The sequence below is a fragment of the Apostichopus japonicus genome, chromosome 13 (genome assembly GCF_037975245.1).
Source record: "Apostichopus japonicus isolate 1M-3 chromosome 13, ASM3797524v1, whole genome shotgun sequence".
NCBI lineage: Eukaryota > Metazoa > Echinodermata > Holothuroidea > Aspidochirotida > Stichopodidae > Apostichopus > Apostichopus japonicus.
In genome coordinates this window covers 13,618,443-13,743,698 of record NC_092573.1, presented here as the reverse complement: position 1 = coordinate 13,743,698, position 125,256 = coordinate 13,618,443, and the positions used below count along the sequence as shown (strand labels likewise).

The window sequence follows — 125,256 nt, the reverse complement described above, 5'->3', positions numbered from 1 at the left end:
TCCTTCCTCCATTTCTACCTGCCAGTAACCACTGGCCAGATCCAATGTGGAAAACCACCTCGAACCTGCCAGTGTATCCAGAGAGTCATCAATACGGGGTAGGGGATAACAATCCTTCGTAGTGACGGCGTTCAGCTTCCGGTAATCTACGCAGAATCTAGTAGAGCCATCTTTCTTCTTAACCAATACCACTGGAGAGGACCAAGAACTAGATGAAGGCTCAATAATGTCTTCACGTAACATCCTGTTAATTTCCTTTTGCGCTTCTGCTTTCTGATGAATTGGGAGTCTTCTAGCTGCCTGTCGAATAGGTTTTGCGTTGCCAATGTCTATTCGGTGCTTCGCCAAGTTGGTTCGTCCCAGGTCCTCAGGAGACTTCGCGAACACATCAGCAAACTCAGCCAGCATCTCCGTTACGCGCTCCCGTTGAGCCGTGTCCAGGTTGCAGCAGCTTCTTTCGGCTAGATCCCGCACGTGTTCCGCCAGCTCCATTCGTCTTGTTGCTCCGGACGACCGCCTTGAACCCGAGGATTCCGATATAGATCGGCATCCTGATATCCTATCCGTGTTATCATCAATTACATTCACAGCATGACACGAGCCAACCATCGTACCTTTGTAAATAGTGACTGGCATCGCACTGGGATTCAATAGCCGTAATGGCACGTCTTCCTCTGAAGTATCCACCACAACCCTGGCCAACATCAGTCCATGACGCTTCAGGAACCTCTCGCTGTACTCCGTCACAGCCGGTCCTCGATATCGTTCCTCTTCTGTAAGCCTCCCTGTCACCACTCGTTCGCTCTCTGGTGCCACCACTACGGTTTCCCCAAGCGCAACCCTACAACAGCCTTCCCTTGGCTTCTCCTTGTTGTCCTGTTGCCGCTCACAACCAATAGTTAGCTGACCGTTTCCAGCGTCTATGGTACAGTTGTACATCTGCAAGAACTTATATCCCAATAAGCCATCTGTGTCGATATTAGCCACCCAGATTTCGTGTTTCACTTTCACACCACTGATTTCTAGTTGAAAATCGCCTCTGCCGTGAAAAACAAGGGGTCTGCCATCCGCTACGTTCATCTCAAGAGAAGCGTCTGTTAAAGCTGGTCTTCCTTGTTCTGGTAGCATCATGTAGACTTCAGGACTTATCAAAGTGATATTAGCTCCAGTGTCTACAAGGAAATTCACTTGGACACCTTCAAGCCTTCCCGTCACATAGAGTCCGTTCTGCCCTACCGACAATGCTCTACTTTTCAACGTTATCTTTGTGGGCGTGTCATTGCTGCTAGCCAGTCTCTGCCCTTCGAGGCTGGCTACTGCTCGTTTCCCTGTCGTTTGTACTCTCTTGGGAAAGTCTGTCCCTTCTTGCGCTCTGGACAGTCTCGACTAAAATGACCTGTCTCACCGCATTCCCAGCACTTCCCGTCGTTCATCTTCCTTCTGTATCCACCTGGCCCATTCAGTCTACTTGTTTGCAATTGTGACAACTGTTGAGTCAAAGTCTGGAAACCCTTCTCCAGTGCAGTCATGAGCGTTTTCGCAAGTTCATCACCCACTTCCGGTTTCATCTTCGGCTCGACTTTTTCACCAACAGTACGTACCGCTAGTTTTCGGGACGAAGATTTCTTTGACTCAGCTAGGCCAAAAGCTTCAAGCTCTACTGCTATAGTCACGGCGTCTTCTAAGCATCTTGGGCGTGCTTGGTATACTTTCCATTTGATGTCACTGTCTCCAAGAGCGTCTATAAAGAAATCTTTAGCCAGCGTCTCCTTCATCTCTAATGAGGCATCAGGATAGGCACGGCTAAGCAACCGTTTGATGTCGTGTGCTAGTTCAGGCAGGGTCTCTGTCGGGTTCCTGGATCTGTTTCGTAGTATTGCCTTGAAAACTTCTGTTTGATTCCTTTTTCCAAATCGCTGCTCCAAGGCATCAACCAGTAAATGAAACCTCCGTCTCCTAACTGGTTCCATATCAGCCAGAACTGCTTGCGCCGGACCACGTAGACTTGCAGCAAGCTGCAGGGATCTACAGCGTTCGTCCCATCCGTTGAGTTCAGCTATCAGCTCGAACTGTACCAAATAATCCTTCCATGGTGTTGAGCCGTCAAAGGTAGGAGGTGGGGCCCTGTGAGTGTTACCTATCGGCATCTGCGGCAATCTTCTGTCAGCACCTGCAAAAAGTAAATTGTTCTTACCTAAGTTAGTTTCACCACCGTCGCCGTACACGTGGGGTTCTCTCCCGTCGAAGTGTCTCTCATCGGCCGGTCGCATGTCGCCGAGGAATGGGTTTCCACTGTTCAACGCTGGTGGGCCACTGTTTGGCGCATCTTTCCTCTTCGAGTCTCTCCGTTCTCTCTGACCTCGTGAGTTGACGTCAGCGCTAAATCCTTGGTGTTGCTCGACACTACTTGCCACCGGAATCCAGGTTCTTCCTCCTCGAAAGGGTTCCCTTTCTGGCCCACCTTCACCCTTGCTAGTCCGACCGCCATCCTCCGTGTAGCCGTCCGGTCCGATAGGGCACCGTCCTGCAGTTTCTCTGTCTCGACACCACTGTGCTGGCCACGATAACATCCCCTCCTCTGACCATCCTGACAGACTCTAATCTGGTTGCTCTTCTCCCCGTAAAGCCCAGGCCATCCTGTCACTACTTAGGCTGTCGTCAAAGGGATTAACCCCAGGCATCTTGGACTGGTTTGTCGCCGCCCAGTTCACCAACAGTCAGCACGTGATACAAATCCCATCGCTGCCACCAATGTAACGTCACTTCCCTGTCTGGTGGGGCAGTCTTTAATTATGGGGTTGGCGGAAGAGAGTCTCGACAAAAAGATGACAATGAAGAGGATGATAAAGTGCCCGTGGCACAGTGGCACCGTTTATTCAAACCTCCGACTTACACTTAGGTTCATTAAATATCCTTACATTACGCATAACGTAAAGGTTAACGCAATTCCTAAACGCGGCGTCTAAACGCAGCGTAGAACACGGCACTAAACGCAACGCCCAACGCAGCGTCCAACGCGGCGCCACACGCAGCGTATAACGCAACGTACAACGCGGCGTCCAACGCAGCGCGGAACGCAACGTAAAACGCGGCGCCCAACGCAACGTCCAACGCAACGTCCAACGCGGCGCCACACGCAGCGTATAACGCAACGTATAACACGGCGATAAACGGAACGCCAAACGCAGGCTCTAAATATGTAAACAGATTCAAAGCTATAGGGTTAACTAAACGGTGTCTGCAATACCGTTAACAGATACAAATATACTAAGAACCAATCGATTGACTAAATGGCAGTAACGTATATGGCAAATATCTGACCTAGGCTATTCACTTATGTTCCTACTTACGGACTAACTGAAAATATACAATCACGGCAGAATACTGATCTCTACTAAAGTACACACATTGTCACGTAGTTCAGAGCGCTACTGAATAACGTAAAATGATAACAATCGGTTAATAACGTTACTCCTAAATAATTGGGCGTAATATCCCTCAGTGCACTAGTGCAGTTTGCTAACAATTTATACAACTCACAAATGTATCCAATAATATTCTGAGCGCTTACAATATCTAAGAACAGTTATACACGGTGCCGTGGTATTAGAAACCTACCAACTTGGATAATAGTAAATGATATGACGTACCGTACGTAGATGTCTTGCGAGATTTTGGCAAAGAGTCCCTCGCTGCACGTACCAACAGCTCCTTTTATACTAGCCTGAACAATGGCTTAAGTTTACGCGCGTGAGAAAGTTACTACTTCAAAGAGCACCGCCTTAGTGTTGCAGTCACCAGACTTCCGGAGACCGAGAGGCCAGGTGCACGATTACTTACGTCATAGTAAACAACTTAACGGGGATTTCCCGGCATAGAATCATAACATTACGTAAACAGTCTATACAGCTTAAAGAATAGCCCTCAAAGCTTAAGTACTATGCAAGTTCGGTTACAGTATTAAGAGGTTCTGAGAGGTAAGGGAGAACTTTCCTGACAATGTCAATGACAATAACAATGTCAAACTTGAAAGTTATCGAAACCAGCAGCTTTGTTTGGCTTCAGACAATTCAAAGCAACTTTGACGTCTTCTTCTTCATCAGTTGAAGAGATGAACATAATGTCTAAATTGGTCTTGTTTAGGTACTGATTGCCATTAGTCCAGCGAAGGGCAAATATTTACAAAATAGTTGTTAAAAGCATTGGCGATTGTATTAATGATCAGTAGTATCACCATTGTCATACTTAATAGAGGATAAATAGAATTATTCTTATTAGTGATCAAAAAACATTTTTTATAACGGACCACGTTTTTACGAGTATAGTTTTTACAGGTATTAACCTTTTCAGAAAAGTATAATGGCTCTTAGCGATACGAAGAACGTTTTTTAACTTATATTCCGCGATATTTACTTAATTGCATTGTATTTTTCTCGGGAAGTTTTTCTCAATGACCTTCTATATAACTTATGTTGACTTTTTATTGATTGCAGTATTCCATTAGTAATCCCAGAATGCTTCCTTTTAAGTAACAAAGTAAGTGAGAGGAAAATACTGCAGGTATAAATGCGATTAAATTGATGAGAGAAATGGGTGTATAGGTGTGATTTGCATCATCTTCAGAACAAATCAAGTTCCAGTCATGGTTAAAAATAATCTTTACAAAATGTTCAATGTTACGTTTGGAGTAACTTTGAGCATAGTAACCATCCTTGTTTAAAGAGTACCAATTACTCCTACGATTGTTTTACTTCAAGAATTGTTTTGAATAATGGACGGTTAGTTTCCACTTTCGACGTCTTCATGTAAAATAGAAAGGTCAGACCGCCCTAACATTGTCAAGATGTTTACATAAAAACAATCCAACCCCACCATTTTTTTTCTGTTAGAACTGTCATTAGTCGGTTAGAGTGTAACCATCCATTTGAATCAGAGAGTTGAGCTGATTACCAAACCAGGTTTTCCCTAAATCCAAAACAGAGAAGTTAGTATTTAGAAGTGAGAGATATTCAACTATCTCATAATATATTTTGTAGAGTCTTCGACTGTTTATGTGTAAGATTGAAAATGAATCATTTGGGAGATTGTTAAACGTATCGATGCCATTGTAATTATAAGTGATTGCACTTGTCATTCCGGGATATACGTAGATACTGTAAGAGTATTAGCATGCGTAAGTTTATTTGCGTGAACATTACATAACTCACACGTCCACGGATATGGTAACACTCATTAATTCCCATTAGCATTTTGACAATCCAAAAATAAGCATCACCAAATATTTAGAATAAGTCAATGCCATAATGTCATTTCGAGATATTTTTGTGGCTAACTTAACATTCAATGGTTTCCGTTATATTCAACTTTCTTCTTTTATTTATCCTGTAATGGCTGAAAGAATGATTTAGACATAACAGCTGGTGCCGATCCCCTGATGCGCTATATTCTTCCACTCTCCCCATGTGGTTATGTTTTGCAGGCACAGCCGGAAAATAGAATGTGGTTCTTTAATATTTGGTTCATCTGGTTCAGCTATACAGTTCATCGCCACTGCATATATAATTCGACACTGCAGGTTTAGCGTCGCACCACAATTAGTTGTTCCGTTGATTTACACACTAAACTTGTCACTTTCAAGACCTGTCAAAGCATAGATTGAAGTTTTCAACTTGTATATCCTACCCACCACATGATAGCTAAGATCTTGGCCTATCGTCGCATTTGCAAATTTTTATATCATGACAGTTTACATTTTGAGCTAGAAGAGGAGCAAGTTTAGCATACTGCACCTCAATCCTTCTAATCTGCTCTCTCGCTCGGAGTAATATCAACATTTAACCAAATATTTTCTAAAATGGTTTATATCACCTCCAATCCTCCCTATTTTCACCTTTAGACCGCGGACTGACTGTAGGTACCCAGGTTCGCGAATGCTAACCAATTTTCGCGAAATATGATGAAATTCAGATAAAGTATTTTCTTCTGATACATGAAATTGTCTAGTAGTTTTCATATATGGTCTCTTACTTGGCTGACTCTCACCCCCCCCCCCCTCCCCCAAATATTTTCGGAACCAATAATTTTATCTAAAAATGAAAAGAAAAAGGGGCTTACGGAGGTATATATGCAGTTCTGTTTGGTTTGGGTTGGATGCTTGGGGTGGGTTGTATCTAGCACTGCTGGTCAAAATGACAGAATGGTTACCCAGATTTACGCAACTGCATATCACCGCGGTTCAGATTCATCACAACACAAAAAGCGTAGGTTGATTTCCAGTGTAATAGAGCATCACGGTTCGATCACAACCAAGTAGTTTGGTTCTGATATGCACCGTAATGAAAACTTTGTGAATTGACTTAACCCATAGCCAATCACCCGGGTTGAATACACATAGTTTCTACAAATAGAATCCCCTATCTCAGTTTCATGAGCAGCTTATAGTTTGCTATTCCTGTATTCTCGAATTTTGAAGAAAAACATGCTTTTGTCAGATAATTTTTGTTATGTTTTTATTCTTCTCCTCAGTTTTCTTTGTGGTTGTTGGTTTACTGATATTTGTTTTGTGGTATTAACGATATGTATATGTATTATCAATTCTCATTCTGGATGAAACAGCGATGGCCGGGTGGTTCTTGTGGCACGCCTGACGAGAGGGCTGACAGAGGGGTGTAGCTAGATACAATCCCGCGGTCAATTAGGAGGACCAGTGAATGATGATGAGGGGGGGGGGGGTCTGGAAAGTATATGAGATAAAGAACAAAGGTTTAAAGTGTATTCGAATTTTAATAACATACAAACACACGACGTGTGTTTTGAACAAATAGAACTTTTACTGAATGAGATCTTGAACAACATTCTATAGTGCAATTGATGCAACTCTGTATCAGCATCTTCTGTATTCATATAGTTACATGGGAAGATGTTCCCTCTCTGTGTTAATAAATACATACGCTTACTATAATAATACATAGCTTAAAGGCGAAAGCCGGTTATTCCTTAGGGTTCGGGATGGCGGAGTTAAGGTAGTTAATGTCTGCAGGGCCTCTCAATCGCGAGAAGATTTACTTAGAGTCAATTGGTTAGGAAGCTGTAGCATTTTCATGTAGGCTATGTTTTCTGTTGTCTCTCAACCCCTAGTATACCTACAGCCTCGTTTGCATACAGTAGCCTAACAAGATTGTATACGATATGTTCACATTCCATCCGCTACAGTGCTTGCAGTACCAGCTGCCTAAATCCGGCGGGAAAAATACCTACTGTATCGTATTTTTTTTTATTACATGTTCACAGTTATTAAACTGCCATAACCAAAGATTTACAATCAACATAAGCTTCTTGCACGCAAACCGTTTGTTGTCGAACCTTGATATTTTGACAACACTTACTGCCTTATTCATTAAGTACATCTCAGTGTAGTAGGTATAACTCTGATGTTTACTTTAGCTTCATTAACATTTACTTCTTTGAAAAGATCGGCACAGCCATCTGGCATCAATCTGAGATATTATGACTAATGTCAATATCTAGACTATATACTATAGGTTTCTCTGAACAAAACTAGAAACGCACGGTACTTGTTCTCGCACAAACAACGTTAGCAACGTTAATAGGCCTATACACAATAAACAGTTTTCTTGTTCATGTAATTATCGAAACGAATGAGAGGAGTCGGACCCATCTTCTTATGCATGTGGCAATGGCGTTACCAGCCGAGGGGATCCCGCCCGGTCATTTGTCTTTCCTCCCCAAGCCAGTTTCCACGCCCTCCCCCCCCCCACCCCCAAATGAAAAAAAAAATATTGCACGAAATTTAAATGCATTACAAGGCTCTGTTTTAACCTCCATGGCTAAACCAATTTTCAGTTGACGTTAATCCGTAATTGACGGGAATTCTCAAATTAATACCAGCCAATTGCGTCACAAGTTAAATATTATGTTATTGTTTTGCTTTCTGTCATCACTACGAGGCCCTCACCCCCACCTCCTTTAGTCACAAGTCGAAATCACATCGTTGTATTTTCAGTTGGACTATCCTTTCAACAATTTAGCAGATGGAACTCATGAATAAACTGGTAAAGTGGTAGTAAACTGGTAAAGAAACATTTATAACAGTACCGTTACCATGGTTACAAGTGTTTTTGGGAATGGGGCATATTGTAAAATTACCTAAAAGGTCCGAACTGGGCTAGCCCCCACTCGAATTCTTGGCCACCCATACCCAAAAAGGTTACGCCACTAGCCCGTGGCTCATGTAATTCAACCATTCATGAATCTGATTCAACGTATACAGTTTTTATCAAGGCTGGGCGATTATGAAGGTACTTTTTTTAAATGATTTTTTATTATTAACAATTATTTTAAGAGGGATATAACTCGTTTAGCCGGAGCTAATCTTCCTTCCACGAGGCCCTCAAATAATACAAAAATATCTTACAAAAACGTCAAATACATAAAATGACAAACTTTATGAAATACTTGCAAGTTTAATATATACTAATAAATATTGTAGACTGAAATTCAACTGAATTCTAGATGTATAAGAACGTTCGAAATCCTAACAGAGTGATCCAATATAAAACCATAAAATATACAATGTACATGAACAATAAATGGTGTGAGACTTTCAAATGACATAAAGCGTAAAAAGTAAATAAAAAATGTCATACTTTTAAATAAAACTTTATATACTTGTCTTTTGAAACTTCTTAAGTTTGCATTTTGGCTTCATTTGGTAGTGCATGCATCCCATTGTTTCTCTGCAATGTAGGAACATTTTTTCCATGTGGAATTCAGTTTTTCCACCATTCAGAAACAGCCCGACTACTATAGTTGACCGCAATCCATGGTTATTATATTTCACGTGTATAATCAAACATTTCTTTCAAATAAGGGTGGGGCAAGTCCGCGTGAAGGGATTTACACACTATAACAAGTCTTTTCATATTAATTAATACGTTGACTGAAAGTATGCCATCTAAGAAGTCGAACAAAGAGGTGACTTGACCTTTCGTCAAAACTACATCACTTAGAACTACTCTGGCGACACATTATTTGGAGCTTTTCGATTCGGCCAAGGTTTTCCCGATTGCTTGAATCCCATGTAAGATTACGGTAATTGCATGAATGGCATAATGTAGCCGTCATATAGTATAATTCGCAAGTATGTCAATATATCTTTCAATCCTTCTTAACAGTGCTATTCTATTAATACTTATTGTGTTACAATCAAAATCAATTTGGACGTTCCCAGGCAGGTTGGCATAAATACTGATACCTATAGAAGCTTTGCTGACGTATAGTATTGCCTATAGCAGCTCCTTCCTTATCGTCACAGTTAGATTGCTATACGATCTAGTGTAGTTTGCCTTTGTTTGGAACATATTAACATGCTTCTAGTTTTCTCAGTGTTAATGACCATTTTGTTTTCTTGACACCAATTGTTTATATGTCTGGTACCTTCATTTAAATTTAATAGCAAGCCTATATCAAAGGACTCTTAACACTAATATGAAATGTTGTATCGTCTGCATACATAATTGCAGAACAGTGTTGAAGACATAAATCAAGATCAGTAATATAAAGTAGAAATAAGTGTGACCCAAGAATTAAACCTTGTGGTACACCCCTTTTAACACACACGGGGGCTTCATTTTGCCTCCTTTCAAAAATACACTCTGTGTTCTGTTATACAGATATTTCTGTAACTATTTAATTGATGTATCAGATCATTGGTAGATTTTCAGTTTGCCCCCAATATAGATACCATGTATGATACACCAGGTCGAACGCTTTTCTTAGGTCTAGCATGATAGAGCCTACTAAATTTCCATCATCAATATTTTTCATCCAAACGTCTGTTAAATTAATCAAGACTGTCTCACATGAGTGTTTCGCTCTAAAACCCTAATTGTATCGCTCTTAGTAAGCCAAATTTATCAACATATTCATATTGCTTTTGGTGAACATGTTTCTCCAAGGTTTTTGACACTACCGGAAGTACTGCAACCTGTCGGTAATTAGACTTAATTGGTGTAATATATATAGGGTGCAACAGTTAACTCATTGGAGCCAGTAACTTTTAGTATAAGTGTCTAAGTTATTAAGATACTTAAGGACAAACTCACTCGTTATTTCTTGTATATCACTGCTAGTGCCTGTTTATATAGGTATAGTTTAGTGGATGCCGATTGATTTAATAATTCTAGTCTTCTATATTTACGTTTTTCTTATGTCTTCAGCTATGCATACATATTTATACTTGCTACAGAGGTGAAAAATAAATTAGAGGCATCAACAATTTCCTTTCGTCGGTTATACTTTTTCCATAAGTTAATTACAAGAACTGTAGTTACGCTTAAGTTTGGACAATTTAGCGATGATTGAGAGGTTTTTTTTTATACGATTTGCCACAGCTCTTTGTATTTCCATAGTTTTTGGCAATAGCACTTTTAAATTAATCCTTTTTATTGTTGACGGATGTTTGTTTGGGTTCTCCAGGGACGATATAGCACGGTTCATTAGATTTCGTAGTGTCCCTTATTTTCATTGCAGAATTTATTTCTTCGTTTATCCCAGCAGGTTGATACGTTCTTGTAACCCTTTGATTTTCTGTGGGGTGTCAGTGTTCACGATACCAATCAACGAATTTTCCACGTTTGAAGTGCATTTCAGATATTATATCATGGCAGGAATATGTTTCTGCCCTATCACTTTTATCAACGACAGTGCAACATCATTCAGCTAGAGCATTCGTATTAGACAGTCTACAACATGTCAAAGTTAACTTTTAGATATTTTTTGGGGGAGGGGGGGTGGGGTTGTAGGGATGGATGATGTGGACTTGGCAACGGTGTGTATTACCCCCCCCCCCCCCCTATTCATTTTTTAAAAGTCCACTGTCATTTTCCTGCGTTGAGAATGGTTATCTTTCAACAGGATTCGGTCGGGACGAGAAACATCTTATATTTGTTTTATTTTGGCTTTAGATATTATTGTTACTAGGTCTGTGGCTTAATTGAAGGTTATCAGGGGCGCGTCCTCGTGTAGAATTGCCGGCGTTTGATGTCTCCTCCCCTACGCTATTTGATGGTTCACGGCCATGATCATCCCAGTTACAAAACACTCGCCGTAGTTGCCGTTGGAACTCATTATACAGCCCTGTATAAATGAACGGATTTAGGACGGCGTTGAGAACCACTAGTAACGACAACCACGCGTATAGTGTCCCGTCAAAATCGAGCTCTTCGATGCATAAATTGTGACGTAGATAAACCACCTCGGTTGGCGTCCAACATATCACAAACAGTACAAATATGGCAATGAAAGTTCTGACGGTACTTCGCTTAGCTTTCGAGAAGATATCGTCACGACTTTTCTGGCGCGATTTGATTGACCTTTGGCGATGATTCGACCGATTCTTCGATTCATTGTCGTTTGACATAGATCGCGTCCCAGTCAGAGTAAAGACTGACTTTTTCTCGTTCGCATTCGAGTTGACCTCGTAACAGGCTGCAGTATCAGATTTTTTTCGTCCATTCTTCACTAGATTGATATTTTTACTTGTTCTTTTAATGATTAATTTTAGTTTAATGACGATTTGAGAGTACGCAAACGACATAATTAACAACGCTATAATATACTCTCCGATAAATGAGTAAACAGTTAGAAAAGTTTGCAGCGTCGATGGCCTACCTTCATTACAACTATACGACGGGAGGCAACTACCGTTATTGCTATCGTGTGTATACATCGGCGGCCAGTAAGATTGGAAAGCAAAGCCAATGATCCAAGGTAAAATCATCGAGAGCAATATCTTCTTTTTGTTTAACTTTGTTCGATGATAAATAGGGTACACCACTGCCAAGTAACGCTCTATAGAGAGTAACACTAAATTGTACGTCGAGCACATATACATAGACCAAAGTAAATATTCGGACACCCAAAATTTGCATAAGATCCTCACCGCGATGGTGTTCTCTTTAAAGACATCGTCGTCGATTTTGATTGATCTCAACAGAAGTAATCCAAACAAGCACGATCCATCGATGATCGACTGGTGAAGAATATACAAATTTCGCCATTTTCGTCTCAATTTCCGCGACGATTTAGCGAAAAAGACGATTAGGACGATACCGTTGCTTAATATACCGGTGGCGATGACGATAATCGTGACAATCTCTAACCACAGCCATTCGTTGTCGGTTTCCGCCATTATCGGTGACAATCTATGAGGAATCGCGTGAAGAAAGACGGTGTCAATTTGCTCTGCCTGCGATAGTCCGGTTTACGGTATGATATATGCCTCCTGCCTCCTGGGTGCCTCCTGATATATGCCTCCTGGTTGAGTGACGGAAAGTATACAGAGTATGCCGCAAACAAGTGTATATGGCGTATAAACACGAATCCTAATCAAATATATGTATTCATTATTGCAACTCTTCATATATAAATATTTATCTATATGCAAACCTCATTATGAGATTATCAGCAAAGAAGCCTGCATAACGACGGTATGTCGGTCGAAATTGATGCTTCATGATACGGTAGCCAATGCTAGAGGAGAAAAATCCATCTTCCTCTCCGAAAAGAAAATCATTGATTGTATTTTAAAAAATGTACAAAAATCGGCGAATAGCTTGACGAAACAACTTTCCCCCGATATTTTTTATAATCTAACAGCGATCCGATATATAGATATATATGTAAAAAAAATCCTTTGGCCCGTTGCTTTGTAGTAAGTGATTAATCAAACAAGTTCCCAAATCGAAGAACGAATAAAGAAATCCTCGTGATAATCAACTTGATGACTTGAAGGATATACAGAACCGATTGAAAAGTAATTATTTTGTTCCCGTCCACAAAGAATAAATACTGAAACACTTTAGAACTTATACTGCAAGGCACAAAGTATATATATTGTTCCAACGGCCAACGTCATGTTAGGGATTTGAATCAGGTCGTAAATTCTACAGGATTATTGTTTTTAACTCACTTGATCACGAATTTCATTCAATCAAACCCTTCCAAACGAGATGTCGACATTTATACCTCACTGTCACGGTTTGAGGTCTCCTTTTATAATGGGAACAGAAATTAGTCGAACTGCGTCAAATTTTTCGAGTATTTGTATAATATTCGTCTTGCGCAGTAGTGACATCCTTATCGCAGTTCTTATGATGTAGTGATCAAACAATGGAATACTTATTAAGTACCTCCGCTTAGTATTCGGACACGTACTTGGAAATAAACCATTTAACTATATATATATGTATATGTCAACTATTATATGAAATAATTGCGAAGCATATGGCGCAAAGTTATCCTTTGACAGAGTATACCGGTAATCCCGAAATTACCTGTGCATGTATCGTGTGCTGGAGAAATCTATTAGAAAACGAACAACCGGGATGCATGCTGTAGTAACTTCCTCCTTAACATAACTGGTATACTTGCAGATTGCTTGCAATGGCCGGTGCTTTCAATTTATAAGTTTAAATGTATAGAAAATTTATAGCTGATCTATGACAACGGTTACTCAAGGGCGGCGGAAGAACTTTTAATCTGGGTGGGGGGGGGGGGCACCGACATCAAAGGGCACTTTTCAGAAATTCGATTGAACTGATGCAGCCTTATATTTAGTAACCTTTATAAGGGGAAACGGCCCTTCCCGAGTGTTCATTCTGGTTCCCTGGCCTCTTGCTAACTTGAGACACCTCAATTTTTATGTAGAAAAAGGGCACATATTTAACCTGAGGAAAAGTGGGGGGGGGGGGCACGTGCCCCCTGTGCCCCCCGGTTCCGCCGCCCTTGCGGTTACTAATAGTAATACCATCATGTGTTAAAGAGCCAAACATATGAAATTGACAACATTATTATTGTGAAGAATTTTCGAAATGAGGGAGTGGAATTTAGTCTTCTGAGAGTCGTGAGGGCATGGGGAAGAGGATCTGTGTGGGGCCTTTCTGACAGCGTTTAAATATAGCCTATATCATTGTTTTTTTTTTTGGGGGGGGGTCTAAACCGGTCGTACAATGCATCCGACTGAACGCGGCCGACTCGATCGTCCTGACCTGGTTTCCGACGGTCGTCCAAGCCCATGGTCTACAACTCACATTTGTACTCCCCTGAACGAATGATGAGACTGAGTACAATATTGTTCTCTGATAAACGACCCACAGGTGTTCTTTAAGGTCACAGGTGAATTTACTATGCAGTGATTGGTTGCATTTGTTAAACGATTGGACAATTTTAGTCGTGAACCACAGAACACAGTTGACTATACCACTCGGGAAAATGTTACATATTAAGTTGGGCACTATAACATGACATGTTCAATGAGAGCACGAAAAACTTACATATATCAATTAAATTTGACTTTGTCGATTCCGTCCAATCAAATCGTTAGAAAACAACATGTGACACTGGTCGTCCCAATAAGAGCACGAGAAACGGACATTTGTCAATTTAATTCGACATAATGTCGATTTCAGGACTTATGGCACACAATATTCGCACCATAGCTGCAAAACTTTTGACCAGTCGTAGTATAACACCGCATAACACCCGACATTCCACGATTTTCCACATAACAACAGACTAGGTTAGTCGCGGGATCATCTTCTTGGTCGGGCCGTGTGGGCCGATATAAGATAATTTAAAAGGATGGGTTCAAGTTTGCTATGTACTTAGTGGCACCTTAAAATGTGCTCCTAAATTTTCAAAGAATGGGGGAAAATGCCGAAAAGCGTGCAACATGCATTTTAATTTGTTTGAATGATTTGCTATTTATAAAGTTCTTTTCAACCAACATTCAGTGCATTTTGTTCACATCAGAAATTTCCATTATATTGTTATATATATAATTTGATGCACTCAACAGATGTGGTGCTCTCAGCACAATTAATTTTTATTAGAAAAGTTCAACTTGTATACTATATATGATGATAAATTATTTGACTAAACACGGATCGTGTTTGTTATTATCTGCAGGTATATATATAAAAACATACTGTCCGTATATACGTGTATGCACGATCATAAACATTCGCTTTATTTTTCATTCAAATGAATTCATATAGGTCAGATTAAAATTAATGATTAAACATCTATAGATTAAGGAAGATGATATTTAAACGTACATATACATGTAAATTGTAAACGATATCAGGGTAGTTATTATTGCAAGTACTACATGATCATGACATCATGATCTAAATTTAGAACTGGCTGTGCAAGCAGCTTTTGTGTACCGTATACGGACAAAGCTTTCAAGCAATTCGACCAAAAGTATATCGATTTTTGCTTAACATATATTGCGATAATTTATCGCCATAAAAAATAAGACAGCCTATACAATTCATTTACAGAAAATTAAGTAATAAAGTACGGTTAACTTAAATATAATTATTCCATAAATTTGATTTCTTAAATTTTCCACCCCCCCCCCCAGATACGATAGCGTTAATGCATAATGTACACAAATAGAAACGATCAATAATATTTACAAGTTTCTACTGTATCCTCGGCATTTTGGAATCAAAACCACTCTCAAGGCTGTTTTAGGATTAATTGATGAAGAATCGGATAATAGGGGATCAGTCGGATATTAGGAGACTTGGTTCAAGAAACAATGACACACGAAAATGCAATTTTACAATTAGCAGTATTGCCGATTCTATAGAAGATCCGTGTTCAAAAATCTATAGACCACTGAGGTGGTCCAAGTCAGAGTTAAGACCGCCGCGAATCCGAGAAAGGGGCGCAACCACCGTATTTTAGGGCTGAAAAATGTTATGTTGCAATGTGGCAGTGGTTCAATCTTCAAGAAATGTTAATACAATTGGAGGCTATATTTTTATATAAATGTTGGTTGAATTAGATGCAAAAATGATACAAACACGTTATATATTTTAAGACAATGTTGATGAACTTTCAACTGTTCATGTTATGCTGTACATGTTACGTATTTATGTACTGTGCACTGACATTTCTTTTGGTATGTTCTCTCTGTCTGTGAGGGGGGGGGTGGGGGTGGGGTGTCTGATTCCATATTTCAGTTAATTGGAAAGACAGACTTGGTACGGCGCACTGAGGAAAGGTTAACTGATAGGTGTACCAAAAAAACACGCATTGAGGCTTCTGTGTACCCCTCTCGGTAAGTAATGATACGTATGTAAGAGAGATCCAATTGCATCACTGTATGGGAGTTGTATTTAAATTGCTAAATCTGTCCTAAACGAACACTTTTAGTTGATTTTGGTGATGATGAGCTTCAATTACCGCCGGAATTTTGGTATACATATATATATAGGGCTTGCGTCCTGCTTGGATGAATGCGCTATATAGGCATAGGCCTACTTATCCAAGTTCAAGGACATCCGGCCAGCGGCAGATATTTAACTACCGCACGGTTTGAGTAGCAGGTCAAAGTTTCCTATCAAATGAAAAAGGAATTCATTGAAACTACTGGGGAAAATCTGATATATGTTTGCGAAAATTGCGATTTATGTATTTAACAGTTAAAAGGAGCCATGATCGAGTGAAGGGGCACAAACCGTTAAGGATGGGCACAATTAGTGATCTTTCACACATTATAGTGGGATGGGGGAAGGATCGAGGGACACTGTCTGTACGAGGTGATGGGGGAGGGGGCGGCACTGCCGCGGGCGGATTCCCAGGCATAGCTACATGGGCATGTCTTGCACTCACTCTACATCATTATACTAGGTCATCTCATCAGTACATTCCCCTCTATTGTTTATGCGTTGGGACAGGGGAAAGGCTGAGACCTGGATTTCATGCGGGGATCTACATGATCATTTAGCCCCGTTCCAAAAAGAAGCCATTATCATTTATTTTAGCATGATGTGGAAATACTGTGGTAGTTCGATACATCGGCCGAACTCCCTCGTTTCTGGTCACTCTGTTATGTTGCTGCAAGTCGATTGATATACGCCTCATTGAAGGTAGCAGCCACTAAGAGCAGACACTAACAGCAGCCACTAAGAAAAAAAGGACAGTAAGACATGACACACAGTACTACAACTGCGGTCGTGTGTGTTTGTTATAACCAGTGTTACCAGCGACAGTTGACGAAAAAACGCTAGATTGGCGAAAATAAAACCCCAAACGCGCTGTATATACTTAATGTGCAATGATCAGAAAAATGATTTTTTTTCAAAATCGATTAACTTTAGTTATGGAGCCTACTAGGATGTCCGGTTAGCACCATATTAAAGTAGTCAGGTTCATCTTTCACGTGGTATACCTCTACTATCGGTAACAAAAATGATTTCTTGACCAAAAGTGGCCTTAAAGTTTTAACCCCGATCCGGACATCTCTAAACGCGGATACGTTATGTGTAATGATCAGATAAATTTATGATTTTTATTTTTTTTTCAAAATCGATTAACTTTAGTTATGGAGCCTACTGGCATGTCCGGTTAGCACCACATTAAAGTAGAAAGGTTCCTCTTTCACGTGGTATACCTCTACTATCGGTAACAAAAATGATTTCTTGACCAAAAGTGGCCTTGAAGTTTTAACCCCGATACGGACATCTCTAAACGCGCTGTATATCTAAGGTGTAATGATCCAAAAAATGATTTTTTTCTTTCTTCAAAATCCATTAACTTTAGTTATGGAGCCTACTAGGATGTCCGGTTAGCACCACATTGAAGTAGACAGGTTCATCTTTCACGTGATATACCTCTACTATCGGTAACAAAAATGATTTCTTGACCAAAAATGGCCTTAAAGTTTTAACCCCGATACGGACATCTCTAAACGCGCTGTATATACGTAATGTGTAATGATCAGAAAAATTTATGATTTTTATTTTTTTCAAAATCGATTTACTTTAGTTATGGAGCCTACTAGGATGTCCGGTTAGCACCACATTGAAGTAGACAGGTTCATCTTTCACGTGATATACCTCTACTATCGGTAACAAAAATGATTTCTTGACCAAAAATGGCCTTAAAGTTTTAACCCCGATCCGGACATCTCTAAACGCGCTGTATATACGTAATGTGTAATGATCAGAAAAATGGTTAATTTTTAATTTTTTCAAAATCGATTAACTTTAGTTATGGTGCCTACTAGGATGTCCGGTTAGCACCACATTAAAGTAGAAAGGTTCCTCTTTCACGTGGTATACCTCTACTATCGGTAACAAAAATGATTTCTTGACCAAAAGTGGCCTTGAAGTTTTAACCCCGATACGGACCCTTCTCTAAACGCGCTGTATATACGTTATGTGTAATGATAAGAAAAATGGTTAATTTTTATTTTTTCAAAATCGATTAACTTTAGTTATGGAGCCTACTAGGATGTCCGGTTAGCACCACATTGAAGTAGACAGGTTCATCTTTCACGTGGTATACCTCTACTATCGGTAACAAAAATGATTTCTTGACCAAAAATGGCCTTAAAGTTTTAACCCCGATACAGACCCCTAACAAAACTGATTTCTTGATTAGATTTAATTATGATTCAATTTTGTCCTTCTTGTCGGAACAAACTGAATATTTGTGCTCCATAGCTACTGTTTGTATCAAATCTACTTCTGTGTTCCACCTGTACCGAAATATCAGACTATATAGACAAAATATGTAATCAAATAAAATTGATAACTTTTCGTCGTACTGTATTTTCTTTCAAAAGAAGTTAGTCATTTACCTTTTTGAGGCATGACAAGAAAATCTTCACATCGTACCATAAGACCACATATAACCAACATGAAGTCTGTGTGGAATACATTGTACATTTAACACACGATCGGATACTTTTGTTAACTAGTACGAATCATCCTGCAGTATGATCTTGAGGTTCTAAAGAATGACTGACGATATTAATCTCTCTTCTCATTACCTCTTTGTAAAAGTATAATTTGTAATATTATCACAACAATAAAACGTCTTATAAGTTAAACAGACTCTCTATGAGACATGACAAACCCTATATTCACACTTAGTTACATCCAGTAGCATATCAAATACAAGCACTGGCGGATCCAGGGCCTCTGTTTGGGAGGGGCCAAAGTGGCATTAGAGTGATATGGGGGAGGGGTCTAAGGGGATGGGGTGCCCCCCTCCCCTTTGGAAAATTTTCTATTGCTGAATGCCCTCAGATGCAATTTGGTGCGACAAAAGTGTACAATGGTGATGTTAATTTACTTCTAAAAAAAATGTTTCCCAGGTGTAATTTTCTAAAATATTTATAAAACAAAGTTGGGATCATCTTTCTCAAGAAATTTTATTTCTCATAGGTTATAAATTTCTTACAACCAGCCTGTAACTGCAAAATGGTGTTAAACTGTAAATCCTCATGCTCATACATATACATAGCTCCCAACTCTTGAGAAGGCAAATGCTGGTCCATGCCACGAATCGCCGTCCTGGGGGAGGGGTATAAGGGGAGGGGGTATCCCCCTCCCCTATTGAATTTTTTTGGAATCCTGGTGATGCCTACATGTAAAATGGTGGCACTTAGAAAGGCTTTTGTCACCCAAAATTTTCTGAGAAATATGCATTTTTTTTGTGTAACATCAATAAATTGAATAGTAGGTGATAATTCATTCTTTCCCGTGGCATGAAAATGTTCGCTGCTCGCCCCAATTCAAAGGTTCAAATGATGCTGTAAAGGAGGTTTTATACTCTATTATGCTAAATGCTAAAGAAATGATGGTTGCTAAGTCAAAATTCGATGCAAATTTTTTTATGTATACTTGACAATTACAATGCGGTTTTTTCGGACGCTTGTGCGGGTCAGCGGGTTTGGGTGTTAGACTGCGGGTCTAATTCCCGCGAATCGCGGGTCAGTTGGGAGCTCTGCATTTAATTTTAAACCAGAAAACAAAAAGGTTTAGACTAGTCTACCACTGCTATTCCTCTCGATTTTTTAAATTTCCAATCATACGATTTAGCGGATGTTCGGAAACACTTTTTTGCTCACCTTTGGGGGGGGGGCATGGCCCCCCTTGGCCCCCCCCCTTGGATCCGCCAGTGAATACAAGAACAAATGTATGATCTGAATCTATTTTACTCTCCAGTACTTATGAAAGAATTGGAGACTGTTTTATTACCGTCATCTGCTTTTTGGTCTGGGTTACTTCTCGGTGACTTGAACCGACATATTAATTATATTAATATAGATGTAGATATAAATAGTATTACCAGAAACGTTCGTAAAGTTTCGGTACCACGAACAATTGGTCATGCTGAATCGAGAATGAAAGTTCTTAAATCTAATCAGCTGAGTGATCGCAACATGAAAAGAATTGATGAATTACTTTCTGTTTATTACCAAGACTTGATTGGAATACAGAGACGATACAGTGATCAGATGATCAGTTCATACAAAACTAAGTGAAAACATAACACAAAGACAGTCGAAGAGTACGGAGAGCCAAACGTTCCATAAATGTCGAAAAAGAAAGTGGAGTGTCCAAGTTAATATATATGTCCAATTCGATATCAACATGTTACAATTCCATATGAACATATCGAGACAAAATACCAATATGTCATTACGTCTATCAACATGTCAAATTCAACATATATATACGTTATGTGTAATGATCCAAAAAATGATTAATTCCTGTGTGGGCAATTGGGCCTTTGAGGTTGCTGCATGGGCCCCGTTACAGTTAAAAATGAAGTCGTTGGTATTTTTAGATACCGCAATGTCCAATAGGACCAACACCTCTAAAAGAATTATCCTGATTTTTTTAACATAATCAAATCATGTGTGGGCCATGGGCACTTGAGGTTGTCTGGGCCATGGTAGAGGATAAATTTGGCTGTTGCCTGGGGCCCGGTACAGATAAAAGTCGCAGATGGTACTTTTTGGTTTCTCCAATGTATAAAGGGTCCAATGCAACTATAGAATAATCCTTGTGTCTTTGCACATGATCAAATCACGCGTGGGCCATGGGCCCTTGAGGTTGTCTGGGCCATGGTAGAGGATAAATTTGCAGTAAATCGACCTGTGACGTCATTATGATGGCTCGCATCTTGCAGTGATGTGAGCCTAGTTATTGCATTGCACTGCACTTGGCCCGCGTTTACTTTCAACCCAGTCTGCATCGATTCGATACTCAACTGGACCGGGAACCCAGAAGATTTGAAAAGAGACAGAGGGTTTAATGGGCAGCTTATGTCCGTTTATGACCAGGATTCAAGGTTATGTGTTGCTGCCGTGCCACACAATGTGCGTGTATGTAGTCTAAATGTGCCTTCAATTAAAATAGGGGGCTCAAATGTTGATTTAATCATGTGAAAGACGCAAGGCAAAAGCGCTGGATAAAACTCAAAGTAAGATACTTTTAGAACCATAGCAATGACAGTAATTGTACCTTGTGACGGGCCCTGCAGAAAGGCCCATCAAAATGGTATTAATCATGCGAAAAGAGACAAGGATAATTCATTTTGCGGTACACCAGTTAAACATTGGGGTGTCCTAAAATACTAATTACAGCAACTTTATGATGTACATGGGCCCATGCAGGCAGCAACCAAAAAAGGCCTGTGGCCCACATATGATTCATTTATGTGAAATGAGAGCAGGGTGATTCTTAAAGTGGCATTGGACCCTTTGGAAATTGGGGTATCCAAAAATACTAATAACAACAACTTTATGATGTACCAGGACCCATACAGCAGCCAGAAAGGGCCCGTGGCCCACACATGATTTAATCATGTGAAAAGAGAGCAGTATGATTTCTTTTTATTGGCGCTGGACCATAAGGTTGTCGGGTATTAAAAAAAGAAAAACCTATGACTACAAATTTATCCTCTACCATGGCCTCAAGGGCCCATGGCCCACACGTGATTTATTTATGTTAACAAAAAGCAGGATAATTCGTTTAGAGGTGTTGGCCCTATTGGACATTGCGGTATCCAAAACTACCAACGACTTCATATTTTAACTGTAACGGGACCCATGCAGCAACCTCAAAGGCCCAATTGCCCACACAGGAATTAATCATTTTTTGGATCATTACACATAACGTATATACAGCGCGTTCAGAGATGTCCGTATCAGGGTTAAAACTTTAAGGCCACTTTTGGTCAAGAAATCATTTTGTTACCGATAGTAGAGGTATACCACGTGAAAGAGGAACCTTTCTACTTTAATGTGGTCCTATTCGGACATGCCAGTAGGCTCCATAACTAAAGTTAATCGATTTTGAAGAAAAAAAAATTAACCATTTTTCTGATCATTACACACTACGTATATACAGCGCGTTTAGAGATGTCCGTATCGGGGTTAAAACTTTAAGGGAATTTTTGGTCATGAAATCATTTTTGTTACCGATAGTAGAGGTACATCACGTGAAAGATGAACCTTTCTACATTAATGTGGTCCTATTCGGACATCCTAGTAGGCTCCATAACTAAAGTTAATCGATTTTGAAAAAATAAAAATGAACCATTTTTCTTATCATTACATATTACGTATATACAGCGCGTTTAGAGATGTCCGTATCGGGGTTAAAATTTTAAGGCCATTTTTGGTCAAGAAATCATTTTTGTTACCGATAGTAGAGGTATATCACGTGAAAGATGAACCTGTCTACTTTAATGTGGTGCTAACCGGACATGCCAGTAGGCTCCATAACTAAAGTTAATCGATTTTGAAAAAAAAAAAAAAATTAACCATTTTTCTGATCATTACACACTACGTATATACAGCGCGTTTAGAGATGTCCGTATCGGGGTTAAAACTTTAAGGGAATTTTTGGTCAAGAAATCATTTTTGTTACCGATAGTAGAGATATCTCACGTGAAAGATGAACCTGTCTACTTTAATGTGATGCTAACCGGACATGCCAGTAGGCTCCATAACTAAAGTTAATCGATTTTGAAAAAATAAAAATTAACCATTTTTCTGATCATTACACACTACGTATATACAGCGCGTTTAGAGATGTCCGTATCGGGGTTAAAACTTTAAGGCCATTTTTGGTCAAGAAATCATTTTTGTTACCGATAGTAGAGATATCTCACGTGAAAGATGAACCTGTCTACTTTAATGTGGTGCTAACCGGACATGCCAGTAGGCTCCATAACTAAAGTTAATCGATTTTGAAAAAATAAAAATTAACCATTTTTCTGATCATTACACACTACGTATATACAGCGCGTTTAGAGATGTCCGTATCAGGGTTAAAACTTTAAGGCCACTTTTGGTCAAGAAATCATTTTTGTTACCGATAGTAGAGGTACATCACGTGAAAGATGAACCTTTCTACATTAATGTGGTCCTATTCGGACATCCTAGTAGGCTCCATAACTAAAGTTAATCGATTTTGAAAAAATAAAAATTAACCATTTTTCTTATCATTACACATTACGTATATACAGCGCGTTTAGAGATGTCCGTATCGGGGTTAAAACTTTAAGGCCATTTTTGGTCAAGAAATCATTTTTGTTACCGATAGTAGAGGAACACCACGTGAAAGATGAACCTGTCTACTTTAATGTGGTGCTAACCGGACATGCCAGTAGGCTCCATAACTAAAGTTAATCGATTTTGGAAAAAAATAAAAATTAACCATTTTTCTGATCATTACACATTACGTATATACAGCGCGTTTAGAGATGTCCGTATCGGGGTTAAAACTTTAAGGCCATTTTTGGTCAAGAAATCATTTTTGTTACCGATAGTAGAGGTATACCACGTGAAAGATGAACCTGTCTACTTTAATGTGGTGCTAACCGGACATGCCAGTAGGCTCCATAACTAAAGTTAATCGATTTTGAAAAAAATAAAAATTAACCATTTTTCTTATCATTACACATTACGTATATACAGCGCGTTTAGAGATGTCCGTATCGGGGTTAAAACTTTAAGGGAATTTTTGGTCAAGAAATCATTTTTGTTACCGATAGTAGAGGTATACCACGTGAAAGATGAACCTTTCTACTTTAATGTGGTCCTATTCGGACATCCTAGTAGGCTCCATAACTAAAGTTAATCGATTTTGGAGAAGAAAAAAATATATCAATATTTTAAAACGTTTAGGCCACTTTTGGTCAAAAAAATCGGCTTTGTTACCGATAGTAGGTATTACACGTGAAAGAAGAAATTGTTTTCTTTGATTTGATGCTAACCGGACCTCCTAACTAGGTCGATAACTCAAATTAACCGATTTTGAAATAATAATACGTTTGGATCATAACACATTACCGCGCGTTTCGAGCTAATTTTCCCATTTGCATCCCACTCCTGTTAGGATCGAACGGTTTGTAGCCATCGAATTTCAATAAATCAAAGTGTTACTGGCTGTTTTTTCATACCACTTGTAAGAGGAATAACTTAACATCGTCATTGTACCCCTCTTGACTGTTGCATATTCTCATAAATTAATTGTTTAGACATTTGAAAAAAAAGAAGAAAAAAATGGTATAAAAATTGCCGCCATTTACGCCTTTCTCCACAAGATTTGGTAGGATCACAAGTTTCAGTTCAATATGGATGCAGATTTCGTCCACCATTAAATTCCAAAATTATATTACATGAAAGAGCAACAACTCATCTCTCATATGGTGCAATTATTGGCATTTTACAGTATTCATAGCGTTAATTATTATCGCTTTAAAACAGGTACGAAAAAGTAGCAGTCTTGTTATTGTCCGCTAATTTAGGCTGCCCTTAGTGGCTGCTGGGGATCCACTTTCCCGCCACAGCGTACCCAGCGCTCGTCACAGTGTACAAACATCAGTGGCCAACGGCGTGTAACGTTGATGTATACACTATTGGCTGCTGTTAGTGGCTGCTCTTAGTGGCTGCTACGTTCAAACAGGTTTGATATACGTAGTCCGGGCGTAATGACAGGTAAAACTATTTCTAATTATTTTTAATTATTTATCGAACATTTTAAGTGTTTCACTTTGAGTGTTAAATCAGTAGTTTCTATCCCAACTGATTTCTTCGAAACTATTTTTTTTTTATATCTGTCTGAAGGCTAGCCTTTCTTTCCCAGGCTAGAAAGTGCACTCGACACATGACTTGTTGTGCCTAATGTTATGCTTCAGCACAAATATGATACGGTAGGCTGGATGCTATGCGTTTGTTTCATATTACTTAATTAGCAGTGTACTGTTACCCGTGTAGGGAGATGTTAACAATGTAAACAACTCGGTTACGGCACATTAGTGATATAAATTTCACGAAGATAAGCATGTTCAAGCAATTACCCCTACTCAATGCCACACCGGAATGTTGGTATGTTGGGCCTAAAATCAATGTATTTATTTCAGATTGTTTGTTTTTGTCCTGTTCGTAACTTAGGCTAGGCCTAGTACTGGCCGGTTCCAGTGCCATTCCGCCATAGGTACATACCACCATACTATTCCGCCATAGGTTTCGATCCTTTCCGCCATGGCGTAATGTACTAATGGCGGAATGACACGACCCCCGTACTGGCCTACGTATAAAACTAGTATTCCTATTGTTAGGCTGAAGCTTCACTTAAGACTTAAGCCTAACGTAAGGCCTATTAAAGTTGTACCAAGCATAACTTCAGCCTAGGCTAAGTAAGTATAACAGTAGTAAGTTCTTTGAGTGTGAGTTAAGCTCACAGGCATTCCCAATGTATGCCATCGAGTATTTAATACTATTTGTATGTAAAAGAAAAGGCAAAGAGATCTCAGGGCAACCACACACTGTAATACATAATCTGCAAGTTAGGTACGTGCAGTACCATTTTTACAAAGGGTTAAAGACGGCCACGTCTGCTTTGCTAATCGACCAGAGTGACTGAAGATAGTCTGAGATCAGTACAAAACCATTTTCAAAGCATGTGTCATAAACTTTGAAAAATTCATTTGTCACCATTCATTTGTCATTTGTGTAATTGCTCGTGCATCCCATCTTGGGTGTGATCCTATAATATCTTCCAAAGTGGGTATGAAAAAGAGAATAATTTAAAGGCCGTGGCTATTCTTAAAACCAGGAATAACAACTATTTATAAACTATTCTTACGACATCGGCAAATTTCCGGTTACGCATGCGCAGTAAATTAAATAAAGCAGCTGCGCATGCGTAACCGGAAATTATTGTTTCTCCTGGTCGTTAAAATAGCCACGTTAAAGCAACTGCGCATGCGTAGCCAGAACATTACTCCTGGTCGTAAAAATAGCCACGTTGTAATTTAAACATGGTTTTGTATGCTCCTATGACATGTGGAATCAAGATACATTTTAATTGCACATGGCATATATATTTGATATAAAAAAGTTAATAAAACGTATATCATCGACAACTAGCGTTGTGCGTAGCGTTGGCAGGATCCTGGTAGACAAGTGAATCCCGTATCCCGATCCCGTTATTGACTAGTACTGATCACAAAGCAATGTGTAAATACTACCGGTAGTGGGAAAACAACCGGTTATTACATTAGTTTCGGTATCATTCCCGAGAATCTCGGACATAATAAAATATCCATGTGTTACTATTTGAAATAAAGAAAACAAAACACATTTAGTTCTGGTTTCTGTGTTCTTAGTTTGAATAATATCTGATCAATTTACGTACTGGCCTAGAACTTTATATTAACGAATCAACTTCTCATGTATTAATTTGGACCTAGGCTACACCTAAAATCTAACGTTACTTGGGCTAAGCATGTTGCGGGACCTCAAAGTTATTCTGAAATTTTCGTTATTTATTCTTCCTTCAAACGATGATTGTGAAAGTTCCCATGTACAAAATCTAATACCCTTATGTATTTCACCTCATTTTGGTATAATAATTATAACAATTTAATAAATTTTGAGCCAAAACCGCAGGGAGTATATCCAGTTTAAATCCATCTTCGCCCGGGACTGTATATTATTATAGCCTAGGGTATGGTACTGGTACACACAGTGCAGTACGGTACTTGAGATTTGATGCTGTAATGGAATGAATTCGTTTATAAATGCAGGGGGTTCCACGATGTAATAACAGTTATCTTTGGCTACTTTTTTAATTTTTAAGAACTTTTGTACGAAAGATGGATATTGTACGTATTGAAAGTATATTTTGTGGAGAAAATTACAGCCGATTAACGATATAAATAAATCTGCACTATTCTCATGTATATATGTAGTTTATAATCCCGTATTAATACATAGCCCCTATGTTACATTCTTCTTGTCTGAAGTTCCAAACACGTGGTGACTTGTTGATAGTTGAAAACTTTTCATTGTGAACTTTGGAACTTGAAGGGTTGCCCTATTCCTATATCATGGAATAGTGGGGAACCCCCAATTTCTGTTTGTGTATGGATTACAGGTTTTATCCATGTGTGAACGTTTTAAATCTAATATCGTACGTCGAGTATGAATGAAGGATGGTGTGGGTTGCTTCTTTTGAAGGTTTGTGCTTTTCTTTTTGAAGTGTATGTTAAAAACAAAGGCCCTGATATAGCGTGTTATTTGGATGTTTTTTTTTTTATAATTGTACGGGTACTGTAAGAGTATGTACATGACCTAGGTTATGCATATTGAATGTATGACATTGATAGTCTCGTAACTAAGTGCTTTGAACCGTAGATGAAAGTTGAGGAAAATCGCGGTTGTACAGTAGTTACGATACCGGGGTTCATGTTGCAACACTACCGGTTGTGTGAAATTTGCACTACCGCACAATGCCAGGAAATCTCTTGGAAACTGGATACAATATACAGTCTACAGGCAGTATATTTCATAGCTGGCAAAAATGCTGCTCAAAACAAAAAGAAATACATTTTTCCATTTCAATAGTCAGTTTCCTGTTCACATTGTAAGAACATAGTTCTCTTTCTATACTGTTGGTAAGTACTGTATCCAATATTTTGACGGAAGTACTGTAAACTTGTGAACTGTTTTACTGCCCTTGTTAAGTATTGCACTGCTTTTCCTAGTAGTGGCAGTTGCCCTTAATTCTGTAAAAAGTAGTTTCAGTTTCCTTGTTAAATAGTGAACTGTTGACAAGTTTGTCATTTTTCCAGCGGTCAAAGATCTTGTTTACACATTGCTTCTGAGAGCATTTTGGTCAAGTGGTTAAGGCAGTGGACTTGTGATCTAAGGATTGCAGGTTGAAGTCCTGGCCAGCGTTGTGTCCTTGAGCAAGGCACTTTGTCTCTGTTGCCTCTCTTCACCCTGGTGTATAAATGGGGACTAGCGAGGTAACTGGTAAATGTAGTTGTGTGCGCCGGTTTGTGGCTGCACCCTATTGGAAGTCCCCCGGGGGACACGTGGTTGTGGTGCACTGTGGTGCCCCAGGAGAGATTGATTGCATTGTGCACATGTACCATATGACCAGGGGTTAAGTTGTAAAGTCGTATGAGGAGGACTTAACCTCATACAAGACTGTAGACCTTCAACTTATTTTATTGCAACCCTCCTAAATGTCTCCTATTTTTGAGTTCTTGTCCAAGGCAAAATGAATCTATAGGAGTGTCTGTGATGCATTGGCTTGTAAACATGTTAACTCACCAATTGTTCAGTGCATGAACTTCAAACGTAGTATGTTGATTCCTCTTAGTAAGTTCTTGACTGCTATGATTCTTGAGCAAGTTCATAGGTCATTTGGTGTCACCAGTACTAACAAAAATTATGAAAGCTCTGTAGAGTAACCAAACTTAGTGAAAATCTATAGCATCGGTTATAAATGGCATAGAGTAGTCAGTTGGTAGGTGCCCTTAATGAGTACTACTACACTTTGATCTGCTTTGATAGAGTTCAAAGTTCATTTGATGTCAACAGGAGAAAAAAAATATCTGAAAACCTTGTAAATAAGCCAAGTCCTATAAATAATTGTAACTTTGTTAAATCTCATTTTTAGCTCATACCAGCATGCTGGTGTGAGCTATTGTTACAGTGCGGCGTCTATCACTCTATCATTCTATCACTCTATCACTCTATCACTCTATCACTCTATCACTCTATCACTCTATCACTCTATCACTCTATCCGTCAACAATTGGTAAAACCGCTCCCACTCGCACAGTGTTTGATGGAATTTCATGAAACTTGGACACAAGGACCATTGGGTATAGGGCCATCAGAGATGGTCCAAAATTTTGGGTCAAAGGTCATCTGTGGGCCGTAATGGGCCATTTTGTGGAAATACGCAAAATGCTTCTTCTCCTACAGATTCCATGGTACAATGTTGAGGGTTTGTCACGATAGTACTATGGTAGTTTTACCTTCAGGGTGTTCATGAATTTGAGATCAAAGATCAACTAGGGGTCTTTTGTGGCCCGGGCCGCGGCCTTATATTTTCAAATTGCTCCTGTTCGTACAGTGTATGGCCAATTATAATGAAACTTGGTCACAATGTTCCTCGGGATGAGAGTTACGAGGGGTGTTCGGAAAATTGAGGTCAAAGGTCATTTAGGGGGTCATCGGGGGTCATTCTTTGTAATATTTTCAAATATCTCTATCTCCTCAAGATTTTGATGGATCATATTCAAAGTTGAACTGATGATTGTTGGATTGTGTATGAATAAGGTGATGCCTAAAAATTTTTGGTCAAAAGTTAATTAATTACAATTAATCCCCATTGTTTAAAAAAATCTGAGCCTTCACTTTTTGCCAAAGCTCCTTTAATTTGTCTCCCAGTGTCTGCAGTGTTTGTTTACATTTGTGGTTAAGCTCTGCAGAGGCTGTTAGTGGAATTAAAGCAGGACTGGGAGTTTTTATTAAGTGTTGAACTGTAAGCATGAGAGCCCTATAGCCAATCAGCACTTGCCGATTCTTAGAAGTCTTTGAGCCTGAGGTATGTAGGCAGCTTGTGAAGTTATGACTTGTAGGGAGTGCTTGTTATGTCTGCTAAGGTAGAGGGGAGAAAGTTTAATAGGGTAGGTCAGTGGTATTGTTTGAGAGAGTGGGTAAAATAGGATTTAAAGGAGAAAATAGGAATTATAGCCAGTGGTGTGGCCTAGATTCTGCTAACGGAGGGGGGGGGGGTATCCCTCACGGGCCCAAAATTGGTTTTGTGGGCCCTACATTTTTCAGCTTGAAAAGGTATGAGCTTCTGCACCATTGGTGCTCTAGTTGGTGTCTTAATCTCATATTTGGTGTCTAAATGAGATTCCCTGAGTGAACACAGTTTCAAGAAGTTGAGGAATATTGACGATGTAACAGAATGATTGGTCAAAACAAAGAAAAGACCACCAGAAGACTACCATCCTGTCAGCAGAAGCGAAAGAACTTCACATTTGATTAGAATGATAATTTCTGGACTTACTGTACTTGGCCTTGTGAACTTTGGGTTAGGAATGCAGCAAGTCATGAGTACTGACAACACTTGAAAGTGACATATATACACTTGAACATCATCTTTACCTTATACTGTATGATCAGGACGGAGGTTTCTCATTTGACTTTCCTTTCCTTTCCACTCTCACTCCCAATCCCCTCCCCTTCCAACCTTCCCTCCTCTCCTCCCCTCCCCTCCCCTCCTCTGTGTCCCCTCTCCCCTCCTTCCAAACAGCATAGAAAAATGTTTGATATATTCACAAACTATTGAAGCAACGTATGTCCTGTGGTTGCTAAATTTCATTGTGGAAATTTGTTAGAACAATATTTTGTTGACGATTGATAACTTTAGGCAGGAGAGATTTATAATGTGGTATTATCAAACCTACAGTAAAATGTGTATTTTCATACAGTCTTGTATCCTTAGAGGAAAATATAGAAATTTCATTTGTGTTTCTTGGTTTTCTTTTGCAGATACAATGACCTGATGTAAGCATTAGACAGAGACAGTAACCATTTCAGGAATGTTGAAAGGGTATAAAAGTAACAGACAGCAACATAGCAACCATGAATAGACAGTGAGTACAATGTTATAATACTCAAAAATCACTTGTTCTAGCTGTACCCAGTTGTGTACGTGCATGAAACATTCAAATCATTATGAGCATATATTGTACTCAAATCAATTATTCTTGATGTACCTTCTGTATTTACCATACCTGCCTTACATATGAAACCTTTTGGTGGTAATTTGTACCAGTGCTGTACTCCTATCAGTTGTTCTAGCTGTACCCAGTATTTCCCCTTCCTTAAATATTTGAAATGTTGTGACAGTAGCCAGTAGGTAGAACCAGTGTTTGTACTCAACTGTCACCTGTAGTAGTACCATTGCTGTACTCAAATCAGTTGTTCTACGGTAGCTTTTACAGGTCTACTGTACCTGAATTAAACGCTGAAACATTGTGACTGTTGGTAGTATCAATAATGTTGTACTCAAATGACTTAAGCCGTACCTAGTACTCTACCTGCCTTAAAGTTTGAAACATTATGAATAAGTAGTGCCAACATTGTACTCACAACACTCTATCTAGCTGTACCCAGTTGTGTGCCTGCCCTTAAACATTGAAATATTTCTTTTACCGTTCATTTTGCCCATTTTTGCATAGCATTTTGCTATGCAATGCAGTACAGGATTAGATTATTCACTGCACAGTGTGTTCGTTTGCATCCCTTTTAAGCTTGCCATTTGGTATTGTGAACATTATTGTGTGTTTTTTCTGATTTAATGCTCCTTCTACTACACATATAAACATATCTTAGTTTATGAAATGAACAGTACATGTGTCTGTGTGATATATACTTAACTTATCATCTGATCTGCTCTCTCACATTAATCATCATTCACGGAAGGTATAGGAAATCAAAGTGGGACGCACCAAGGACTTATGGCTTTCAACCAATGACCCAGGCCCCCCTGTTAGGGATGGGACCTATCACCCCTCCTGGCCCTCCAGTGGTACCGTCAGTCAGTAGTCTGGAGGCTGCCGCGGCTGCTGCTGCTAAGATCAATGCAGTTCTAGCTGCTAAAGGCAAATTACAAATGAATAAATCAAAGGTATATCTTACTGTTCCTTGCTAAGATCAATGCAGTTCTAGCTGCTAAAGGGAAAATGAATAAATCAAAGGTATGTGTTACTGTTCCTTTCAAGTTGTGCAGTAAACTACAAAGTGTCAGTTAATGTTTCAGTCGTATTTGTTGGGGGCTAGTAAACATTCTACATGCTTCAACGTACAGTAGTACTAATTAGTTCAAAACTTTGAACATGCTCTTGACATAGCACTAATTAGTATTCAAAACAGTGTACTTGTAAAACATTGTACATGCTCTCGACATAGTACTAATTAGTATTCAAACATTCTACATGCTTTGTAGGTAGTACTAATAAGTATTCAAACATTGAACATGCTCTCTACGTAGTACTAAGTAGTATTATAACCTTTGTACATACTCTTGATGTAGTACTAATTAGCATTTAAAACTTTGTACACGCTCTTGACCTTTTACTAATTAGTATTCAAAACTTTGTACATGTTCTTGATGTAGTACTAATTAGGCTTAGCATTCATAACTTTGTACATGCTCTCGACATAGTACTAATTAGTATTCAAAACATTGTACTTGCAAAACATTGTACATGCTCTCGACGTAAGACGTGGGATAAGGTGTCTTTCTAAACCACTATATAAGAACGGTATGAATAATTGACTTTTTCAGCTCCTGTTTGTAATATTACTTTTTGTTTATTCCTTGGTTATGACACATAACAGTAATAATTTATACTGGGTGACATGCGATGACTGCTTACTGATTTGTATGTGTTTGTAGTACCACTCGTCTAAGTATAATTTACGTTACATAGAGAACCAGAAATAGCAGCTTAAAAAAGAAAAATGGATGTCATGGATATCATGTAAGGTAGTTAATTAATTACCCTCGATTATGATTAGAGATAAAGAGAAGTCTTCCCTTCGAGTTGTTATGTCTGAATAATCCAGTTGTGAACATTCAGGTTGTACCTGGATGTGTTTTACATGATCACAATTCATAACCAAATGTTACCCCCCAAAAGTGTATTTGACCAGTTGAGGAAAGAGACAAACAGTAAAGTACGAAAGTAAAGAAAAAATTGAAACTAATGGGGAGCAAAAATTGATAATGATGATGACACAATTTACATATGCCCTGGTATTGACTGAACACTTGATCATTCCCAGTCGTCTGTATTGATACTTGGCTACGGCTCATCTGGCACACATGTACTGTAACAAAAGCCAACAGTGATTTCAGCCAGATGATATTTATCTATATCACAGCATTATTTGCTATTCAAAATTCTATTCAATTCCTTTTGTTCCCTCCCCACCCCCTCCTATCTAAAGTAAATGGTATTTACATTCAACAAATGAAATCGTCAAACCTGCATTTACAGTAGTGGTTGTTAATGGTTTGTATTATTTTGTCACCTGCGTACAGTACATGTATAGTAGATTGTTGGATATATACTTTAAATCCAAGGCTATAGACTTAATTTATCATGCAGCAGTACAGTATGAAATCTTCAAGCACGTCCCATTCTGTAGCGTTTAATACGGTATGGATGCCTCACCACAGAAATAGAAGACACTCCGTCAAGAATTTCTTCTATCGTCCACAGGATAACGACAAGTCTAGATCGAGCCAGAACGAGTTAGTGGTGGCTGAGATAGAAATCAACGACGTACCTGTCTACTGCCGTAACATGCTCACCAAAAGAACTATGCAAGATACGGTGAGTGCTGGTAATTTACGGATACAAAATATCGGACATGTCCCAGTGTTGTATTTCCATGAGGGAGAGAGAGAGTGCACTCTCTTGCTTAGTTTTGTTTCACTATTAAAAAGATAACGAGAAAAAAAAAACCCAATAAGTCAAAAATATTTTCCTCTCAAACATGTCCATTTGGGCTGTATATGTGCACGATCAAATTGAAAATTTTAGATCCCAATTTTTGTCATCGCCTAAACGGTCGTTTCTCAAAATATTAAGTTACCAGGACAGCTTAGATGGGGATCAGTGGGAACCATCCTATGAGAAGGACTCGTTGGATCTGTAGTTCTAACACTTTCTGTTGTTTCGGACACCCCACGTGACTCTGAAAGCTGCTTTCGATGGTGCACCAGTTTTATTTAGTCTTTGGAGTCGACTGCCACTCAAACACGACCTCCACATAGGCGGTGTGAGAATATTACAATAACGGTATGACTGTCCGAAGATACGGGTAGATACCGATTCATGGAAACTACTTAACATGCAAACACTACAAACAATTTTTGCAAAACTATTACCCTACACAAAGTTGTTGCTTAAGCTTCAAATTTTATCAGACTTCTATGGTTAATAGAGAGCAAAAGTGGTAAATTGTTGGAAGAATTCGATTTTGCCAATATGAAACTTTGAACCACTTCCTGGAGTAATTTGCAGGTTTAGCCTGTCTAAACTTAGTTACATTCAATCATTTCGTCTGTCCTCGGGTTACCCCTTTGTTGCTTACATCATATTCACATTGCTCAGTTACAACATCTTTTATCTCTCAGATAAGTCGTGAAACGGGGGCAGCTGTATCAACTAGAGGGCGCTACATGTCAGAAGAGGACAAACTGTCTAACACTTCAGGGTAGGTTATGAATAATTTATCAATTAATTAATCAGTCAGTCAGTCAATCTATCTAAATACAAGAATTATCACTAACTGAAAAGGATTTCCTGCAAATTGTAGTGGATTGCTCTTCAAAATGGCTGAAAACTTTCTGCATTGTTAGGCGTAAACCACATCCTCATATTGTTTTGTATCAAGAAGCTGCCAATTTTGTGATATATTGTATATGCATCTAGCGACCAGAGAATGAATAAAGTCATCAGGGCACTTTTGCTGAAATGTCTTTGTTTTTGGTTACTTGCCATAGGCAGGTAAGTAACCTATGCAGTCAAATTGGCTTGTGTGTGTGTGTGTATGTATGGGTGTATGTGACGCCCCAGCTTATAAACACGATATCTCAAGATGTGTAACCTCTGCAGTTCATGTGGCTCACCCATAGTTAGTACAAGAACCTTTTAAGATTCATAAACACAAACCTTGTAAACACGATATCTGACGAAAGGTTGCATTGCATTGCTCATATTTGGCATGTCTCTTTCTTATAGTGAGTACAAGAACCCTATTATTTTGGGTGGATGTCAAAGGTCATTTGGGGTCAGCAAATGTCCAAATGTCCAAATATCAAATGGATCTAATCAGGTTAACTATTACAAATGCATATTCAGCTCTGTGTTGTTAGAGTGAACACGCAAAATAAATTACCAACAACAAGCAATGTCCCCCTGTCTTTCTTTCATCATTGTGGTATCATGTCACACGATTCCCAGTCATCAAACCATGTAAGCACTGACTCTGTTAAGATTTATACTGCTCTCCACCAGCAGTATTAACTTCAGCCAGGGTTATTAGCTTCCTAATTGCTCTTGTGCTGCATATGTTAATGTATTTAAAGGGCAAGAAACTGCTGGGAGGGGTTTCCCCTCAAGTTTCTTCATTATGCATTAGTCATTTATCCACAGAGGAAATGAATATTTCTACAAAATGGTTACACTTTGATGAAATTTTAAATCCAGTGAACATTGACAGCTAAGAAACATTTGAAACTAATCAGATTTCAAGGATAAATCAGGAGAAGATTATAAAAGCATATAAGTAAAAGTTTTGGAGAACATTTTCCCAGATAACAATCACAAACCCCCTTTACTATGATCTAACTTCCTTGAGTAACAGAGGGTTTAGTCCGTCAAGATAGGTCACTTTCAATCAACCATATCTCGAGTTAGGGACAAAATATTGAGATTGGGACTTCAGCTAGCAGTGTGGAATATTCTTTTGTCTTCACCATAAATGTTTGCATTGTTTGTTACCAGAATATCCCTTTAAGTTAAGGGATAAAGATCAATTTGCCCTCAAGAGCCTCACGTAATATGATTTTTCATCAGTAGAAAGGAGTAGTAAAATGGTTTGGTCTATTTTTTTCCGAAGACAAAACTCATCACTCAGGGTTTGCTACAGTAGCACAGTTTATTCTTATAGCAGTTTGTGATGCTCAGATCTCATGGGGTATTTTAAATTGTACTGTGCTGTTTCATCCAGTTTCCAACATTGTTTAAACAGTTGGGTTTTTGTTCCACCTGCTGTTGACAATGGTACATTGTTAACGTATCACAATCAGTTTTTTTTGCTTAATCATGCATAATTTGTGATTGCATAATCAAAACTATGAGTCATTGCTTAGTACTCATTCCATCGGCCGTCATGGTTTAGTGACTATTAGATAAACTGCCGAAAAAAACTCAAAACCTTTTGAATGAAAGGTGTCTTTGTTGCTGAACAAGAACCAAATTCCCACAATACGAAAAGTATGAAGACCTAAAATTGAGATTAAAACGCCAAAATTTTCCTCTGGGCTATCCTTTTTAGGTCGTGATAAGTCTGTTTAAATTGTTCTGTTTTTGCAAGATTCAGTGTAATGAGAATGTCCAACATTTCATATAAAGTCAGAACTTGAAGTTGTCTCTGCATGCATGCATGCATGCCACATTTCACTTAACTACAAAAGGGTTAAAAAATGGTTTGAGATGCTCCAATGCACCACTGTGCCAAGTGTGACTGCCAAATATAATTTTTTAAGTCTTATAAGGTTCCCCCCTTCTGCCAAGATGCAGATGTTACCATAATTGGTTAAACTCTGTCGGCTTACAGTGTGGCCATAGTTATGACTGTCATGCCATTTCATTTCAGGGTTGGGTACATTTCTAATTTTTTGCAATTATCCTTTGCAAGTTGCTTTCATGATGCCACAAGTCAGTGATAGGTTAAGTCTGTTACAGTAATCAACCATCCATGCCATGGTTAATGGTTTCTTGCTTGACATTAACAGTCAAGCAAGAAAATCAATGTCACTTTATCATTTCATATGTATCAAAATGGTGCAATGTAAGTTTGATGTCATGTAGAACCAACCTTGACACACCTCCAAGGTTTGTGCACCATGAGAAAGAGATCAAAATTTGAACAATAGCAGTGGTTAGCTTGATTTATAGATTGCTGTAAACAATAGCAGTGGTTGTGTTAATTATAACTCTAAACAATGGCAGTGGTTGGGTTGATTTAGAGATTACTGTACTCCCTGTCCAATTCAACAGTCATACCCTTCAAGGTTGAATCGAGTAATAGAATGATATTAGGGGTGTAGTCTGACTGTGTATAGGTGAGTTAAGAACCACAATGCAGAAATGAACTGCATTATGGGTAAGTGGAAAGTGGTGGAATGTATAACAATTTTCTTAGTACAGCATTTGTGTTTGGGGCCTACAGTATGCTGGAAGCATCAGGAACCTATGTAATCAAGTTGGTGCGTTGTGTTTGTGCCTACTTGTTTAACATATAGACTGAGGACTTGCAAAAGGATTTGCAAGTCCTCAGATGTAAATTGAAAAAAGCATCACATTGTCCTCACAAGAATTCTATTGTTACGGTGGAATGTTAAGGTTAGGCACATATATTTGAACAGTTGTAAAGAAACAATGGGGTCCTCAGTCTGCATGTAAAACACACTTGTGTGTGTCTATGTATGTGGCTCCTAAGCTCGTAAAACACAAAACCTCAGGAACCGTTTGTTGGTTTCAGTTGATACTACTTGGTACAATGATAACCCCCATAAATGGTCGCTATTGATTCTACGTACATACATACTAATGGGTATCAATAGAAAAATAAAATGTTCATGTTAATGATTATAACATAACAAACTATGAATGCTAGTTAAGGGTTTCATTATATTTGATCATTCACAGCATATATGCTACTGTATGCATCTGAAAAATGTACCAGAGAGTTTTATTATATCTTTTGTTTTACTCAACTACATAAGTTTTGCAACTAATGAGTAGAATTACTTCCACTCTAGAACGTGTTTGATGACATTAATCAACGACTTTTTTATCAAGCCATTTTAATGTTATGTTTCGTCTGCAGCGACAGGTCGTTATATTTATTCGTGCAAGCTCTCACCAAAGACAAAGTAGATCGTAAGTTGATGACTTTCACCTATTCTGTTCCTTCTCCTGTCCATAAACCAGTCGGTTTATATTTTATTCAAATAAAAAGAAACGTTTGTTTTTCAAGTGGCTCACTCACGAAGCTACACCAATTTATTAAAATTTATTACGTTCAGAATCAGAACAGTGGATGTCTTTTCTTTGCTAGTTGGGTGCAGTTAGTCGTTAATCAGGCTTTGGAGTTGATGGTAATAGCTCTGAAGATATAAAACCAAACGATAAATAGCTGAAATATGATAGAGAACTATGTGATGAACGACTCCCTCAAACAGTAAAGATAAAACTTTGCTCCGCTTTAATAGTCCAGTCTGAGGGCTGTCGTGTTGTTAATCTCCAAGGTCATAGTGCCATTAGTATCTGAACACTTTGACTTTCTCTGTGTTTTTCTTGTCATATTTTCAAGGTAGAATGTTAACAGTGTTGACACCAATTTCAACCAATATGCCATCCTTCGGCCATGTTAAGAAATCCTCAAATTTTTTAGCTCCAGCATTTCATGAACCCTGTTTTCATGACAGAAAGTGGACATTGTAATATGTAAGGAATTTGTTGAAAACTTGAGGCACAAATGCCTAGGTGATGTCATATTTATACTTGATCAAGCCTTCAAACTTGAATGCAAAGAAAAAATTAAAACCTGTGATATCTATCAAATGGACTAAGAGTTTCCTTAACAGCTCTATCTCTTACACATAAACCAATAATGATGGTCCTTATATTTGAGAACAGATGCATCTGCTGTTAAGGTGTTATGTTATTATTAGACCTTATTTGTAACACACTATCTCTTACACATAAATCGATAATGATAGTAGGGTTTACATCACCTTATATTTGAGAACAGATGCATCTGCTGTTAAGGTGTTAGTATTAGACCTTATATGTAACACACCATCTCTTACGCATAAACTGATAACGATGGTTGGGTTTACATCAATACGCATAAACCAATAACGACGGTTGGGTTTACACATTTGAGAACAGATGCATCTGCTGTTAAGGTGTTAGTATTAGATCTTATATGTAACACACTATCTCTTACGCATAAACTGATAATGATGGTTGGGTTTACATCTCCTTATGTTTGAGAAGAGATGCATCTGCTGTTAAGGTGTTATTATTAGACCTTATATTTAACACACTTTTTAAAGGCTTGAAACATTACAGTAGTTCTGATTATGAATGCAACAATTTAAACAAACTGTTTGTTCTCAGTTGTATTTTGCATGGCAAAATATCCACTTTGTACTTTGGGCAAAGGCAACCAGCTGTATCCCAAATTACACTATAATTTTTACTTTCGCAGTGCGTGCTAATAACCATTCTATCAGCACCAAGAAAAAAAAAAAGCCTCAATAGAGTTGACATTTATCTTGTTCAGTTCGTTTTTGTTTCTAATTTTTTTTTTTAAGGTTGATTTCTCTTTACCCTGCAAATCATTTACCGCTATACTCATAGCCCGCACCTGCTCTCCTACATTATATTAGAATATTTAATATATGAAAATGAACAACCGAAAAAAAAGAACAAAATGGTTTGATTGAAACAGATGGTGACAGATATGTCAATAAAAGTCTGGTCATTCATTATAAGTGACATGTTGAATTGCATGTGCTATGTGTTGTAAGTTAGGGTTAATTTTTTTTACTCTTTTTTTTTTTTTTCATTTTTACCTCTGTTTGCTCTAAAAGTACCAGCGGTATTGAAAATCGTGTTGTTCGCATGAAAGATTTTTTATAAATTCATTTGGCTATTTATTAAAGATCTGTGTTGACTGATGAGCTGCCTTTTTAATGTCATCATCAGTCATTCTCTGTTTTCTTGGGTGATTATTTTTTTTTCTTCTTTTAACCTCAGTTTCTCTTATTTATTTCATGTTTTTGTAGTTTGATAATTTTCTGCTTTTATCCTTTTTTTTGTATATTATATATTGTCTCGTGTTTTAGCATTGATTTTTTTTTCTGTATAAAAATGCATTTGTAAATTGTTTTTCTGTCGCCTAATTTTTTTTAATTTTTTTTAGATTGACTTTCTCTATTTTTCCCGTTTTCTCCAGTGGCTGTCAACAGAATTATAGATATCATTAGAAATGTCTCTCACGGTGCTGCCCCCACCCCTAAGGTATCGTACAAGAACCTCAGCGACAATTCTGCAACAAGTAATACAAAGCCACTTCTGGGAGCTGCCCCTGGTCTCCCTGCAGTTGGGGTAAGTGAACATTACCAGAGGTGGAAGAGAATCAACATTGTTTCTGTTTTTAGTTTGCAGGAAGACTCGAATCAACTGTTTGTCAGTTACTTAAACATAGATGAGACTTATTTGCATAGAAATATCCAGTGTATCTGAAGGGTGTCTGGGGAGTGGGAGGGGGGTGGGGCTGGAGGTTGGTGAAGCAATGAAGAATAAGGTGACAGAGGGACTTAAAGCCCTGTCGTGATACGAAAGAAGTACTTTTATATTGAGGGTAAAGCAATACTGCTGGTTTTCGGTCGGGTATTTAATTTGATCGTTTAAAGGTAGAAGGAGTTGTCGATAGGGCAAGATTTATGTAGATGAAGGTTTGAGTAATATTACCACAAGTAACTGTTACTCTCATTATAGATCTCACAGCAGGCGGTTTGATATATCTATATATATATATATATTGCTCCATCTTTGCCCGCCAGTATGGGTCATATTCTGCCCCACCACAATCCCTTTCAAACAGAGTTTTCTGGGTAAGACCAGTTAAGCATTGTCCAGTACAGGACAGTAGCTCATATATATGCAATGCTATATGTGGTGTGATGCTATGTGCTAAATGGTATATTCTTCTTGTTAGTAAGAGGGAGTGGTGGGGGGGTTAGGAATTGGGAGGGGGGTAGGAGATGGGGTAGGAGGATAAGCCTGGACAAGAACAAAATGAATTGATTTGTTTACATTCCCTAAAAGATACTATCTTTATACATTTCTCATCATGGCAATCATTTTCTCAAGAAAACAATAAGAAAAAAAAATGTAAAGAAGATAATTACTTTGTGTAGACCAACCCAGTTTTGTCTCTTTTTCAAGTTAAATTTTCTAATTCAATTAGTATGCTTCTATGTGTAATGTTTAGATGATTAATGACAATCCTTGCGTGTCATTCTATTTGCAGAACGTTTTCCAGGAAAAGGTTTTTGTTGGTCTGGAGCATGTACATCCAACTTTTAATGTAAAGGACAAAATTCAAGGTCCTGGGGTAAGTATTGTTAAATGGAGGTAATTCATTTGTAAGGGAAAATGTTTTATGCATTTTAGAGGGTGGGGCATGAGGGAGGGGGGGGGAGGAGTGGAAGGGTCTTGGGATCATTTGAAATGTTATTTTTTTCTTACCTTTAATTAAGCATCTATATACTTTGATTTTGGTGGGTCCCCCCTCCCCCCATATTTAGGGGTCAGCTATAGATAATAAAGTGTTTGAACATTGGAATATTCTATTGTGATATATGTCCTCTGTCTGTTTTCTCTTTGTAGGGATCCTTTCTGAGCCATATAAGAGTAGAAACAGGGGCATCTGTTTACCTCCGAGGTAAAGGTTCAGGTCTGATGGAGAGAGCATCTGGGCGCGAATCGTTTGAGAACTTATATATCTTCCTAACTCACCAAAAACAGGAAAATCTGCAAGCAGCAAAGAAGCTCTGTGAAAATCTGGTTCAGACTGTGAGTATTTTGTTTTTTCTTCTTCTTTTTTTGTTGTGGTTGTTTTGTTTGTGTTTTTGCATCCCATGATAACAATACATCTTCGATCACTTAAGTAATTAAGAAAGTAAAATGTGTAAAAGTAAGCTGGCCTGACGTTTCGATCCTAGTAGGATCTTCTTCAAAGGCTGAATGACAAGTAACAGTAACAGAAGGGACAAAAACACGCACAGAATACAGACAGGTTAATGAGCATGGTGAACATAAAGAGATAGATGTAAGGGGGTTAGTAGACAAGGGATGGAGAGAAGAAAGAAAGAAACCAACAGGGAGAAGATAGGAGGTAGGAGATAAACAGTAGAGGGACAAAGAGAGGATTATGGGAAGGGGCAACCTAACCCCTTCCCTTAGAAGAAGATCCTGCTAGGATCGAAATATCAGGCCAACTTACTTTTACAGTTCTTCTTTTTTTTTATGTTATTTGTTTGTGTTTTTGCATCCCATGGCAACAATACATCTTCGATGACTAAGTAGTTAAGAAAGTGGCAGAAGGAAGTGACGCAGGACAGACGGCAAATTTTGTAAAACAGAAATACAAGTTTGATAATTAATAATCTTGCTTTGATTGTTTTTATGTTTTCAACAGATACAAGCAGAATACAGCAAGTACCAGGCACAGCTGATGGCCGGACCCCCAGCCCAAGTAGCAGTTAGTAGCGTTGGACCGCCACAAGGTATCCACAAGAATCCCATTTACCCCTCCCTTTTCCATTACAAAGTCCTGTACTAGTAAAGTCATGCAGTCTGTGGACTCATGTGTGCTAGAGGATTAAAAGCATGGGTTAGTCATGTCATGAATGCAAGAATGGGTCAGATGATGTAGTAACTATATGTACCCGGTGAAGATACAACCCCCAAAAAAAATGTGGCTCGGGTAAATAAACTATTCTCTGTTTCTAAGTGTTATTTTTGAGTGGGTAATTTTTTTTTTTTTGATGGGAGGAAAAGAAAATGGCTTTGCTTAAGATTGCTTTGTCATTGATACAAACTCCCTAGATTAAAACAAACTCTTTTGAACAAGCTCCTGGCTGCAAGCACCACCATGGAGTCTACTTTGAGGGTTATATTTACATTTGAATGAATATTCATTGCATTGGTCCAATCCTCACTTTAGTATCACAGTTAGGCTTAGCTGTAGAAGGAAGTATCTGATAGGAAAGTGTATTTCCATGGACAGAAGAACACACTTCCTACGAATATGTTCCTTCACAAACAAGTACATTTCTTATATTGGGAGGGTGTGGATAATTGGCTGTAATCATATCGTATCACTGAATTGAAGGAAGAGCCAGTTTTCGCTGCAATTTGTCTAGTGTTAATAGTTCAGTACTCTGAGTTGGTTTTAAAATGTGAAAGTTTTCCTTAATGTTTTGTGGCGGGAAGTTTGTTATATTTGGGAAAGAACAGAGTGAGCGATATATATATTTATAAAAACCAAAAACACGGATGAGCTGAAACATGTGTGGTGGTATTGTAATAAATGTACAAGTCATCAATCCAAAGGATAAGTAATGTATGCAATTATGAAGACATATTTTGCTGATATATCCTAGTTGTGTAGTTTTGTGAATAATACAAATCTGGTTTTGTGGGTAATTCAACCTAAGCAGCAGCTAGGTATAATAAAAAATTTTTGCTTTTCACCGGCTAAAATCCCTTGACTGACCGTTCGCCCCGACCGATGACGGGGGGTTCAAGTCTTTTCCCCACCGCTTCCAAAATAGTCGATTATAGGGGTAAAAAAATGTATACAGAGTTGATTATCTGAAATGTCTAGCTGATGTTTTTAACAGGACAGATATGTGATGAAAGGATTTGGATTGGAGCAAGTTTCTAAAGTTTATCACACATTTTAAGCTATATTTTGAGTGGGGTTGTAATTGTGTAACATTCCTGACCAGGCCCTGGTAATAGTTACATATCATTAGATGTCCCTGAATCAGACAAAGATATCTCTTTACTTGTAACCATTTTGGCTGGTCATAAATAGCTAGTAATTAGCCAGTTTATGAATTACACAAATAACATGTTCCAAATATGAAATAATGTAGTTTATTTTGCCATTGGGTAAACCAAGTGGCCTAGCTAGACTTGTTTGTGTTTAGATAGAGAAAGGGGGAATGCATCTCTATGGGCCACGCAGGAGACTATTTTCTAAAAAAAAAAAAAAAACCTTGTCACTTTTTGGGGGTCACATACCCTACCCCCACTCTACTGGGGTTTCCCCTAATTTTATTTTCCTAGTGTAATTTTCTGTGCAGTTTGAACATATTATCTTCCAAGTACTAAATCTTTGTTGTAACGTTGGATTATTTTATCCAAAGATTGTGGTAACGTCAAAGGCAAAATGCAGCTTTACCTGTAGGGAAGAATCGTAAGAGCTCTTGAAGACTAGAGTCAAATCTAATTCTACGAACATTCTTCATTCTCTGCCTGCAGCTTCATTTGAAGTCAAAATGTGTTAGCGCCATCTCCTTTTTACTCTTTCTTTTCTCAATGCACGAGCTGATAATTGTCTTAGTTTCATAACACTATTTTTTCTCTTTGGATATCATTCACGTGTGTCGCTGCTTCTTTCAGCTTTACCAACTTCCTTATACAATGTTCCCCCCTCGATGGGGGTCAGGTCAATGTTCCCCCCTGCCTCTCAAGCCGCAGTGGTCACTGTAGCCGCACAGACTACCCCTCTGGTTTCGACAGGAGTACCCTCCGGTCATCCTGGTAAGATATTGATATGTGATCTGTTTGTGACGTCATATACAATAGAAAACTGTTATTAAAAGTTCTGACCAAGTGATCTCCCGTAATTCTGCCCCCGGGCTACTGTAGTTACAAATGTACGTTGCTGTTGCTAATATGGATATCAGTTGCTGAATGACGTTTTAAGATGTAGGGAATATTGTCAGGTCTTTTAAAATGTACAAAAGCATAAATTGCAGTCTGTTTGGAGAATATTGGTCTGATTCAGTCATATGATAGGTGAGCATATGTGATTATAGCCATTAGGCTTCTGGCAACAAATCTGCTGAAACACATCACATCACACAGTTTAACAGGCTCTTTGTTTCTTCATGAAAATTGATAATGTATATCATTGTTGTTGTAGTATTTACCATTTGAAGCGGTTAGTCCCACATGCATATCTATGTGTCTGTGTTGCATGGAGTCATGATTTCTTCTCTTGTTGTTTCTAGCATCCAGCCAAGCGGGCCAGCCTGTATCACTTCATCACATATCCCATTCCCCCGCCAACAGCGGTGTTGTAGTGTCCGTTAATAACGCTGTCGCTTACCCTCACCTTCAGAGGTTTCAGGTTCCTGCCCAACAGCCCACTCTGCTGACATCACCCGTTCCAGTCGGTGTAAGTTGGCAACAGTACTTTTCCTTGGAATTTTTACTGAATTTTATTAACCAGTTATGTAGTGTCATAAGGTCTGGCATATACCACAAAATGTGAGTACAAACAATATTTCGTTGGGGTGTTGCTTCACGAGATTTGCTGTTCCAAGCACCTGTTTGCATTTTGGTGACCTGTCAATTTTTTACCAAACCTACTTAGTGAAACTCGCAAGTTGATTTGAAATTGATTGCAAATGATCAATTTTGATTCCCCAAATATATTATTTCATTTGAGAGGAAAACTTTTGTAGCTCGGGCACATTTCATGTCATTAATAGTCACAATGTGAAAATCGAATCAGAGAAATTTTGAAGAATAAAATGAAACTGCATGCTTTTTAATTTCATATAAAACTTGACTAAGCCACTGCCCTTGAATTGTATTGAAAGGAATGTTGTTTCAAAATGATATCGCCATATTTTAATACCAAAACCAACCAACATCTATCTGATGTATTAAGTCATAATATGCAATCTTTGACACAACCTTCCCCACTTTTGTTCAACACAGTCATTGTAAGTTTGGTATGTCATTGACTATGTGTTATATATATATATTACTATACAGCAGTTAATCTTGTGTTTCCTCCATTTTTAGCTTCCTGGTGGAGTTCCACAGAGATTAGCCCTACTCATACAACCATCTGGAGGGCTCCAGCAGTCCCATCTGCCCTCTGGGATGGTAGTCACACCCAGACTATCAGCAGTCGTCCATCAACCGGGTGTCATCCCTCAGGGTATACCCATCGGGGTCCGTTCACCATTAACTCTGTTACAGCAAAGGCCTTCACTTGTGACTGAAGGAATGCCACCCCGTCTACCACCGGGCGTCATCGCCGCCCAGAATCCCGGCCAGGAGATCCGATTGGCAACGCACCTTCAGGCGCAAGGATTCCCACAACATTCGGCCACAGGACCGCCGCAGGAGAATGTAGTCTTACAGGCAGGGCAAATCCCAGGCATGCATCTCCAGCCTCCTCCCACACTGGTGGAGCAGGTGGGACAGCAGCAGCTGCCCGTAGTATCGTCCAGTCAACAGCCACCGCAGATGCTCCACGGTCCCCCGCTGCAGCAGGCGGATACAGGCTTGGAAAACCCACACGTTCAACAGGAGATGCAACCAGGACAGTCTCTACCAGAAACGATGCATCCTCCTCAGATGGCAACCTCAGTCCAGCAGCAGATTCATCAGCACATGCAGATGCATGCTCCTGTGCAACAAGAGGCTCCCGGTGGTCAGCAGGTGGTTCATCAGCAGTCAGTCCCGCAGCAAATCACAGTGCAGCATTCGGCAGCTCAGGTGTCTAGTCCACAGCACATCATCCTGCAGCAGACACCCGGCCTCCAATCGATACAGCAGTCGATAGCTCAGAGCATCCAGCAGCCTCTAGAAATTCAGCATCATCAAATTGTCCAAGGACTGCCCCCTCCCCTCTTCCAAAATCCTCCTGTCCAACTACCCCCTCACTCTCAACCACCTCCTCACTCCCAGCCACCTCCTCACTCCCAGCCATCACAGCATCAAGAGGTTACACTGAGAGTACCGTACGGTCAAGGGGAGCAGTCAATCTTGGGTGAACCTCCCCCTCAACACGTTCCTCATTCAGTCGCCATATCGTTGCCACAGCAGCTGCCTCAGGTGACCACAGAGCCATCTGCAGCTGAGGTCAGCGTGTCAATTCCTGCCAAGGGCATGGAACCCACAATTATGTCCATGGCAGATGTGCAGCACATGCAAGAACAACAACATCAACAACAGCAACAACAACAGGTGACATCACAGGTAAAGTTGTACCATAGCTTGCTGATCCTAGTTCAGTGAATTTCCACCTATTTTTTCTTTCCAACCTAAGCAGGACAGTAAAAACAGCATTTAAATGATGCAAGTTTTCAGTGCTTGACCAAAGATACAAAGTATTTTTCAGGATAAGAATGTACAGTGATTAATTAAAAAATTCCGATAGCTAAGCAGAATTGCTACAAATTTTCTGCATCGTTAGGTGAAAAACACATTCTAGCATTTTGTATGGCAGAGACGCAAATTTTTTAATATGTTGTGATATTTTGTAAATGCATCTGGCAACAATCAGAATGAATGATGTCATCAGGGCACTTTGGCTGAAAATGTCTTTGTTGTTCTTTATGTAATATTTCAATCATTTATTTCCAGAGGAAAAGAATATATTTCCAGAAAAAGATACATTTTGATAACATTTTAAATACAGAGAATATTTACTGCTAAGCAAACGTTCCAAGGTGTAATTAGGTTATAAGAATATAAATCCACAAACAGATTTTAATAGCCTATCTAAAGCTTTTGAAGAGCTCTTGCCCAGATGACATCACACACTCTCTTCTGTGATCCAACTTCCCGGAGAAGGTGAAGGTTTAGCCAGTCAAAAATGGTTTCATTCAAACCCATATCTCTAGTTAGGGACAGGATTTTTTTTCCTTTTCAACCAGAAGTATGGAATATTTTTCTCTTCAATGTAACTTTTACATTGTTTGTCTCTCGAATATCCCTTTAAAGGCACCATACTACCTTTTCGCATCCCAAATGTTACCTTTCACAAGTGGAACATTCCAACCCGGCCCAGTCACTTCTGTGACATTAACTACGGACTATATATATATATATTTTTTTCATTTGTTATTTTTTTACATTTTTTTTTTATATTTTTATATTTTTAATTATTTAAGTTTAATTTATAATTTTATTTATTCCAGTATAAATATAAATTTATAAATAGGATAAGAAGTACATAAAGGAAACATATAATTATAGTGATTAGTTAGAGGTCAAATTTGCAAATATTAAAGTACACTAAAGATATCAATATTGGACTAGCCCAAGAAAACACTGATTATTATGTTAAAAAAGCTTTATTGGTTTTAGAAAATAGGGTCAAAGTGGGATTTATGTGGTCAATCAACTCATCACTTTTAAGATGTAACAAAGTGATGATGTTCTTTACAGTTTGTCGTCTTGGTCACAATTCTTCATGCAAATTGTAAACAGACATATCATTCCTCGATCCACTGCAGGAGTTGTTTGCATTCGGTTGCGAACTTCTGGTTACTTTGTCAAACACAACTAGTATTACGAGCAGTTAATTGGTCAATAAAATATTACTACTAAAATAATTGATAGTTTCATGCTATTTTAAGTATCTCATTTTCCAGATACTTTTTCCACATTAAAAAAAAAAGTTTTTAAAATGCAAATCTGAAATTTCAAATAATTTTCCTTGATTTCTTTGGTTATTTTTGAAGTGAACCTTGACTTGTCAATTTAATTCAATTAACTGTATTGTTATGGGTTTTAAGTAACAGAAGTGTACAATCAAAGGTCAATGGATAAAAGCTGCTTTCTGTGCCATCACTGTAACTTTCACACTCAACTTGTCATGATCTTACGGTTATAATCTGGATGTATTAAGGGAACAACGGGGGTTGAGATTGCATGAAGCTGTTTGATTTTCGTGCCGAGGCTCCTCCTCCATCTTGGGTAACTTTTCTTTAAAAATACTTTTCTTTGAAATATTACCCTCACTGTGAATAACCATTGATGTCTTTGCCAGGCTCATATTCTTCAAGGAACAGTGCCTCAATCCCTTGCTGGCACGTCCTTGGCTTACACACAGTGCGATCCTATATCTACACATCACGGCTTGACTCCAGTGTCCAGTGGATTACTTCCACTACCGACGTCGGTTGTCCAGTATCAAGTGGCGCCATCTGGCGTAGCTCCTACGACGTTAGTGGTAGCCACCCAAGAGCCCACCCTGAGGATGGAGCAACATTTCAACAATGGCAAAGATAGAGATCCTCGACCAGGTAACGTCACAGTTAAAAGACAAAAGTGGTGATCCAGCAACTGATTGTTTACCTAACAAACAGTTTGTGCAGTTGCCATGTTGTTGTTTAAATGCGTCATAGTTTAAGTAGGATGTTCGTTTATCAGTCTGTTCTTTTCATTCGTTCTTTGGTTTGTTTGATCGTCTGCATGCTTGTGTTTGTTTCTTTATAAAAAAAGAGAAACAAGTGTAACAAGTCCTGTTGCATTATTGAACATTTCATTTCAGTCTGAAAATGAATCATCATCTAAATAATATTAAAGAAACTTGGAGGCAGATCATGAATTGGGTCAAGGGTTAGGAATGGATATAGATTTCCTTATCTGGTCGCATTTTAGCCACGGAATTGCTTTTGTAAGACTTAACGTGTAGTGTCAATCTTAACTTGCTTTGTTAAATCTAATGATGTTCAGTGCATACTGTTGTGCTAGGTATTAGAGTCTTAATGTCATTGCCATGAAAGGAGGGTTAGCTTTATCCAGCTCATGATCAAATTCAATGTGATCAGTGTGTGATGTAATCAGTAGCTGCTCTCTGCGGACAAAAGACCCCTGTTGTTCCTAATAGACCTTGCATTCCTGTAGCATCGTCATGTTACAATGTTTCTTTTGCTTTGCTACTGTTTGGTTCACTTTATGAGCTCTTTAGATTTTTTGTCAATATTTTCTTTAAAGACTAGCTGCTGGTTTCCCCTTTGAAATGCAAAAAAAGGGAGATTGAAAAATATATCATATTTAAAATACTAAAGTAATTAATGCAAAAGCCCCTTTTTTTTATTGTATGTCTGAAAAAAAGGGGGTGAGTCAATAGCAAATTGGTGATGCACTGGAACATTTAAAGATATCCCAGCATTTCAGAACAAGGAATGTTTGATTTGTAGTGTTTCTCTTGCTAATGAGGGTAAAAGTAAACTAAATAACTGCTTCAATTTTGCTAGCCTCTCACTTACGCACAGACAGCGATAGCAGATTCGGAAGAAGAAGAAGATTTAGGGAAGAGTTTGAACTGGATGATAAACCATTGAAAAGCTTGAGGACATCAGAGTTTGAGGTAAATCACTCTTTGAAATTCTTTTGGGTGTTTGAGAAAGGGATGGTGGGTTTGGGGGATATGACGGATGATGGAATGGAGGATATTAAGTAGAACAGATATGATTGAGGGGGGTGGGGGGCGAGGGGAATTACAAGAATGGTGGTGTAGGGGGTTTGGGGTATATGACAGGGATCATGGAATGGAGGATATTTAGTATAACAGATATGATTGTGGGGGGGGGGGAGGGGATTACAAGATTGGTGGTGTAGGGGGTTTGGGGTATATGACAGGGATCATGGAATGGAGGATATTTAGTGTAACAAATATGATTGTGGGGGGAGGGGGATTACAAGAATGATGGTATGGGTGGGGGTGTAGGACTGGATGTGTGTAAGCATGAATGAAGATGGTTGGAAGAGGAGGCGGGAGGGGGGTTGTATCCTGAGAATAGAATGTAGTAACTATTATGGTGTCTCTAAGTTACTTGAAGGTCAACCAACTTTTGTGAAATCTCAAGTTTTGCAAAGCATGCAAGAAGGTACAAACTAAATGTGATGTGGGCAACATGTTAAGAATGCTTCATGAAACTAAATCTTACGTGGTTTGGTGAAAACGCAAGGGAAAATATATAACTATATTAATAAGATGGGTAACAACTGCAGACTCTGTGTGCAACCATTCAAAATCATCCTCTGTGTTGAAAGTAAAATTTGTTTTGTGATGCCTGAAAATATCACCTGTTTCGGCTCCAGACTCTAAACCAATCCCATCTGTTCAAAAATATCTTTTTAGAAGAAGCAAATAAAAAATTGACAATTTGGTGACATTTCCGGTTTGTATTTGGCTTTTCTTGCAGAGAAGTTTGCCGTTCAGTGCAAGATACAAAGAATTAAGAGCAGAGGGAAGCAGGGAGCTAGGCATGAGAGGGGGAGACATATTTGGAAGGAGGAGACGATTCCAGGAAGCAGGCGATGCCAGGACAGACTACGAATTTCCAAGGGACAGGGATTTGAGAGTAACCCGATTTTCTGACTCGACCGACAGACGGTATGGATCTTGTTACAATCAACTCTCCAACATTACATCTTCCAACTTGTACTAAGATTTTCAGCAATTTATTTGGTGAAGGATATAGGAGGTACACGAGGTACCTTCAAATATAAATCTGGTGCTTAGGTATACCAAAAATCACACCAGAAACAAAAACCAAAAATTTGGCATAAATTTTGCAGAAACTTGAAATTTCACTATGTTAGTAGGACGGTCAATTTTTATGTCACTAAATTTGAACCGCCAGATGGTTATTATCTTACTAGTCCAATAATTTAGAGAAAACCTTACTTTGCAAACTTTTTGTAGCAGATTTTACTTCACTCCTCTCTTACCTGGCTTCATACCTCATCCACACTCTAATCTACCTTAGTCCACCCAAATTGGAAACATTTTAGCACTGTTCCCCTCCTCATCCTCATTTTTACTAAGTTTGTGGTGAGATGTTTCTATTGGACGATGCTGATGGATACCTTTTATTACCTTCCTTAGATTGATGCCCCCACCGCCTCCTTCCAGAATAACGGCCACTGCCAAACCTATCCTCTCATCGCAGAAAATGCAACAGCAAGGTCAGTTTAGACTCTTTATTCCTCATCCCACAAAACTTGTCTGACATTTTTATTTTTATTCTGACAAATATATATGCACTCAATGATCTTGTTATGCTTCCGGATTTTTCAAGCATTCATATTTATCTCTATGATATCGCTAATTTCAAAGGCATGTGATCTATACACTCTGAATTGCTATGGTAACTGCCTCGTGAGTACTCATCTGTTTGCTCCTGGCAGAGAAGTTGTCGGATATTTTGTGACACTAACGGGGGCGCTCTTGTTTCTTGAAACCTTTCTCGCTGCTGACATCACAACGTCATAAACCCTTTTTTTTTACTTTTATCATCCATTTCCACCTGTACCCCTCTCTCTGCGCCATCATCTCTCAAAGTTCCTTCTACTTTATATTTGTCGGTCGCTGCCTCACTCACCTTCACAACTAACTTTCAATCGATTTCAGAAGCCAGCCCTCAAGGCGGTACGTTGATGAAACCAACAGCAACTGTGGACACTTTTTTACTTCATGCATAAAAAGTGCTTCAGTTGTCTTGTTGTTGTTACTTTTCCACTTTCAGAAGAATGCATGTTTGTTTCACCTTTTTAAAAATATATTACGGACATTTCTGGTCTGATGAGACACGGTTACTGAATATGGAAATTACTTTCACCATATTTTGTCCTGCCTTCCTTTTCTCATTTCTTTTGTGTCTTTAATATATATAACAAAAAACAGTTAGATTTGCATATTCATTTTTGCTATGCATATGCATATATGTGATGTGGTATGGCGTATGCGACTTAAGGTTGTCATGCCATGTTGTGTAGTATTAGAAAGCAAGTGTCATTCTATTGCATACAGGTTGGACATATTTCTGGCTTCCAACCTTTTTGTCAACAATGACTTTCTAAAATTCCGACTCACCATTTTCTAACTGTTATATCTGCTTGATGTTTACAGCAAGACTGCCTTTAATGCAGTACTGAACATGAACAGTTTTCAGCTGTGTTAGAAAACAACAAAATTCATTATAAATTTTTAACATTTGTTTAAGCCGTTTTTTCTAACATGCACCAAAAAAAAATAATTCCCAGCTGCCACCTACATTCCTTCCCACCCTCTTTCCATTTCCCTTATCTCTTAATGTTTTCTTTGGGTTCTGTCTTTCTTCTTTTTTGTCCAAGGTTTTTATTTTTTTGAGAATGTTTTATTCTTATTCCATTTGGTGATGTTTTTCGTCCATTGTTTCACTCCTAGACTTGAATCAATTTCAACGTCAGTCCACCCTACTAAGAAGAACAATTCAAATCTGTGAACCTTCCTTTATCCTCCCTAAAATTGGCATGACTTTTGATTGCTCTTGCTAAATATCATATATACATATAACCCCAGCCATGTTTCCAAGCACTAACAAACAACTCATCTCGACTTGGTGGCAGTCGTAATTGGTGTGTTACCTGTTGCGTTATTGGAGTCAGATTCTGTAATCTGCAAGCAGCAGGTTAAAGTATTAAAAACAGTTGAAAGGAGAGCGACAGCATCAAAAGACCGGAGGCAACATCAAGAGAAACGGTCCGGTCCATTGATCTGTTTGTTGGATATTATACAAGAATTTGTTCTAAATGTGCTGTAAACCGAAGCCAAATGCTACATAGTTGGTTCACACATGGTTTCAGTCAGACTTTTGATAAATGGTTATATTTATGATTTTTTTTACCAAGTGCTTTGGTTTTTGTATTCTCGCAGGTACTGTTTGACATTTTTATTATGTTGTTTAAATGGTCAGTTCTAAAATTGGAAAAAAGATCTAAAACTCAAAACAGTACAAAAAAACAATTAATGAGTGTGTGCTTGAATGTTTGTTCAAAGTTTGAAACAATTAATGGAGATGTTTTTGCTACATTAATTAATGTTTTGCTGAATTAATGAGGCTGTCAAACCTGTCAAGGTTTTAAGCAATATAGATGGTGAATGTGTCCTATTCAACATGTAAAATATACTGTACAATTTGTTCTTATAAGCTTCTACGCAAGTGTAAGAATGAGTAGCAAAAGTAGCAAAAAATTGCAAAAATAGCAAAGCAAAAAACAAAAAAAATTAAGATAAACATCTACCATTTCCATTTCAAAGAATTTTAAATTGAATACATTTACATACAAAGTATGAAACTATAAGATTTTTCCCTTAATTCAGACAGTTTACCGATTTTTTAGTTGGTTACACGATTTTATGTCATTGCCGAGTGACTCCCAGAAGCAGCATTTGGTTTTATCAGACTCTTTGGAGTGGTGGAATCTTTGGGGAGTGAGTGAGGACAGATTACAGGCCTAAAAAATTCTCCAATTCTAATCATGATGACAAGGCACTACAAATTGTTAACTAGAGAGAGGTATCGTCTTGCAAGGTCTGGATATGAGTACGAAATAAATTTTGCACCGTTTATACTAAAATCATGTGACTTGATGAAACTGAAGTATAAATTTACATTCTCCAGCCGTGACGACCATGTCTCTCTGATTGCAATTTTTATGAATATATTCGAAACAAATTTCAGCTTACACTATTTCCCTGTTGACAAATATTTGCACAAAATTTTGGAAGATTTTTATTGATATGTAACTGTGTTTGAGATGACACTTAAAATGTTCTCTATCATGTTTTTATAGCATGGCTTCATATCCACAGAAAAGTGCAAATTATAATAACTGTACACATTATAAAAGGTGACTTATACTCTTGTGATTTCCGTTTTTTTTCCTCTCTTTCTCTAAATACTTTTATCAGTTCAGTCATATATAAGATGTGTGTAGATAAAGTTTAATGATGTAATGATGCTCCCTCTTAAAACATCTCTCTCTCAACAGGCTATATGTCGTCATGAGTAATTACATTAATACTTCTCCCTTGGCAGGTTCAGCTGTTGTCCTCACATTGGTTAATATCAGTTTCATTATTTGAATGTGTTTTTTTCTTTGTGTGGGGATAGCTGATCTTAGCTGGTAATGATCCCAGTGAAGGGTTATACACTGTGAGTGGTCATTAATCCAACACCTCCGTTTTTCTCTTCTCTTTTCTCTCTACATGTGCTGATTGTGTACCCTTGGCCGATGTTCTGCTTCACCATTCCCAACATACTCTCTCCGGTTTGGGTGCTTTACGCATTAAAAAAAAAAAAAAAAAAAAAATATCGTACCATTTTTTAAATTTTTTATTTATCCACGTTTTGATTTCCACCATTTTAAAATTTTTTTCCTTCTTTTTCTGTAATTTTCGCTAATGGTACTATTTTCTCTCCCCTGAATATATATATACATTTTTTTTTTCTCTTGCGTATTCTCTGAACCAAATTTGATTTGCAAACATTAGGATTTAGACACCCTGGTCAAGTCTTAGGGGACGGCTCTTCTTCAAGCAGCTTGGTGTCATATGAAAACGATTCAGACTCTGACTCTGATGAACCGGGGGCTGTTGGCTTCGGACTGAGGTCTTCTCAAAAACGTTTTGATATGTCAAGGGGCATTTCCCAAAGCCCGCCAATGGCTAGAGGCTTTGAACAACAGAGTTCAGAGAGGAGATACGGCCAGCCTGTGTCGTCCAGTCGATTTAGTCCACCTTCCAGTCCATTACTCCATGAAATGTCCAGACATTTTCTGGAACAGAGAAGGTCAGGTAGTAGAGGCATTCGATCTGTGATTCCGGGTAGGCTGGGCCATCAAGAGACTGCTCCGCCAGGCGCGCAGGCGTTGGCAGGGCAGCCATTTTGGATGGCAAGACATTGACAATGCCCTCTAAGAATACATTTCAGAAACATTTAATTAAACTTTTCCTAGGTGGTATTTTTAATTTCTTGATCTGTGGATACCAATCTCTGTGGTTTACTTTTATTCAGTGCCAGGCAGCTTATAAATAGCAAGTGTTAAATTTTGAGATGAACCATGCAAACGGTGTGTATAGTAGGCCCAAAAAAAAAAGAACAAAAAAATCTGAGGGTGCTTGCTGTGTGTCTTCCTCTCAAGTAATTCCCTGGATAAACAGAAGAGTCAATTTTCTGTTGACTGGTTTGTGGTGGTGTAAATCTGGTATAGCTTTGTGAACCGAATGGAGGGAATGTTTAGGAGAGATATTATTAACCAATAGACTTCAGTGTTGTATAGTAGGGAAGATGAAACTTAAATAGTGTAACAAGAAAGTTAGGAGGATAGGGAACGGTTGTATATACTCGAGGAATTGAGAACAGTAGCATGCACTTAAGTTATAAGAAGAAGGTACAAGTCCTCTTCTCCTAGACTCTGCAATTTGGACATTTTTTATCATTCTCGTAGCCGTTAATCGTAGGCAAGATTTCCATATAGGGTATCTGAATCTTAAAAGTTTTGTAGTTTTAAATTGTCTTGCCTTTGAAGTTCTTTCAAGTTTCAATGTTACCTGTCTAACTAGTGGAAGTGAATTGCTATTTTTGTCCCTCTTCCTCTAAATCTTGATGTAGTGTGTTGCAACCTGGGCTCTCACATGTATGCATTTCATCTGGAATCCAAAGCAGTTTCTAAGAACTTGAAATTTGAAACTCCTGTGGAGAAACTCTAACATAGTCTGGAGCTATTTCAAGCCGCCAAATTTTGTAACCCCTATAACCCCTGTAACCCCTATAACCCCTATAACCCCTATAACCCCTTTAACCATCTTAATCATTGTTCCAAAAATATCTTGTTTTTTTATGGTTTGAAGCATTAAATTATAATCTCCCCATTCAATTTTCCAAGCTGGTAGTAAAATCTTGTAAAGTAATAAACAACCATGTGAAGTCCAGACTTTATTGACACTGTCTAGCTCCAGACTGATCCAGAGTTTAGCTTTTCCTGACGCTGCTTAACAATTTTCTGATCTCTTTGGATGGGTGGAGTACTAACAGTTCAGTACGGTAATTGCTAATATTGTCTTCTTTTTCATTGTGTTGTAAAAGTATGATAATTATTAATTGATATTTTATAATTAACTATTTGCTTTTTGTCCCCCTTTCTGTTTGCTACTGTGTATTTGGCATATTAACAAATTTGAAAAACGTATGAAGTACTTTCGCACTTTTTTGTTTTCCTTTCGTGGAAATCCGAGAAAGTTTTTTCAGATGTGGCATAATTTAGTGTCAACATCATTTTTGCATAGCGCTTTTGAAGGCTCTATGAAAATACCATGTAATACTGTGTAACAAAAACTGCTAAACATCTCTGTACATCTTGGTACACTTGCATAGCAATTTGACCATTGTGCATAGCATTTGCGATGCGATACCGGATTAATCATTCACTGAAATGGATTGTTTCTTTGGACGAGGAGGAGCTAACTTGTGCACTTCGTCATTTAAGTATCAAAGAGAGACATATTTGTAATGACTACTCTCTAGCAAAGGGGAAGTGTTAATAGTTTAGTGTGTTTACATTGTCAATGCCATGTCAGGAAAATTGTGTGTTTCCAAGAAATTATCTAAATTATTGAAAACATCTGCAGTTTGTCTGAGCAAAAGAACACAGTTGCCTTGAAAAAAAATGTACCATACTTTAATAGCAGATGCATCTAACCTGGCCTTGCATTTAATATGAACTGAGGTTGAAGTTATCACATTCACCAAGTAATGAGGAGGCAATTCTGTAACTAATTCCAAGCTGTTTGGAAATTTGGACAAGCTGTAGCTACTCTATAGAATTCCTACCAGAGTTTAGAGACAGCATCTGCAGTGTCTGGTGAGGAGCAAAATAGATGTTGTCCTAAGAGAAAGTTCCTACTTGGAGAGAGAAAAGGGGAAGGCAAAGGGAAGGGGAAGGCAAACAAGATCATATATAAAGACAGAAGGACAAAACAAAAAGTAAGCAGCTTTCCTCTGGGTGTCTGGATGTTATGAAAATTAGTAACAAAACATCAGATTATGATTTCAATACAAACAAGGTGGAAGAAGAAATTACTGATTTATGTTTTTTGTTTTTTTTTCCTAGCAGGATCTTCTTCAGAAAATAACTGTAGTAAAAACAAACTTAGAACACATGAAGAGGTTAGGTTCACCCTAACCGTGCATTTCACAAATGTTTTTTCTTAACTATTAAAACACAAAACAACATCAGTCTAACTCTAAATAGCAGCACATTTCATCATTGGTGTGTATCTAAAAATGTACAACCCTCAGGGGTAGTCTCAAGCCTCTAAAAATCAAAATTGTGGTAATTATTTTATTAGTAGAGTTTTCCAGTTCTGAAAAGGTTGGTAGTAATACACAGTTTTAAGAGTTAATCATTCTGATTTACCTTTTTCTGTCAAGAGGATTACATAGTTTAAAAATGATTGATTTCTGTAATTGATATCTGATTATGTACAAGGTATTTCTTGCAGGTATTCAAGCTATGGCCATAATGCCATATTTTAGTTCTGTGATATATTTCTGAGGAAGTGGACCTACCTATTATTGCAATAAGTAGCAAGTAGCGAGATGGAAACGCTTCGAAATGAGAGACGTTATGAACGATCATTGTATCAGTTATCGTTTTTTTTTTTTTTGGGTTAATTTTTCTTTCACCAAAATTCTGACATTGTTTTAAGTGTTGAATAAACCTTTGGTATAATAAGGCATTTCTTATGATGCATTCTCAATACTTTGTTTAAACCTTTGAATGTCACAGAGTGTCTTTGCCTTTTCAAATCACTCTGTGGATTCCTATTGTGTAATTATTAACATAACTGCAAATGTCTTTGTGAATACTTTTTAAGCAAAAAAAGAAGTAAAATCGGACCGTGAAGCTTTAACTGATTGTGGAAACCAGTTAGCGTTTGCATCATTACGTTTTTGTACCGCTGTCCGATTCCTATATGCCTGCGACCATGTCACCATAGCTTTTTCTTTCCCCCGGTTTATTCTTGTCTGTTATATTTATTTGTATTTTGACAGGACTTTCAACTGTTGTATTTTTCATTAAATGTTACTGTTGCACTGATTGTGGGTTTTAAAGGCAAACATTGTAACTCTGAAAGAAAAACAATCCTTTACTATAAAAATAATCTTCTTGGTACTCCTCTTTGAAATTGTTTTTCATTTATCTCTTCGTATTTTCATCCTTTTTTTTTTTTTTAAACATATTTGAATTCCGTGTGCACTCATCAATCTACATGCGGCATTGCTGTAATGTAAAATTCCATATTTTAATTCTCGATCTTCCCATAGAGTTTTTGCCACATTCCTTCAGATGCTTATGAAGCCAGCCATCAGCTTTTGTTTACTGTAAAAATATAAATAAAAAGTGTATAATTTTTTTTTTTGGGGGGGGGGGGAAGGTGGGGGTTCTTAAGGAAAGAATTATACGGCATAGAAGTCTGTGGGGAAAATCTGTTGGAACAAAACATAAGGATTGAAGCAAAAACTTATTCACTTTGAGAGACCAGAAGATAAGACACCAGAAGAGAAGGACACCAATCTGATAAATAACAGACTATAATTTCTTAGTTTTAGCAATTGGGCAAGTTTCTCTGACAAAAGAAAAAAGGCAGAAGGGAAATGGAAGGAGGAACAACTGAATGGAGAAAAGGTGGGATGGGTGAGGGGGGGGGGGAGTGTTATGTGAGAAGGAGAAGGTAAATAGGGCAAAGGGATAACACTCATGTCCAATAATCAAACTACTGTTAGAATGCGTACACAGACATTTACTGATACGTAAAAAACTATTGAAGGAACACACTATATTTTAACTGGAAGGATGGAAGTGTTTGCTATTCTCAAAAAGACAGAAGTGGAACTGTTTCGAATCTTGGTCCTCTATTTCGGTGAATATTTTATTTCGAAACGTCCGTTATTCATGAAGTAGATGTGTGTGAGTATTTTATGATTCTTCTGTATGGCATCATAGGAAGGCTGTAGTTAGAAATGAGTTTCTTGTTTTTTTGTCCTGCTCCTTTTGACTATTGGAAAGGGTAGAGCTGAATTATTCATAATTTTCTGCGTAAGTACTTTTTGGCTAAAGAGATACCATTGTTAAGGGTTGGAAACCTTTAAAAATAAATTATTAGGACCATTGGTGAAATTCTCATTCTATTTGTTGGAGTTACAGGTCTTTGTTCCTCTCGCTGCCATGATGAGATTTAAAAGGGGGGTAATTTGACCCACCTTTCCCCCCTCCTATCCTCTTCATGTTCTCTAACCAGTAGGTCAGACATATTCCTTGGAGATCACCGGAGGACAACGTCACTTTACAGCAGATTTGGCAAGTGCGATTCTGGACACTACAAAGGTTCTTCTAGTGGGGAGTGGTCAACCCAACTGGTAACTTCTTTTCTGATTCCTTGCAGGAAGACATGTATGGAGAATACATCTGATCAGCTCAACCAAATGGGAGAATTCTAATATGCAGATATGAATTTAATATACTTTTCATACTTGTCGTTCACCCTTCGAAGTGATAATACTTTCGTGATCGATATCGAGATCAGTATCAATTGAAACTAAACAAATTAACATTTACGTATGTCCAACTTTTTTAAATATGTTAAAAAGAAAAACACTTGCGTAGATACACACACACACACATATATTAATAACTATTATAATTTTAACAGCATCAATGTATGAATAAATACATATAGGTTATAGTGTACAGAGATGACATTCCCAGAGTATTAAATATGTTAACATTTAATCCAGCCAGAAACAAGTTTTGAATTCTAATCTCTGAATCAGATTTGGATCTTAAAGGCAGTTTCCAATTTGAACTTTAGACAGTGCCATATAGTCAGTCTAGCGTAGACATATTGAAGTGTATGCAAAATGTTGACACCTTCACCATCGTATATTTGGAGGGGGGGGAGGAGCTGGGTGGGGGAGGAGCTTGGTGGGGGGGAGGAGCTGGGTGGGGGGAGGGTTGCATTACTGGCACAATTATTGGTGATCACCTGTTGCATCTCTGCAATGTAACATTTTGCAAATTATTTAGTCCAATATTTTGTTGAAAATGCCATAAATTGATGAAATTAATTAATTTATTAAATTGATTTCATCAATTAACAACCAAAATGCTCACCCCCCCCCCAGCTCCTTTCCTCAAAAGAAATTATAACAAAATCTCCTTCAGGATTGTTACTAACTTTATGATCATGGAACAAAACCACCAGTCATATGCTTTGAAACGTTGAATTGTTCAAATTTAGTCAGTTCTTTTCCAATTTATATAATTTAGGTCATGAAGTTTTTGCAGAACAAATAATTCATCAATGTGCTGCAGAATGAGACATACTCACTTGCCAAATTCATGGTACTGGTGAAAAAATTCACTTTTAAAAAGTAGATTTCAATCCTTTGATGACACTTCAATATCCCTATGTTTGGGAAATGTTCAAAATAACATTCTTTTCATATCACACTTCATAATTTCTATGCTAAATTCAAAAAGCAGTAAATAAACAAATCATATTAATAGTACTTGAAAAGCTAACCAACCAAAGATATTACAACATTCAAAGTCCTTTTTAGTGAAGTCATAACTAGTTACCTTTTTGACAAGATTTCGTCCTGTACACAATTTCTTGTAGGTCGTGCTTACAACAGCATTTGCACATGTTCACACAGATTTAAATACAATCCCATACCAGAGAATGTATACATTAAGGTCCTTGTGATATCCCCCCCCCCCCCCCCCCGCATGAATAGTTTTATTACTTAGCAAATTCTAGATGGTCACTGCTTTAGGTTTGTCAGGTGATTGAGCACATGACAAAACAAGAACTAGAATACTGTGCTGTTTTCAGTGTAGAATGGCACATGCAACCGATTTTGCTGGTAGGTTTAATCAAGTCTTCTATTTTGCCGTAAAGAAAAGTTGTCAATTTCAAGCGTCACAAGTTAAATTCAATCAATCAGTCATATCCATTCATCACGACACAGAAAAAAAAAACAAACTTACCTACTGTACCAGTGAGGACATAAGTTTTGACAGGAAAATATGAATAATTGTAAAGATTCACATAGAATCATGTTAACATGTGCAAAAGTTACACAGTGGTCAACTATGGCTGTGATGTTTTACATAGAGACATGTCCTGTGATGCAAGAACTGTCAGCTAGTTGTATGTTGTTGCTCAGATAGAGTTACAGGGAGTATGTTTGTCACCCGTTGTTTTCTTACATAAATGGTTCCCTTTTTCTCTCACCCCTTATATGCAGACTGGCTGCTAAATGGACCTTTCCAGCTGACCACACCAAGGTTTTCTTTTGTTCATAGCAGCAAGTAGCCGTACTTGTAAGAGACCACCATGCTTGGGAGCTGCAGGACAGAGATAGGGAAGCTTGGTGGATTCAAACAAAGCTTATGTATGACATGGTGAGTAAAAAGACTCATTTTGAGTTTTGAAATGTGAGCGTAGACGATTGAAGGAGACCATAATCCAGTTACTATCGTAGTTCCCTAAATGGAGAAACTAAATTTACAGATGGTGAACAATATTCCCTACCCCCCACAATTCCCTTTCCCCTGCACCTACGCTAAAGCAATGTAAGATATTAAACCTTAATTCAAGAAATATCAAGGAAGATAGAAATGCTTGCTTTTTCCAGTTTTGTGTGGTATGAGGCTCGAAGGTTATTTTGAGTTTTGAAGATGCGAGCATAGATGATTGAATGAGACAAATCCAGTTACTATCGTAGTTCCCTAAGTGGAGATGCTAAATGTACAGATGGTGAACAATATTCCTCCCCCCACAACCACCCTCACTGCACCTTCACTAAAACAATTTAAAATGTTAAACCTTAACTCAATAAATATCAAGGAAGAGAGCAATGCTTGCTTTTTCCAGTTTTGTGCGATATGGCTCCACCACAAAGTGAAATCTATTAGATTATTTCTGCCTCGACTTGCTAAAAGGAAAACATTGCTGTCACTCAAGTTAAGTCAGTAAATAGTTTTTCCTTAAGTATTACGTTATAACAGGAACAAAAATGTGGCTTATTTCCCCTCTTTTTACCCTCTTACCTAAATTTGGTATATACAAACAATTCAAAACAAACAGGATGTGCACCAATTCTTTTTCTTATTGGAAGACTTTATGACATTTGACAAATATGATGTGGATCTCTGAGGAATGAGGAGGAAATGGTGTAGAATTTACAGTTGTGTGTATCAAAGAGGAAAATTCCCCAAAGTACTGCTATTTAATTTGCAACACAATGGGTTCCAGATGTTCATAGTTGTGCATGCATTTATGGCATTTGACTTTTCTGTGATTTACACATCTCATTTGAGGGCAGTGTTGATAGTTGTCCCTGTAAGTTACGGTAAATAAAGTAATACAAAACCAGGAGAACGATCCAAATTTGGAGAATCTTGCAAAAAGTATTTATACACAACAATAATATCATCAAACGTTAACATCTTCTGTATTTCAATCAATGACATGCGTTTAACAATGTTTTTTGGGGTTGGGGCTCTATGCTTTCAGCGCAAAGGTTCTCAGACCCGAGTCAAACTACCCCTTTGCCTACCTGTCAGAATACCACATTTTGTCAAATGTTCCAAACATGATTAAAATATACCACTTGCTATTGTTATTGGTTAAACTTGTTTATCTTCCTAGAATTATGTTAGTAATGGTACTATTGGGATCACAACATTGTGGCAAATTTTATGCAAGAGACAGCCATGTTACCTTTATTTAACATACCTTTACCCTTATCAAAAGAGGATATAAATATAGTTTGTGGCTGGTGTTTCATATTGTGTGATAGGAGAGGTTTAATATGATGTCATGATGATATTGAGTTGCTATTAGCCATTGAATGGTAATTCCTGTAGGTTTTTGTCAATATTCAAACTGTTTAACACTGCATTCTCTTCCTTTGCCCTAGAATGACTTTTGTCTTAGAGGGCGCTATGGTGTACCAATGCTGAAAGAATGGCACTGCTTGGAAAGTATTAGAAGAAGCCAATAGATCCATCTGTGTTCTTGTGGAATCGTTTAAGTGAGAATGTTGTTAGGGTGAATGTGTACTGTCATACAGAGAGTGGAAGCATTCAGCTGCCATTGGCATGTTGTTACCAGGTACATGCAGAAGCATGCCCTCCTCAAGACTGTTGTGATCAAGGTACTGTTGTCACAAGAGTGTTTTGTCATCAAGATGCTATTCGCATCTGGATGTTGTCATCGTGGTGCAGTTCTCTTTGGGGTGATGTCATCAATCTATGCTTTTCTCATCTGGATGTTGTAATCGTGGTGCAGTTCTCTTTGAGGTGATGTCATCACGGTGCTATTCTCATGGAGGTGATGTCACCAGGGTGGAAGCTGTCCTCATGAGAGAGGTTGTCTTCATGGTGGGAGGGTACTGTTGTCCTCTCATGCTTAACGAGGTCTCTCACAAATAAGTCTCTTTGTGTCTTTTTGTCTTCTGAATGGTTAGTGAACAATCTTGTTGATTGTTGATGAATCACCTTGGTGCTGACACCACTATGTATGTCAACATATTACAACAGTTAGTATACATCACACCATAATGGTTCCATTAGATTGCTAATACCTGCAGAGGATTAATCTATTTGGTGTTGGTTATGACTTATAGTCCTACCATGATATTTTGTGCAATGATATAGAGTGTATCACATGTAGATCTTATATGTATGTTAAGTTTTGGCAACCAAGCAATATGTGCAATGTAATCTATAGGTATTGTAGTTGTGTGTATGGTGTGTGTATCATTCTGGGAAGTACTATCATGTAGAGAATGTTATTGAATTATTTTTTTTATTTTATGTAGTACTTCATGAATTATATTTATTACATATATCTATATTTCCTATTTGGATCATAAGTTTATATTTTCAGTAAGGGAGATGTGCAGTTTCTTTTTTATGCTGAAAAGTATTTATATATTGGAAAGTATATGAAGGATTTGATCAATATTAGTCAGTTTGAGGGTAGATAGTATACATATGGGATAGATAGTATGTATATGGGATAGATAGTATATATATGGGATGGATAGTACATATGCGCTAGATAGTATATATATGGGATATATAATACATATGGGATATATAGTATACATATGGGATATATAGCACACATATGGGATAGATAGTATACATATGGGATAAATATAATACATATATGGGATAGATAGTATACATATGGGATAGATAGCATACATCATGATAGATGGTTTATGTCAAGGAAGTAAGTTTGTTTAAACAGTTACACATTGACATCAACTGAAAATAACAAGATATTGAGATGGGGTTTTCAGTTAGCAGTGTGGTATATTTCTCTCTTCAATACAAGTTTCACATTGTTTGTCACCAGAAAAGCCTTTTCAAATCCAAGAACTTGAATAAAACAGGTAGTGAAGCATGCAATGAACCTGTAGCTTTCAAAATGAATATTTTTGTTTAATATTACTTTTGTCTTTCAAATACAAGACTTGCCTAGATGTATAGCATTGGTATGTACATTAGTTTGTTCCAGTACAGTAGTGATTCTGTGACACCTGACAGTGCAAATGTAGTTAATTTACTTTGGCGAAAAAGATATGAAATGTAATATTGGTGATCATCTTCTATTTGGTTTACAGACCTGAATTTTTACATATTTGGAATTTCTAAGTTCATTGAAATTTTCCCTAAATTTGGCTAGTGTGACAAAAATTGGAAAAGTGCAAACTTGCTTGTCACTTTTAGAGTACATTGTTCCTGGAGATAGCTTATAATTGTCTGGGAATAGTCATTGAGAAATTAAGCACCCTCAGAAAATATAAACATACTAACAATTAGAGGCAAAACAGATAACCTTTAAATACAGCACTTGATCGAAGCTTGTAGTATTTGTTCATACTTGGTCTATAGTAAAATTATTGTGCACATGTAACTACACCATTACAGTGCTATGAAGAATTTGAGAAAACTTACGTAACACAGATAACGAATTGTTAAAACCGAAGTGGAGAGGGATTTAAAAGCCACAAATAATTATTCATATTCCATTAATTCTGACAGTATTATATCTTATATTTTACCATGAAATGTAAAGCAATCAACTATCAAAATTTTCCAAATGTCTTTATTCAACACCAATCAGCTTTATAAGTGTCACTGATTTAGGGAGCCGATGCATGTGGTGTTCTCAAGCCATCTGCAGAGTGACTTGTCTTGTTTGTTGGATGCCTCTCAGATTTGGAAGATGAGGAATTCTAAAATGATAAGAAGAAAAAGAATGAATAAGCTATGAATCGTTGGGTGTAATGGATATACAGTCTGCAATATATATTCTTAAGAGGTCATGAATATTCAGATTTCTAATGTCGTTTGTCACCTCTCTGGTGCTTAAAACTTGGTGCAATGTTTGTTAAACTATGTCATCTGAAATAAATTCTGTTGCGTCACCAAAAGAAGGTGTACCAATATTTCACCTGTTACTAATCTTTCCTGTTGAGTGAAGTATTTCAATCTCTCATATGAAATCCATGTAGTTACAGTATTTTGCTGTGCAATCATGTAGCAAGACTTTAAGAGAAGCATTGAGACTTACTGCTAAACCAGTAGGAAGGCCTATGACTACCTTGCTTGGAAAAATAAAGTCGCAATTTAAGGGCGTTAACATTAACAATTTCGAGGAAGCAATAAACCTTGCGCAAGATCGTGTAACATGGCGGAGGTTAATCACTGAGCATGTCGGATAGACGAGACTCAACTTACTACTACTACTAATCAGTGCTATGAAATACAAACTTTCTGATAATTTCTTTTTCACAAGCTGTGATTTTTTAAAATTTATCTTTTTCATACCCCTGCACTGCTTGATTGGCGATCAGTGGAAAGATTAGCAGCTATCCTACTCCTGTGCATAGACTTCTGTAATGCATATGGACTATTCCCCATTACTGCCTTATGACTGCCAGTCTTCTTGCTAGTGGAGGCTATCGGGGGTAGAAAGGATGGCTTTGGTTTCTGTACTGATGTTCTCATAGAAACGTTCTGGGTGGGTCTACCCCTGCCCATGCTTGTAGTCTGTACTTTTGTTCTACTTTGAGATCTTGGAGCCTTTTTTGCTTTTTCCTTTTCTTCAATTCGCTTCAGTTCTGCCTTCAGCTTTCTGTTAAGATCTGATGCTTCTTTGAGTAATATCTTGGTGTCATCCTCAGAAAGGTCTGTTTGAGCCAACTGTTCACATAAATCAAAAGTTCTTTCCATATTGAATCAATAATCACTTTCCAACTTTTTGCAAGGCATTCATCCATGTGAGAACTTGGTGCTTTTACTTTGAGAGTCATGCAACTTGGCTAGGTACCCCAGCAATTGCCAACTATGCCGAGGCCCTAGGCCTCATGTGAAGTTGACAAATGCTGTGTAGGCCAGTCACTGCAATAGTATCAACTGGGGCTGGTTCCTATGATGAAGGAATGTGACAATTTTTTGAAGCTCGGTTACCACGGGTCATTCTACTCTAAATACAACACTATTGGTTTCCGAAAGGCAAACCAAAAGTTATGAAAGCGAAGTTATTGGCCGTATCTTTCTCAATCCGTCTTTGAAATCACCAACCGTTTGGACACGGACCACTATAGCGCAACTAGTAGTAGTAATGTTAGACCTAATAACAATATGATCGTTAGTCTAGTATAGGCACATTACCCAACGCATGAATAAGGTGGGCTCAAACTGCTTGGGAGGATGTCCGTAAGCTGGAGTCCGTTTGGAAATATGAAATTGTTAAACTCTCTTCAAAGTTTCACGAAGGAGCATGTTTTCAATTAAATTCGTTTCACTGGAAAATTGGGTCAGAAAATACCGAACACGGAAACCAACATATTCTGGCGTCCGTGTTTACGGGTAGTTACCAGTAAAGTATCTAAGGAACGCCAAAAAGTGATATTATTTTTCATACTCAGTTATTTACTATGCACTTATGTTCTTTACATATAATTCAATACGAGGATGGTAAATTAGCGATAGGAGGACATTCAGACGTCCGTATACCTCGCGAGACAAATATTTGATATTTGATTAGAATTAAGGCAGAGCTTTCAATAATTGTCAATATTTAGTTCTAAAACAGAATGAAATTCGATGCTTCGAAGGTTGCCTATGGCCGCTTGTCTCGTTATATTTCTATTCTCTGTGATTGCTGACAATGCCACTTATCAGGGATGTTAAGTATCAGACCTATTAAGACCTAAGTATTGCCCACACACAAAGTAAAGCAAGTTTTCTTATCTCTCTCGTATCCAAGACGATCCTCCTCTATATGCTACATCTAGCACCTCATGTAGTAATAGGAAGAATGCAAAGTTTTACAGAATTTGACAGGCTTATCCCAGACCCACTTACGCTCTCAACCTCATTAGCAAGCAAAATGATGATGAGAACCTCACTGAGCCTAAGTGTTCCCCATAATAACCCTGCATATGATGATAATAGAAGAAACACGGGATGTATACAATTTTCCCGATTCGATGATTTTTGGAGAATTGGGCGTGTAATTGCTTTGGCTTTGGTATTCCTACACATGTTTTCACATACACGTTCTGTGGCGTACACGTACTTCTTTCATTTGATTGCACCCGGGTTTACTGATCGAAGTCCGAAGAGCACCATGGGTCTTACTCAAAGTACCTTACCGACGTGGGAATTGTAAAGCTGGTCAAGCTAATTGTAAGTCATATTGCAAATAATTCATTGTATTTTTTTTGAAAGCCTTAACTGCCACAATTTATTTATTTAGACTTAAATTAGTCGTAAGTTAAAATTGGACAGAAATATTAGTCCCAGTTTATGTCGCGGAACTAGGCTTCTCATGAATTACTATGCTGACAATAGCGTAATATATCTTAGTGAAACATTGACCCAACTGCATGTAACTTAGGCCTAACCCGGACAATTATTATTACTTGGTGAAATCCAATATAACTATAATTGCTATGATTTGTGATTTGTTTACCTTGTATATTATTGCATCAATTTTCTTTCATTAATTTATCGTGGTTATCAGCCAATATTGCTTAGTATTAAGTACATGGTTAGGCCCCTAGGTCTACTGAAGTTTTAAATTTGCATCTGAACCTTTTTCATATAGCATGAGGTTTTCTTCCATCTTCCATTACTTTATTTCTAGTCAGCTTCTACCAGGGTTTCATTGCAATGTACCAGTTAAGTCTATAGGGCTATAATAGGGGAATAGGGTGACATCCAGAGTCAGATTGTGATAATAAATAAAACATAGGAACAGTTTTTGGTTAAAGTGTCAGAGCTAATTACATTACAACTGATTACACAAATTTCATTCTTTTTCTATGTATGTAACAACACATGCCTTAACAATAACATAGGCTTTTTAAGAGTAATTGTCACTCTAAGTCTAACACCACAGTAGCTCTGCAGAGCATAATGGCAAAAGCATTTAGCACAATCATGTCCCTCCAAAACTTTTTTTTCCACTTTCCCTACACAGTTGAAAACATGATAAGTAATAAATTTAAATTTTGAAGGGAGATAGGAACACTGGGAGTGCTTGACACTGCCCTAAAACCATAAGACTCTCTGTAAACTTTGGTGTGTTGGCAGGTCCGTCTAACACATAAGGTCGTTGAATGTCATTCATAACAATACAACTGCTACTGTAGCCAACCTACTTTTCTGCATTCTTTTATCTTTCCCAAGGTTTGGGCCATGTTTTGTTGTGTGACTTTGAACCAGGAAATTCTTTACATGTAGAATTTTGAAAGGAGATTCCAAAAAATGGCAAGGAATTATTGCGAACGAAGTTTAGCGTCTCTGTATCCTAGGGTTTGTTTGTTAGTGAACAGAAACATCCAAAGGAATGGGCAACGATATCATTATTCTACTGAGAAACCGTCAAGGAAGACAAAAACAGTAGAGAAAGGAAAGATGCAGCAGCATAAAGGGAGCAGATGGAATCCTCTCGACATCCAAATGTTGTCATCTAATTTGCATAATCAAATATTTAAAGGAGGGAAAGTGGCTGCAGGTAGCGAAGACCTTGAGAGAAGAATAGAAAAAAGCAAAAAGCATCTCGAGAGACATAATCTCAGAGGGAAAAAAGTGAAAGCCATTCCCGATGTCGACTTGAAAATGCCAAGGCTGTTTGGCAAAAATATTGATGACCATTTTCAAGTTCTGGCCAGAGCTCAGAGTGAAGACCACAGGGTACTGGCAAAACATCTAGCTGATAATAGCCTTCCACCTGTACCAAAGCAGTGGTCATACAGTAAAGGCTGGACAGCCTACTATTCAGATGGTTCAATGAGAGCTGTACAATTCCCTCCGGATCAGGCACTGGTGTTTGACATTGAATGCTGTGTGAAAGAAGGAAATTACCCAACCTTAGCTGTTGCTGCCTCACCTACAACCTGGTAATGTTAAGTAATTCTGGGGTTCCATATATCCATGAGTAATTCTGGGCTTCCATATATCTAATGCAAGTCAATTTTGTGGAAGATCTATTCGTCCAAATTATAATTGCAGAGTGTTGAATGCAGAGTGTTGAATCAAGGAAAATTGTCTGACTTCGAAGAAAATATTGATAACAAAATTTATCCCTGGAAATAGGGTACCACTGGACCAATGATTTCAATTCTTGGTACTGTACAGATTTAATTGTGAATTTCTGAATTCTACCATGTTACATAAATCTGGTGTATATGTAGTTTGTTTTTAATTCTCTCCTGGAAGCTAAAGAAATGATGGCATGTGTGTGTGTATTTATATTTGTGTGCACACACTGGATTAATATCATAGTTGGTATCTGGATTCAGCTTAATGAGTACTAGATCCCTACTGCTTTTGCATAGAGGTCAACGGTAACCAGAGGTTTGAAGTCTAGAATCACTTTAATGTGATAACTTCCTTAGCATAGCTTTGGTGAACTTAACTTAGTATATCCGTCCACCTGGCCAAGTGAAAGAAACTTACTGTTTAAAAGGTCAAAGGTCATGTGAGGGAAATACAAGGCAAAGTCTTAAAGGGTTTTAAACACAATAAACACAAAAAAAAAACGAAACCAAAGAAAAGCTTGAATGAAATCTATATTTGGTGTGTTAATCCACTTTAATACTTAAGTTACAAGAACCCTATTGATTGTTGTAAAAACTGGAGTTCATTTGTGGTCATCAGAGGTAATTTGTTAAACAGTGTAAACATGGTATGGCCATGAGTAAAGCTTGCTTAAACTTCATAATACTTATAATGAAATAATGTGGATCCACTTTAGTAAGTACAAGTACAGTATTGATTGTTGTAGAGGTTGAAGGTCACCAGGCATCATAGGTCATCAGAGGTCAAACTATGAAAATCTTATAAACAGTGCAAGGACAACTTCGGTAATTGCCAAGACTTGCAATGTTATCTGCAGTGTTGCAATAAATGTTTGTAACTGGACAAAAAAGATCATGATTTAATGTTTCTTGCTTGTTCTTAGATTTAGTGTCTCATTTTCACTAGAAAGTGGACAAAATTCTCCAGATGCACAAGATGTACATGCATTCTTTCACTTTTATCTTCATTTGAAAGACAGATGTGTGTTTTTGCATTTCCAGAGTCATGATGACATTACTTGATCACTGGAATTTTAATTTTTTATGGCTCTTCTTTCTAAAACTAAAAATTATGCCAACTTTATGTCTTTAACTTCACTTTTTTCCCTTTGTCAAAATATTTGTTTCCCCTTTTCTTTAATTTACATTACATTATATGCAGGTACTCGTGGTGCAGTGATAGACTTATAGAGGGCAGGCTAGCTGTAACGCAGAGAATTCATTTAAATGATCTGATACCGTTGGAATCACCATTTTCCAAGAAACCAAGAAAGAAAGATCTTCTCCCAAGACTGGTTGTGGGTCATAGCGTCAGCTTTGATCGTAGCTTTGTCAAAGAGCAGTATTATATCCAGGTAAATCAACTCAATATATTTATTTAGTTATTTATTTAGTTATTTCCCAACTTTATTTTGAGAGGGTAATTTGGTTAGCTGAAGATAATGTTCCCTGCTGCCGTCTTTAATATAATTGTCATAAAAAAAACAAAGGTGTAAAATGCAAAAATAATTGTTAATGTAAGAACTATCGTGTAACAGGATCGTAAAAATTCAAACTAAACGTAAATGAATCAAATGTAAACAAATAAAAAGAGCCGATGGTAATACTTGGCACGTAAGCATGAAGCCAGTGAAATGAATACAAAATAATTTAATAGATAAGTAACGGTATTAACAGCAAAAAATTAGCACATTAAAGCATAATTGTGGACATTACATGAGGGGGTAAACATTTCATTCATATAATTGGGTGCTTATCTGTTAAGATTTATATACCATAACTAATCATTTATAGTTTAAATGTAAGTCAAAAGATTGCCAACCAAGAACCTTAAAAAGGTCACATGATCTTTTTTGGAGCGTAATTATCCTATTAATATTTCTCAACAGATGTCAAAGTCTGAAAACTTTTTAAACATGATAACTCCAAAATTAAAGCTAAATTTAATCTGTGAATTCTCCAATGCTATGTTTTTCTTTTGGTAACCATAGTTTGGTAAAATTCAGTTCAGTTTAGTTTTGTGAAGAGGCTCTATAGGTCTTCAATGACACATACAGTACAGTCATCAAGAAATGAAATATGATTCAAAGAGTTGATAGCCATGCTTTAAACACTCAAGCAGGCCCTTTATCAGTTTTAACCTTTCTGAGCTTCAAGAGGTCAACAGGTTATCTTAAATGGTGGAAAATGAAAAAGTGGCTCAAGGCATCAGCACTGTTATCTCAAATGGTCTCAACATTGGTCATTTTCTCTGTGACTTATATTAGATGACTTTGCTGTGGCATTAAGTTTTGAAATATTTCACAGGGTATAAGCAATGTCATGTAGAGCTCTCATTCATAGAAAAAGTTATTAAAGGGGTGGTTGGTGACAGAGCTGATTTGCTAACTTAAACTTGGTAAAAGAAAATGTCCTGTTATTCATACATCTAAAGTGTCTATATTCCACACTGGAAGAGTGTTCTTTCTGAATATTGAAACATTTTGGAATACAAATTCTATACTGTAAAATCCTTTCCAGTGAATTAAATGGTTGATGCCCACAATTGAGTGCTACAAATGAGAGCTGAAAATATCTGATCTTTTCTGGTTCTCACTTAATTCTTGGACAAATGTAACACACTTGCTCAACATTAGTCAGATAGTTATTCGGAATTGAGTTATTTAGTTCAATAAAAAGTGACTCAGCGCTATCACGCATAAGTTAAGTAACATCGGTTCTTACATGTAAAGTCTGTTTTGTGAAATACCAACACCACCTCCTCTTTCATTGTTTTTATTTCTTTGAAAGAGTTTGTAGTTGTATATTTGGAGGGTGTCAATACTGTAGGAGAAAAATCAAGCAGCCAGGTTTCTGTAATGCATATAAAAGTGAACTTAAAATTGTTAATAGAATGCATAACAATCTACAAAAGGGTCAAAGTTCTTTGTAAGACTTATGATATTAACATTTCATTTCATTTCATTAATTTGTTTTTTCTCAATATACGGTACATTGTATGTCATACAAACGTTTACAGATATGAAATTGAGTATAAAGAGAAAGGAAGTGATCTAAAAACCTGAAAGGCTTATCGAGTAGAGCCACTCCCTAAGGAAGGAAAATAATTAAGTTATCAGTGTTAACGATATAAACAAACTAAGATTTCTAAAAAGTATTATGGATCAATAATCACTTATGTAAACCTCGCTTAATTGACGTTTAAAGGAACGTGGTGACTGAGAATCATTTTGTATATGATCATGATGATTAAGTAGATAATTCCAGCAAGTGTTTGCCCGATAACGTATACTCTGTTTACCCAGGTTACTATGGGGAAAAAGTCTAGGTATGTGACCAGCCTGTCTTGTATTATAATCATGGATTTCCTTATTAACAGTGAATAAATTTTTACATGTGGGCGGATTATACCCATTAATAGAGCGATAAGCGAATGTAGCAAGATGAACTTTCACAAGGTCCGGTTATTTCAGTAGCTTAAGTGAGGCAAATAATTTACTAGTATGATCGTTATAGTCGGCAGAAGATATATGTCGAATAGCCCTTTTTTGAAGTACAGAAAGTTTCTTAATGTTATAAGCAGCCGTGCCAGACCAAACTGTAATGCAATAAGTAAGGTGAGGATAAATTAAAGTAAAATATAAAGAACGAAGAATATGTTTTGGTAAGTAGTGCTTCAATTTGGAAAGAATCCCAACGCCTCGAGAAATATTTGTTGATATTGTATTTATGTGATCACGCCATGTCAGACCAGAATCAATAGTTACCCCTAGAAAAGTGGTAAAACACACTTTTTTTAGACTACTTCCATGCATCTGTATGTCAGACAGAATATTCCTATTCCTACCTTCATTGAAAACAACATATTTTGTCTTACCTACATTTAAAGAAAGTTTGTTAGCTGAAAACCAAGCATGAAATTCATCAAGCACATGACAAATTCTAGCCCTCATTTCCACAGGATCCAAGCCAGAGAAAAAAATATTAGTATCATCAGCGAATGATATGATAGTACAATTATCTGACACATGACAAATATCATTTACATATACTATAAAAAGCAAGGGCCCCAATATAGATCCTTGTGGAACCCCACAAACAACATTCATGCAATCAGAATCCGTATGAAGACAATTTGTAAACATGAACATGAAGAATTGTGGTATATATGTCAGGGCACTGAATATCAATTGGTATTAAAACTAGAATCATTATATTAATCACATGGAACATTACTTAATTCGTCTCCCTGGTCTTTGGTTACTGTTTCAGAGAAGATGAAAGATGTTTGATTCTACAGTGTTTAATTTGTAACAATCAATTTTTAGGACAATATAAATACATTATAAGCATAACATTGCCATTGATTTACATGGTCTAATTAATGTAAGTTTCTTCTTAAAGGTATATAGATGAGTTAAAGAAAGGAAAAAAATGGAAAAAAAGGTTAGTTACGTAAAAAGTTTACATAAGTTCTGGCCAGACAAGCCACATATCACTCTATCATTACTATTTACAAATATTGCTGTATTATTCTGAAATACTGTCTTGTTTATTTGCCAGAGCACAAAGCTACGTTTCTTGGACACACTTAGCCTGCATATGTGTGTATCTGGTCTCACTACTTACCAAAGAACTCTGTGGAATGGAGCAGGCAATGGAATTAACGCTGCTAAGAAGAAACGTGAAAGACCTAACGGGAGGGACGAGGTAAAATTAATCTGTGCAGGCTATTTCTTTCTTGGAAGTTGATTAACCTTTATTAACTATCAGTGCCTTTGCTTTATTTTAGCTAATCTTTTAAAATATTTGTCTCTACCAGCCTCAGCCTTCAATTTATTTTTCATCTGGCTCTGTAATAAGAGCAAGTACAATGTATACCGTTGATCATGTACAGACCTGATGAGTAAGTGGATAGTAGGCTAGAGTCCTAACCTCCCATGGCTTTGTTTCAATTAGGGAGCCACGGGGCAATATAGGATAAGGAATAATAAATTCTCATTTTGGTAATTTACTTAAGAATACTGAAGACTTAAAATAGGAGGTATTATAAGATATTGGTCCCCTGGGCTGGACCTGGCTCTAAATTCCCTGATCTTACATTCATGTTGAGTGGCTCTTTATAATTTCCTCAGTGCTGTGGTATTCATTTGGCATTCCATATTAGAGATAGGTTTGTATCCCTGCTACTGTTAGGCTAAGTGCAATGTCTACAGTAGCTCAACTGAGACTATAGTTAAGATACAGTATACCCTGTGCCAGGTGTCAGTTCTCCTGGCTTGAATTAGAAGGTACAATTTCCACCGAAATAAACCAGTGTCGTGAATTGGAGGTGGTCATGATTCAAGTGAATCGATAGTTGAGCATGGAGGAAACATGTGGGTATACCTCGTAACAAGGGTCGAAAAAATGCCTGCCTTCAAACTGCTGGAATGTCAGAAGAAAATCATTAGCAAAAAACAGTGTATTAGTCAATGCAGTAAAAATGGGAGTCACATATGAGATGGTCGGAAGTGGAGTAGTATCATTGTGTTGTCATAGTGATGAAAGCCATCATCTTGATTGGTAGTTGGAACGCAAGACACTGGAGTACTGTGTTTTCTCTCTTACATTTGATCTCTCTTTCATTTGATCTCTCTTACATTTGATCTCTCTTAGATTTGATCTCTCTTACATTGATCTCTCTTTCATTTGATCTCTCTTACATTTGATCTCTCGTACATTTGATCTCTCTTACATTTGATCTCTCTTACATTGATCTCTCTTACATTTGATCTCCCTTACATTTGATCTTTTTTACATTTGATCTCTCTTACATTTGATCTCTCTTACATTGATCTCTCTTAGATTTGATCTCTCTTACATTTGATCTCTCTTACATTTGATCTCTCTTAGATTTGATCTCTCTTACATTTGATCTCACTTACATTGGATCTCTCTTACATTTGATCTATCTTACATTTGATCTCTCTTCCATTTGATCTCTCTTCCATTTGATCTCTCTTACATATGATCTCTCTTCCATTTGATCTCTCTTACATTTGATCTCTCTTTCATATGATCTCTCTTACATTTGATCTCTCTTCCATTTGATCTCTCTTCTATTTGATCTCTCTTTCATATGATCTCTCTTACATTTGATCTCTCTTTCATCCATCTTCAGACTACAACTTGGCAGAACGAGAGCAGTCCTAACAACCTGGTCGACGTCCATAAATGCCACGTTCCAGATGGTGAAGAACTGGACAAGAGTAAGAGGGACACATTTGTCACCGGGACTATGGATGACGTTCGTGATGACTTTCAGGTGGACACTGAACACGTTTTGGGTTTTGTGATGACACAGTTTCTCTGCCATTTTGTCAAACTTAAAACCACAGTGTATTTAACTAGAGTCACATTCATGAAATACTCATAAAATAATTGAAAACTTTACCAGACTGAAGCCACAGCACTTGTGTACCATGTAAACTTTAAGTTCACACACCAATTTCATTTTGATACAACTCAGAAAGTATTGAGGAAAGGATTTCAAAAGAAGTTTGGCTATTTTTAAGTAAAAATGAACGAATAATGGAAAAATGACCGGGAAAAATGATTATATCATTTTTCATTTACTATTATTATTAAAAGAGGATTATCTGTTGATTTAGTTACATGACTCTTGATCTGGTTACTACAAGTGATTAATACCTACTTCTGTATGAGAGTGATCGGGAAGAGTAGGTACATTTGAATACAGATTACATTTATTCCGAAGAGGGCTTATAAACAGACCAGAGTCTTTTGGAGCTAGGAGCTGGTATATTTGGTGAAATTAGAGGTTCAGGAATCAGTGGAAAGGTAGATCATATTCCTCAGAAGAGACTGATGAAGTTTGAAGTAGAGCCAATTTTTATCTGAAGGAGTTTGGAGGTATGCAACTGGCTTTGGGAAAGTTTGGAATTCTAATCAAATTGTTAAGGCATGGTCTTTAGAAGAATTTTTTTTCTGTTGATTGGAAGATAAGGATGATAATGCTAATTTAACAATTCCCCATTTTTTTCCTTTTCAGCAACTGATGTCATATTGTGCACAAGATGTGTCAGCAACTCATGAAGTATTTTGTGTTTTACTTGAGAAATATTTTGACAGGTTGGTTGTTTTTTAAATTCATTTGTGATAATTTAGTGGTTGGTTACTCTTTCTCCACATAAAAGTGTTAGTGTAATTAATAAAATTAACATTATTGCAAGGTGGTAGGTTTTTAACAGGAATAGAAATGTTGGCTCAAATGCTGAGTTGTTTTGGTGAGGTTTGAGACAGCAGGGCAACGCAAATGAAACTGAGTGTTCTATTGAACAAACATGAACATTGAGATTCTAACATTGAGTCATTTTCTTAGTACCTGAAAATTGGTGGAATGTGGATAGTTTACGGTCACTAACACCCAGGTCAGGAAATGCTTCACTGGTATTAAAGTGTCTTTTAATGATATACAACAAATTAAAGTTAATTTGTTGTGCCTATGAAAAATGAAATGAATAAGCTTGCAGATTATGACTCCTGTCTTGAAGATATAAGTTCAAATATCTCCTTTGGTCATTTCTGTTTCATAACCCTGTTTTTATGTTCTGCCTAGGTTTCCCCATCCAGTCACTTTTGCTGCCATGCTAGAAATGGGTCAGTGCTACCTGCCACTGAATCAAAACTGGGAAAGATACCTCCAAGACTCACAGGAAACTTACGAGAATCTTCAAGATGAGATGAAGATTCTGTTGATGCAGATAGCGAATGAGAACTGCCTCTACTTACATGATGACCTGTAAGTTTAGAAGATATGTCAATGTTGGGTGACACACACACACACAAACACACAGTTACATGGTGACCTGTTTAGAAGATATGATCACACACACTGAGTAGGAAATTGGATCCAAAGTATGAAAGAACAAAGAAATTTTTATTAGGGGGCTATGATTGGCTGATATGTTGTCATCTGACCATTCCTGACCAATCCAGTATCATTGCAAGAACAGATTATAGATGTCATTAGCATGCCTAAATTCTTTTCATCATAGTAACATTCTGAGAGGGTATAGAGAAGGTATGATGTCTTTATGCAATGTGGGCCAGTGTCATTTTCAAGAGTTTCACAAAGTATATCATACAAAGATGACCATTATTTTCAGGATACACCAGAACATTATATTAAATGTTGACACCCTCATGTTGACATCATGTAGGAGGTAATACCTACACTTTTGGACCAGTGGAAGTGGAATTTTGGGTGCATCTCAGTGTTGCCATGGTAATCAACTGCTTTGAAAGTAACAAGTTTACATTTGAAGCTGTGGTAATACCACAGTAACTTTTGTGCAGTTGTTGAGTATTGCAAATCTTGATATGTTTCTTGTGAGTTGTGATCTTTTTATTATGAATTAGATTTGCCAAAGAAATTAGTTTTTCTTTCAGGCAATTGAAGGACACACAAATTTAATCTTTTATCCAAGCTTGCTGTTTGATGTTTCCTGCTAGGTATAAAGATGACCCATGGCTCTGGGATCTGGACTGGTCAGTCGAAAAATTTAGACTCAGGAAGAAGTATTATGATACACTCAATGACTTTCCGGTGATCGAAAAAAACAAAAAGGACGTAAAGACAACGACAGAGGATGAAGAAGGAGCAGGGGAAGAAGAATTGGCAGCAGATTTGGACGAGGAGGAACTAGAAGAAGAGAGGAAATTGGAAGAGGTCAGAGCAAAACTTGAAAAGACGTTGGAATTCTTGCCCAAAGTCAACCAACATATGGCTGGTTACCCAGCGTAAGTATATTTTCATGTGGTTTGGAATTATCGTCATTTGTAAAAAAAAATCAAATTAAAAAATAAATAAAAATATTAAAAACAGGAAAAGACATGTTTGTCAGTATAATGTAATTCAGTTCTTCCAACTGGTAAATGGTTGAACTGCAAGAAATGCAATACCTGCTAAATAAGGTGTGAACTACAGCCTTGTGTTTGGCGCATGTTGTATTTATAAGCTCGGTGGGCAAAGGTAGGATTTCAGCCAGTCAAATCAACTATTGTATGTTGTGAGGAGGACGGGGTTTCGGATAAGAGGGGGGGGGGGGGGGAATGAGGTGAAAGAGGGTCAGGTCAAACCCTTTTCACAGAAACCTTTTGATTTGAGTATGATACTTAGATTCTAGAGATTTCACTTTATCAACCTCTCTTATTTATACCAGTGATATAGATCATTGCCTGAGACTCTTCTTTTGTGATGTTACAATTTGATATAGTGTGTTACTATTAAATGATATCACGAAAGAGACCAGATGGGATCAAATGACAACAGATCATTTTTTAGTCATATGCTTTTCATTACTTCTTCTCTTTACTCTCCAGATGGTACAGGGACCTCTGTCCTCGTCAGAGTCTCCCAGAGTTCAGGAACAGTCCGTCCTTAATCAGCTCGCAGACCAGAGTCACTCCCAAACTGTTGAGAATGACTTGGGAGGGTTACCCGCTTCATTTCATAGCCAAGCACGGATGGGGATTTCTTGTACCCAAAGACGGAGACTGGGAAAACAACGAACATGATAACGATACATCAAATCTTGACGATGATGAGTACAACATTGATACTCAAGGCACAGTTGAAGCGAGTAAAGACCAGAAACAGTTTCCTGTCAGGTATGTGCCATTTATTTATTTAGTTTTTGCTCAAATCGTAGTTATGGAACTCCAAATCAATCTTGAAATTATTTCTCACAAACTAGCTAAAAGTTTGATACCTCAAAAAAAAGATTGCTGATGATTTAAGTGACTTTTAGAAGGAAAAGAAGGTTTAGCCCAGAACTGATTTCAATCTCTTGCAAAGTGATCATAATCCACTGGTGTCTTCTTTATTGCTGGTTTCTTCCACTACTGAACTAATAGAGATGTCATAAAACATGTAAGAAAGCATTTCAAGGCCTGGAATTTGTCATGCACTGTTTGGAAAATGCACTGAAATGTATGTAGATTTTTTTGCAATTCATACACAGTAATTTGTGCCTGATCACCAAACTTTGACCGTTCATTTGTAATTTTTTATATGAACAGGACTGAAATGTAATTTCAGATTAATATTAATTAAGATTTTATGGGTGAAGGTCGGCCTAGGTGACATTGGAGACGATGTCAAAGATATAGATAATTATCAAGGAACCCTCACAGAGCAACCTTATTACTTTACCTTGTACTAAAAGCAAATTTGCTGATCGTAAGTTAAAAATCTGACTCTCAAGAAGGTTTCCATGATATCAATAATCATGACAAAGTAATGGAACTGAAATATTATCACTGCATGTGTGCATATGTGCATTTGTTGTTGTAAACAAATAACAGTTTAGAAACTATTGATCTACAAGCTATTAAGCTGATGCAAATCATGTTATTTTTTATGAAAATTGTATGTATTGTATGTATGTATTTTAGATCCTACTGCAAGCAGGAACTCGTGAAGAAGCCTCATTGGCTTATCAAAGCCTCAAGCTGACCGAAGTCAGTCTCTTACATTCATATTTAACGTCCATGATTATGAATTGTCAGTTGTCAACAACTCTGTAACTGGACGACATACATTAATCTGGAGTCGGGACCTTATGATTGGAAGGCACCGGCGTTAACCACTGAGCTAACACTCCACTGTTAGAAATCAACAATTAGAAATTGTTATTTTGTTATCATATTCCTTGAAATTGACATCTTGCTGAATGCAGGAGATGTCAATGAGGTGCAAGGAGGGGAATGGTTGAGGAGGGGGGGGGGGTTAGTGAAGGGCACATTGTTTAAAACTGTTTTTTTCTAAAAATCTAAAAATACATTTCATATGAGTTGAGAAACCTTTTACTTCAATGACTTCAACAATCAAATGATGATCCATGTTTGTCTGCAATGTATCATTGACTTGTCTTTTATTACAGATCTTTGCAAGCTCTCTTAGCTGCTAGAGAAAAACAACAAAGAAACAAAATGGTATGGAAAAACAAGACCTCATCTGAAACTATTTACAAAAATTATTTTACACCTTCCATAAATTCTTCATGTTGCATCGACCTAGCAGTATTACAATTAAGCTTTGATTTAATCTGGTTATTTTTTTTTCGATTTATTTTGTTTTTGTATGTGTATTGCTTGAATCATGGATGGGATGAAGATGTTGGCAGAGGCAGCTATCAAGCTGCCACACTACTAAGTGAAAAATTCCATCCCAACGGATTGCTCCTAGATAATAATGTAAAATGGTTTTAAATGCCGCACAATCTTCTGTTTATTTAAGAGGTTGTCCTTTTAGTCTGTCCTCTCGTTTTTGGTGTCACCGTGTGTTGTGGTCACCAAAACACCAAAGTTAATCGTACGATGCTGTTTGTACTCATAATCTGTGGCCTAGATGATTTGTTGTGCAAGCTGTTAGTGTATAGTTCCATGGCAACGAGCTCATATATTTCATCAACTGGTAGTGATGTAATTCATGTTATGCATAGTACGACTCTGTAAAGCTGTGATTAAATTATCACCATGGTAACAACAAGGTCTGTGTTCAAACTGTACAATTCTAGTAGGCGAGGGTTCCAAATTGAAAAGACACAACCATAATTTAACTCATATCTTGATGCTAAAAGAACCACAGCTGGGTCAATCTAGTCTTTCTATATGTGGTGGGTACTTGAAAACAACATAATTTGGCTTGATGTTAAAATGGTGTACCTTTGCAATGCTTGCTTTTAGTCAATGGCATGATAGGCTTTCTGAACACTCATGAGCACGTTCGGTTTTTTTGGTATTTCAAAATGTTCTGCAAAATTAAAGGGAGAAAAAAAGCTCTTCCTTTGTCTTTGTCACCCATTGTAATGTTTGCCAGACACCTTTCATATGAAATTACACCAAATTTGAAAAATTTGATGCCTTTACAATAGGTTTTAATGCTATTGGGATTCTAATATCTAGTGATAAAGAAAACACATATTTTACTCTTGTATATTTCTGCCACAGAACGGTTCCTGTGATACTTTTTTTTCCTTTCCAATATAGTCCTCTGAAATAAATGAAGATGATCCGGAAGTTGACGATGTTACCAAGAGCATGAAGAAGAAGAGGTCAAATGCTCGAAGCCCTCTGTATAATGGCAGAAAACCATGTATTGATGTTGAAGTTGCTGGCTGTTGGTTTTATAAGCTACCACATAAGGTATAAATCCTAGCTTGCAGTAAAGTTTCTTGAATTTTATAACTGAAATTAAATATTAGCCTATTATAGTCCACTTGCTTGCTTGTCTTATGTACCTGGTACATTGTTCCATTTGCACAGGAAGAATGTATTCAAATGGTAAATTTATCCAAAAATTACTCACTGTATGAAGATACCGATGTTAGCCTAGAATCTTGTATGCAAAACTGTAATACATCTGCTGTGAAAATGTCCAACTCTTACGATTGTTTGATATTAAGAATCAACTTTCAGACCAATAGATTTTAATGAGCTATAAAAAATATTTCTTGTATTTGAAACAGCAATTTTGTATTACTGTATGATGTTTCTTGCCTCCACCCCCATTCCTTCAAATGGATTTGTTTATTAAGGAAACCATCTCCCAATAGAGGCTTAGGTTGTCATAGTTGGATTTGTTTATTAAGGAAACCATCTCCCAATAGAGGCTTAGGTTGTCATAGTTGATTTGTTTATTAAGGAAACCATCTCCCGATAGAGGCTTAGGTTGTCATAGTTGGATTTGTTTATTAAGGAAACCATCTCCCGATAGAGGCTTAGGTTGTCATAGTTGGATTTGTTTATTAAGGAAACCATCTCCCGATAGAGGCTTAGGTTGTCATAATTGGATTTGTTTATTAAGGAAACCATCTCCCGATAGAGGCTTAGGTTGTCATAGTTGGATTTGTTTATTAAGGAAACCATCTCCCGATAGAGGCTTAGGTTGTCATAGTTGGATTTATTTATTACGGAAACCATCTCCGGATAGAGGCTTAGGTTGTCGTACCATTTTTACATCATAGTATTTTAAGGCTTTTGGAAAAATTTGCATTGTGATTACTTTCATCTTGTAATACAATTTCGTCGGAAGTTCTTCGAAAGAGGCAAAGGCAACAGTGAGCTTTCAGAAAACAAACATGAAGAAAACAGAGGAAAACCGCAGAGGTTATCTAAAGCTCATAGATGTTTTATTGATTTCTCGCAGGATGGAGGTAATGCTAACGTTGGGAATCCTCTTGCGAAAGATTTCCTGACCAAAATTGAAGACGGCACTTTGAGCTCTGAAGGAGGACTGGAGGCCGAGAAGATCCTAGAGATAAACAAAGTCATTTCATCCTGGAGGAATTCAAGCAAGAGAATACTGTAGGTCATACATCTCTGACTTTATGTAATGATAAGCTTAGAGGAATATTCCGATGATTAAAGGCATTGAAGACTCACCCCAAACCGCGTGCCGGGCTCTGAAAAAGTTAACTTTCCGTTGCTTGCAAGTGAAGTTTTCTTCTTGTCAATACAAAGTGCAGACAGTAATGAAACATGATACCTTGTTATCTTTAGCTGGACCTGAGATGTCCACGCTGTATTGTTTGTACACTGTGCTGTGGGTATTGACTGCATGGGCGGCGATCCGTACTTCCGAGTGGGGGGGATATGACCTTGTTGACTATCTAAGCGTAGCGCCACCATGAGTTGGCGCGAAGCGTACAAGAAAATTTTGGGATTTACAAACCCTCTAGATGGCCGGAAACGGCACTTGCCGAGGTTTCCAAGGGGCATATACCCAACTTTAAAATAGGGATTTCATGTCCGATATATCTCATAATCAGGATCCAAAATACTTTTTTTTAAATTTCGGGTGTTATTTTGGGAAAATTGCCCCTGTCAATCTTCTTTCAGGCGCTACGTTAGAATGTTCGAGAGCTCTTTATATTATTCGATGAAGAAAATGGCCTCATGCAGGCTATTATAGGCCTATACATAATTACACATAGTTACATTCCTAGGTACCGATTGCTAGGGCATCCAGGTGAAACGTACGTGTATTAACAGGGGCGTCGGAAGCTATTTGGGATTGGTACGGAAGATCAGAGTGTGGCCATCTACCATAATTATCGGGGGGGGGTGGGGGACGTTTGGAAGGTCAAACTACGCTACGCGCCACCATTGGTTGGCGCGTAGCGTAATGGAGAAAATTTTGAAAAAATGCCTCCCAGATTGCAGGAAATGGCACTTCCGGAGCTTTTCTTCTGTGCATTCTCCCTTGTCTGTTTTTGTACCCGATTAATCTTCTGAAACACATTTTGAAGTATGTTTTCATTTTGGTTCTTTATTTTTTGCCTTTTTTTCTTCTTAGTGCTACTTTTTTCTCCTTTTTTTTTTGCGCCGTGAATATTGGTCCGGCGAACCGCTCCGACGCCCCTAATTAAGCATTACCCTGGTGACATGAGATTCTCAGCTGTTCGAGGGTACATGTACGTGTGTAGGCCTACTATAGGGCCTATATGAATACTATGAGGGTGCATATATGTAGTATATCAATACCGTGGGCGCAATAATACATTTTGTTGTTATAGGGCCAATGAAGCCTACAGTCAACTATTCTTGCTTTATAAAGACGGTTTATTTGAAAAGATCGCACTGCGTTTATGGTATAGGCGAGAAATGAAGCTAAAAAGAGCCGTACATTCACGATGATGCATAAATGAAGGCATGAAAATATTCTTATTCCTGGCATTTGGTGGGGGGGATATGGTGTATTACATCCCCTCCACCCATTTTCATGGGGGGGATGTATCCCCCCCATCCCCCCCAGGATCGCCGCCCATGATTGACTGTAGCTGTATGTATTGACTGTACACTAGTGTCTAATTACCGACGGTAGCAAGCTATGTGTGTATTTTCTGGGATTGATGGTGGTGTCTAACACTTCTGTTACACCTCATTCGAAACTAGGTCAGATTACTGGCATTAGACGTTTCTTTTTGCGCAAGTCTTCACACCCTTTAAATTCGATTGTCGCCTAAAAGGGCTTCAAATTTTCTGTCCTGATAGTGAGTGAGTGACGTTGCCATACCAAATGAGATGAAAATGCTTAGAGGAATATTCCGATGATTTAAAGTCGACTGTTGCCTAAAAGGGATTATCTGTCCTAATAGTGAGTGAGTGACGTTGCCCTGCCAAATGAGATGAAAATGCTTAGAGGAATATTCCGATGATTTAAAGTCCACTGTCGCCTAAAAGGGATTATCTGTCCTAATAGTGAGTGAGTGACGTTGCCCTGCCAAATGAGATGAAAACTTAGAGGAATATTCCGATAACCAAAGTCGACTGTCGCATAAAAGGGGTTCAAATTTTCTGTCCTAATAGTGAGTGAGTGACGTTACCCTGCCAAATGAGATGAAAATGCTTAGAGGAATATTCCGATAACAAAGTCGACTGTCGCATAAAAGGGGTTCAAATTTTCTGTCCTAATAGTGAGTGAGTGACGTTACCCTGCCAAATGAGATGAAAATGCCTAGAGGAATATTCCGATAATCAAAGTCGACTGTCGCATAAAAGGGGTTCAAATTTTCTGTCCTAATAGTGAGTGAGTGACGTTACCCTGCCAAATGAGATGAAAATGCTTAGGGGAATATTCCGATAATCAAAGTCGACTGTCGCATAAAAGGGGTTCAAATTTTCTGTCCTAATAGTGAGTGAGTGACGTTACCCTGCCAAATGAGATGAAAATGCTTAGAGGAATATTTCGATAATCAAAGTCGACTGTCGCATAAAAGGGGTTCAAATTTTCTGTCCTAATAGTGAGTGAGTGACATTACCCTGCCAAATGAGATGAAAATGCTTAGAGGAATATTCCGATAATCAAAGTCGACTGTCGCATAAAAGGGGTTCAAATTTTCTGTCCTAATAGTGAGTGAGTGACATTACCCTGCCAAATGAGATGAAAATGCCTAGAGGAATATTCCGATAATCAAAGTCGACTGTCGCATAAAAGGGGTTCAAATTTTCTGTCCTAATAGTGAGTGAGTGACATTACCCTGCCAAATGAGATGAAAATGTTTTTCCTTTCCTTTTGTTTTATAATTTGTAGGCAAACATTGCACTTTGATGTCATCTTGAATTCAGAGTACATTGACAGTTTTGAAAGCAGATTATCAAGTTGGACCACATTTTGAAGACAAATACTATTAGAAAAGCGATGACAATTTTGTAACTCATTTGCCACGAAGACATCACATCTTTGATCTGCTGTGATGCAGAGATTAGTATGCAAAGTCAATATTGGGAGATTTATATAGGGTGATGTGCCTAAGAATGCCCTACTTTAATTCTGCAATAATGCTGCACTCTACGGGCCCCTTGAACAGAGTGGGTGAAATAACAGTTCAGTGCTGTTAACAAGATGGTAGCCTCCATGTAGAGTCTATTCCAAGGCAAATCGAGCAATATTTTTGAATTTTACAGCCTTTTTCGTGACGTTTGCCATTTAACTTCTCGGTAAGGTTTTGATTTAAAGGGACCGGAATCACATGTTACTAATATGGCAAGGAAAACAGGTAAAACTGCATCAAATAGAGAACGAAAAAGAGTGATTGAGCTTAGGTGTTAGGGTACAGTATTAACAATGTAGCTACAGTACAATGCTTAACCGTAGTAGGAGGTTTGTGATTGACACATGGGGCAATCGACAGTGGCCTTCTCTGAGATATCGTAAACAGAAGCTGAGAAGTTGACAATATATCAATTAGGCACTTTTGGTAGGTTTAACATCCCTTCCTTTTCAACTCCAGGTCCCAGATGGTGGTCCACTTCAACAAGTCTGATCTCCCACCGAAGGTCACTAGAGATCGTAGCTATGACGATGAGGGAATGTATGGTGCCATATTACCGAGGGTGATAACAGCAGGTACAGTCACCAGGAGGGCTGTGGAACCAACATGGCTTACTGCAACAAATGCTTTGGTAATACTTTGAAAATGTTCTTTCCATCGAAAGTAATATTTACTTGGAATCGTTTTGTTTTTGATGATGCAAATGACCCAAAATGTTTTTGCTGCTTGAAATAGATAATTGGCCTATTAAATATGTTTGGGCACCATCTTATGACCCAGTGACTAGTTCACACCACTAATTAATTGTAAATGGTTTACAAAATAGTAATGCAGTTGTACATATTTTGCTAGTCACATTTGCTCTGAAGTAAATTTTGCTTGATATTTATCAGTTTTATACTGCATTATAAAAATCAATGTGTATTGTTACTTTCTAGATAATGACAAATGTCTTCAAGTCAATAAAGTTCTTAATTATAGTCTAATACTGACTTTACACAATGACTTCTTGTGCAGTTCAAGGTTTATGACAATGACATTGACAACAATTTATTTCCAGCAATTTTGTGCAATACATGCATGTTTAACAAAGGATAAATAATATTTTTGATATACAATACAAACTAGAGAGACATGTAAGAAAAAAAAAGTTTCATAATAATAATTTATATACAATATTTAAGCTTATACAAATGCATGGAAAAGGAGCAAAAAGAAGCGCAATGCTTTATATGTAATGTTTAGATTCGTTATGATAGAGATATCGATGCAGCAACCTATATGCTCTTATTATTTTGCAGCCTGATCGTGTCGGCAGTGAATTAAAAGCGATGGTTCAAGCACCACCAGGGTATCACTTTGTCGGTGCCGATGTGGATTCCCAGGAGTTATGGATTGCAGCCATTCTTGGAGATTCCAATTTTGTTGGTATCCATGGTAACTAGATCCTATCCAGTTTCTTCTGTTTTTTGTTGCTGGAAATACCAGAAGTCTCAGGTGATGGCCTCTAAGACACGCTATAAATGGATCAGACAACTAGCGTGTCCGTCATTTAGAAATCTGATTGGCTGTTAATATGGACCAATCTCAACACTCATGGAAAACTACTAGAGATTTGAAAGACATTTGAAAGATATTATACACTAGTTAACATCTTTATAAAGGAGCAGTGCATAAATACTTACGCCAACTCAGCTTCTGCGGTATGCTCGGCACAGGATTATGAAGCATTCTACAGATCTTTATAAAATATTATTTTGCTACTTTGTTTTTAGATGTACTGCACTATTAGATATGACCTAAATCTGGTACCGCTTTAAATAGCAATATTATTATTTTTTCCTTGTAGGATGCACTGCACTAGGGTGGATGACTTTACAAGGAAACAAGAAGGATGCCACCGATATGCACAGCGTAACAGCAAATACTGTAGGAATCAGTAGAAACCATGCAAAGGTACCAGACACTGCTTAACTTTAGAATGATTGGTTTTTAATGTAGATGCACAAAGTCTTGAAGGGTATTCTGTTTTATCATGAATGTGTATCATGTTGGAATGGAATGTTTGTCTAGTGTAGCAGTTGCAAGTCAATCATGTCATCCCAACATCCTCTGGGGCATCGAATTACAGCAATCGAACGGGCAGACCCATTGTCATGAGATGCCGAATGGAGAGATACAGGCATTCTTTCTTGCCAAGGGCTATTCTCAATCTTGCCAATGAAATCTGTAGGAAATAGGCCAATTTTATGTGTCAGAACAAGGACGTATTAGTCTTAATTTTTCGTTTTAGGAATTGGAGTGAATTGGAATGTATTTTCACTGTATTTATGATTGTTTTATTGTCTGTTTTAATGAGAAGGAGTGAATCCCAATTCCTTTTATGGTCAATAAAGATTCTTATATCTTATATCTTACATCGGTGACTTGTAGCAAAGTCGATTCATAGACGCAACTCATATCTCAGCATAGTTGTCTGTACTCGTCATGTTGTGAATCTAGCATAGTGTAAAATTATGTACTTGTACTTAAGCATAGAGAGTTGTACTCATAGTCATACCAAGGATAATTATATTCTACTTGTACTCATGCAGTTAGAGGAGTAATCCAGAGCAATTTGGATGGAAATATGAAATATTACTGACTTATATGAAAAATGGTCACACCTTCTCCAGGAGTGGGGGTAACTTGGTCATAATAATTCTTGTACATAAATGCAACTAGTGAATTTTTATGCTAAACTTTGTAGTCCAGCCACTGTGAGTGTTGAGCCACAAATGTTGAATGGATCACTTTCAAACAGTAGCAGTAGGTATTGAAATACAAACTACACTGAAGGCAGTAGTTCCAAGTGGCTTGTAACACTTCAATGTATTTCTTGTAGATATCTCTCAAATACAGATTATACCCATACTGGCTTCCTAGAATTAGTTGAAAGTGTATTGTTTGCATCACATGTTATTTTCATAATTTCATTTTGTGGAATCTACCAACTTTCCAAGCTAGCAATTTCATCGATATTAACAATGTTTATAAGATCTAACAAGAACTAAATCAGTTTGTCATGCAAACATTTTGCAATTAGAAAAAAAATCCCCATTAAGAGTTGACTCAGGAGTGCTCCAATATTGACATTGGTTTTAATCATTCTGGCACAGGTGATAAATTATGCAAGAATTTACGGTGCTGGGAAGAAGTTTGCCAGACATCTGTTGATGCAGTTCAATGACTCTCTCTCATCCAATGAGGCTTGGGAGAAAGCTGAAGGAATATTTGCTACCACCAAAGGGGAAATCAAGTGAGTGCTAAGTAGCTTTATAATTATACGTTTCACATGGTCTCTGAATATCAAAGGGATTGGGGTTGGGTGTGGAGGAGGAGGGGGGGTAGCATGTACTAATCTAATCTGATCTCTACAAAGTTGGGCAGGATTAGATCCAATTTGCAGACCTTTTCAGACACAATTCAACTGTGATTACTTTTTTTGGGGTGGTGGGGGGGGAGTGGGGAGGAGGAGGAAAGAAATGAGGATGTGAGAGGTGATTGTAGAACATTAAATCCACAGTTTTCATCCTTTTCTTTATTTGGGAAGGGGGAAGGGTTTTAAGGAGATATGAAGGGGTTACACGTTGACAGAAGATATGGAAAGTTTTTGTTGATGTTATGTCTGTAGAAATGCAAGGAAGTGAAAATTTCACTTAAAGGCCATTTCATACAAACTTTGATGTTTGCTGTCATTATTTTTTGGTGAGGGGGGGGGGGGGGAAAGGGGGAATGGGCTTGGGATGAGAATGGGGTGATGGAGTGTGGTTGTCAGAAATTCATGGATAATTTTTTCTCTGTTGGTGGTAGGGTGGGTGGGAAGTGTAGAGAGCAACAGCCAAGTATCAACTTCCCCCTCCAACCCTAAGCTCCTTCATTTTGTTTCACATTTTGAAAATGTTGCCAGATACCATCTCTTACCGGAGGGGAGAAAACTCTGCAGCCTGCCAGAAGTACAGACCTTGCTGTCAGATAGAGAGGATGAAGAATGGGTATCTGGAGAGGAGTTGAATAAGATTTCTTCTTGGTTGAGTCAGAAACTTCAGAAGGATGATTCTCTCGATGGAGCGAACCTTCCGACTGAAGTGATGATGGCGTCTAAGGAGTAAGAACTTCCCTTCTTTCAGTTTATGTTGCAGTTTGTAGCAGCGTCGTCCGTTGATGTTGTTACCAAACAGTTCAAAGAGAAAGGTTCTTTCTGTTTAAACATATGGTTGCTGTTCTCATGTTTACCAAACCATGTGTGTAGTGGAAAGTAGAACTGTATTGAAATTAGAAAACTCTCTTTACTGTACTAAAATTAAAACAAATGCTTTAATTTTTGCTTGTATATGCATATTCAGTTTCTATTAGCTACAAAAATCCCATCACAATGTTTGCTCATTAACTTAACGAGCAGTTATATTTTTAACTATCATGATACAAGTTAAAAGGTTTAAAAGCTTTCACATGTTTGCTACTTGTAGTGCTTGTAGTGTCTGTGTGATGAAATGTTGACAGGCAAATCATATTTATGTTACTTTCTCAACAGCAATCGTTTGATGACAACAATTTCTTTTAATAAATTGTATTCTTATTCTAAGTAATACTGGGCTGGAAGTGTCTGGGTGACGAAAATATTGATGAAAATGCATCAACTTTGTTTATTACTTGCTATTATCCTATGAGACTGCCCTTAGTCCATTCATTTGTAGCTAAAATAGTTGACTCAAATGTAAAATAGCTTGTTTAAGCTGTAACTGCTTGTAGAAATATTGGGAAATAACACCCACAATGAGGATGGCCTGATGTAGAGTACAGTGAGGTGTTTTCATACACTGATTATAAAGGTGTCTTCATTCATTACAGACCCCATATTGCTCAACTAGAGAATAACAACAAAACAGAATTCCAAGGTTGATTTGGTGTCATCCCAGATTACTGCACACACATCTCATACTGTAGGATAATAGCAAGTAATAAACAAAGTTCATGCATTTTCGTCAATATTTTCGTCACCCAGACACTTCCAGCCCAGTATTACTCAGAATAAGAATACAATTTTTTTTTTTTTCAAATTAAATTAATTATTTAATAAAGCCTTATATCTGTCAGTGACAAAACAAGCAACACAGTTGATGTGTGTTCAGCTTGAATGTGTGTTGACTTTAATTGGTCTATTATTTTATTTACTGTTCCGTTGTTCCGTTGAGACTTTAAGTTGCCACTTAAAATTCATAATAATTCTCTCGCCTAGAATGTCACCAGTGATTTTTGTTTCCTTTTTACTTTTCAGCTCAAAATTCACCAATATCCTTAAGAGTCTGACAGATAAACAGGCTTGGTTTAATGGAAGGTAATGCTTAGTTTTTTTTCAATTCCTTCTTTTGTTTTGTTTATTAAAGTCTGTTATATTTTAAGGAAATGCTTAATTTCTTGTGTTGGTATTAATTTCTAAGGAAGATTTTTCTTTAATCTCGTAAAATATATCTCAATCTTTAATCTCATAAAATATATCCATCTATCAATCGCTGGATGTGGTAGTTTTCCTTTAAAGAGCAAACAATCGCATGTATAGTGTTATACTTCTAGACCGGCTTCTAAGAGGGATATGCAGCATTGAACATAATCAAATGGGATCCATTAAATATATTGTTCATGTGACTTTGTAAAATGATCAGTGCTATGTCAGTGAAAATAATACTTATTGCCCATATATACTTATTTTGTTTTGGGTTATGACCTGGATGTGAAAACTTATTCAGACAAAAAATTAAAATTGTAACATTCCACTTTGAACATACAAAATGTTTGATGGTACCCTTCCTTCCTTGTAGAATTTAAGGTGAGAATTTTGTGATTGTGAACATTTGTTATAACCCACATTAGCATACAAAGTCCTTAAAGGCATTGAAGACTCGCCCCAAACCATGTGCCGCGCTCTGAAAAAGTTAATTTTCGGTTGCTTGAAAATGATGTTTTCTTGTCACTTCAAAATGCAGACAGTAATGAAACGTGATACCTTGTTATCTTTTATCTAGACCTGAGATGTCCATCGCTGCTATGTACACTGTGTTGTGGGTATTGACCGTAGCTGCATGTATTGACTGTACATCAGCGTCTAATTACCAATGGTAGCAAACTGTGTGTATTTTCTGGGATCGATGGTGGTGTCTAACACTTCTGTTACACCTCATTTGAAACTAGGTCAGATTACCGGCATGAGACGTTTCTTTGTGCGCGAGTCTTCACACCCTTTAAATTTGTATTCTGCTTGTGGAAACCCTACAGGCTTGATTAATCAAAGTTGTGTCGAATAAGAAAAAATTGTTATCTTTGAAGATAATCCTGCTAGCATGAAAAGGTCAGACTCTCTTTACTGTATATGTTTAGCTGCACAGGCTCTTTGCAGTAGATAAGAAGTTTGTTAACAGTCTTTTCTATCTTCTTTGATAATCATTAATGTTCATGTCTTTTTGTTTTGTTTTAAGTGAATCTCACATGTTTAACCAACTGGAGGCCATTGCTAATTCCCCTGAACCAAGGACACCGGTACTGGGCTGCCGCATCAGTAGGGCCTTAGAACCACAGGCAGTGAACAATGAGGTGAATTTAGTAGACCAAGAGATAAATTAAGGTCTTGGGGGGAATTGGGGGGGGAGGGCTTTATTTGGTATAATTCACTTTTCCGTGTGCTTCCTGAGCCTCGTACTAGAATTCCCCGCATATGAAACAGGAAACATGCTTTCGTGTATTCCTTCTCACCATGAAACATTTTACTTTAGTACCTGTTTCAGGAACCTGTTCAGGATTCAACGTACACTCTCGGGGTTGATCAGAAACTGAAACACCTTATTGAATGAAGACAATGCAAATCAAATGATCACGCTGGATTGAAAATTCTGGATAATTTATTCCTCCGCTCTCAGACTTAATAATTCAATCAAAGTTTGGCTGGAATTGAGATATTTATGACAAATAGGCTGCTTATAAACTATTGCATATTCATTCCCTTTTTACAGTATATGTACAAAGCATGAATATTCATTGGCAATGATAATAGGTAATGTATTAAAGCTATTACAAAACCAATCCACAAATCTGACTAAGTGTGAAATGATACAGCAGCCGTTCCATTGATTTTTTTTTCAAGTTATTTGATGTCATTCGACACTAAAATCTTATAATGATACAGTTTTGTCATTAATTTAACTTGTCAATTTCGTTTTCAAAAAAATTGATGGAGAGTAAAAACTTTTATTAAAGTTTTCTTATAAACTATTTGGATGTGATTAACACTTCTATAAAATGTTTACAAGTGACTGAAAGTTGAGAACCTAATCAAATTCATTAAAAAAGAAATTTTAACTTATACTTTTTCATGATCATTAAAAAGGTGGAACAGCCAGAAGGATACCTTAGGTTTGAATAATATTCAGTAAATGGTTTGGTAAACTTGTTGACCAAATGCAAACACATCAATAAGAAGCCAGATTAAAATAAACAATTATATTAGCATTGATTTTCAGCATATAATATTTCTGAAACCAACAGGTGCATTTGTTTAGATGAAAGAGTATGAAAAAGATAAAAAAAAACCCTTTGCATTTTAAAGGAATAAGATTGTCTTCATTATCACTCTCTAATACTATATGCAGGGATGTGCCCACGCTGGGCGGCATTGGGCAGCCCTGCCCAGCACTATAACTTACTGCCCAGCACTCTTAAAAATCATGAATCCCGCCCAGCACTATTTTCATCTTAAATCCCGACATTCCTAACAATATATTCAACATAAATTGGGCCTAGCCTATGCCAAATCATACAGACTAATAATGCATCAGTTACACATGCCAGAAACATTACTTACGGCTCTCAATCGGTCCCTTGTAAAATCTCTTTGAAACAGACTAATAACTTTTACCAGGTACGTAATATATTTCACTAAAAAAATTTAAAAAAATGTTAATTGTTAAGCAAAACTAGTACTAAGTGCCATCATCTAGCATCTGAACACCTTCAAAAATCGAAAAAATCGAATCGAGGGACACCCCCTCCCTTTAGACCCCTCCGCCAGGACGGCGATCAGTATATTCGGCACTCAGGAAATCCTGGGCACATTCCTGTATATGTATATTCTGTTTCAGTTTCTCACCAGTCGTGTTAACTGGGTGGTGCAGAGCTCAGCAGTAGACTACCTTCATCTTCTCCTGGTCTCCACCAAGTGGCTCTTTGACCTTTATAAAATAGACGGCAGATTCTCCATATCGATTCATGATGAGGTACGATTATTAAGCACTGTCTTTCATAATTACTACTAAACATAAACTGAGCACAGATGAAGTAAAAAAGTCGCTTTGTAACAGCTGTGTATAAGGTCATTTTGAAAAAAGGAACGTTTTTACAAAAGAAAATGCATATATAGGGTCATATATAGGCTTTCTGTACCTTCAAAACTAAAACAATCAAATGATAAATTCCAGTTACTGGGATACAGTTCTGTTTAACTTTACAACCTTTCAACTCAAGTGCTGAAAGCTGTAACCGTCATTGACCAGTTGAATTCTCACTTTTTCTTTCGCAGGTGCGATACCTGGTCAAGAGTGAAGACCGATACAAGGCAGCGTTAGCTTTACAGATAGCTAATCTTCTTACCAGATGTATGTTTGCTTATAAGCTAGGAATGAACGATTTACCTCAGGTATATAACAAAAGTGTTGCTTTCTTGTTCCAAATGTCTTAATATTAAAATGAACATTCACATGCTATCAAGGAGACACTTTCATACAGTTTGCCAAATTCTCGAATGGGTTGAAAAAACTTGCCGATTCTGATGAAGTGAATTTTGAAGTAATAGCAACAAATCCATCGTGATGAATGTCTTTCGTTCAGGATTAAGGAGGAAATGAGAGCAATTATTTCCCGAAACAAATTAAATACAGTAAAGGATAATAGATAAGACAATGCAATACTTTGTTGTGTCTTTTATGTTTTTATAAAACTGTAATCAATTTTCATGCAAACTTTTTTCTTCTACTATTTTGGTAGTCTGTAGCCTTCTTCAGTGCAATGGATATTGACAAGGTGCTTCGAAAGGAGGTGGAAATGGACTGTGTAACACCCTCTAACCCTCATGGACTCGAAAGAGGATACAATATTCCAAAAGGTATCCTTGATAATAAATATATATACACATATATATATATATATATACATATATATTACATAGAATGGTGGTCAATATTCACAAAGGGTGCTCTATGCCAAGGCAGAGCTAGAATATCACATAATATACTTAACTAAACTATCATCATACTGCTACTCGGAGTTTCACGGGTACGGCTTGCGCACCGATCATCAGGCAACTGAACAACATAGGCTATCTCGGCTTCAGGCGTGTGTGTTTACGGTTGCCATGGCGACAGTGCGATAACAGCTCGGTTCTTTTGTTGATGCATCTGTCATTCGATTGTATTATGGCCAGCTTCTCTTCCATGCATAGATTGCATGATCCTGATTCGCGTTGGTGTGTGTTCCGACTCGCGGTCATACGTTGGGCTCACCGGGGGTGACTTCAAATCTAGGTACCGCAACCACACGAAGTCGTTTTGCAACAAAAAATATGAAAAGGAGACAGAACTATCCAAGCATATCTGGGCACTGAAAAGCAAGGGGAGAGACTACACTATTGAATGGAACATATTGAAGAAATCCGACACACACCAACGCGAATCAGGATCATGCAATCTATGCATGGAAGAGAAGCTGGCCATAATACAATCGAATGACAGATGCATCAACAAAAGAACCGAGCTGTTATCGCACTGTCGCCATGGCAACCGTAAACACACACGCCTGAAGCCGAGATAGCCTATGTTGTTCAGTTGCCTGATGATTGGTGCGCGAGCCATACCCGTGAAACTCCGAGTAGCAGTATGATGATAGTTTAGTTAAGTATATTATGTGATATATACATATATATATATATATATATAAATGAAAATCGTAATGAGTTGGAAAATCAAGAACAGTGAAAAAACTTTCAGCCTCCACCGGGATTCGAACCACGGGCCTCCCGCTGTGTACGCGGACACCCTAACCACTAGGCTATGGACGCTGATTGTATGTCCAGAGGTTCGAAACCGGTAAGGTAGATCGTAATTCCACTGTAGGCGTTTGTCACCTGTATCGAACAATACTAGTTCTGTTTTTGGTGACATATTTTGCCTTACTCTAGAGATCAAACATGATGCTAACCAACTCGAAAATCATTTGTGATTCCTAAAGCCGGATCTCGAAAGAGATATATATGTGTATCAATAAAGAATATATATGTATATATTTATTTTTATATATATATATATAGATATATATATATATATTTATATATATATATATATATATATATTTATATATATATATATATATATATATATATATATATATATATATATATATATCAGTTAATATAAATCGTGTCTACAGAATATATATACACACTTCAATTATTTCAGCAAGATGTCCTAGTGAATATTATTTTGTAATTATTTGGAAGTACTTCACAAAGTTACTAGTGAATAAGATATTGAACTTTCCATGAATGTGACAACAGTATTTGAATATTTGCCATAACTTAACGACATTAATCCAAGCGGGCAGGTTAAACCTGAAAGTAAGCAAACCATGACATCTTCAACTTTATTTTTTGTTTTTGTTTGTTCTACTGCAGGAGAAGCTTTAAATATTCATGAACTTCTGGAACGCATCAATCGTGGAGAAGGGGCGACCGTATCTAAAGAGAATGCACAGCCTAAAGTAGGTGTAAAGTAGCAACCCTATATTGAAATAGCGAAATTCCAGGTGATTGTCCGCAACACTGGTACATAGATACTAGCTGTATACCAAACCATCGGTGGATGAAAATTATTCGTTAACTTAAACAGAAATATTGTCAAATAGTTTTCAGGGAAGATGCTAGCCTTTTGCATTGTGCCTTAGACTTTTAACAAAATCATCAGTGATTGTGGATTTCTGAGAACAAGTGCCAAATCTCGAGGACATACGACTGTTCGAAAGCCAAAATACCAACTACCCTGGCAGCAACTTTGTTCCACCGGCTGTACTTGTTTCAATGTGCTCTGCAATTCACGGTGCGCTAGTCAATCCAGGAGGACAGCAATTCCGCATTTGAATACACTCGTTTGTCTGTGACGTTCCCGTTGTGAAAACACATTCCATCTGACCAGTACGTTATATTCTGTGATTCGCTCCATTTGTGATGCACTAAATTTTAATGCAACTCTTTTCAAAGAGAACCGAACAGTTTCTTTTTCAAGTAATTTTCCCTCGCAGCTGGGCCGTGTCTTCCAACAAGCTCCCAGTCGTGATAAGGAATCTGGAAAAGATGATAGGACGATATTAATGTTAGCACATTTGTACAGTTGTGGGAAATATGTTAAACGTCTTCACTGGACACAAGATACTGAAACAACTTCAATGAAAGGGCTGCATTGCTAACAGCTGACACTGGTCATGTGAAAACAGACTGTTGTGTATGACTACTGTACTAAAGAAACAGTGGTCATAACTGATGGCACTGTTAATGTGTCCATAAAATATATTTGTGTAAACATGTTGATACTACGCCTGCCAAGTATGAAATTGATAGTTAATTTTTAATGACATAAAATACATATATTTCTCAGGTCTGAAGTTGGAGCAGGTGCCTATTATACCTAGAACTTTCATACCACAGTATGTATGGAAACAGAAAGAATTAATAAAGGAAGAACTCTTCTTTGAAAAGTATTTGTACTCATCGTTTGTAATATCTTTTCTCTAAATTTTCCTGCAATACTTCGCTGCACGGCTTTGTGTTACACATTAATCTATTTATTGGTACTAGTAACTAGTCTATATTATATAATGCAATGACTGATGCAGTTTATTAGATTAACCAGTCAGATGAACTTCAAATTGGTAAAGGAAAGTTTTAAGTGTTTTTTTTTTTTTTTTAATTTTTGAAAATGTATGAACATTTGCTTATTCCATATTACTTTTAATAGTGATATGAAAAAGTGGGCTGCATGACACATATTTTGGGGGAATGAAAAGATTCCTTAATTTTTCACCCATTGATGTTCCTTGGCATGTACCAACCATGACAGTTAGATTTCATTGTAAGGAAGATAAATCCTTCACAAAGTGCTTTTCAATTAATATACAACTATGCATACATCCTTCACAAACAACAACATTACGTAAAAAATATTTCCTAGCGAGGGTGCGGATAACTGGGTGTCGTTGATGAAAATACATAAGAAACGCTTTAAGTAGGGCTATTGCACTTGTCAAATATGATCAGGCCACTCACTCAGGACTGCACATATTGATTACAGGTTGTGTACTGGCCACAATTGAGAAGTGGTAAACAAAGGTCAAGTGATACAAACTTCCTGCTTGACTTCACAGATATCTTTGTAATAGTCAAAGAGAGACATTTATAAATCATTTTAAAAACCAATATCATAAAACAGGACACGCTATTGTAAACAGTATTTAACAATTTCAGTTTAGTGAATTCTTGTTTCTTAACTTATAACCTTTACAGCAATCATATGGGAAAAAGATGCTGTTTACCATTTAGTCAGTGGGCAGCAACTATATCCTTGAAGGAAAATGTATATCCTTCGACTTGATGCCAAAACTGATAACCAATATAACTTACGCTGATAACATGGTAACCTAATTCAGCTAGATGTCGTCTCTTCATACTGTGAAGACCTAACAACTTATTGCCTCCGAAGTGATGGTGGTTTCTCGAAGACACTTGTATCGCAATCCTGGGTAAGAATTAAATGGAAAGACATGACCCCAAATACTACACAATTTAAACTGATCATTTATAGCGTAGTTATGGTCTTGGGTAGGACAAAGTATGACAACAGAAGGACATAAAATGATTCGTAATCATTAAATCTTTGTCATTTAATTTTAATACAAAATGCTCAATACGTTTTGAATACTGATCTGACATTACGGATTTAACCTGTTTACTACCAGCAAAACTCATACACTAACAATGATGTAAGCAATTTGAACTGATGTGTCAAACAAGAAATGTAGGCTAACACTGTTGTATAATATAGGAATTGCTAAGTAGTAATTATTAGTCTTACAAAGTAGTTATTATGAAAATACAGTGGAAAACTTCACTGATTTTCATTTGAAGATCCAACTTATCCAATGTGAAGATCCGGCTTCTCCAATGTGAAGATCCGGCTTCTCCAATTTGGAGATCCGGCTTCTTCAATTAGAGGATCCGGCTTTCCAATTTGAAGATCCGGCTTCTCCAATTTGAAGATCCGGCTTCTCCAATTGGAAGATCCGGATTCTCCAATTAGAGGAACCAGCTTCTCCAATTTCAAGATCTGGCTTCTCCAATTTGAAGATCCGGCTTTTCGAACCTGAAGATCAGGATTCTCCAATTTGAGAGACAATTTGTCAGTAGTAATAGTCCTTCAACAGCTCTGATCTAACATTAAGATTAACATTTTCATTAACTTCACATTTTAATCCACTTTCATCTTGAAGGTCACCTTCAAAATATAAATTTTTTCCACAAAATGGGAGAGGAATCACTAAACCAAGATTCCTCCACCCACAGGCTGCTTCAACCTGTCCTCATTTTTTTTTTTCAAATAACAAAATGGCAACCCTATAAATATATATATATGAAACCTACACATGTGTCGAAATATAATATGAAACACGCATACCATCTCTGATTGGCTGATACAGGTAATGGCTGAGGAAGTTGGACTTGCTTAAGTCTTTTCTCTTCTGGATTGTCAATGCTGCCTTCCTTTTCTTCTGTTGTTCTTAAGGTTCTATCTCTACTATGAGAGTTGTTATCATGACCTCTCTTATGGCCAAGGTGAGTTGTACTTGTGACAGATTTAACTCCAGTTAAATGTGAAATGATGTCATCATTGAGAGGTATACTGCCGCTAGAGTTATCATCCCGTTCGGTTGCTCGTGATGTACTTCCATTTATTGGTAGGGGTGTATTGGTGTCATCCAAGCAAATTTCAACGTCTGGAGGAAGGAAGAAAATATGAGAGAGAGAGAGAGGTGGAGAGAGCCAAAAAAAAATGGCAAAAGTAACAGAAATGTAGATATCAGAATTTATTTGAAAGACCAATTAAGAACAGGTCTGGTTATAAACACCAAACTTTACTTGCCTGAGTACCTTTGTGTGATAATGAGTAAAGCTCTGGACTTTATATCTCAGGTACTACTATATACTTAATTCAAACCCTGTGTGAATTTTTGAACTTTCCTCATCTCTCTTGGAGTCTAAAATTCCATCTCCGGCCAAAATTTAAATTGTTCTCTGACCTATGCAACCCACCATGGATGTAGGGTCATTGTATTGTGATATCGCTCATGTTTGAAGGCCAGTGAACATAACTTCTCTGCCCCTAAACCCCTGTGGATGGAAAAAAAAAGTAAAAAACGTAAAGAAATCCCAGGGTCCCTACCTGCTGTTCTCATGTAAGGCAAGATGAAGTGTACTCTATAGTACTCGTTTCCTCCAACGATAGATTTGACGCAGTCTGCAACCTCTCGTAACTCAGACCTTTGGTTTAGTTCCTCTCTGATGTCACCTAGCATTTGATGAGGGAATGGTTTGGATGTCAAATATTCCTGTAGATTTAAAAGAGATAGATAAGAGATAATACTGCAAAATCTTCTTTCAAAACACCTTCATGTTTTTTTGGTTTTTTAAACAAAAACAAAAAAAGGTCTAGTAAATATGTTAAATGTTCAACTGGTAAAATTCTCCACTTCACCAAATGGTAATGCCGGTGACACTGAAGCCATTACAGCCTAAAATTTTCCCCAAATTTGGATAAGAGACTTATCAGACCTGGAAAATTCATGGCACCTTTAAATAACTTGAAATTTGATTTAACCCTATTCCAAAATCTGTGTAAATCTTCACAATTGGTATTAACCTTCAGTCTAAATGAAGTTCACCAGACGTCTGCCTTTTTCTGGGGACGGTCCTCGGATCTCATGGACCGTCTCTGGATTAAAAGTGTACATGGAATAGACTCCGGATTTCATGTACTGTCACTGATCATTCCCAAATTTATTGAAAGGCCCAGAATAATGTAAATTTGAAGAAACAAATGAAGATAGTTTCTAGAGATTGTATGATAGAAACTTTTCACCTTCATTCTTGATACATAGCACCACCAGACATTGAGATCTCAAACTCCCACACATTCCTTGTTGTCAACATGGTAGGAGGGTTGGGGGGGGGGGCATAAGGTTATAGAAACATACCGTCCCTGGAATTTCTTGGAAAACAATATGGTCACAGTCTAACTTCAGTCACTTGAAAGCCTGATCCTTTAATGACCTTTTTTTTATTTTTTTTATTTAATAAACAAAAACTGACCAAAATGGACATAATTATCATGTGTTTATGAAAGGAATTACCATAAGTCAGTACGCAACTATAATTACATAAAATTGGAACATACATTGCACATATCCTAGGAAAACTGTAAAACAATTCCAAGAGGGACCTAGTACTAGCAAGATACAAACATTCTATCAAATCTGGAGACAAGTTGTAGAAAAAAAAACCCAAGCTGAGAATGAATATATTTACTTTTAAATTTTCCATTAATTGTTTTTCTATCTATCTACTTGTACTTCACTGACTCCATAACAGACAGTTTGCGTACTAGTAGTCAATGAGCAAAGAATATAAACTCGGTCATTTTTTATGAAAAAGGTATGAACAGTAAAACTAACATGGAAATGTAAGGTTCCTGTATTACCTGTAATAAAGAATAACAATTTTTTATACCAAAACTTCCTTGTCCTGTTAAAAGCCCTAATCAATTTAAGACAACAGGTGAAAGACAGATGCAAGACAATGTCAGAGAAATAAATTGAAAAGATTTCATTTCACTTACTAAGTTCAATCGTTGTTCTAGTTTCACTGGACTCTCTAAAGAGGCAGCAGCATGAAGCGTGTAGAGATTACTCCTAAGATCCACTCCTTCTCTCTCTTCGTAGTCTGAAAAAAGAACAAACGATACCCACAAGAATAGTTCCTTTTTCTTCTTTTTCAAAGAATTTTGCTACCAAAAGATTTCCATACAATGTTAATTTATAGAACTTGGTAAAAGTTTTGGTGAAATCATGACAAACCACACTGTCACAATTAAATATTTGACTGATCGGTTCAATTCTAAGCCGCCTGGTGAGATTTTCATTCGATTCATATGATCTGCCATTGAGATAAATTGTGTTGTATTACAAACTGTGGCAATTCCAACTATCAGTATCTCCATAAAAGTACCCCAGAAACTTAAAATGTAACTTTCACCCTGATACTTGCAACATATTCCACATTCGCCAGTCTAAATTTTTACCACTGAACTATCTTTTTAAAAATAAAACCCCTCCAAACAATTACAGAAGCCGATACGAACCTTTGATATGCTGTAAGAAACCGTCACTGAAGACCGTCTTCAAGAGGTCACTGGGATAGACGTTTATGTAAGCCAACGAGAGTAGAAAGGAAATAAAATAGATGGGAAATGTCGCCATCTCCTCTTGTAATTCTTCCACCCTTGCTTGCAGTACATCGACAACGAGCTTCCAATCAGTGGGTTCGTAATTCAATGTCACAAACGACCAGATGAACTTGGCCACATCCTTACTGCGACACTGTTCGATCTTCTGTAGGACTTCTCTAGAGGCAACATCCATCAGATCCTTGTGGAAAATATGGAGTGTGGCAAAGGTTAACACAAATTGCATGATTGACTTGATAGGGTATCTGTGAGCTTCCTTAGCTATCTGGTCACCGAGTCTTTCAAACAGGCTGCTGTATCCATAGTAGTTATGACGAAACACTTTCAGAATACCAACGATGTGATAGCTGGGATGTTTCCAGAGGTCAGATGCAAACAGGACGTCCCTCAACAAATTCATGAAGTCGAGAGAACTGTGCTTGTAGTTTGATTTGTAGAAAGCTGTACAAACAGTTGCGATTTCAACAAAGGAGAGATCCTTATCTCGTAATAATGTCACAGCCCTGGATTCCAAATCTGTCATCAATCTCCTTGGAACACCTCGATTTTCACCAGCAAGATAAATGACCTGAAGCAGTTCCTCTCTCGTCAAACGAGCAGCCACAGGTTTCACTCTTTGAAAGACAATCTCTGTCAGTGTAGAATTATTCGTCCCGAGTAAGGAAAATGCATCAGTCACTTTCAGCAGCTGTTTCAACTGCCAGTCACTACTTCTGATCAAACTTTCTTGACTAAACACATTTGCACATTCTTTGAAATACTTGGATACCGTCAAAAAGTTGATTTTGTATCTCAATGCAGCTAGGTGAAACAGGAAGCATTCAAATTCTTGTTGCGGTAACCTGGCGCAAGAATCCGACATGGTCGACAAGAAGTACTTAAACTTAGAACAGGCAATAATCTCTTGCAAATGCTTCCTTTGAAGACTTAACAAGGATTGGAAGAACTCAGTTATTGCAACTGCTGGTATCCGCCCAAGAAGACAGCTATCATTCAATCGACTTAATATGGTGAGCGTACAATCCTTCTTAGAAGTTGGCGTTAACGGCAAAATGGCTACATCAGCATAACTGGGGCGTCCAAGTTGAAATAACCTTGGAGTTCTAATTGTGTGAAACCTTTCAAACTGCATTGCCGATGAACTTTTATCCAAATATTCACTACCATTTAGTAAGCCTTCCAGCTGTACCCTAGAACTATAGAATCGCGATTCTTTGGTTGGAATTGGTGAATATTCCCAAGTTAGGATCTTGCAGCTGCTTGTATATGGAGTTAAGAAACGCATGGTTCCCCAACAAACTGTCGGCCTGGTACGAATTCTCCTGTTCATCATCAGCCTGCAGGAGAGACCTCTTGAAAGACTCCTCAAGGACCACCCAGAGACTTCTAAAAGCTTTGTCTTGGACATAACTGTCATTTAATGAGACTGTAGGGTACCCACCGTGTGTACAGGAAGTATGTTGCTACATGCTGAGGGAATGTGTGAGGGGGGGGGGATGAAAGAAAAAAAATATTAGAGGCTGAAATCTCGATATATCCTAATCCAAGGAAAAAATTAAAATTGCATCCTAGTTATTTCATTTACAGTTTTTCCTGTTTCAAGATTAAAATCTCTGGACTGCTCAGGACAATAACTGTAACAGGCTTCAGCCTTTGAAGCTACATATTTTACATTCAAACCTACGTTGCTAGGCTTAGGCCTAACACTAGTACTGCATATATTGCTACTGTATGTTAGGTTAGCTTGCACATATTTATTGTTCTGGTTCCTGCAGATGAATGTTCATTTCTACTATTCTGGGCTGGCCGTAACTGTTCAATAAGAGGATGCAATGCGATTTGATTTTTTTAGTTTTTTACTTAAATCAAAAGAATACTTGAGGACTTGCACTGGTGACGGACATATTTTGGGCATAGCATTTAAATATATATGATTACGTATACTGGATGGTCAGGTTATTTTAAGTTTGTATTGGGAGCAAGTTTAGTATTGGTAATCTTCTCTCATCAGACAGCAGTGCATGTCTAGTGCAAATGATAGGAAAATAAAACGTTTGTCTCCGTGTGTAAGTAGTTTAATTCGATCACCATGTAATCTATCTATGTAATTTATACAAAAATAAAACGTTTCAAAAGTCTTTTTTTTTTATTCAAAGTCATACTATGAGAAAATTTTGAACCACGGCAGCTACAAATCATACCATACGTGAATTTGTAGAACATTATACGGGAAAGTTACAGAAAACTGGAAAATACCGTAATCCCCATAGGCTACCACTGATTGACCGAAGGCTAGGTGCTAGGTTCTACACAGACCTTATGCTTTAACTTGTTACATTCGGCCCTATTCCGCGAAGTTCGTGCAAGGTAGCATTCATAGAAATGCATATAACTTTTTTGAAATGTAAAACTGCGTAATCAATACTTATTTACTATCATTAGGCCTATCCTTTTGTAATTGATCTTGTTTATTTACCGTAGTATTACATTTCGTGGAAACCTCTGAGCCATATTAATGGTGTTCTGCGACAAAATAATGGTCGTTGGCTGGTGAGGAGATATAGCTTTGATATAGACTGAGTGTGTCATGCATATAACCACATCCATCGATTCAGCTACCTAGCATGTAGATTTGTATCCATGAGCCAAACTCACAGTAATATGCATGCACAGTTGTATCCATGAGCCAAACTCACAGTAAAATGCATGCAAGAATCCATAAAAATTAATGCACCAAGTACATTCATACTCCCATTGCTCAAGTGTTCTCCTTCAGGAAAAGTGCCAAAAAACAGCAGGAGAACACCTTTTTTTTATATGTTTTAAAATAGGATATGTTTTTCTGTGGCTTGGATGTTGAAGAGCTTGAATGGAAGGAGATGTGGTGCAAAAATTGGGTGAATTGATGGAATTTTGTAACCACTTGAGGCCTCCCAGGAGCAGCGTATGAAAATTGTTTACTATCGAGTAAAGGGGTTTGTTTACAAGTGACGTAAACTTCAATGTCTTGATGTGGAAGCGCATAATTCAAAGTAGAGGTGATGTGCAAATAAGGAGGATTCAAGGAGGTGACACAGAACAGTTAAGAAATTCTGTGTTTTAATCTGGATATGTTTCTCCGTGCGAGCGGACGGTTCAGTGTGCTCAACTTGCTCCTCTTCTAGCTCAAAGTCTAAACTGCGTCATGATATAGAAATGTGCATGCACCCTGGCAGGCCAAGCCCTCAGATATCAACGTGGGGGTATGATTTGTCAGTTGACAACTTCTAGCTATACTTTAGCGGACCCTAAACGTGACGGACTTAGTACTGTGTAAGATAATGGAAGGATTACTTCTGGTACGACACCTACAACAGCTATAAAATAGAAAGCTCCTGATTAAAACCCTAAGAGGGCTGCCAACCGTGACTGAAATAAACACCGTCGCGTTCTGACTTTACAGGGATGATAAAGGCCAGTCTCTTAACATTATAACATTAGCAATTCCGTTAGATTTGTACAGTTTTTCTGATCATAGAATAGTCACAATACTACGGTGGCTTAATAGGGACATAGGAAAGGAAACAAGTCTGCTCAAATCTGAAAATTTGGACTTTTTGTCTCTACTTTTGGACTTTTGTTTTTGGATCTAAATTTTGAAGGGAAAAAAAGAGGCAACGTTTGAGATAAAAAGACAACATTGTGAGATTTGGGGACACTGTTTTTCTTTCCTATGTCCTTATTAAGCCACCGTACAATGCTGACATATTGTGCACACAAAATTAAACTGCCGCATGCAACCATCACAGTAGTCTACTGCTGTACACATGTAAGTAAAGGTTTAGTAGCTACAGCGTGATAGTCTGACGTCTATCTTGTCCGTGCGCGCATGCAAACAGTGATACAAGAGCGCTCACAAGAATATCAGCACAAAATCAGAAGCGCGCGCTCCGAAATATTTGTCTGCATTGCATGCTGTACGTACATAATACCTCCGTGCGCGCGTGTGCGTTGATCTATATACGAGTGTTTACTATACCGTCATACACAGTGGATTTTCAATGGAAAATATTTGTTGTCATTTTGTAGGCGTTCATATCAACACGTACTGTACTGTACTGGGCAGTTCTCTCTCCATTGCAAGCAGTGTAGTCTAGACGTTGGATATATCTTGACGTCGTTCTTCGCCTTAATATAGTTGTTCGAACGACTCCAATGACGGCCCGGGGTTGCAGAGAAGAAAAGGACGACATTTGAAGACAGAGTAAACATAACGTGATTACGGTTAGTGATATTTTACATTACCCGAAGTTGTCTGAATGCATGTATGTCTGTCTGTGAAGTTAGCATATGTATAGTCTGCAACGTATACCTAGTCTAGGCCTATCAGTATATGCCTTACTTTTGACTTCAGTTTTCTGCACAACGAGAACAGTGTTACGTCATGGACATGTACCTATTGGCAACTGAGGCATTTTGACGGCACTTAATGCTTTCTGGGATCAGTGTAGAAAAGTCTGTCTGAGGAGAGTTAAAATATGTTCGGTCGGGATTGCGCCAGTAATATGTCGGTTACTTCTTGTATAGGTGCCAGACGTGGCACGAGAAGTTGAGAGCGCCACCGATGGTCATCTTCTACATATCCATTAGCGGCAGGGCTATTATTCACCATGTTACCATAGCAATGGAGCGTTAGATTCGAAACGGAGCTATTTTTAAACGAATATACAAGTCCGATGGAATTGTCGTGAACTTCATATTTGTTTTGGTCATAATACGTTAAACACAGAGCAAAAGCTAGAAATTAGATATAGATTTATTCGACAATGAGTAAAGTTTACCAGTAGAAAGTCCTAGTATGTCATAATTGAATCCTCCACGCTACTAGATTTTATTCTCGGCTATGTCTGCTGTATCCGCATTATCTGCTTTGTGTACCGTCATGAATACCGCACATTTCGATCGTTTTTAATGCACGGAGAGCTCGTGGCATTGTTTATGACGTTACCGTACCTGTTTGTATCACACTGTCTTTCAAACGCCTGCCTCAGTAAATCAGCATTTAAGAAATGTTAAGTTGTTCTAACAGGAGCATAGCTGTTTCCACACTTAACTGTTTATAATATAAAGGCTAAGTAATGACACAACATTCCCGAAGAACAAATATCATCAAGCTTGTCAGAAAAGATGTCGCGGTGGCCTTACACTGTACAAAAGAAGCATTTCTTTTTGCAGGTACAGTTTTCGTCCTTATGAATACTTTCATTCAAATTTCCAGTGAAAGGCGACGAGCGAGACAGAAATCAAATTTACCACTCAGGTCTTAAGTTCCGAATCGGTTTCTATTGACAAGTTGTGCAAAAATTATTGCAATGACCTACTTTGTTTACGCGAAACAAAATACCAAAATAGAGACAAACACCCCCCTCCCCCTAAAAAAACAAACAAAAAAACAGACAAACAAAGCGAAACAAACTTAAAACACCATGCATAGACATGCAGATATTAACAACACCCCAAATATTAATAATAATAATAAAAAAATAAAATAAAATATTGCTTCGGCGGGGAGTCGAACCTAGGCAGACATGAGCATATATTTAACCTTGAATAAAATGCGATAACTAAGCGAGAAAAAGACGAATAAAAAAGGCAATAATTAATTTATATAATTATATTATAAAATTGAAGACAGAAAGCTAAAATTAACAAGAGATTACGCCTCATCGAGGCCATGGTTTCACTGAACGTTGAACATCAACCCAGTCCGAATCGACGTGAGCCCTCCATTGCAAGTCAGCTAGCCCACTTCTGGCCCGAAGGCCGGACTCTAAACGTAATCTCCCGGATGCTTTTGCGAACTAAGGGAGGATACGGAATTGGGATCCTAGGCCCGTGTAAAAATTCCACCTTGGCGATGCCATTATAAACAAAGCAGTGTCTGTCATCCGATCGGCGCGATTCACACAGCCTGACAACAAACACCGACGCGCAGTGCTGTCTTCCAACCGTTCAGGCCACCACGCCAGCCTGGTGATTCTTGGGTCGAAATAATACTTAGAGTTCCAGATTGTTCCAAAACAATGTGATATGAATGCATACCATGCCCCAATTGGAGTATTGTACATTCGCACAAAAGTTTAACCGTGAAAAAAAAAAACGAAAAAAAAAAAAAACGAAAAAAAAAAAACACGAAAAGATAAGTAAAGCACACAGACACACACGAGACGTAACATGACCTAACGCAATGCTTGTTATGGCATATTTCCAGTCACCACGATCGTTTTGAATGTCTTGATGTGGAAGCGCATAATTCAAAGTAGAGGTGATGTGCAAATAAGGAGGATTCAAGGAGGTGACACAGAACAGTTAAGAAATTCTGTGTTTTAATCTGGATATGTTTCTCCGTGCGAGCGGACGGTTCAGTGTGCTCAACTTGCTCCTCTTCTAGCTCAAAGTCTAAACTGCGTCATGATATAGAAATGTGCATGCACCCTGGCAGGCCAAGCCCTCAGATATCAACGTGGGGGTATGATTTGTCAGTTGACAACTTCTAGCTATACTTTAGCGGACCCTAAACGTGACGGACTTAGTACTGTGTAAGATAATGGAAGGATTACTTCTGGTACGACACCTACAACAGCTATAAAATAGAAAGCTCCTGATTAAAACCCTAAGAGGGCTGCCAACCGTGACTGAAATAAACACCGTCGCGTTCTGACTTTACAGGGATGATAAAGGCCAGTCTCTTAACATTATAACATTAGCAATTCCGTTAGATTTGTACAGTTTTTCTGATCATAGAATAGTCACAATACTACGGTGGCTTAATAGGGACATAGGAAAGGAAACAAGTCTGCTCAAATCTGAAAATTTGGACTTTTTGTCTCTACTTTTGGACTTTTGTTTTTGGATCTAAATTTTGAAGGGAAAAAAAGAGGCAACGTTTGAGATAAAAAGACAACATTGTGAGATTTGGGGACACTGTTTTTCTTTCCTATGTCCTTATTAAGCCACCGTACAATGCTGACATATTGTGCACACAAAATTAAACTGCCGCATGCAACCATCACAGTAGTCTACTGCTGTACACATGTAAGTAAAGGTTTAGTAGCTACAGCGTGATAGTCTGACGTCTATCTTGTCCGTGCGCGCATGCAAACAGTGATACAAGAGCGCTCACAAGAATATCAGCACAAAATCAGAAGCGCGCGCTCCGAAATATTTGTCTGCATTGCATGCTGTACGTACATAATACCTCCGTGCGCGCGTGTGCGTTGATCTATATACGAGTGTTTACTATACCGTCATACACAGTGGATTTTCAATGGAAAATATTTGTTGTCATTTTGTAGGCGTTCATATCAACACGTACTGTACTGTACTGGGCAGTTCTCTCTCCATTGCAAGCAGTGTAGTCTAGACGTTGGATATATCTTGACGTCGTTCTTCGCCTTAATATAGTTGTTCGAACGACTCCAATGACGGCCCGGGGTTGCAGAGAAGAAAAGGACGACATTTGAAGACAGAGTAAACATAACGTGATTACGGTTAGTGATATTTTACATTACCCGAAGTTGTCTGAATGCATGTATGTCTGTCTGTGAAGTTAGCATATGTATAGTCTGCAACGTATACCTAGTCTAGGCCTATCAGTATATGCCTTACTTTTGACTTCAGTTTTCTGCACAACGAGAACAGTGTTACGTCATGGACATGTACCTATTGGCAACTGAGGCATTTTGACGGCACTTAATGCTTTCTGGGATCAGTGTAGAAAAGTCTGTCTGAGGAGAGTTAAAATATGTTCGGTCGGGATTGCGCCAGTAATATGTCGGTTACTTCTTGTATAGGTGCCAGACGTGGCACGAGAAGTTGAGAGCGCCACCGATGGTCATCTTCTACATATCCATTAGCGGCAGGGCTATTATTCACCATGTTACCATAGCAATGGAGCGTTAGATTCGAAACGGAGCTATTTTTAAACGAATATACAAGTCCGATGGAATTGTCGTGAACTTCATATTTGTTTTGGTCATAATACGTTAAACACAGAGCAAAAGCTAGAAATTAGATATAGATTTATTCGACAATGAGTAAAGTTTACCAGTAGAAAGTCCTAGTATGTCATAATTGAATCCTCCACGCTACTAGATTTTATTCTCGGCTATGTCTGCTGTATCCGCATTATCTGCTTTGTGTACCGTCATGAATACCGCACATTTCGATCGTTTTTAATGCACGGAGAGCTCGTGGCATTGTTTATGACGTTACCGTACCTGTTTGTATCACACTGTCTTTCAAACGCCTGCCTCAGTAAATCAGCATTTAAGAAATGTTAAGTTGTTCTAACAGGAGCATAGCTGTTTCCACACTTAACTGTTTATAATATAAAGGCTAAGTAATGACACAACATTCCCGAAGAACAAATATCATCAAGCTTGTCAGAAAAGATGTCGCGGTGGCCTTACACTGTACAAAAGAAGCATTTCTTTTTGCAGGTACAGTTTTCGTCCTTATGAATACTTTCATTCAAATTTCCAGTGAAAGGCGACGAGCGAGACAGAAATCAAATTTACCACTCAGGTCTTAAGTTCCGAATCGGTTTCTATTGACAAGTTGTGCAAAAATTATTGCAATGACCTACTTTGTTTACGCGAAACAAAATACCAAAATAGAGACAAACACCCCCCTCCCCCTAAAAAAACAAACAAAAAAACAGACAAACAAAGCGAAACAAACTTAAAACACCATGCATAGACATGCAGATATTAACAACACCCCAAATATTAATAATAATAATAAAAAAATAAAATAAAATATTGCTTCGGCGGGGAGTCGAACCTAGGCAGACATGAGCATATATTTAACCTTGAATAAAATGCGATAACTAAGCGAGAAAAAGACGAATAAAAAAGGCAATAATTAATTTATATAATTATATTATAAAATTGAAGACAGAAAGCTAAAATTAACAAGAGATTACGCCTCATCGAGGCCATGGTTTCACTGAACGTTGAACATCAACCCAGTCCGAATCGACGTGAGCCCTCCATTGCAAGTCAGCTAGCCCACTTCTGGCCCGAAGGCCGGACTCTAAACGTAATCTCCCGGATGCTTTTGCGAACTAAGGGAGGATACGGAATTGGGATCCTAGGCCCGTGTAAAAATTCCACCTTGGCGATGCCATTATAAACAAAGCAGTGTCTGTCATCCGATCGGCGCGATTCACACAGCCTGACAACAAACACCGACGCGCAGTGCTGTCTTCCAACCGTTCAGGCCACCACGCCAGCCTGGTGATTCTTGGGTCGAAATAATACTTAGAGTTCCAGATTGTTCCAAAACAATGTGATATGAATGCATACCATGCCCCAATTGGAGTATTGTACATTCGCACAAAAGTTTAACCGTGAAAAAAAAAAACGAAAAAAAAAAAAAACGAAAAAAAAAAAACACGAAAAGATAAGTAAAGCACACAGACACACACGAGACGTAACATGACCTAACGCAATGCTTGTTATGGCATATTTCCAGTCACCACGATCGTTTTGAATGTCTTGATGTGGAAGCGCATAATTCAAAGTAGAGGTGATGTGCAAATAAGGAGGATTCAAGGAGGTGACACAGAACAGTTAAGAAATTCTGTGTTTTAATCTGGATATGTTTCTCCGTGCGAGCGGACGGTTCAGTGTGCTCAACTTGCTCCTCTTCTAGCTCAAAGTCTAAACTGCGTCATGATATAGAAATGTGCATGCACCCTGGCAGGCCAAGCCCTCAGATATCAACGTGGGGGTATGATTTGTCAGTTGACAACTTCTAGCTATACTTTAGCGGACCCTAAACGTGACGGACTTAGTACTGTGTAAGATAATGGAAGGATTACTTCTGGTACGACACCTACAACAGCTATAAAATAGAAAGCTCCTGATTAAAACCCTAAGAGGGCTGCCAACCGTGACTGAAATAAACACCGTCGCGTTCTGACTTTACAGGGATGATAAAGGCCAGTCTCTTAACATTATAACATTAGCAATTCCGTTAGATTTGTACAGTTTTTCTGATCATAGAATAGTCACAATACTACGGTGGCTTAATAGGGACATAGGAAAGGAAACAAGTCTGCTCAAATCTGAAAATTTGGACTTTTTGTCTCTACTTTTGGACTTTTGTTTTTGGATCTAAATTTTGAAGGGAAAAAAAGAGGCAACGTTTGAGATAAAAAGACAACATTGTGAGATTTGGGGACACTGTTTTTCTTTCCTATGTCCTTATTAAGCCACCGTACAATGCTGACATATTGTGCACACAAAATTAAACTGCCGCATGCAACCATCACAGTAGTCTACTGCTGTACACATGTAAGTAAAGGTTTAGTAGCTACAGCGTGATAGTCTGACGTCTATCTTGTCCGTGCGCGCATGCAAACAGTGATACAAGAGCGCTCACAAGAATATCAGCACAAAATCAGAAGCGCGCGCTCCGAAATATTTGTCTGCATTGCATGCTGTACGTACATAATACCTCCGTGCGCGCGTGTGCGTTGATCTATATACGAGTGTTTACTATACCGTCATACACAGTGGATTTTCAATGGAAAATATTTGTTGTCATTTTGTAGGCGTTCATATCAACACGTACTGTACTGTACTGGGCAGTTCTCTCTCCATTGCAAGCAGTGTAGTCTAGACGTTGGATATATCTTGACGTCGTTCTTCGCCTTAATATAGTTGTTCGAACGACTCCAATGACGGCCCGGGGTTGCAGAGAAGAAAAGGACGACATTTGAAGACAGAGTAAACATAACGTGATTACGGTTAGTGATATTTTACATTACCCGAAGTTGTCTGAATGCATGTATGTCTGTCTGTGAAGTTAGCATATGTATAGTCTGCAACGTATACCTAGTCTAGGCCTATCAGTATATGCCTTACTTTTGACTTCAGTTTTCTGCACAACGAGAACAGTGTTACGTCATGGACATGTACCTATTGGCAACTGAGGCATTTTGACGGCACTTAATGCTTTCTGGGATCAGTGTAGAAAAGTCTGTCTGAGGAGAGTTAAAATATGTTCGGTCGGGATTGCGCCAGTAATATGTCGGTTACTTCTTGTATAGGTGCCAGACGTGGCACGAGAAGTTGAGAGCGCCACCGATGGTCATCTTCTACATATCCATTAGCGGCAGGGCTATTATTCACCATGTTACCATAGCAATGGAGCGTTAGATTCGAAACGGAGCTATTTTTAAACGAATATACAAGTCCGATGGAATTGTCGTGAACTTCATATTTGTTTTGGTCATAATACGTTAAACACAGAGCAAAAGCTAGAAATTAGATATAGATTTATTCGACAATGAGTAAAGTTTACCAGTAGAAAGTCCTAGTATGTCATAATTGAATCCTCCACGCTACTAGATTTTATTCTCGGCTATGTCTGCTGTATCCGCATTATCTGCTTTGTGTACCGTCATGAATACCGCACATTTCGATCGTTTTTAATGCACGGAGAGCTCGTGGCATTGTTTATGACGTTACCGTACCTGTTTGTATCACACTGTCTTTCAAACGCCTGCCTCAGTAAATCAGCATTTAAGAAATGTTAAGTTGTTCTAACAGGAGCATAGCTGTTTCCACACTTAACTGTTTATAATATAAAGGCTAAGTAATGACACAACATTCCCGAAGAACAAATATCATCAAGCTTGTCAGAAAAGATGTCGCGGTGGCCTTACACTGTACAAAAGAAGCATTTCTTTTTGCAGGTACAGTTTTCGTCCTTATGAATACTTTCATTCAAATTTCCAGTGAAAGGCGACGAGCGAGACAGAAATCAAATTTACCACTCAGGTCTTAAGTTCCGAATCGGTTTCTATTGACAAGTTGTGCAAAAATTATTGCAATGACCTACTTTGTTTACGCGAAACAAAATACCAAAATAGAGACAAACACCCCCCTCCCCCTAAAAAAACAAACAAAAAAACAGACAAACAAAGCGAAACAAACTTAAAACACCATGCATAGACATGCAGATATTAACAACACCCCAAATATTAATAATAATAATAAAAAAATAAAATAAAATATTGCTTCGGCGGGGAGTCGAACCTAGGCAGACATGAGCATATATTTAACCTTGAATAAAATGCGATAACTAAGCGAGAAAAAGACGAATAAAAAAGGCAATAATTAATTTATATAATTATATTATAAAATTGAAGACAGAAAGCTAAAATTAACAAGAGATTACGCCTCATCGAGGCCATGGTTTCACTGAACGTTGAACATCAACCCAGTCCGAATCGACGTGAGCCCTCCATTGCAAGTCAGCTAGCCCACTTCTGGCCCGAAGGCCGGACTCTAAACGTAATCTCCCGGATGCTTTTGCGAACTAAGGGAGGATACGGAATTGGGATCCTAGGCCCGTGTAAAAATTCCACCTTGGCGATGCCATTATAAACAAAGCAGTGTCTGTCATCCGATCGGCGCGATTCACACAGCCTGACAACAAACACCGACGCGCAGTGCTGTCTTCCAACCGTTCAGGCCACCACGCCAGCCTGGTGATTCTTGGGTCGAAATAATACTTAGAGTTCCAGATTGTTCCAAAACAATGTGATATGAATGCATACCATGCCCCAATTGGAGTATTGTACATTCGCACAAAAGTTTAACCGTGAAAAAAAAAAACGAAAAAAAAAAAAAACGAAAAAAAAAAAACACGAAAAGATAAGTAAAGCACACAGACACACACGAGACGTAACATGACCTAACGCAATGCTTGTTATGGCATATTTCCAGTCACCACGATCGTTTTGAATGTCTTGATGTGGAAGCGCATAATTCAAAGTAGAGGTGATGTGCAAATAAGGAGGATTCAAGGAGGTGACACAGAACAGTTAAGAAATTCTGTGTTTTAATCTGGATATGTTTCTCCGTGCGAGCGGACGGTTCAGTGTGCTCAACTTGCTCCTCTTCTAGCTCAAAGTCTAAACTGCGTCATGATATAGAAATGTGCATGCACCCTGGCAGGCCAAGCCCTCAGATATCAACGTGGGGGTATGATTTGTCAGTTGACAACTTCTAGCTATACTTTAGCGGACCCTAAACGTGACGGACTTAGTACTGTGTAAGATAATGGAAGGATTACTTCTGGTACGACACCTACAACAGCTATAAAATAGAAAGCTCCTGATTAAAACCCTAAGAGGGCTGCCAACCGTGACTGAAATAAACACCGTCGCGTTCTGACTTTACAGGGATGATAAAGGCCAGTCTCTTAACATTATAACATTAGCAATTCCGTTAGATTTGTACAGTTTTTCTGATCATAGAATAGTCACAATACTACGGTGGCTTAATAGGGACATAGGAAAGGAAACAAGTCTGCTCAAATCTGAAAATTTGGACTTTTTGTCTCTACTTTTGGACTTTTGTTTTTGGATCTAAATTTTGAAGGGAAAAAAAGAGGCAACGTTTGAGATAAAAAGACAACATTGTGAGATTTGGGGACACTGTTTTTCTTTCCTATGTCCTTATTAAGCCACCGTACAATGCTGACATATTGTGCACACAAAATTAAACTGCCGCATGCAACCATCACAGTAGTCTACTGCTGTACACATGTAAGTAAAGGTTTAGTAGCTACAGCGTGATAGTCTGACGTCTATCTTGTCCGTGCGCGCATGCAAACAGTGATACAAGAGCGCTCACAAGAATATCAGCACAAAATCAGAAGCGCGCGCTCCGAAATATTTGTCTGCATTGCATGCTGTACGTACATAATACCTCCGTGCGCGCGTGTGCGTTGATCTATATACGAGTGTTTACTATACCGTCATACACAGTGGATTTTCAATGGAAAATATTTGTTGTCATTTTGTAGGCGTTCATATCAACACGTACTGTACTGTACTGGGCAGTTCTCTCTCCATTGCAAGCAGTGTAGTCTAGACGTTGGATATATCTTGACGTCGTTCTTCGCCTTAATATAGTTGTTCGAACGACTCCAATGACGGCCCGGGGTTGCAGAGAAGAAAAGGACGACATTTGAAGACAGAGTAAACATAACGTGATTACGGTTAGTGATATTTTACATTACCCGAAGTTGTCTGAATGCATGTATGTCTGTCTGTGAAGTTAGCATATGTATAGTCTGCAACGTATACCTAGTCTAGGCCTATCAGTATATGCCTTACTTTTGACTTCAGTTTTCTGCACAACGAGAACAGTGTTACGTCATGGACATGTACCTATTGGCAACTGAGGCATTTTGACGGCACTTAATGCTTTCTGGGATCAGTGTAGAAAAGTCTGTCTGAGGAGAGTTAAAATATGTTCGGTCGGGATTGCGCCAGTAATATGTCGGTTACTTCTTGTATAGGTGCCAGACGTGGCACGAGAAGTTGAGAGCGCCACCGATGGTCATCTTCTACATATCCATTAGCGGCAGGGCTATTATTCACCATGTTACCATAGCAATGGAGCGTTAGATTCGAAACGGAGCTATTTTTAAACGAATATACAAGTCCGATGGAATTGTCGTGAACTTCATATTTGTTTTGGTCATAATACGTTAAACACAGAGCAAAAGCTAGAAATTAGATATAGATTTATTCGACAATGAGTAAAGTTTACCAGTAGAAAGTCCTAGTATGTCATAATTGAATCCTCCACGCTACTAGATTTTATTCTCGGCTATGTCTGCTGTATCCGCATTATCTGCTTTGTGTACCGTCATGAATACCGCACATTTCGATCGTTTTTAATGCACGGAGAGCTCGTGGCATTGTTTATGACGTTACCGTACCTGTTTGTATCACACTGTCTTTCAAACGCCTGCCTCAGTAAATCAGCATTTAAGAAATGTTAAGTTGTTCTAACAGGAGCATAGCTGTTTCCACACTTAACTGTTTATAATATAAAGGCTAAGTAATGACACAACATTCCCGAAGAACAAATATCATCAAGCTTGTCAGAAAAGATGTCGCGGTGGCCTTACACTGTACAAAAGAAGCATTTCTTTTTGCAGGTACAGTTTTCGTCCTTATGAATACTTTCATTCAAATTTCCAGTGAAAGGCGACGAGCGAGACAGAAATCAAATTTACCACTCAGGTCTTAAGTTCCGAATCGGTTTCTATTGACAAGTTGTGCAAAAATTATTGCAATGACCTACTTTGTTTACGCGAAACAAAATACCAAAATAGAGACAAACACCCCCCTCCCCCTAAAAAAACAAACAAAAAAACAGACAAACAAAGCGAAACAAACTTAAAACACCATGCATAGACATGCAGATATTAACAACACCCCAAATATTAATAATAATAATAAAAAAATAAAATAAAATATTGCTTCGGCGGGGAGTCGAACCTAGGCAGACATGAGCATATATTTAACCTTGAATAAAATGCGATAACTAAGCGAGAAAAAGACGAATAAAAAAGGCAATAATTAATTTATATAATTATATTATAAAATTGAAGACAGAAAGCTAAAATTAACAAGAGATTACGCCTCATCGAGGCCATGGTTTCACTGAACGTTGAACATCAACCCAGTCCGAATCGACGTGAGCCCTCCATTGCAAGTCAGCTAGCCCACTTCTGGCCCGAAGGCCGGACTCTAAACGTAATCTCCCGGATGCTTTTGCGAACTAAGGGAGGATACGGAATTGGGATCCTAGGCCCGTGTAAAAATTCCACCTTGGCGATGCCATTATAAACAAAGCAGTGTCTGTCATCCGATCGGCGCGATTCACACAGCCTGACAACAAACACCGACGCGCAGTGCTGTCTTCCAACCGTTCAGGCCACCACGCCAGCCTGGTGATTCTTGGGTCGAAATAATACTTAGAGTTCCAGATTGTTCCAAAACAATGTGATATGAATGCATACCATGCCCCAATTGGAGTATTGTACATTCGCACAAAAGTTTAACCGTGAAAAAAAAAAACGAAAAAAAAAAAAAACGAAAAAAAAAAAACACGAAAAGATAAGTAAAGCACACAGACACACACGAGACGTAACATGACCTAACGCAATGCTTGTTATGGCATATTTCCAGTCACCACGATCGTTTTGAATGTCTTGATGTGGAAGCGCATAATTCAAAGTAGAGGTGATGTGCAAATAAGGAGGATTCAAGGAGGTGACACAGAACAGTTAAGAAATTCTGTGTTTTAATCTGGATATGTTTCTCCGTGCGAGCGGACGGTTCAGTGTGCTCAACTTGCTCCTCTTCTAGCTCAAAGTCTAAACTGCGTCATGATATAGAAATGTGCATGCACCCTGGCAGGCCAAGCCCTCAGATATCAACGTGGGGGTATGATTTGTCAGTTGACAACTTCTAGCTATACTTTAGCGGACCCTAAACGTGACGGACTTAGTACTGTGTAAGATAATGGAAGGATTACTTCTGGTACGACACCTACAACAGCTATAAAATAGAAAGCTCCTGATTAAAACCCTAAGAGGGCTGCCAACCGTGACTGAAATAAACACCGTCGCGTTCTGACTTTACAGGGATGATAAAGGCCAGTCTCTTAACATTATAACATTAGCAATTCCGTTAGATTTGTACAGTTTTTCTGATCATAGAATAGTCACAATACTACGGTGGCTTAATAGGGACATAGGAAAGGAAACAAGTCTGCTCAAATCTGAAAATTTGGACTTTTTGTCTCTACTTTTGGACTTTTGTTTTTGGATCTAAATTTTGAAGGGAAAAAAAGAGGCAACGTTTGAGATAAAAAGACAACATTGTGAGATTTGGGGACACTGTTTTTCTTTCCTATGTCCTTATTAAGCCACCGTACAATGCTGACATATTGTGCACACAAAATTAAACTGCCGCATGCAACCATCACAGTAGTCTACTGCTGTACACATGTAAGTAAAGGTTTAGTAGCTACAGCGTGATAGTCTGACGTCTATCTTGTCCGTGCGCGCATGCAAACAGTGATACAAGAGCGCTCACAAGAATATCAGCACAAAATCAGAAGCGCGCGCTCCGAAATATTTGTCTGCATTGCATGCTGTACGTACATAATACCTCCGTGCGCGCGTGTGCGTTGATCTATATACGAGTGTTTACTATACCGTCATACACAGTGGATTTTCAATGGAAAATATTTGTTGTCATTTTGTAGGCGTTCATATCAACACGTACTGTACTGTACTGGGCAGTTCTCTCTCCATTGCAAGCAGTGTAGTCTAGACGTTGGATATATCTTGACGTCGTTCTTCGCCTTAATATAGTTGTTCGAACGACTCCAATGACGGCCCGGGGTTGCAGAGAAGAAAAGGACGACATTTGAAGACAGAGTAAACATAACGTGATTACGGTTAGTGATATTTTACATTACCCGAAGTTGTCTGAATGCATGTATGTCTGTCTGTGAAGTTAGCATATGTATAGTCTGCAACGTATACCTAGTCTAGGCCTATCAGTATATGCCTTACTTTTGACTTCAGTTTTCTGCACAACGAGAACAGTGTTACGTCATGGACATGTACCTATTGGCAACTGAGGCATTTTGACGGCACTTAATGCTTTCTGGGATCAGTGTAGAAAAGTCTGTCTGAGGAGAGTTAAAATATGTTCGGTCGGGATTGCGCCAGTAATATGTCGGTTACTTCTTGTATAGGTGCCAGACGTGGCACGAGAAGTTGAGAGCGCCACCGATGGTCATCTTCTACATATCCATTAGCGGCAGGGCTATTATTCACCATGTTACCATAGCAATGGAGCGTTAGATTCGAAACGGAGCTATTTTTAAACGAATATACAAGTCCGATGGAATTGTCGTGAACTTCATATTTGTTTTGGTCATAATACGTTAAACACAGAGCAAAAGCTAGAAATTAGATATAGATTTATTCGACAATGAGTAAAGTTTACCAGTAGAAAGTCCTAGTATGTCATAATTGAATCCTCCACGCTACTAGATTTTATTCTCGGCTATGTCTGCTGTATCCGCATTATCTGCTTTGTGTACCGTCATGAATACCGCACATTTCGATCGTTTTTAATGCACGGAGAGCTCGTGGCATTGTTTATGACGTTACCGTACCTGTTTGTATCACACTGTCTTTCAAACGCCTGCCTCAGTAAATCAGCATTTAAGAAATGTTAAGTTGTTCTAACAGGAGCATAGCTGTTTCCACACTTAACTGTTTATAATATAAAGGCTAAGTAATGACACAACATTCCCGAAGAACAAATATCATCAAGCTTGTCAGAAAAGATGTCGCGGTGGCCTTACACTGTACAAAAGAAGCATTTCTTTTTGCAGGTACAGTTTTCGTCCTTATGAATACTTTCATTCAAATTTCCAGTGAAAGGCGACGAGCGAGACAGAAATCAAATTTACCACTCAGGTCTTAAGTTCCGAATCGGTTTCTATTGACAAGTTGTGCAAAAATTATTGCAATGACCTACTTTGTTTACGCGAAACAAAATACCAAAATAGAGACAAACACCCCCCTCCCCCTAAAAAAACAAACAAAAAAACAGACAAACAAAGCGAAACAAACTTAAAACACCATGCATAGACATGCAGATATTAACAACACCCCAAATATTAATAATAATAATAAAAAAATAAAATAAAATATTGCTTCGGCGGGGAGTCGAACCTAGGCAGACATGAGCATATATTTAACCTTGAATAAAATGCGATAACTAAGCGAGAAAAAGACGAATAAAAAAGGCAATAATTAATTTATATAATTATATTATAAAATTGAAGACAGAAAGCTAAAATTAACAAGAGATTACGCCTCATCGAGGCCATGGTTTCACTGAACGTTGAACATCAACCCAGTCCGAATCGACGTGAGCCCTCCATTGCAAGTCAGCTAGCCCACTTCTGGCCCGAAGGCCGGACTCTAAACGTAATCTCCCGGATGCTTTTGCGAACTAAGGGAGGATACGGAATTGGGATCCTAGGCCCGTGTAAAAATTCCACCTTGGCGATGCCATTATAAACAAAGCAGTGTCTGTCATCCGATCGGCGCGATTCACACAGCCTGACAACAAACACCGACGCGCAGTGCTGTCTTCCAACCGTTCAGGCCACCACGCCAGCCTGGTGATTCTTGGGTCGAAATAATACTTAGAGTTCCAGATTGTTCCAAAACAATGTGATATGAATGCATACCATGCCCCAATTGGAGTATTGTACATTCGCACAAAAGTTTAACCGTGAAAAAAAAAAACGAAAAAAAAAAAAAACGAAAAAAAAAACGAAAAAAAAAAACACGAAAAGATAAGTAAAGCACACAGACACACACGAGACGTAACATGACCTAACGCAATGCTTGTTATGGCATATTTCCAGTCACCACGATCGTTTTGAATGTCTTGATGTGGAAGCGCATAATTCAAAGTAGAGGTGATGTGCAAATAAGGAGGATTCAAGGAGGTGACACAGAACAGTTAAGAAATTCTGTGTTTTAATCTGGATATGTTTCTCCGTGCGAGCGGACGGTTCAGTGTGCTCAACTTGCTCCTCTTCTAGCTCAAAGTCTAAACTGCGTCATGATATAGAAATGTGCATGCACCCTGGCAGGCCAAGCCCTCAGATATCAACGTGGGGGTATGATTTGTCAGTTGACAACTTCTAGCTATACTTTAGCGGACCCTAAACGTGACGGACTTAGTACTGTGTAAGATAATGGAAGGATTACTTCTGGTACGACACCTACAACAGCTATAAAATAGAAAGCTCCTGATTAAAACCCTAAGAGGGCTGCCAACCGTGACTGAAATAAACACCGTCGCGTTCTGACTTTACAGGGATGATAAAGGCCAGTCTCTTAACATTATAACATTAGCAATTCCGTTAGATTTGTACAGTTTTTCTGATCATAGAATAGTCACAATACTACGGTGGCTTAATAGGGACATAGGAAAGGAAACAAGTCTGCTCAAATCTGAAAATTTGGACTTTTTGTCTCTACTTTTGGACTTTTGTTTTTTGGATCTAAATTTTGAAGGGAAAAAAAGAGGCAACGTTTGAGATAAAAAGACAACATTGTGAGATTTGGGGACACTGTTTTTCTTTCCTATGTCCTTATTAAGCCACCGTACAATGCTGACATATTGTGCACACAAAATTAAACTGCCGCATGCAACCATCACAGTAGTCTACTGCTGTACACATGTAAGTAAAGGTTTAGTAGCTACAGCGTGATAGTCTGACGTCTATCTTGTCCGTGCGCGCATGCAAACAGTGATACAAGAGCGCTCACAAGAATATCAGCACAAAATCAGAAGCGCGCGCTCCGAAATATTTGTCTGCATTGCATGCTGTACGTACATAATACCTCCGTGCGCGCGTGTGCGTTGATCTATATACGAGTGTTTACTATACCGTCATACACAGTGGATTTTCAATGGAAAATATTTGTTGTCATTTTGTAGGCGTTCATATCAACACGTACTGTACTGTACTGGGCAGTTCTCTCTCCATTGCAAGCAGTGTAGTCTAGACGTTGGATATATCTTGACGTCGTTCTTCGCCTTAATATAGTTGTTCGAACGACTCCAATGACGGCCCGGGGTTGCAGAGAAGAAAAGGACGACATTTGAAGACAGAGTAAACATAACGTGATTACGGTTAGTGATATTTTACATTACCCGAAGTTGTCTGAATGCATGTATGTCTGTCTGTGAAGTTAGCATATGTATAGTCTGCAACGTATACCTAGTCTAGGCCTATCAGTATATGCCTTACTTTTGACTTCAGTTTTCTGCACAACGAGAACAGTGTTACGTCATGGACATGTACCTATTGGCAACTGAGGCATTTTGACGGCACTTAATGCTTTCTGGGATCAGTGTAGAAAAGTCTGTCTGAGGAGAGTTAAAATATGTTCGGTCGGGATTGCGCCAGTAATATGTCGGTTACTTCTTGTATAGGTGCCAGACGTGGCACGAGAAGTTGAGAGCGCCACCGATGGTCATCTTCTACATATCCATTAGCGGCAGGGCTATTATTCACCATGTTACCATAGCAATGGAGCGTTAGATTCGAAACGGAGCTATTTTTAAACGAATATACAAGTCCGATGGAATTGTCGTGAACTTCATATTTGTTTTGGTCATAATACGTTAAACACAGAGCAAAAGCTAGAAATTAGATATAGATTTATTCGACAATGAGTAAAGTTTACCAGTAGAAAGTCCTAGTATGTCATAATTGAATCCTCCACGCTACTAGATTTTATTCTCGGCTATGTCTGCTGTATCCGCATTATCTGCTTTGTGTACCGTCATGAATACCGCACATTTCGATCGTTTTTAATGCACGGAGAGCTCGTGGCATTGTTTATGACGTTACCGTACCTGTTTGTATCACACTGTCTTTCAAACGCCTGCCTCAGTAAATCAGCATTTAAGAAATGTTAAGTTGTTCTAACAGGAGCATAGCTGTTTCCACACTTAACTGTTTATAATATAAAGGCTAAGTAATGACACAACATTCCCGAAGAACAAATATCATCAAGCTTGTCAGAAAAGATGTCGCGGTGGCCTTACACTGTACAAAAGAAGCATTTCTTTTTGCAGGTACAGTTTTCGTCCTTATGAATACTTTCATTCAAATTTCCAGTGAAAGGCGACGAGCGAGACAGAAATCAAATTTACCACTCAGGTCTTAAGTTCCGAATCGGTTTCTATTGACAAGTTGTGCAAAAATTATTGCAATGACCTACTTTGTTTACGCGAAACAAAATACCAAAATAGAGACAACACCCCCCCTCCCCCTAAAAAAAACAAACAAAAAAACAGACAAACAAAGCGAAACAAACTTAAAACACCATGCATAGACATGCAGATATTAACAACACCCCAAATATTAATAATAATAATAAAAAAATAAAATAAAATATTGCTTCGGCGGGGAGTCGAACCTAGGCAGACATGAGCATATATTTAACCTTGAATAAAATGCGATAACTAAGCGAGAAAAAGACGAATAAAAAAGGCAATAATTAATTTATATAATTATATTATAAAATTGAAGACAGAAAGCTAAAATTAACAAGAGATTACGCCTCATCGAGGCCATGGTTTCACTGAACGTTGAACATCAACCCAGTCCGAATCGACGTGAGCCCTCCATTGCAAGTCAGCTAGCCCACTTCTGGCCGAAGGCCGGACTCTAAACGTAATCTCCCGGA

General features: G+C 38.0%; 5 protein-coding genes and 1 long non-coding RNA gene across 10 annotated transcripts; 3 read left to right on the top strand and 3 right to left on the bottom strand.

Annotated features, from left to right (window-relative positions):
• Positions 1-7,834: 7,834 nt before the first annotated feature.
• LOC139978756 (5-hydroxytryptamine receptor 1D-like) lies at positions 7,835-13,074 on the bottom strand. Its single transcript, XM_071989231.1, has one exon. The coding sequence runs from the start codon at positions 12,209-12,211 to the stop codon at positions 10,982-10,984; it is 1,230 nt and encodes a 409-aa protein (XP_071845332.1). The 5' UTR covers positions 12,212-13,074; the 3' UTR covers positions 7,835-10,981.
• An 11,382-nt stretch (positions 13,075-24,456) lies between these two features.
• LOC139979151 (uncharacterized) lies at positions 24,457-65,954 on the top strand. Of its 4 annotated transcripts, XR_011797094.1 has the most exons (19): positions 24,457-24,841; positions 30,710-30,813; positions 31,646-31,850; positions 33,451-33,564; positions 34,371-34,450; positions 37,853-37,905; positions 39,992-40,143; positions 41,072-41,155; positions 41,431-41,616; positions 42,242-42,329; positions 44,236-44,376; positions 44,850-45,016; positions 45,652-46,836; positions 48,635-48,890; positions 49,848-49,960; positions 50,799-50,989; positions 51,485-51,564; positions 61,734-61,890; positions 63,411-65,954. XR_011797094.1 is itself a non-coding variant. In XM_071989854.1 (18 exons), the coding sequence occupies exons 2-18, from the start codon at positions 30,803-30,805 to the stop codon at positions 55,324-55,326; spliced, it is 3,519 nt and encodes a 1,172-aa protein (XP_071845955.1). In that variant the 5' UTR covers positions 24,457-24,841; positions 30,710-30,802; the 3' UTR covers positions 55,327-58,609. The 4 variants fall into 4 exon arrangements, 3 of the variants coding, with proteins under 3 accessions (XP_071845955.1, XP_071845957.1, XP_071845956.1); XM_071989854.1 differs by lacking the exons at positions 61,734-61,890; positions 63,411-65,954 and adding an exon at positions 54,914-58,609; XM_071989856.1 differs by lacking the exons at positions 61,734-61,890; positions 63,411-65,954 and adding an exon at positions 54,914-58,609 and having other exon boundaries at positions 24,458-24,841; positions 49,866-49,960.
• Positions 65,195-67,384, bottom strand: LOC139979153 (uncharacterized). The gene is made up of 2 exons (XM_071989860.1): positions 66,337-67,384; positions 65,195-65,741 (listed from the first exon to the last, which is right to left on the bottom strand). The coding sequence occupies exons 1-2, from the start codon at positions 66,739-66,741 to the stop codon at positions 65,649-65,651; spliced, it is 498 nt and encodes a 165-aa protein (XP_071845961.1). The 5' UTR covers positions 66,742-67,384; the 3' UTR covers positions 65,195-65,648.
• Positions 67,385-67,551: 167 nt separating this feature from the next.
• Positions 67,552-98,272, top strand: LOC139979150 (DNA polymerase subunit gamma-1-like). Its single transcript, XM_071989853.1, has 23 exons — positions 67,552-68,202; positions 69,208-69,920; positions 71,263-71,455; positions 74,664-74,810; positions 76,264-76,407; positions 77,155-77,234; positions 77,722-77,904; positions 78,618-78,905; positions 79,488-79,775; positions 81,050-81,101; positions 82,158-82,313; positions 83,317-83,474; positions 86,903-87,074; positions 87,745-87,880; positions 88,293-88,399; positions 89,602-89,741; positions 90,393-90,590; positions 91,761-91,820; positions 92,956-93,070; positions 94,612-94,746; positions 95,049-95,165; positions 95,513-95,630; positions 97,194-98,272. Exons 2-23 carry the CDS (start codon positions 69,286-69,288, stop codon positions 97,292-97,294), a joined length of 3,723 nt encoding a protein of 1,240 aa, XP_071845954.1. The 5' UTR covers positions 67,552-68,202; positions 69,208-69,285; the 3' UTR covers positions 97,295-98,272.
• Positions 97,719-105,720, bottom strand: LOC139979152 (FAST kinase domain-containing protein 5, mitochondrial-like). Of its 2 annotated transcripts, none has more exons than XM_071989858.1 (7): positions 105,563-105,720; positions 102,982-104,556; positions 102,460-102,563; positions 101,008-101,173; positions 100,243-100,561; positions 99,192-99,306; positions 97,719-97,859 (listed from the first exon to the last, which is right to left on the bottom strand). In XM_071989858.1, the coding sequence occupies exons 2-7, from the start codon at positions 104,501-104,503 to the stop codon at positions 97,770-97,772; spliced, it is 2,316 nt and encodes a 771-aa protein (XP_071845959.1). In that variant the 5' UTR covers positions 104,504-104,556; positions 105,563-105,720; the 3' UTR covers positions 97,719-97,769. The 2 variants fall into 2 exon arrangements, with proteins under 2 accessions (XP_071845959.1, XP_071845960.1); XM_071989859.1 differs by having other exon boundaries at positions 105,574-105,672.
• Positions 105,721-107,135: 1,415 nt separating this feature from the next.
• Positions 107,136-123,686, top strand: LOC139979075 (uncharacterized). Its single transcript, XR_011797075.1, has 6 exons — positions 107,136-107,349; positions 110,421-110,615; positions 113,687-113,881; positions 116,953-117,147; positions 120,219-120,413; positions 123,497-123,686. It is a non-coding gene; the product is annotated as an uncharacterized lncRNA (long non-coding RNA).
• The last annotated feature ends 1,570 nt before the right edge of the window (positions 123,687-125,256 follow it).

Bases quoted from the DNA above. Each gene is read 5' to 3' on its own strand.
- LOC139979153 (XM_071989860.1), bottom strand. From the start codon at position 66,741: ATGGAAAGAACTTTTGATTTATGTGAACAGTTGGCTCAAACAGACCTT. The intron at 65,742-66,336 runs GTATGAAAAAGA...TTATCATTTTAG, and splicing joins GCCAATCAAGCAGTGCAGGG to AATTCCTCATCTTCCAAATC.
- LOC139978756 (XM_071989231.1), bottom strand. From the start codon at position 12,211: ATGGCGGAAACCGACAACGAATGGCTGTGGTTAGAGATTGTCACGATT.
- LOC139979150 (XM_071989853.1), top strand. From the start codon at position 69,286: ATGGCAAGGAATTATTGCGAACGAAGTTTAGCGTCTCTGTATCCTAGG. The intron at 81,102-82,157 runs GTATGGAAAAAC...TTTCCAATATAG, and splicing joins AACAACAAAGAAACAAAATG to TCCTCTGAAATAAATGAAGA. The intron at 93,071-94,611 runs GTGAATTTAGTA...ATTCTGTTTCAG, and splicing joins CACAGGCAGTGAACAATGAG to TTTCTCACCAGTCGTGTTAA.
- LOC139979151 (XM_071989854.1), top strand. The intron at 33,565-34,370 runs GTGAGTGCTGGT...TTTATCTCTCAG, and splicing joins AAAGAACTATGCAAGATACG to ATAAGTCGTGAAACGGGGGC. The intron at 48,891-49,847 runs GTAACGTCACAG...CAATTTTGCTAG, and splicing joins AGATAGAGATCCTCGACCAG to CCTCTCACTTACGCACAGAC.
- LOC139979152 (XM_071989858.1), bottom strand. From the start codon at position 104,503: ATGACAGTTATGTCCAAGACAAAGCTTTTAGAAGTCTCTGGGTGGTCC. The intron at 101,174-102,459 runs GTAAGTGAAATG...TTAAATCTACAG, and splicing joins TAGAACAACGATTGAACTTA to GAATATTTGACATCCAAACC. The intron at 99,307-100,242 runs GTATGCGTGTTT...ATTCTTACCCAG, and splicing joins GTATCAGCCAATCAGAGATG to GATTGCGATACAAGTGTCTT.